The sequence below is a fragment of the Enhydra lutris genome, unplaced genomic scaffold (assembly GCF_002288905.1).
Source record: "Enhydra lutris kenyoni isolate GAN:26980312 unplaced genomic scaffold, ASM228890v2 scaffoldscaffold15, whole genome shotgun sequence".
Classification (NCBI taxonomy): domain Eukaryota; kingdom Metazoa; phylum Chordata; class Mammalia; order Carnivora; family Mustelidae; genus Enhydra; species Enhydra lutris.
Window position 1 is genome coordinate 6,230,485 of NW_019154099.1, and position 144,179 is coordinate 6,374,663.

Here is a 144,179-nt window from a genome sequence, read left to right on the forward strand (position 1 = left end):
CAGAATACGCGTATACTTGTCTAAATATATGAAAAAAAAACCCACATTTTAAAACTTTGTTCACAGACTCTAGTTTGAGAAATGCTGCACCATGTCCTGCTGTCCTACAGGCATAGACAGTCCCTGTCACCTGCTACAAGAATCTGAAACTCCACATTCCAGAACCATGCCTTTGCGTCTTAAGATTTTCCATCCATTAGGATCTTAGGATGGGGCACTGGTGATGGAAAAATGTGTAAGGGACAAGCAGCAGGGTTGTACCAGGTCAGGAAAGGGTGGGAAAGCAGAAGAGATAGGACATAGGGATCCAAAAACCTTCTTAAAGTGGGTACTGCGTAAATTCACCTTGGTCAACCCCACTCAATTATTAAGATCCGAACACTTCAGGGCCCTGTTCATAAAGCAACATTGCAAAACTAGCCCATGTTATAGTTACAAAGTATCTCCCATCTGCTTCCCACTTTAACTCTAGGAAAGAGTTGGTAGATATCATCCATCCCTAGTGAATGAATGAAGAACTGAACCCCAGGCAGGTTTGTGACCTACTTAAGCTAATGATCAGCAGAGGGCAGAATTATCACTAGAACTCGGATGCCCGACAAGGCCTTCTCTCTCCCCTCTATACTAACAGTATGAAAGTGAGTGACACGGGGATGTACATTGGAACCAGTTACTCCTTTTCTGTAACGGGACATTCTAGCAAGGATGGGTCTTAAGGGTGACTGTTACAAATTCGAAGAAACACCTCCAGGAGGAAAGGGCTTAAAGCTTTGGTATGTTCTGTTCTATCTATAATAAGGCAGGAGTAGTTCAAGTCCCAAAACACTAAATCATGGCATCGTAGAGGAGGTAAGATAAAACAGGAGGCTTCTCGGATCATGCTTCATTTGCCGTCTTCACTTACCATAAAGTTGCAAAATGGAATAATTTAAAAAGAAAATATTCTTGTGCACACCTGCAACTCCGTCTTGAATTTTCAGAGCACGTTAATTTGGAATTGCTGAATTTCTTCATGTATAATCACTAGAACCACTTCTCCTGGGATAGTATTTGTAGTTTTATCAAGTGTTTGAAGATCTGCTTGCTTTTGCAAGTTATTTCCTTGCTGACTCACTTTATCAATTTCTTTTACACATCAGTGAACTGGACAAATCACCTTAAACTTTGACAATTTATTTAAACATAGATAAGACTTTATTTCATGCTAAGAGAAGAATTGCTGTCCTGGACCAGACAAATGGTCCCCCAGCTTGGAATTTAGAATCAATATTTAGAGTCAAGTCATATTTGAAGATATACATAATTGCCTTCCAATATTTCAACCTCAAAAACCTATGAGGTGTAACTTGGCTAGTCATAAAATTAAAACAAGTGCAATAAAATCATTATCACATGCTGGTGAGGAGAATAAACATTGATAAAACATCTTTGGAAACATCTGTCAGTGGCAGTTTTTTTAAATTACTTCTTCTGGGTTTTTGTGTTTTTTAAAAGATTTTATGTATTTATTTGTCATAGAGAGCACAAATAGGGGGAGCAGCAGGCAGGGGGAGAAGCAGACTCTCCACTGAGCAGGGAGCCTGATGTGGGACTCATTCCCAGGACCCCAAGATCATGACCTGAGCCAAAGGCGGCTGCCCAACTGACTGAGACACTCAGATGTCCTTCTTTGGGCTTTTTAAACAACTGGTAATCTTAAATATTTAAAAAAAAAAAATCTTTATATACAAAGATGTTCATCAGGGGCACCTGGGTGGCTCAGTGGTTAAGCCGCTGCCTTCGGCTCAGGTCATGATCTCAGGGTCCTGGGATCGAGCCCCGCATCAGGCTCTCTGCTCTGCGGGGAGCCTGCTTCCTCCCCTCTCTCTGCCTGCCTCTCTGCCTGCTTGTGATCTCTCTCTCTCTCTGTCAAATAAATAAATAAAATTTAAAAAAAAACAAAAAACAAAGATGTTCATCATAGGATACCAACAAACATTTGGAAGCAATTTAAGTCAGAACTATAGTAAACCTGTTTGATGGTCTATTAGACAGTCATTTTAAACTGCTTCCATTTTACTTGTATTTTCTGTTTTTTAATATTGTTAAATGTGTATATTATTTGTCACAGTGTGCATATATTATTTACTCCTATATATTTTTATGTGTGTGTGTGTGGGTTGTGTGGGTGTCTTATAGGTGTGTGTTAGGGATCTCAAACCATAACCAATTCATTCATGAACTCAACCACTTACTAAACATTTAGTGTGTACCTACTATGTGTCAGGTGTTGTGCTAGTGAGTCTGAGTAGTCAATACTAAAGAACATTCCCTGCCTTCAAGGACCTTACAATCTAGTAAGAGAGACAGAGAAGTACTGGAAAGTACAATACAATATACGATTGTATAGATCATATATATTATTCCAATATATCATTGGAGTAAACATGAGATGATATTATATAAGGCACTGAAGGAAAGCATCTAATCCATTCTTGGAAGGTAGGTTTATTTCCTGCATGAAAGAACATCTAAGCACTGTGCTTGGCATACAGTAGATGCTCAATAAATGCATTTTGGATGAATTGGTATCAGAAGGGCAATGGGGGTAAACAGAGAAGGAGAAACCCTTTCAAGACAAAGGAAACATCACATGCTCATGCCCAGAAGCGAGAGTATAGAACACTTTCAGGAAGTCACAAATTGTCCAATATGGCTGGAAAATGGAGTTGAGTTTAGAAAAGTGACAAGAGATGAAGCCCAAGGAGTGCATAGAGACAAATCTATAAAACCCTGGATGTCAAGCTAAGGAGTTTGGTCTCTATGCTGAAGAGAATGAGCAGGGAGGACATTGCCAGATGCACCATGTGGAAAGGTCCCAGACAGAAGGACACATGCAATGACAGGAAGCCAGTCGAGAGGTAGGGACGCAGCAGAGACTGTTTCAGTTGTCTAGAAGACCTGAATACAGGAAAGTCCGTGGAGAAAGGCAGATGCCTGGAAGACATTTTAGGATAAAATCCACAGGGCTTGAGGTTTCACTGAGCATGAAGTAAAATGGACAGGAGGAGAGGGGGCCTGGCAGTGGAACGCGGTACACGGGGGCACTGCGGTTTCCACAGGATCGAGCACAGGCACTTGCTGGAGGCGTGAGGAGGTAGCTCAGACTCCTGTGGCATGGGGTTCTGCTGCATGGCTTCCTTGCCCTCAAGCCACACCTGCGGCATCACTGGGATTTCCCTATGGCCAGAAGAAGGAAAGACCTAGGTCTGCTTATAGATGGCTTTGAGCCACACACAGGCACCAGCTAGAATTGAACAGCTGCCGTGTGTGGGCCCCAGTCAGGAGCGTTGCTGGCAAAGAACTGGGGAAGAAAATCTTCCGACCGCTCAGACTTCCAACAGCACCTCTGTACCACCAGGCCTGGAGGTCTTGAATCCATGACCACAGCCCAGGTGGTTAGTCTTCATTGGTCTCCCCAGATCTTTTCCATCTCCTTGTGTCACACTGTATTTGAAAAAAATGTCTTTCAATCAGGTTTCCAGGGGTGCCTGGGTGGCTCAGTTGGTTGAGCATCTGACTTTTGGTATCAGTTCAGGTCATGATCTCAGGGTGGGTAGATCAAGCCCCGTGTGGGGCTCCACACTCAGCTGGGGGTCTACTTGGGATTCTTTCTCCCCCTCCCTCTGCCTCTCTCCCCACTCATTCTCCTTCTGCCTCAAATAAATAAATAAATCTTTTTTTTTTTTTTTAATGGCAATTACTGGGACACCTGGATGGCTCAGCCAGTTAAGCAGCTGCCTTTGGCTCAGCTCACGATCTCAGGGTCCTGGGATCGAGTCTTGAACTGGGCTCCTCACTCAGTGGGGAGTCTGCTTCTCCCTCTGCCTGCTACTCCCCTTGCTTGTGTGCTCTCTCTGACACATAAATAAAATCTTTTTAAAAAAAGATTAAAAAAAAAAAGCTTTAGTTTGTTTTGGTCACACAATGTATAAAGTAATTTGTAACATAAACAACCAAAAGGCTGGGGACAGAGCTGTAAAGAAGCAGAGTTTTTGTACATTATTGAATTTAAGCTGGTACAAATTCAAATTAAAGTGTTGTAATTTTATTTTTTTTATTTTTTTTTTAAAGATTTTATTTATTTATTTGACAGAGAGAGATCACAGTAGACAGAGGCAGGCAGAGAGAGAGAGAGAGGGAAGCAGGCTCCCTGCCGAGCAGAGAGCCCGATGCGGGACTCGATCCCAGGACCCTGGGATCATGACCCGAGCCGAAGGCAGTGGCTTAACCCACTGAGCCACCCAGGCGCCCCAAAGTGTTGTAATTTTAAAATGTTAAATGTAATCCCCATGGTAACCACAAAGAAAATTTCTGTAGAATATACAGAAAAGGAAATAAGAAATTGAACATATTACTGCAAAAAGTCAAGTAAACATAAGATAAGACAGTCATGTGAGAAATGAGGGACAAAAAATTATAAGCCATACAGAAAACAACATAATGACAGAAGTCCTTCCTTATTAATAATTGCTTTAAATGTAAATGGATTAAACTCTCCACTCAAAAGACAAAGATTGGAAGAGGGACAACTGGGTGGCTCAGTTGGTTAAGCGACTGCCTTCAGCTCAGGTCATGATCCTGGAGTTCCCAGGATTGAGTCCCGCATTGGGCTCCCTGCTTGGTGGGGAGTCTGCTTCTCCTTCCAAACCTCCCCTTCTCGTGCTCTCTCTCTCTCTCATTCTCTCTCTCTTTCAAATAAATAAATAAATAAATCTTTAAGGAAAAAAAAAAAAAAGACAAAGATTGGAAGAATGGATTGAAAACACAAGATCCAGGGCACCTGCCTGGCTCAGGCAGTTAAGCATCTGCCTTTGGCTTAGGTCACGATCCCAGGGTTCTGGGATCGAGTCCTGCATCAGGCTCCCTGGTCAGCGGGGAGCCTGCTTCTCCCTCTGCCTCTGCATGCTGCTCCCCCTGCTCTGTCAAATAAATAAATAAAATCTTAAAAAAAAAAAAAAACCACATACACAAGATCCAAATATATGCTATATATAAGAGATTCATGGAGATCCAAAGACCAAACAAGCTGAAAATAAAAGGAAGAAGACATTCCATAGGAATAGTAACCAAGAGAGCAAGAATAACTGTACTAACATCAGACAAAATAGACTTAAGTCAGAAGAGCTTACAAGAGAGAAAGAGAAACACTGAATATTAATATAAGGTTCAATTTAGTGAGACGATATGTAACAATTATAAACATTTACACACCTAATGACAAGCCATCAAAATTTTTGAAGCAAAAACTGACAGAACTGAAGGGAGAAAGAGACAGTTCTCCAGTAATAGTTGGAGATTTCAATACCCCACTCACGATAATAGATAAAACAACTAAACAGAAGATAAATAAGGAAATAAAGGACATAACACAATAAAGCACTAGATCTAACAGGCATATACAGAACACTCTAACCAACAACAGAATACACATTCTACTTAAGTGCAATGAAACATTTTCTAGGAAAACCATGCTAGGTCACAAATTAAGTCTCAATAGATTAAAAAAAAATAAGTGGCCACAGTAGGATGAAATTACAAACCAATAACAAGGGGTGCCTGGCTGCCTTAGTCAATGGAGCATGTAACTCTTGATGTTAGAGCTGCAAATTCAATCCCCAGGTTGAGTGTAGAGACTACATAAAATCTTTTAAAAGAAAGAAAGAAAGAAAGGAAAACAGAAAAATTCCCCAAAATTATAGAAATTAAACAACACACTTTCAAGCAACCAATGGATCAAAGAAATCAGAAAGGAAATTGGAAATACTTAGAGACAAATGAGGGTTCAGTTGGTTAAGCAACTGACTCATGATTTCGGCTCAGGTCATGATCTCAGGGTCACGGGATCAAGCCCCGTGTCAGGCTCCATGCTGACAGGGAGCCTACTTTGGATTCTCTCTCTCCCTCTGCCCCTCTCTTTTGCTCCTCTCCCTCTGCTCGTGCACACGTTCACTCTCTTTCTCTCAAAAGGACGGAAGGAAGGTAGAAGGGATGGAGGAAGGGAGAAAAGTAGAAAGGAAGGGAGTATGGGGGAAGGGAAGGACTTAGAGATAAATGAAAGTGAAAATACAATTTGCCAAAACATATGGGATGCAGTGAAAACAGTGCAAAAGGAGAAATTTATAGCTATAAACACATTCAAAAACAAGAAAAATCTCAGATCAACAACCTAACTTTATAACTTAGAGAACTAGAAAAAGAAGAAAGAACTAAACTCAAAGCTAGCAAAATGAAGGAAATAATAAAGACTCCAGCAGAGATCAATGAAATTGAGACTAGAAAATGGGGCACCAGCCTGGCTTAGTTGCTGGAACATTCGACTCTTGATCTCAGGGTTAAGTCTGAGCTCCACACTGGGCGGACAGATTGCTTAAAAATAAAATTTAAGGGGCACCTGGGTGGCTCAGTTGGTTAAGCAACTGCCTTTGGCTCAGGTCATGATCCCAGGACCTTAGGATTGAGCCTGGTGTTGGGCTCCCTACTCTGCGGGAAGCCTGCTTCTCCCTCTCCCACTCCCCGTGCTTGTGTTCCCTCTCTTGCTGTCTCTCTCTGTGTCAAATAAATTAATAAAATATTTTAACAAGAATAATAATAATAAAATTTAAAAAATTAATTCAAATGAACCACCGGCCTAAATCTAACACAATAAAGACTAAAACAGTAAGACTCTTAAAAGAAACAGTACAGGGGCACCTGGGTGGCTCAGTGGGTTAAAGCCTCTGCCTTTGGCTCAGGTCATGATCTCAGGGTCAGCGGGGAGCCTGCTTCCCCCTGCCCCTCTGCCTGCCTCTCTGCCTACTTGTGATCTCTGTCTGTCAAATAAATAAACAAACAAACAAAAAATTTAAAAAAAAAAAAGTACAAAAGCTTTACCACATTGGATTCAGAAATGATTTCTTAGATAGAACAGCAAAGGCACAGGTAACAATAAAAATAGCCAAATTAGATTTCATGAAAATTTAAAAATTTTGTGTATCAAAAGACACTGGCAATAAAGCAAAAAGGCAACTCACAGATTGGGAGAAAATACCTGCAAATCATGTATCTGATAAGAGAACAATATTCAGAATATATAAAGAACTAAAACACAACAACAAAAAACAACATAATTCAAAAATAAAGGACCTGAATAAACATTTCTCCAAAGAGGATATGCAAATGGCCATCAAGCCATGATATTCAATGTCACTAATCAGCCGAGAAATGCACATCACAACCACAAGAAGATATCACCTCATACACAGTAGGATGGCTGCTCTCAAAAACACAAAAAAATAACAAGCGTTAGCCAGGATCTGGAGAAATTAGAACCCTTGTGCACTGCTGGTAGGAACATTAAAATGGTACAATCACCACAGTCTGCTTGACTGTGCTAAAATGCCACTAAAATGGTACAATCACCACAGTCTGCTGGCCTGTCCTCCTGATTTCAGACTTGGCAATCCCCCACAGTTGCATGAGCCTATCTCTTAAAATAAATCATGTATATATACACATACATAGACACACACGCCCTGTTGGTTCTGTTTCTCTGGAGAACTCTAATACATACCCTTTAAATCCATTCCCTACAAACCTAAGTTTGCTTTCTCCCTAAGAAGTGAGTTCATGGTATACACAGGAGCCTGCACCTTAAGTTTTTCCTACTTAATAATGTATCATGGATATCTTTCCAAGTCAGCCAGCTGAGATCTAATTCATTCTTCTCAAGAGCAATACAGTAAGCCATTGTATGGATTATTATTTATGCAGAGGACATACAGACATAGAAGTTCCCAGGTTTTCTGCTCTTCATTCTATTATTTGCATCAAGCTTTCAAGAAACCTATTTATACACACTGTACTTGTCTTGTATTCCTGTTTTGCTTCAGAATGGATCTAGTTATACTCTACCAAAAATTCAGCGTCTTCTTTTCCCAGTTGCCAGTTTAGAAATAAATAGCCTGGATTAAAAGCCAAATAGGTCTTTTTTTTTTTTAAGATTTTATTTATTTATTTGACAGAGATCATAAGTAGGCAGAGAGGCAGGCAGAGAGAGAGAGGGGGAAGCAGGCTCCCCATTGAGCAGAGAGCCCTACGAGGGGCTCGATCTCAGCACCCTGGGATCATGACCCGAGCCAAAGGCAGAGGCTTTAACCCACTGATCCACCCAGGTGCCCCTAAAAGCCAAATATGTCTTAACAGGTACCATAATGTGCATGACGGTTCTACTGTCCACAGGCCTTTAAGAAACACCAGCAGCCAGTGGTTCTCGCTAACCTTCATATGAAGTCAATTGTGTGTGTCATTTAATCTCTCAGATAAGAGAACTAAAAAGTGCCCATTTTTCCCGGCTCTATTTTTTTTTTTCAATAAACCACCATCTTTAATTCAAATGTTAGTAAGACAGGCACCTAGAAAAAAATACATGTTATGTTTTTTATAATCTTATAGAGGTCTTTTTATTTTTTAATTTTTATTTTTGTTTAAGTAAGATTTACGCCCAGCATGCGGCCTGAACTCACGACCCTGAGATCAAGAGACACGTGCTCCACCAACTGCACCAGCCAGGTGCCCCAAGAATATTTTTAGGTGAAAAATTTAATGAACTAGGTTTGCATTCCAATCCATGGCTCTTCTAAGCCAAACACAGGTGCCTTTGCCTGATCCACAGTTAATCAAACATCCCAGCCCATCTCTAGCCAACGCCAAACGCCGGGAGGACTGAGGGAACCTGAAGGTGCAAGGCACCCATGCCATCACCCTGGTGTTCCGCATCTCCAGGGGACCTTACCCAGCCAGTCCATGAATCAAAGTCACTGGCCTCTGCTGGGCTACACAGGATTTCATATAGTGGGAGGTCGCACAGATGTTCAGGCAATAAAGAGGGTGATCCTGGGGTACCTGGCTGGCTCACGTGACAGAGAGTGAAACTCTTGATCTCATGTTGTTAGTTCAAGCCCCACATTGAGTGTAGAGATAATTTAAAAATTAAAAAAAAAAAAAAAAAAAAAGATGACCCCCAACAACTTCTCCATGAGGAGAAATGTCTGTAGCCACTTTCACAAGTGCCATTTATTTCTACTCCAACCTTCTGGACTCTTTGGAGCTTGTCTTTGTTTAAAGGTTTCTATTTATCCAAAATAAACACAAATCATTTAGGTTGTTATGTATTATTCCAGTTTATTAAACAATGAAACAAAGCTTATGCCACATATTCCAACAATGCTTAAATAAAGAGCTTGAGATATAAAGGCTTATGAAAAATGTATAGTCTTTACATAATACATACTATTTCTAGCTCATGAATAAATATGGAGAACAGGAGCCATTTTTATATCACACATCGGCAACATTCAGCATCGATGATTATACAAATCCACGAGCAGACAAAAAAAAAATCCATGATCTTCATTTTAGTTATAAAAGCTAAAAATCCTTTTGCCACATTTAAGCAATATCCAAGGGGGCTGGGGGTAGTCACACCCCTGAAAATAAGGGCACTGAGTCTCCAAGTCCTTAAGTTCTCTCTTGGTTAGAAGCTTAACGATTGCATGAACTCCTTCAGGAAGCAGAAAAACCAGAAAAGGTGAAGATCCTGTTCTATATAACGTGTTTTATAAATCTACCCTAGAGAAATACTTCATTTTTGTCTTAAAAAATGTGCTCAACTTTTATGGTGAGGTTTCCGTTTCTTTTCATCCTGGTATGAACATGTACATAATTTGAATAAATTGATACAATCAACACTGCATGACATTGACTCTTGGTCTTCAAAATGAACTTGTTTCTACTATTTTAGAAATTTAATGTACACTTTAAAAATACAATGTTTTCTTCATTTAAAAAAAAAAGCGGTTCTTAAAATAGTAATCCTTTGGGGGTGCCTGGGTGGCTCAGTGGTTAAAGCCTCTGCCTTCAGCTCAGGTCATGATCCCGGGGTCCTGGGATCGAGCCCCACATCGGGCTCTCTGCTCAGCTGGGAGCCTGCTTCCCCTTCTCTCTCTCTGCCTGTCTCTGCCTACTTGTGATCTCTATCAAATAAATAAATAAAATCTTAAAAAAAAAAAAAAAAAGTAATCCTTTGAACTAGAGGAACCCAAAAGTGAAAGCCTTTCTGAGAAAGCCCTGACCAGGTCAATGGAATGTTTTGGTAAGAAGAAAAAAAATCTCTGTCTAAAGATAATGGTTCAGTACCAGGAGCCGGGCCCCAGTGCGCTTGCTCTGCAGTCACGTCTAGAATGGGCGAGGGGATCTGGACTTTCAACTAAGTCTTTAACCAATTAACACCTACACGCCACTCCACCACTTCTTCTCTTCTTAATGACTTTGTCTCGAGTTTGGAAATAGCAATTCTGCCTCACGAAATATTTTTCAAAGTAAACGTTAATAGAGAAGGCAACGTGAAAGTGATTGGCAGGAAAACGGCCCCATCCCCAAGAGAAACCTACACACCTTCAATGCTGGGTTCAAGGAAGGTGGTGACCCAGGGCGGGAACAAACTGAGAACCTGCCCCGCAAATACTTTAGCAGGGTCCGTCCCAGAGCCCCGGTCAGTGTGTCATGTTCTCGAATGGAATAACTGAAGGTACGTAAGTAAATACGTCCCCTTCCCTGGGCTGTCTTCTAGAAGTGTAAAGTTCTTTGGGTTCTCAGAGTCACTTTGTAGTTTGAAAAGAACAAGATGAAGGTGAGAAAGAAGAGGGAGAACGATTTTTGTTGCCTTAGGCAAAGAAAGGAAGATACTATATACTTTTTTCAGAAACTGGAAAACAGGTGCAGCACTAAAGAGATAGTTTCTAAATTTTCAAGCAAGTGTTTTCCAACCATACTGAACAGGAAGTCTGAGACAGGACATACCTTAATAGATAACCTGAACTAAAGTAAAAACTGAGAAATCTGGAAAAATCAACCGATTCCCTCGCAACATCTTGCTACAGAAAACATAATAAAACTATAACTTAGACCATGTTCTCTCTTTTCACAAGGCCTTGGCGAGGGGCTTTCCTAGGGATTCCAGTGAGAGTCCCGTCATGAAACCACTCTCTTCTTTACACCAGCCTGTTGATGCTGGGATTCTGGCGGGACGATAGCAGGGCTGAGGTCCATCGCCTCCCCACCAGGCAGGCAACTAGAAGCTACTCTTGTCTTCATTTGACCCTCCATATCAATACAGGTTATCGTCCCCATTTTACAGAAATAATGAACTTTGCTAAAAATCGGAGCAAACTGCTAACATTACCTAAGACTGAACCCCAGCTGCCTCAAAGATCTTCCATCAACGTGGACCCTGCCATGTTCAAAAGCCAACACATCCCACCGTCATGGATTTAGAGATTAATATTTCGTAACAATTCCTCACAAAGGTCAAGCCTTCGAAGGCTGAAAATCACTTATTGTAAGTGAAGGATCCTGCCAAAATAGGAAATTATAAAGCAGGGCAATGTTCCAGGGCTCGGTTTCCTGCACTGTTTCCACCTGGAGTTGAAAGGGCCAGGTCTCCACGTGTGAAGTTCCTTCAGCTGACGAGAAAGGACAGTCCCCAGTTCAGGAATAACAACACCCTCTCGGAGGCTCTATTCCATGGTTCTGATGAGCTTCTCTAGAGCAGCCTGGCATTCTCAGCTCTCCCCTGAAGAAAACGACACACAGTTCCTGATCTTCTCGCAAGTTCTCTTTATCAAGAAACGTATGTTCCACATGCGGTCTTTGATGTTGAAGGGCACTTGCATGGTAAGGATTCGTGTTTGGATGTTAGTTTCTAGCATGAAACAGTCGATGCGCAGCGTCCACTGCCAACACACAGCAATCTGAACTAACCCCATCTTCATCTGTTGCTCACGCTTCAGAATCTGTGGTGAACCAAGCAGTGAGAAGCAGCGTGACACACAGGAAGCTTTATTGTTTCTAAAGGGAGTGTTTTCAGAGCGCTGTCTCATGAAGCCTTGATTTGTCACAAGTCCAATTTCTTCAACTGCTCATAGGTCACAAAGAACTGCGGTTACTGGTTAAGGCTGACAGAAGAGACGCCATCTTAACAACCCGGATCCCTAAAAACAGGCTCACAGACAGCACCTTTAACAGATACGCCTGGGCAAACCATGTGCCATGGACAGGATTGAACATGAGGGACTCCACCCTTATCTATCCCATAAGGTCGTCCCACTGGCCTCCCCAAGGTCAGCCTGGAACAGAACCACCACAGCGGAGATATCCAAATCCCTTAGCACCAGCTCCCAGAGCCCCTTTGTACATGACATCCCCCCTGGCTAGCTCTGGCAACCGCTGAGGTGGGCAGACTTTCTAGGACAGTAAATTCTGTGTGGAACAGAGACAGCAAGCCCTGGGAAGCTCTCCTCAAGGGTCACAGTGAGGCAGGCCTTCAGCAGGGGGGAGGCACAGATAAAGAGAAATGGGATGGTGAAAACCACATTCCCTTCTTTGTAATTCTGCCCTTCCCTGTCTGATGAACCTGCCTCCCACTTGGCATACAGGAAACAGTGCTAATTGGCCCAATAACTCAGGAGCTAATTCCTGTTTATCCTCAGGCACTCTCTAAAATAAGCATTCTAGAACACCGCTGTCAAATCACATCCTTCCCCAGGGTGGCTTGGGATATCAAATCAATCCCTGTCTTCCTTGTACTCGTTAGTATTCTCAGCTTCTAAAACAGTCTGAATAGAAATCTGTATTGATGTCATTCCCTTTCAATAATACTAGCACTAAATCAAGATTCATATAGCCCAGCCCAGAGATTTTATACCTGCTGAGATAAAAACTGAATCATTAGCTCTCAGAATCAGAGGAACTCAAAAGAAGCCACTTCTAAATTATCATGAATGACACGATAGTTTATACAATCTTCTTCGAGCTCCATCTTTCTTCAGATGTACTGTGACAGAAAAGGATACAATGATATTCCAAGGACCAAGTCTCAACCAATTTGGCCAAAATCCTTTATACAGAGCAAAAAACCCTTCATTCTTCCATGTCTGTTACAAGGAGGGGGGAGAAAAACAAGTTAACTTCCAACTTTCCAATTAGGTCTAATGTGTTAATAATTAATTCATTAGGAGCCAGACCAAATGATCTATTTTTCTTAAAAATATTCGAAAAGACTGTTTAAAACCTCACTGCCCTCTGCCCCTTTTTGTTCTTTAAAGGCTTCTGCGTCGGAGAAGACGAAGGCTCTGTGTCAAACGCGCCCACACCCCAGCAGGCAGAGAGCAGCTGGAGGAGGAAGAAGGGAGACTGAGGCCCAGCTGGAGTCTCCTGCCCCCTGGCCACGTGGGCTCACGAGCAGGTGGGAAAGAAAGAAGCGAAACGATGGCGGTAAAGACCTAATTCAGAGCACCGCTACTTCACGTCTCTAGGTGGATAAAGACATGCATCTCTGCTCTGCTGCAGCAGCACTCGAAGCCTAGGCTGTGCCCGCGTCACGCCAGAGAAAAGGAACAGCAAAGCAGGCCCGGATGCTGGGCTGCTGGCAATCTAGCTGCGAACCTGCATCCTCTCGTGAACAGGAGGCCCCACTGTTCACACTGAAAAGTACAGTAAGAGCGACGTGTTCTTTTGAGAGATGTCTGAATGCGGGATATTCATTCCAGCAGGACTCGAGAGGAGGGAGATACACTTTGGAAGGAGACACAGTCCTACTGTGATGGCAGAAAATCTGACTATTTTCTCTCCCTTTACAGCAGAGCAGCGGTATAAAGGAAATGAACTTTCATTTCTAAAGATTCATCGAGATTTTGTATTTATAAAATTAGCCCCATTGTGGCCTAAACTGGGCACTTTCTCAGGGCTTTGGAGCATCATTCATGTTAGTTATAACACCCTCAAAATTTAGTCACTTCTTCAATTAAACACATGTATACAAATATGTGTGTGTGTGAATACGTAGGTCTATATTCACACACACACACACACACACACACATTTGGGGGGCAGTTCCGATGAGCGAAACAAACCACTAGAATAGTGAAGAGTAAGTAAAATAGATTAGCTTATTTCATAAGTGTCCCTTATTATTATTAATTATGCTAACAAGGCTTACTATGCATGAATCCAGGCACTGTCCTATTTTGTAGGCATCATCTCAATGATTTTTACAAGAACTCTATGACACATGTGCTATTATTGTCCCATTTCACTTATGAGGAAACTGAGGTAGAGTCTGAACCTCCACCAAAGTCAGACAGTCACAAGTGACCAACCCACAGGTTTGTCTTGCTCTAACCCTTGTTTTTTTCATGGTGATAAGAAAACTCTTCAGAGGGGAGCAAGGAAGCTAATAAGCCATGCAAGGACCACATGACCCTGCCCAGGGGCACATCCACTCTCACCTGTAACAAGCAGTCCAGGGTACCTGTGTAGCCAGAGCACGCGCCATCCCGAAGGACTCTCTGATTCATCATACGTGTTCTCACAACATCCACGGGGTTGGAGGCCAGGGCCCCAGCCAGACCACAGGTGAAACTTGAGCTGTGAAAAAAGATACCAATGGAAAAACAAACAGTTCACCACCACTGAGCCGCAACCATCACTAGCAGAGGCAGGAAACAGCCTCCTCCCCAACGTCGCCAAAGTGACATGTAACAGGAGGCAAGGTCCCCAGGAGGAGGCCTATCACTAGAGCGCTGCATCAACTTCTTAAATATGGCACTGACTATAGTGGCTTCTAAATTCTGGCCCCAACTAAGAATACCTTTGAGGTTCCGGAATGTCAAAGTATCATAGAAACATGAAGGAATGTCCTCCAATGATGATTTATCACATCTGTTTGCATCAAAGTAATTTTAGCCCTATCATAACCATACCGTTCTGGGAGAGCAGAGAAAAAGTTCTCATTGTAATGCCTCCCCACCCCACCCCCAAGGGGTCTCCGGGTCTATGAAACTTTCCGTCTCACAAGACTAAGACCATACTTGGTATCAATCAACTCAGGGCAGGGTGTCTCAACTTCCACACACCTAACATTTTGGGGATCAGGCAAGTCTGTGTTGGGGGGGATCTGTCCTGTGCACTGTAAGCTGCTGACCAGCTCCGTGGCCTCCGCGAAGCAGATGCCAACAGTATTCCCTAATCCTAACCATCTGAACAGTCTCCAGAAATGGCCAAAGGTCCCTCGAGGGGCAAAATCAGCCCTCAGTGGATGAAACCACGATACATCCATACTAATCTGCAGCTATTATAAATTCATGAAGTCTATCTGTACGTATATGGAAAGATAATTAGAGCACATTATTAAATTTTAAAAAGGGAGAACAGCAAATACTGCATGGTACCACTTATACGTAGAATCTACAAACAAACAAAGAACATAGAACCCTAGAAACAGAGTAGCAAAGTGTTGCAAGGGGCGAGGGATGGAGGAAATAGGGAGAGGCTGGTGAAGGGCATAATCTTCAGCTCTAAAATGAACAAGGTCAGGGCACCTGGGTGGCTCAGTGGGTTAAAGCCTCTGCCTTCGGCTCAGGTCATGATCCCAGGGTCCTGGGTTTGAGCCCCGCATCGGCCTCTCTGCTCAGCAGGGAGCCTGCTTCCTCCTCTCTCTCTGCCTGCTTCTCTGCCTACTTGTGATCTTTGTCTGTCAAATAAATAAACAAAGTCTTAAAAAAAAAAAAATCTCTAAACATACAGGAAGTGGGTATACACAGTGTCTCCCATGAGGCCCGAGAGAATCAGATGCTTCTTGGTGAGGTCATAGACCGGCAGCTCCACGCCAACAACGATGGCAGCCCTCTGGGCCGTAAGGGACACGCCCTGCATAAAAATATGAACAACCAAGATTTAGACAGCTCCCCGTGGAACCAGCCTTGGGAAAAAACTACACAGTGACAGAGCAGAAAAGTCTAGACAGTAAAGTCAGAAGTCCCACGCCCGGTTCTGATTCTGGCACTAACCATACTACTAACCATACCGAGGACCCTACTGGATGACCTTTAGGGTCTACTCTGTGAACTGACAGGTCACTAGAATACCAGGGAGCAGCAGCCCGTACCAGCACTTGCCTATTCACAGTCTTCACTTAAGGACCAAGAAATCACACAGATCAAAAAATCCATCGTAACTATAACCTAGAAAACCCTTCTCTATAAGAATTTTTTTTTAAGTAAACAAACAAAAAAATGCTCCATCTTCACAGAATTTCTTATCCATGAATTATTCAAAAGGTACTTTAAAACTATGACATATACCTTGTAATTCCCATTCTACAGACAATAAAATTAAGGAAGAAAGTAATTTTGAGGGCAGATGTCACTCTTCTTCCTATATGCCATTTTGCCATTCGGATTAAAGAAGAGGATGGAAATAGGAAAAATAAATTCAAAGAAGGAAAACAGGGAAGAACTAAGTAAGGAAGATGGCTCTGTTTCACGGACTTACCTTCCATAGGCCCCTTGCTCCCTCTTGCTGGTAAATGTTAATGAAGTTGCCTATCATTCCGCCTTGAATCGTGCTGCTCTGTGCCTGCATCCGAATCTGGAGATTCAAGACGAACATGAGAAGGAAAGCACATTTCTCTCCAAATGTAGACTTCTCAAAACCACTCAATCTGTTGTTTACTAACCATTAAAAGAACTGCAGTATACATAGGACTGTAATGCTAGTTTAAAATGCCCCGGTAGGATTTATAAGGATTTATAATTATGAGGATTTAACATTCATAAGGATTGGTTCTGAGACACTCTGGAATCAACAAAATGCATCGAGTGGAGTCCAGAGCTCATTAAGTGTCCCAAAAAATGGATTTTTGAAAGTAGTCTTTTGAAAAGGAAAAAAAAAAATGACATATTTTCTTATAAGTTACTGAACAGGAAAGCGAATGTGACGGTATGCTAAGATTTCATGTAACTGGTAAGAGTATCCAGCATACTTGGTAACACTAAGCACTGGCAAGGGTATTTCTTAAATCAGTTACTTCAAGCCTCTACTATTTCCAACCAGCTGAACCAAAAGGTATGCAAGCGAGCTGAGCACGAGATGACACATGACGCCCGTCACACTCGGTTACACTTGAACGTACAAATAACCTTGACAACAGCTACAGAATTTGTATGAACAAGATTCCAACATAAAAATAATGTTTGAGGGGCACCTGGGTGACTCAGTGGGTTAAAGCCTCTGCCTTCGGCTCAGGTCATGATCCCAGGGTCCTGGGATCGAGCCCCACATCGGGCTTCCCCCTCTCTCTCTCTGCCTGCCTCTCTGCCTACTTGTGATCTCTGCTTGTCAAATAAATAAATAAAAATAATCTTTAAAAAAAAATAATGTTTGATGTAGCTCTCTAAACTTTTTTAAAATTAAGAGGGATTTCCCACTAAAAACTTGTTCCTTATTTTTGTTTAGGGAGCAATTATCTCTAACTTCTAAAGGAAAGTGTTACTGCCATGTTAACATGGGAAAATAAACCAAAATACAGGAACTGCCTTTCTATAAGCCCATACGTATGTTTGAGAGATTAAGGGACGTACAGATATTTCTCTCCACTTTCTCCCAGCAAAAGCACCTTCACACATGCTGTACTCTACATACTGCTGCACAAAACTCTATGTCTATCAGAATCTCTAATTAGAGTGAAGGCTCTGAGGGCAGGGTCCTTATCTTATTCGATTTTGGATTCTAAGCACGTAGTATGTCAACTAGTAGAAGGCAGAAGCAGTGAACACTGGTTAGCTAATAGGAACAAAAAAGGAGAGAGAGGGACAAAAACAAACATCCTGAGAGCACTGACAAAGTAAGTCCTGGGGCACCTAGGTGGGTCAGGTTAAGCATCAGCCTTGGGCTCAGGTCATGATCCCAGGGTCCTGGGATCAAGCCCTGCATCAGGCTCTCTGCTCAGCGGGGAACCTTCCTTTCCCTCTCCCCACTGCTCATGCTCTCTTTCTCTCAAATAAATAAAAATCCTAAAAAAAAAAAAAAAAAAAAAAACCAACAAAGAAAAGAAAAAGGAAGTCCTGACTAATTTCTATTTTGTTTAACTAGTTTATTCCCTTGTCTTATTCCAGAAAGAATTTAAGGAGGCTGTACCCTGGTGTTGGTAACAAGGTCATCCAATACATAATGTTTAACTGCCATAAGGAAATACTTCCATTCGTATTTCCTGAAATCAAGTTAACGGATAACATCACACATTCAGAAATGGTCATCAGGGCGCCTGGGTAGCTCAGTGGGTTAAGCCTCTGCCTTCGGCTCGGGTCATGATCTCAGGGTCCTGGGATCGAGCCCCACATTGGGCTCTCTGCTCAGCAGGGAGCCTGCTTCTCCCTCTGCCTCTGTGATCTCTCTTCCTCTCACTCTCTCTCAAATAAATAAAAATGTTTAAAAAAAAAAAAAAAAAGAAATGGTCATCAGTGAGCCAACTTGTGTAGAACCTACAGCCCATCCATTTTTAATGAACCAATAAAACCTGGAAGATTTTCAGTGAAAAATGAAATTCAAATATATCCAAGCCCAAATTCTTTCTCTGCTTAATCACCAAAAACCTCGTCTCCATGAGCTCTACTTTTGAGTTCCTTCCGTATCAGTGGGAAATCCACCCAGTTGAGGTTTCGAAGTTACAGTCTTCATGGCATTTAAATTATAAACAAGTTCACACAAACATTATGTTATATTCACAGCTTTTCATTATCTGAACGCTGTTGTCAATAAGAAAACATGGAGTATGCCCGTAAGATATGGATTGCGGGGCGCCTGGGTGGCTCAGTGGGTTAAAGCCTCCGTCTTCAGTTCAGGTCATGATCCCAGGGTTCTGGGATCGAGTCCAGCAACAGGCTCTCTGCTCAGGAGAGAGCTGTTTTCTCCTCTCTCTCTCTGCCTGCCTCTCTGCCTACTTGTGATCTCTGTCAAATAAATAAATAAAATCTTAAAAAAAAAAAAAAAGATAATGGATCGCACTGCTTACTTTCAAAACATCAGTTGGATTAGCGATAGTTGAGGATATGACTCCAGAGAGAATTCCACACACCACATTTATCAGTAGAGTTTCATCTATAAACAAGCACATATTATTCAGCTTTTCATATACACAGAGCTCTTCGTATCAGTCGCTCAGATATAGGTGTAACTCGTTTACATACTGCTTGTACATCTTCAGAGAACAGTAATATTTCTGCTTTATAAATAAAGCAAATTTTTTAAAGATTAATTTTTTTTAAAGAATCTCTATACCCAGTGTGGGTCTTGAACTTATGACCCTAAGATCAAGAGTCACATGTTCCAGTGACTGAGCCAGCCAGTAGCCCCTGAATCGAGCAATTTTTAAAGTATTAGGAATTTTGCTGGCTTAATGGGATTTTGCCTAGTAAAATGACTTGATACCAAAAAAGGAATGTGAATTCTCATGCAAAGTGGACAACCATATACCAATACACTCTTGTGTTAAATGCAGACCACTCTAGTAATTAAGATGAGATATATCTCATAGGAGAATAAAAAAGATACATTCCTGGGGCCCCTAGGTGGTTCAGCTGGTTAAGCATCCAACTCTTGATTTCGGCTCAGGTTATGATCTAAAGGTCCTGGATCGAACCCCAAGTCAGGCTCCATGCTCAGCTGATCAAAGTCGGCTTGAGATTCTCCCTGTCCCTCTGCCCCTTCCCCAACTAGGGCATGTGAACACACACTCTCTCTCTCAAATAAATAAATAAATCTTAAAAAAAAAAAAAACACTCCTAGAAGGTACCCAGAAGATAAAGTTGTTAAAAAAAAAAAAAAAACAGAAAAAGTTCTATGGATTAAAGCAAAGTCACAGAGTCAACAAGCAATAGAGTATTAGAATTCAGTCCATGATACTAAGGAGGGTATTCACTGCTTTCCTGAAAAATCGGCAATAATTCCTGATTTTGGAAATTTTTAACTACAACAACATACCCTCTAGTCTGGGTGTCTTGGAGATGAGGACAACTAAAAATTTGTTAAGATTGCTTTTTTTTTTTTTTTAAAGATTTTATTTATTTATTTGGCAGACAGAGATCACAAGTAGGCAGAGAGGCAGGCAGAGAGAGGAGGAAGCAGGCTCCCTGCAGAGCAGAGAGCCCGATGCAGGGCTCGATCCCAGGACCCTGGGATCATGACCTGAGCCGAAGGCAGAGGCTTTAACCCACTGAGCCACCCAGGCGCCCCAAGATTGCTCCTTTTTTAACCATCACTCCCCTAAGTTCAGGTAAGAACAGACTGGCTTTAAGCACTGTTCATTCAGACTTTCCACCCAGAGTTTTCCTCAGCAGTAGTAGAGTCACAATTAGGCTCAAGAAAATCTGATCTCACCTTGACTAAAGACACACAACCCACCTAACTCCTATCCACAAGTGGAAAAAAGACTCCCCACTCACCTTCTTGGTGTTCCACAAACAGTCGCTTCAAGCTCTGGTAAGTGCCTATCTTGATAGTGCCATAGGAAGCCTGGCGTAACATCGCAGGGGCAATCCTGTCAAACCAACATACAAAAGGACAAAGAGATCCTAAAAATCACTTTAAATCCTCTAGAAGACACACACACACACGCACACACACAGATGCAACCATGTGTTTGCCTTCTACAATCAAACTACACTAAACCAGGTTTCTCACAATTCAAAATCCAACAAAAATATAGTTGTGTTCAGTTAAATTTGTGCAAATTATTAGTTCACTAAGTGAAAGCTCAACCCCTTGTAGTTATCCTTCCTGAAAAGGTTAAGTGACCGTGGAGTTCTGTTTGTTCACAGGTGTTCAAGGGAAATGGCTCTCTCCCCTCTCTCGGGACCAACCTCCTGGTGAAACCCACCCTCTGCAAGCAGCCAGCATTCTTCAATGCTTCTCTGGAGCGCCTCTCCCACCTCATTGGAGGCCCTGTTCTAGTCCTTTCCCTCTCTTAGCCTTCTGGACCCCAGAACCACCCAGGGGCAGTTGTCCACCCCAGCTATCCCTGAATTTCCCAGCTCCTCCTCCAAATACAGTCCCCCTTCCCTCTCCGCTCTCCATCAAAACTGCCCTCACCAAGGTGACCAGCTGACATCTCTGTCACTAAATTAATCAGGTGTTCCACTCAGTACCTTACATGACCTCTCTGTGGTATCTGCTACTGTCCACCCTGCCCTCCGTGCAGCTGTCTCCTCCCTGAACTCCACAACGTCCCCTCCTCGTTTATTTCCTTTTCTCCACTGCCTCCTACTTCTGTCTTCTGGGGGGTCCCCAGAATTCCACCTTGTGCTTTCTTCTCTCCCCACTCCACACACTCCCCGGGTGATCTCATCTACTCCCACGTTTCCAGCACCATACAGACTCAGGACGCCTAATTCCTGCTGCCAACACTGATCCAACCATGCATTTCCAACCACTTCGCAGATTTCTCAGTGCACATCCTACCCCCAGCCCGTCTCCAGATCCAGAATCCCACAGTGGATTCAGTGTTCTTCCACTCCAACTGATCAGCTCTCCTCTCTATTTCCTGGACCAGGGAAGGGATTTGTGCCCTCTGGTGGACCAGATGAAATCAGGATGCCTAGCCCATCCCAAGGCTGTCCACACCCTGACCCTTTACTATGGCTCCAGCTTTTTCTGCTCACCACCTCCCACACCATACCCACCCCGCCTTACTTGCAGTTCCTAGAATGTACCAAGCTTTCTTGCACATTCTACCGGCTCTGTAGAAACACAGTTCCCTTCTAACTTCACCTGGCTAACTCACTCTTCTTGATCCTTCAAGCTCACACTGGGCACTACCTGGATCAAGCAGCCTTCCCGAAATACACTCTCACCTGTCCTCGTAGTCTGGGCTTGACGGCCTGCCTCTACCAGACCCTAGTACTCATTATCAGACTCCATCATACCGCCTCTTCACACATCTGCAGCCCCAACTAAACAAAGGTCCTTCGCGACTGTGTGTTGCTGCTGATCTCCTTCTGCGCTCCCAGATCCAGTCTCAGCCTTCTCAGTGATGCTCTGCACCCTGAGAGGGAGGTGCTCACGGATGAGTCATTCAGGCTCTCCCGACTGACTTCCAGGTGGATTCCACCAGCAGACAATGGGATGGAGGGAGCAGGAAGAAGAGGGATTCTCCTCTCCCTGGGCGCTACCGAAGCACCATCCCCCCACAACTACTGTTTGCTCCTTCAAGGCTCTCGTCCTAACAGGCTCTGCTAACACCATTCCTGTCCTTGTCCTTTTGGTCCTAGGGTTGGTAACAACTTCTCACTTTGATCGTTTCTAGGTACTTCAATATTCTTCCTTTTTGTTCCCTTAACCCTCAAGTAGCCCCTCCATTAAAGTCTCCTCACTGAAACCAGCCAAATGAATTCTGTTTTCTCCAGAACTCGGGCTGACATAGGCACCTGTCTTACTCACTTTCCTATCCCACGCCTTCAGCACACTGTTCCCTAAATGTTGGACTAAAGAAACGTTGTTCACAACCCTTGCCCACAGAGAACACGCCATCATTTTCCTTAGAGCAAAAACCTCGGTAATTCAGAATAGCCAAGGGGAAGGGCTTTTCTCAGAGTGAAACACTGAATTATGGAATTTTTTTTGAAACAAATGTAATTTTTGCATTAGTATCTGTATTTGAAAATAATAAAAACATACTTTCACCACAACGTTCACTACTTAAGAGATACACAGAAAATAAAATTGAAATGAAACATGAAAAATCTCCCAAACTACTTGCTCTTTTCAAATACACCTCAAATTTCTCTTTTTTCTCTATGACATCTTACTTTTCAGTCTATTTCATTTGGAAGATCAATAGTCAAATATAAACGTACAGAAGTCTACTTACCCTGAGTACAGAGCTTTCAGACCTTCTTCTTTGCCTATCCGCACTAACGCGTGCAACATTCCTCGATACCTGATTTCTTTGAAGTTTGCATCATTCGTCTGGCCTTGAATCTGGAGCCGGGTCTTGGTTAAGTCAATTGGAAAAGTACCTTAAAATTTTTTTAAAAAAGAAATATTTCACTCAATAAAAAGAAATTCCACTAAATAAAGGATACATGGTGACCTATTACTGAGGAAACATTTCGACTATAACATAAACAAAGAAACAGAATTAAGAAATAGCAAATACTTTGCAATCTTTTCTCTATTTGGGAAAAAAACTAGGAACCAAAAGATTAAAAAGACCCCAAAGATTCATAAACATATCTTCCTTTCTTTACATTTTTATGTAGTTTCCGTATTATTCGACATAGGATTTGAGAAGCTGCACTGCTGTGAAAGGTAGGTACGTGGAATGATTTACACGAGCAGGAAATTTTAAAATATGTTACTATTTTTTTGCATCTCCGAAAGCTAAAATCGGGTTCAATATGAATGAAGAGAGAGAAGTTCCTTTCTAAAGGAACGTCTCACTTTGTGTTCTGTAGTGTAAAAGCCAATCTGTTTCACGCAGGTAAAAATGTTTAACCCAGAGGCGCCTGGGTGGCTCAGTGGGTTAAGCCTCTGCCTTCATGATCTCAGGGTCCTGGGCTCGAGCCCTGCATTGGGCTCTCTGCTCAGCAGGGAGCCTGCTTCCCCCTCTCTCTCTGCCTGCCTCTCTGCCTTGTTGTGATCTCCATTTGTCAAATAAATAAATAAAATCTTAAAAAAAAAAGTTTAACCCAGTGCCCCACGGAGAGTCCACGGAAACATGTAACACTCGTTCTCAGCAAAGGTGACCCACCGTGGCCATGGGAGAGCCCGCCCACACAGGCAGCCAAGTGGGTGGGTGGTTCAAACGCCTTCACCCCCCAGCCCTGGTCCTCACAGGCCCCTCAGGGGCAGCCCCTGTCCCAGGACAGCAGCGACCAAGCCTTGGGAGCCAACCACGTGTCCAGCCCAGCACCTGGCACTCAGGAATGGCTCAGGATATGCTGATTGAATTACGCCAGGACACTGACAGCACTAACCAGGATGTGACGTGGAGCTCAGCGGAGGAGGAAGTCCCAGACACAGTGTGGCTAATGGGCTCGGGGAAGACCAGGGGTGCGTAGCACAGTCGCTAGCCCCAGGCACTCACGGGGACACAGTGGGGAAGGACGAGGCACATCCAGACAGATGTAATCCACAAATGACTGATAAGACCTGCTGTTTGATTAACAAGTTCCACTTTCTCCACACTGAACTCCGAACTCTAAACTCCTGGCAGCCAGATGACCATGTGTCGGAAAAACATACCAAAAGAAGGCAATTTTGAAATCGGAGATTAATGTTTTATACTCTCACATGCTGTGCTGGAACTACGGTCCCATCAAACACCACACAGAGCAGCAAGCAAGGGACCTGAGGAGCTCCCCCACCCCGGGGGGTTCCTTACCGCATTCCGCAGTAATGGAGGCCAGCCCTCCGTACACAAAGGGCTTCCAGCTGAGGGCCGACATCTTCACCACCGTCCCTTCTCCTGGATCAGAGAAACATAGCCTTCGATAGGGTCTTCCCTGGACACAAAAGGCATGTCAAAGTCATAACTCCACGCACAAGCAGTTTCTTCTTTAAACCTGTGTTCCATCTGGAGATTGCAGTCAGATGCTGTATGTGAACCACACACCCCCATCCCCACCCCCACCCCAGTAGCTCAGGGCAGCCTCGCCTTCAGAAAGCGAAGCTCAGCTACCTACAAATCTCATTTTATCAGTTGCCTTAAATCGCATTCAGGCCTTAAGTAATGCAATGTGCTGTTCCCATGATACAGTGAATGTATTTAGTGGAACACGTGGGAGGCTATTTTCTGGGTATTCCATTTTATCTAAAATCCACTCATTTTCACTCAACAACTATTTGCCATTTGTCGCCACTGTCTTAGTCCCTTAGGTCCACTAGAGCAAAAAAATGTTGCAACCCAGTGTCCCAAGATAAAATGACAATTACTCCAAAGTACCACAGTAAACTTCTAATTCACACTCCATAAATGTTAGTTTTCTTTTCTTATCCATATCACGTTAAGAGCTGGGAGGTGTCTTGGTTTGAAGGAAAGGGGTGGACTCTGGGGTCAGAGTCACACATCATCCTTCCTAGGGAAGTTCCTATTAACCTCTAGGGTTTTTCCTCAACAATGTCATCAACTTCCAAGCAGCGAACACAACCAATTAGGGGTGGGGCCCATACTTTTATTGGCTACGCTTATATGCCTAGCTTATACTCCCATAGTGGGGAATAAATATACACCTTCAAACTAGCACAAAAAATAGTCAACAATTGTCGCCTTCCATCTTCCTTTCCCTTAAAAGGTGCTCACACGCTGTGACACATATTTACACACCTGCCATGCCCAGTCCCACACATTCATTACACATTCTGCAGTTTTATGCACTTTCAGTTGGTAAATCTGGCCTCTGCCAATAACAGGAGAAACATGCAAATTAACACATATTTGCATGTATACCATCAGCCATAATTATTGTGGTTTGAAATAAAATTCCTAATTTATTATAGTCAGTATTGGTGAGCGATACGCCCAGGGTTTTTACTCTGCATGTTTTACAAGTTTCCTAAGACTACATTTCTCAAGAAAGGCCTGCCACAAGTCATTATTGCCAAAAATGGCAGTTTGCAACAAGGCCCAGGGGCTTGCTTAAACTAAGAAAAAGCACAAGGAACCCACAGGAGACTCTAAATACATCTACATTTACAGACATTAACCGAATTCAGACTGGTTACAAGTGAGTAAGATAGGGGCGCCTGGGTGGCTCAGTCCTTAAGCATCTGCCTTGGGCTCAGGTCATGCATGATCCCAGGGTTCTGGGATCAAGTCCCACATCGAGCTCTCGGATTGTCAGAAGGGAAGCCTGCTTCTCCCACTCCCACTCCCCCTGCTTGTGTTCCCTCTCCTGCAGTCCCTCTCTGTTAAATAAGTAAAATCTTAAAAAAAAAAAAAAAAAAAAGTGAGTAAGATAAAGGGCTCTATAAGCATGGAACCTGAAAAATCATCATTTGCTTTATGTTTCAGGACCAAGAACAAGTCCTGCCCACAAAAACTCATCTCAGCTCCCTATCATCCTTACATACATTTAATAATATCTGTACATAACTAATTCTTAACCTAATGATATTAATAATATAATGATTAATACTCTAAGCTATATACACTGTCAGAACACGTTAATAATAAATTCAATAACTCATTAACAGCACACTAGTACCATTCTTAATCCATTCTAGGATTCTGCTGAATTCAAATTAAGGAAAACAAAGCAGTAACTACATAACAGTGACACGCGGAAGCACTATAATTTGCCATTAGAAAAGTGTCTGATACAAACGATATCAGTGGATCCCCCAACAAGTTTGGGATGGAAGAACAGAAAAACAGACTAGGAAACAGAGTCTCAAGCAAGGTGCCTTCCCAAGGGCACACAGCTGACGGTGTAGAATTGGGCCTCCAACCCAAGGGTTCTGATTCCAAATACAGCATTCCTTCTGCTACAACTTGAGGCTGTATGCAATCATAAAGGAGCGATGGTGTTTTAATTAAGGAGAAAATAACGCTAAGCAGCCTCAAAAAGGTAGTACTGATAAGGAGCATCTTATCAAAAACAAAAATGTGCTTAAATTAAAAGTCTTAAGAGAGACTATAATATTCAGAAGGTAGGCAGTCAATCTAAACAGGAATAGTTTTTTGTTGTTTTTTTTTCCCAATACACAGTATACGAAGATAGTGTTCAAATAAATTTTGGGAGTTGTTCACGGTGCTGAAATTCTCACACTATAAAATAAGCCATTTTGGTGAACAATTCAGAGGCACGTCACACATTCAGGATGCTGGTGGTGGTGGTGGTGGTGATCGCCTGGGGCTATCTAGTTCCAAAATCTCATCCCCAGGAAAGAAAACCATTACCCAGTTGATCCCCACTGCCCCTCCCCCCAACACCCCGGTTCGGTCTGTGATACTGTGTATGCGGTAAGCATCTGTGTGGCACACAGAACTCCTTATTAGGAGTTCCTAAGCTGACTACAGAGTTTCTGAAAAGTACAGACCCTAGGGCCCCACCTACGGAAGGAAGGAGGATGTCGGGGACATCCAAAGCATCTGTGCTGTTACTGAAAATCAGTGAGTTAAATACGTGGTGCCCAATTCGCACCTTGGAACACTTACCACTTAAATGCCCACTTTACGTAGTTAATTCTCAGTGATGATGTTAGAGCTTATCCTTCTCCTTACTCTTTTATTTATTTATTTTAATTTACTTATTTGACAGAGAGACAGCCACAGAGGGAACACAAGCAGAGGGAGTGGGAGAGGGAGAAGCAGGCTTCCTGCTGAGCAGGGAGCTCAATGTGGGACTCGATCCCAGGACCCTGGGATCATGACCTGAGTGGAAGGCAGACGCTTAACGACTGAGCCACCCAGGCACCCCCTTACTCATCTTATTTAGTAGTGACTCTTTTATGTGTAGAAAGTTTCCTGCAAACTGTCAGCAAAACTTTATAGGAAATGGAATCATAACTAATCTCGAATTTAGAAGCAAAACAAAAAAAATTTTTAAAGACTCTATTGCCATATGGCCTCATGCCATCTCACGGATCAACCTTCTGGTTTCCTGCCACTACTTATTTGTTTTACTAGCTTAGTTTTAATGACTACTTTCGGCAACTTTGTCTTCCGTCAGTTTTTTTTCCCCAACATTTTATTTATTTGAGAGAGAGCAAGAGCAAGACAGCGAGTAAGAAAGCACGAGTTGGGGTGGGGGGGGAGGGGAAGAGGGCAGAGGAGGAGAAAAAGCAGGCTCCCTGCTGAGCAGACACCGGGCCAGGACCAGGACCTGAGCAGGGATCACGACCTGAGCCAGGATCACAACCTGACCCGAACCAGACGCTTTACCAACTAAGCCACCCAGGTGCCCCTCCCAACCCGCCCACCACCCCCCATCTTCTGTCAGTTTTGATATTAACTTTTCGGTTAGATCAAAACCCAAAAGCTGGGCGCCTGGGTGGCTCAGTGGGTTAAGCCGCTGCCTTCGGCTCAGGTCATGATCTCAGGCTCCTGGGATCGAGTCCCGCATCGGGCTCTCTGCTCAGCAGGGAGCCTGCTTCCCCCTCTCTCTCTCTCTCTGCCTGCCTACCTCTCGGTCTACTTGTGATCTCTCGATCTCTCTCTCTCTCTCTCTCTCTCTCTCTGTCAAATAAATAAATAAATAAATGTTAAAAAAAAAAAGGCTCTGGGTTCAAATGCAAATACTCAACTAGAATTCAAAACTGCTGAAGTGCCTCTCCAGGGTTTTGAATCAAGTGGGCGGGGCACACACCCAGCTGTTCCCATTCAGATGCACCTGGGCCATAAACTCATCTTCCCCAATTGAGTGTCCATTCCTGCATCCCCAGGTTAAACTCTGAGACAGCACTTACTTTCCATTCAATTACAATTTTTAAAAGTTAGCTAGGAATAGGGTAAAAATTACCTTCGGGCTCTTCTCTTTTGCTTTCCTAATGCTAGGACTAGATTACTGGGCAGTTAAGCCTACTGCCTGCCTTCCCAGGTTAATGTTTGCTGTGTCAAAGAAAGAATACTTTAGAGACGCCTGGGTGACTCAATCAAGCAGCTGCCTTCGGGTCAGGTCATGATCTCAGGGTTTTGGGATCGAGTCCCGCATTGGGCTCCTTGCTTAGCAGGGAGCCTGCTTCTCCCTCTGCCTGCTGCTCCCCCTGCTTGTGTTCTCTCTCTCTCTGACAAATAAGTAAATAGACTCTTAAAAAAAAAAAAAAAAAAAAAAGACTACTTTGGCTAATCAGAGCGTATCAGTTGTTGATCCAACAAGAGAAGGTTCTAGCTAAAGCTGGAATAGGAGACATTATGTCCAGTACTGTGTGCGGGCCACCGCAGGCAGAGACAGGGTTGTGGCTATCTCAAGCTGAAATCTCTTTTCAGTAAACTGAACCATTTCTTTGTTTTGGAGCGCTCTTTGGAAGGGTTTTTCTTACATACGATGCTTAACTTCCTAGCACAATTCTTTGCGAAAATCCCAAATCTACTCAAGCCCCAAGCACGACAGGCCAGCACAGTCAGGGAGCCTTCTGTCCTTAGCAGTCACTAGTGTCTGGACGACATCTCAGCCTGAGACCCAGGGAAGGGATGACAATTTTGGAAAAACTCTAGTGTCGGGCATACCAGTGCCTGTGATCACTTCCCACTCTGCACTCCTCTTTAGGCCATACCCTTTAGCCTGACTAAACCTCGGGACCACTTCTCTGCTGCGTTTTAAATACCATGCTAATAATCACAGCCATCTTTACTGAGTATCTTCCATGCCAGGCATTGCTATAGATTTTCCACACAAGTAATTTCATTTAATCCTTACAACCCTATGAAATAGGGAACGTTAGCCACATTTCATAATTGAGGAAAGACAGCCTCAGACAGAAAAGTGAGTTTTCCTAGTCACACAGCTACCAAGTATGCAAACTAAGGTCTCCCTGAAGGAACACATGATCTTTCTCCTCTCTGTACTACAAAGCCAGATGTTATTTTCCAAAGGCTGTTAAAAAAAATATTAGCGGGTGGCAGTGCTGAAATTCTGCACAATCGGAATAAATGTAGGATTTTCCTGCAAAGGACATACAAACTTTTCCACCTATTTTTTAAAGTGTTTCCTGAGTGGAAATGCCTACACAAATTAAGGATTCCAAATCTTTAGATATGTACTAAATTACTATATCCTCTCTCCTATATTCTCTCTTACTTAGTACTTATTTTCTCCTTACCTCATTTGCGCAGCTGCAAAAAGAGGTAAAATATACGACAGTAATTGCTTCTGGAACTTCTGAAAGTTTTCCAAGTTTCTGTTTTATAATTAATTCTGGATAAGTTCTTTCAGATTTACTTGGGTTTCCTTTTCAGTCTGCAGTCTTAAACTGTAATCAGTCTCTAAACTTCTGTGCCCTCTTAAATCTTTGTTCCTCATATGTTTGCCTTTCATAGACTCTCATTTCCCATTCTCTTTCAAGGTACAGTATGGAAAATAAGCTCATCACAGCCTTATGAAACGTGGAATTTAAAAGGAATCTTAGAAGTCATACCTCATTTCATACGAATTAACTGAACCCAAGATCACAAAATTTGGCAGCGGCAAAGCCAAGACCACCGTTCAGGCCTTTCAACTACAGGAAGACGAAAACTAGAATCTATAGGACAGTCCCAACACCGTTCTGCTCTTCTGGCACAGGAGCAGCAATGATGAACACCGCAAATGCTTTACACGAATTTACACTTAGAAAGACTCTAAGATCCAGACCTACATTAACCTTCCAAGCAAATGAAGTGCACCCGTCCCTACAAACGTGAGCCAACCTGCAGGAGCAATTCAAAGCCCAATGTGCCCTCTCCCAGAGTAGGACGCTGTCGGGCACCGGTGCCGCACACTCCGAGTGAACCGCGAGTGGGAAGGATGCAGAGGCAGGAGAAACACACCGTGGGGACCGGGCCGCACAGTTGGGACCTGTGACGCGGGAGCCGAAGTCACCCCACGCCGCCAAGTGATGAGGCCCTGCAGCCGGCGCTCCCGCCGCCGGAGCCCCTGCCGGAAGAGCGCGGCCCAGCCCCGGAACCTCGCGCCCCAGGGAGCCGGGCTCCGCAAGCGAACCGGGAAGCAGCGTTAGACGCTGAGCACGCCCGGCCCCGTCGGCGCTCTCCCGGGCCGCAATCCGACCGCAGTCCCAGCCCCGGCAGAGGCCGACCGGAGAGGCAGCACCGCCCGCGGCCGGGCAGGGAGTCCCACGCCGACCGGTTCAGGACGCCGCGGCGAAAGAGGGACGGGCCGGTGGAGGGGCTACCCGGAGCAGGCACGGAGCGGTCACCGCGACCACAGGCCGGTGCTCAGACACTTACCCCGCGGCGGCTCAAGCGCGCGCGGAGCCTAGCCGCACCGGAGCTGGAGAAAAAGCTGCGGAGCCGCGCGCGGCCCCGCCCATTCCACCCGCGCGGCCCCGCCCTCTGCCGCGGCTCCCATTGGCCTCCCGGCCGCAGCCACGCCCATGACAGCCGGCGACTGGCTGACCGCGGAGGGACCGGGCACTGAGTAGCCGACTCCCAGCTGACCAGGCGGGGAGCTGTGGGAACTCGGTGACTCCCACGGCCTCCGGGCTCCACTCCGCAGTGCAAGAGAAACTTTAGGGAACGCACCGGGAGCCTTGGAACTGGAGGCTTCTTGGGATCCTGGTTCCCTATGTGAACCTCAGCAGTCGGAGAAAGGGAGAGCTCACTAATTTTTTTTAATCCCCGTTTTTTAATTTGAAAATGTACGGACCGACTGAAGAGTTGCAAAAATAGGGGCGCGTGGGTGGCTCAGTGGGTTAAAGCCTCTGCCTTTGTCTCAGGTCATGATCCCAGAGTCCTGGGATCCAGCCCCGCATGGGACTCTCTGTTCAGTGGGGAGCCTGCTTCCCCCCCCTCCGCCTGCCTCTCTGCCTACTTGTAATTTCTGTCTTCAAATAAATAAATAAAATATTTAAAAAAAATCAAAAGAGTTGCAAAAATAGTACTATGAAGCGTATAACCTTCACTCAAGACCACCATTTCACATTTGCGTCCTCTCTTACAATGTAGGCCCCACCCCCAACCTTTGGAAAGTCGCACACAACCCTGCCTCACCCCTAAACATCTCACTATTATCATGTATAAGAAATTTAATGCCATTTCTGTCGTATCATTCAACATACTGTCTATATTTAAATTTCCTTTATTGTCCCAAAATGTCATACAATTGCACACTCGGGATCTACCCAAGATTCACCCGTTCCGTTTAACACCGTGCCTCTCTAGAAACTCCTTTTATCTACTAGGACTTTCACTTTGTCAAAATCTTTTGTAACTTCCACATATTTGAAAAGTCCAGGCCAAATGTCTTGTAGACTGCATCATTTTGGATCTTTCAAATTGCTCCCTTATGATCAGATTCAGACTAAACATTTTAGTAGAAGTGGGAGGTGATGTGTATTTCCATGTTCTTTTGTCCCATCATCTGTACCACCAAGTTGGATCACTTGATTAAGGCATGGGCTGGCCAATCTCTCCACAAAGATGCTGTCAGAAGCTCAAAAATGATAGAGGTAACACCAAGGAATCACTAAGCCTGTAATCAGTAAAAGTTTATTGTGCACACATCAGAAAGACAGTTTGCAAACTGGGAGCACTCAAACCAGAACACGGAAGGAGGCTCAGAATTACGTTATAAACAGCTTCTATAGCCAGAAAGCAGTGGCTATTCTTCACAGCGACTGGTTATAATATTAGAATTTTCTTAAACAACAGAGAGCTGGTCAGTGATTACCTCATATCAACCTTAACAAAGAGCTCAAGCCTTGCTTTGGATTTTCAGAGGCATAAGCAAGACATTATCCAGGTGAAGTTAGTCTTGCAAATTAAGCTTTGTATGATTAAACAGTTTTTTCGTTTTGGTTTGGTTTGGTTTGGTTTTTTTGTCCATTCAGAGAATTTTCAAGCCTGGCCTCCCTTTCTTTTTTATTTCAACCAAACCTCTCTCCTACTGCAGCAGAGACTGTCTGTAGCGATAGGCTGAACCACATGAATTGTTTTGCCCAAGGGGTATAAGCACACACCAATGAATGCTTATTGAATTGTTTATAAAATGGTGATTTTCTTTTTTTTTCTTTAAGATTTTTTTTTTTTTTAATTTGACAGATCACAAATAGGCAGAGAGGCAGGCAGAGAGAGAGAGGAGGAGGAGGCAGGCTCCCTGCTGAGCAGAGAGCTGGATGCGGGACTTGATCCCAGGACCCTGAGATCATGACCTGAGCCATAGTCAGAGGCTTTAACCACTGAGCCACCCAGGCGCCCCAAAATGGTGATTTTCTAATGCTATCTTTCTTCTACCCATCTAAAGAAGAGTACCCCCTTTTTTCTCCTTTTCTCATTTTTCCCCCTGCTTCTCATCCTTCTTCCCTTCCCAGCTCCCTTTCCTGACCTTCCCCTTTTTGAGTAACAGTGTAGACTCAGTGTGGACTCCTGCATTTTTTAATCCAACTTAATTCACTTACTATAATTACTATTATTATTACTTTTGGTGCTCAAATTGCTGATATTTGATCAGTGGAAGCCCCCTCACCTGGTTCCTTTGATCTTACCTATATAATACCCTATCAATCTTTGAGCACTTCGTTGTTTTCTGACCCAAGACCTACTAACATTTCATTGAATCTTCTCTGTCCTTGCCAGGAAAACCCTAGCTGCTTTTAGGAGGAAATGGCACTTAGAAAATTAGATCAGAGTTCTTTTGCTCACTGCCACTGGGATGTCATTCTTCCAGGCCCTTACAGTGGACAAAGCATATATATATTTGCATAAATATATCTATGGAGATATAGATGTAATACAGTAAACAGTATACCTTTCACCCAGATATAGTTTTAAATCATGAATTCATACCTCCATGTCAAAATCCAACATCAGAGAGTCTTCTTCTTTCCATATTTATATCTTCCTTCTCCCTCAGTGAAAACCCTAGTTCACAACAGCATCAATGTATTTGATCATTTATTCTATAATATACAGAAACCAGATGAGAATCACATACCAGTACTACCACCGCAACAAATCTTCTAAACTCAAGATTTCTTGGCAGTTCCTCGTATCTTGATCATACATCCTTCTAAATCGTGTGCAGGTAGAGCACTGTGTTCAAAGTTTACTTGAATTCATTGCTTTTTGCTATAGTTATGTTCTTTCTTTGATGTATTGTCAGGTTGGTCATTTTCATTTTCATCAATTTTAGATTTTTGTTTTCATCTTTTTTTATCCAATTTCATTTTTTGAATGTATAAAGCATCCACATGGTTCAAAATAAAATCTTACAAAGGTGTAACTCCCTCCCCATTCCCTACACTCTGGTCCCACTCACCTCCTAGCAATAACCCTGTTCCTCAGTTTCTAGTATATTCTTCCACTGTCCCCAAGTTAAAAATACATAGAACTATATGTATTTGTTAGTTATCTATTGCTGTATAACTAAGCTTACCAGCTTAAAACAACAAGCACATATTAGCTCACAGTTTCGGTGGGTCAAAAGTCCAGAGGGGCTCCCATAGGCAGTGTACCAGGCCTCCCAAGATTGCAGTCAGGGTGGCACCTGGGGCTCCAGGCACATCAGGGCTTGAGTCGGGGAGAATCTGCTCCCGAGTGCGCACAGCCTGGCTGTTGGCAGGCCTCAGGAGATCCTGTTTCAAGCTCACTCACATGGCTATTGGCAGGCCTCAAGTCCTCACTGGCCGCAGGCCTCAGGTCCTCACTGGCCACTGGCCAGTGTATCTGTTTCCTGGGGCTGCCAAAACAAATGACCAGAAAACCAGAAACTAGATGGCTTTGAGAAACAAGAATCCATTCTCTTTCTCACAGTTCTGAAGGCTAGGAATCCAAAATCGAGATGAAGGCCTGGCCATGTTCTCTCTGCAGGCTCCAAAGGAAAGTCCTTCCTTGTCTCTCTCCTAACTCTGAGCCATTGCCAGCCACCCTTGGCATTCCCTGGTTTGCAACTGTATAACTTCAGTTTCTGCGTCTGCTTTTACATGATGTTCTTCTGTCGGTGTATGTGTCTCTGTGTCCCAGTTTCCTTTTTTTTTTTTTTTAAGATTTTATTTATTTATTCGAGAGAGAGAGAGAGAGCATGAGAGGGTAGAAGAAGGTCAGAGGGAGAAGCAGACTCCCCACAGAGCTGGGAGCCCAATGTGGGACTCGATCCCAGGACTCTGGGATTATGACCTGAGTCAAAGGCAGTTGCTCAACCAACTGAGCCACCAAGGTGCCTTCCCAGTTTCCTTCTTATACTGACATAAGTCGTGGGAATAGCCCACCCTAAGCCAACATGGCCTCATCTTAACTTGATTATATCTGAGGGGCACCTGGGTGGCTGAGTCGTTAAGTGTCTGTCTTCAACTCAAGTCATGATCCCGGTGTCCTGGGACAGAGCCCTGGTCTGCAGGAAGCCTGTTTCTCCCTCTCCCACTCCCCCTGCCTGTGTTCCCTCTCTTGCTGTGTCTTTCTCTGTCAAATAAATAAATAAAATCTTTTTTTTTGTTTAATGGGGGAAAAAAACCTTGATTATCTCTGCAAAGATCCTATTTCCAATATGGTCATATTCATAGGTACCAGTTGGGTTAGGACATCAACATATCTTTCTGGAGGGCACAATTCAACCCGCAAGAGCCGGAATTCTGTTTCTTGCATGGTGGCCCCTCCATGTAACTACTCACAACATGCTTTGCCCTGGAGAGGGAGAGAGCTGGGAGAGTCAGGGAAATCGACTCCAAGATGGAAGCCAATCATCTCTTTGGAACCCAACTGAACACTTCTGCTAGATTCTGTCTGCTGGAACCAGTTGTTAAGTCCAGCCCAGACTCAAAGGGAAAAGATTATATAAGATTATACAAAAGAGGCAAGGATCACTGGGGACTATCTTCAAGACTGCCTTCCACAATATATGTATTGTTTTTCCTATTTCCCCTTCTTCCTTATGTGAAAGGTAGCACACTTTATTTAACCTTGCTTTTTTCAGGTATTAGTATATAATGTATCCTGGAAATCATGCTAGAGTAGCTCACAGAGGCCTCTCTCATCACTTCTCATGACAGCATTGTTCTTTGTCGTGTGGATGGACACAGCATATGTACTCAGCTTCCTGTGTGTGATGGGCAGGGTCCTAAGACCGGCTCCAGGATTCTTGGCCACTGGTACACACACACCTTCTCCCAGCCAATTGATCAAACACTCCTCTAGGTATGGCAGTGAAAGGATTTTGCATGCATGTAAAGAAAGTCCCAAATCAGCTGATCCCATGATAGTGAGATTGTCCAGGTGGCTGAGCTAATCACTCAGGCCCTTTAAAAGCAGGGTTTTCTCTAGCTGCTCTTAGAAGGAACATGAGAGCTTCAAATCACAAGAAGGATTTGATGGATTGGTTTGAAGGTGAAAGAGGTGTGTGGCAAAAAATGGAGGTTGCCTGGAGGAGCTGAGAGTGGCCCCCGGCTGACACCAGCAAGGAAGTGGGATCCTCGGTCCTGCCGCCACAAGAAACACCTTGATTTTGCCCTGTGATACCCTGAGCAGAGAACTCAGCCACCATGTCAGGCTTCTGGTGGACACAGTTATGAGCTATTAAGAGGTGTTGCTTTCAGCTAAATGTCTAGAAATATATCAGGCAGCCACAGAAAACGAATACATATGACGTACAGGTGTAGTGAATAAACTTTTGCATGTATTGTTTTAACTGGAGGAGACAGAGCTTCAAGGTAAACTTCTGGGAGAATCATTGGGTCAAAGAGTAAACACGTATGTACAGAACCTGCATTTATTGCTACAAAGAGCCCTGGCAACGATCTTTACATTCATGGGTTTATTCGGGCCAAAGAGGCACCACTTCCATTTACAGATGAGGGAATGAGACTCCCAGAGGTAACTGGCCTATATGCCAGGGCCCAGGGCTACCAGCCTCTCTTTCCCTTCTCCTGTTTCTCCAGCAGCCCCAGGCTTAGGCTCACACAGTCTTTTTTTTACTCTCCAACTTGAACTCTACATGAATCCTTGGAGTTTTGTCCACACACAGTTTTGTTACTGATACAGTTGGGACATGCTTCAGGTATCACCTGAATCCTGACATAAAATCAAATGCAGTCCCCAGCCTGTGGGGAAAAGTCATTGAAATGCTTCTTTTCCTAGGGCAGAGAAAGAAGTGCATGACTTTTGCTACCCACACGTGCATCTCACCATGTCTAGTCCCTCCAGATTCACAACTGTATGGCATCTGAATACAAAGTTACCAGATTTCCCCCTTCCTAGTAATCTTTATAGCCCAAACTTCACTGTTACCCTATGCCCCATCAGCCTCTATTGATACACATCTAATCCTTAGAAACACACACAAAGCATCTAGTAATTTATATTTAATATTTAGTGGTACACAATTCCCAACCTTCCAAGAATTCTCTTGTCAAGTAAACTAAATTTTTTAAAACTTTGGAGTCCCTATCAAATAGATGGTAGTATTTTCAGCTTCCATCAAGAAAACGCACACAAGGGGCACCTGGGTGGCTCAGTGGGTTAAAGCCTCTGCCTTCGGCTCAGGTCATGTTCCCAGGGTCCTGGGATCGAGCCCCACATCGGGCTCTCTGCTCTGCAGGGAGCCTGCTTCCTCCTCCCTCTCTCTCTGCCTGCCTCTCTGCCTACTTGTGATCTCTGTCAAATAAATAAATAAAATCTTTAAAAAAAAGAAAAAGAAAAAAAGAAAACGCACACTGAAACTGAGGACCCTCCAAATAATCATGGGTCCCCCAAAGTGTCTTGATCCACAGGTTGGAAATCACTACTCTGGAGAGCAGTAACTTGGTTACATCATTATGATTAGTTTAGAAACAAGTATACGGTGTTGACAATACTGACTCCATCTTTGGCCCTCCGTCTTGTTCATGTCCATGTGATGACCTCCCTTGGGGCTTCATGTTCTAGATCCATTGGAGGTTAATGTATGCCCTGACTAGAATGTGGAAAGACTTCTTCTGTTCTTCCCTAGAGTTGTTTAGATAACTAATAGAGATGATATAACTCACCCCCCCGCCATCCCCACACAATGCACAGATAGTACCACGAGGTCTGTTAAATGCTAATTATCAGTTTAGGTGTATGCGGACACCCTGACTTCAACACAATGCCCTCTGTACATTCCCTTGCTCTATACAATCTGTAGATAACGGTCTGGACTTGGTGGAGAACACCTGCACAGTGTCTGGATTGTCATCCACCTGATGTCCCCATCAGTAAGTTACCCTGAATAAAACTCTTATGTAAATTGCAAGGAGTTGCCTGTTTTGTTATTCAATCGCAAAATGCCTTCTCAGTTCTGAGGCTACTTTACTGCCCCTCCTCCACCATCTAAAAACAAGAACAGCAAAAAAAGAAGTGGTAAGCCTCGAAAAAAATCTACTAACTACTCAGTGCACAACTAACTTTTCTTCTGTTCTTTGCCTTCACTTCCCCTTACCAGCTCCTGTGGACCGTGTTTGTCTCTCTACAGTAAACACACCCACAGGGCAGGGTGGAAACCGAGACCCAGGTTCCACTCAGTCCTGGCCACAACTTTATTAGCTGTCTGGCCTTGATTAATAATATCTCTAAGTCTTCATTTGCCAGATGAAAACAATCCCTACCCTGCAGAACATTAAATGAGGTGAAGTGTGCACAGATGTACTTTGTAAAATGTAAGTGCTCTAGAAATATATTCTAAATTCATCTGGCTATGTCACTTACCAGCTTACAACTCTTCTCGGCTCTCCAGAGTCTTCAAGATTAAGGACAAAACCCTCAGTCTGGCACAGAGGCCCCTCACTGTGTGCTTCTCACTGCTCCCCAGTCCAGGAATCTGGTTCCTCCTTCTCCTCACCTGTTTGTGTGCCTCCCAACCAGTCATCTTAAGTAGCTAGACTTTTATCCTTATTTCCAAGTAGGACTTTCATTAGCACACTGGGTTTGTCGCTGTTCAGAGCAGTAAGGTGCTCGCAAGCCAGCAGGGTACTCCATGAGGGGACTGTCCCAGTCCCCATGAAGAGCCGGGCAGGAGGGTCCATTTCCCACCCACATCATGTTTCTCATCATCTTGGCAATTGTGTTTGCACTGTGTCCTAATGAGGAACAAATGCTGTAGAATCAACTGGAATTCAACAAATGTGTGTGCAACGACACTGAATAATAAGAATGGCGCTGAGACATTGTTCTGTGGCCCTAGATCTTGTCAGGAAAGAGTCTCCTGGTTTCTTCTGCATGCTTGGCACCAAACCAAACCACTTTTAGGGATAGCCTTCAGTGGTTGGCGGCAGGGGGGGGATTGTGGGGGAGGCAGAGAGGAGGAGGAGGCGGAAGAGGGGGAGGTTGTATCTGATATATCTTATTACCTCCCCACCCATCTTTGCAAAGAGAAGCAGTAATACTCCTCCCAACAAGAACACCAGGACCGGCAAGCGTTCCCAGCTGGGACACAGGGAATGAGCCAGTACAACTCTTTATCATTTTATCTTTTTTTTTTTTAAGATTTTATTCATTTATTTGACAGAGATCACAAGTAGGCAGAGAGGCAGGCAGAGAGAGAGGAGGAAGCAGGCTCCCGGCTGAGCAGAGAGCCCGAGGTGGGGATCAATTCCAGGACCCTGGGATCATGACCTGAGCCAAAGGCAGAGGCTTGAACCCACTGAGCCACGCAGGCTCCCCTTTTATCATTATATCTTATGCCAGTGGTTCTCAACCAGATTCTGTCACCTCAGGGGACACTCGGCAATGTCTGGAGACATTTCCGGTTGTTACAACTGCACAGTTGTGACTGGCATCTATTGGGTAGGGCCCAAGGATGCTGCCAAACTTCCTACAATGCCCAGGAAAGCCCTCCAGCAACAAAAAGTCATCAAAATGGCAATAGCGCTGAGGTTTAAGAAATTCCGTTTTGTAGGACTACTTTTGGCATAGGTTTTTCTTGGTCACAGGAGCTTTTCTGAGAACACATCTGTGGGGTTGGCTTCCATGGGGGGTATTTGTATGAGACCCTTGCTGCTCCCCAAACACACCAGGGCTCCCTTTCACCGCTGGGAACTTGTACGAGCTAAACTCTTCCCCTTGCTCATTCCCTCTTCTCCTTCCGGCCTCAGCTTGGGGGTCATCTCCTACAGGAAGTCTCTCCTAATCCCTCCTTTCTCTAAGAGGCCTCTGTGACGGGCAAAACAATGACCCCCAAAAAAGGTCTATGTCCTAATCCCTGGAATCTGTGAACACGTTAAGTTACACAGTAGAGGAGAATTAGATTACAGGTGGAATTAATGTTACTAACCAGCTGACTTTTAGATGGGGGGGGGTTCTCTTGGATTATCCAGAAGGCCCAGTGTAATCACTGGAGTCCTTATTAGTGGAAAAAGGAGGCAGAAAAGTCAGAGAAGGAGATAGACTGTGAAGACAGTTTGGAGGGATTTGATATAAGAACTCAACCCTCCATTGTTGGCTTTGAAGATGAAAGGAGCTGGCAAAGTCACAGAAATGGATTCTCTCCCAGAGCCTCCAGAAAGAAGCACCACCCTGCCCAACATCTTATTTTCGCTCAGTGAGTCCCATCTCAGACTTCCGACCTCTAGAGCTACAAGCTAATAAGTGTGTGCTGCTTTAGGTCCCCGAGTCCGTGGTCCTTTGTTCTAGAAGCTAGAGGACACTATTGCACCTCCCTGACTCCCTAGCTGCCCCATCTCCCTGCTATCCTAACTGGGTCTGCACCAAACTTCTCTCACACAAGCCCCTAGTTCTCCACTGGCAGCCCGACATCTCAGGCAGGCCCTTGCCTGGGTCTCCCGGGGCATGCTCCTGGAAACTTGACCTTCACTTCCTATGGTCTCCCTGTAAACACTCAGGAATAGGTTGAGTTTCACCACCCCCTTCTCTTAATTTGTGCCTGTTGAGCTGATGGGCAGCATGATCACACAGGAGGGGAAAAGAAAAGGTACACCTGTCCCCTCCCGCCACCAGAAATATGGCTGACAGGGCTCCTTCTGGCTAACTCCTCTCCCTCCACAGAGAGTGCCTGAAGATCTGACATCTTATTAGTGAGAACTGAAAGAGTTACGTATCTTCTTTATAATTCTCAGTGTCCTTAAAAGTAAAATCAGTGTCATGCTTTCCTCAGAGCATTTTTGGAGTAATTAAAGGAAATAAATGAAATAATGAATCTGGTGCCAGTGTATGGTTCAGCATATACTGAACATTGCTATCACCGCTGTCCTTAGCGTCATCACAATCGCCGTTGGTCTGAACATTCTCTTGCAGCTCATACACAAAAGGCTCCCTGCCTTTAGGTAAAACCGGTATTGCTGGATAGTTAAGAGTCCAGCCTTTAACATTTCCTAGTGGTTTTGTCCTGAGGCTTCTACTCAGTACTTTCAATGAACTTTTATTGAGTAATACAGTTTCAAAACTACAATAGGAACATGGGATGACTGGCTGGCTCAATCAGGAGAGCAGGCGACTCTTAATCTCAGGATTGTGGGTTCAAGCCCCAGGTTGGGTGTAGAGATTACTTTTCTAAAAAAAATTAAAAATACAATAGGAACAGAAACCAAAATGGCTACTGACTTGCTATAATGGCTAGTTATATCTATGCGACACTAAGAAAATTAACCAATTCGACATGTTAAAAAAAAATCAAGCTGAGCTTTGATTGGAATTGTCTGCATTTTTTTATAGTCATTCATTTGACTAAATATTTTACCTCTAATTTTCTGGGTTACCTTCATGTAGACCTTGCCTAAGAAAATGACCAGATTTAAGTTTATCCGAAACATAATTTAAAAAGGCAAAATACAATTCCAACAAATGGAGGGGCACCTGGGTGGCACAGTCAGTTAAGGGTCTGACTCTTGGTTTTGGCTCAGGTTGTGACCTCAGAGTCCTGAGATCAAGTCCCACCTCAGGCTCAGCACTGAGCGTTGAGTTCCCCTCTTCCTCTCCCTCTGCCCCTCCCCCCTTAAAATAAATAAATCTTTAAAACAACAACAACAACAACAACAAAAAACTCCACCAGATGGAATAGTGGCTTTTTCCATGAAAAAGAATTTGGAACAAGTGATCTGGGACACCTACTGCTGAGAGGCACAAGTATAAAAGGAACTAAACAGGTGGCTTCTGTGGGATAATTTTAGCCAGAGCACTCTGCAGCCTGCTTCTTAGGAGTGTACGGGAGGTCAGTACCCTGGCCTGTGGCTCCAGAAATGCCCTAGAATGTTCAAGTACGTTCTCAAAGTAACTGGGGACAGCAAAGCCAGGGCCAACCCTGTTCCTACAGTTGAAAAGTTATACAGCCCTCTGAGGGCTGTGTTCTCAGTTCTTACAACTTGCCCTCAGGGCAGACTGTCAGGCTCCAGTTTTGCCTCTGATAGAGTGCCCATGAACTTGGCACAAGGACTCTAAACACCCCCATTATCATCCCGGTATTTGAAGGGTCAGGGCAGCAAGTGAGGCCTGAGGCTGCCCATGCCTAACGTGAGCAGTTTTGACAGGACCATAGTCATTTATGTCCGTAGCTTTCAAACTTGTTAAACTATAACCTACATGAGGAAACACATTTTACCTCACGACCCAGTACACACACACACACACAGACACACACACACACACACGCACACACACAACTAAAGCAAACATTCCAGGAGAAAATGCTTCCTACGAGCACCGTGTACTCTGATATTTATTCCTCTGTGCTCTCTCATTTGTTGTCGTCATAGGCCCCCAAATTGAAATACATCAGTTTAAAAAACACTGGTGTTAAAAGTCAAATCCAAGCTATCCTGTAATTGGAGGGACCTGTGCGGCTCTCCCCTTTATCCTTGTACAGTTAGAGGGGGTGGGAGGTCAAGAGAGAGGCAGGCAATGCCCTCAGAGTCTCTGGTCTCGTATGATGGCCATACCTGCCTGCCTCCTTCATGGGCCTGTTGTGAAGATCCAACGAGCTGATACTGTGTCCGTGCCAAGAAGGGGGAAAGGGCTCTGCTGTAAAACTTGTTGTTGAGGTTGAATAGTGGCCTGAGCCACTGATAAGTCATCCTGAGGCCTTGATTTGGAAAATTCCTCTCCCAGTGAGTGAATGGGAGGAGAGACTCTATTTTCCTGTAAGAACCAAGCCACCCACGACCTTGTACCTGACTCAGTTTGGTCATCATTTGTTTGCTTTTGTGTGAACTTAAGTGCTATCTAAGCCACCATAAAATGATTAAACAATAAATCCTCAGCCAACAAGCTTCTCACTGTGTCTTCTGCAGCTGAGGGACATTTGAGAGAGGGCAGGCAGGTTTCTGAGAACTGGGAGAGCTGTCTCGTAACACTAGTCAGGAGGGTGTCTTCTTACGTGAACTCCACAGCTCCTGGGGTCCGTCTTTCTTTTCATCATGGAGGACCAGCTCATCCTGACACTCACACACACTTGTTCAAAAACAGGTCATTTGGGTCTGGACAGAGGCAACAGTTACACAGTTACACAGCATTACAATGGTCGGTGAACTCATGAGCTGAAGACAACCTCAAATGAGTCCATCTGAGGTGAATTTTACCTCAGTTTCTAAAAAACAGAAACAAAACCAAAAAAAGAAAAAAAAAACAATATATAGGAACACATACCACCAAAACAATGAAAATGTAGGGGTTTGGGGTTTTTTATTCTACTTTTCTGGCATTCTGGACCATCAAAGCAAAAAACCTTCAGGGCTTTAACTTTGAGTAAATGAGAGAATTCTTGATAAGAGCAAAACAGCTCACACCACCCCCTCCCCCAAATAGGCAGTTTGACACCACGCAGCAGATGGCCTGGAAAGAGGGATCCAGGAGTGGATGCTGTTTCATGACTTTCCTCTGTTGCCTCAGGGAGCCTACCTCACCTGTTCTCCCGGCCCTTCTGAATGTATTCAGGTGTGACCAAGAGTGGGAGTCCATGACCCATCACCCTGCTCACACTTATAGGCCAAGGAAGCCATTGCTAGGCCAGCCAGAGGCCTGGGGTGGCTGTTGGCTAGCGCTCTGCCCCACAGCAGCACCTCCAGTGGACAGGGAAGGCCATCCAACAGATGCTCCCTCGGGACATTTGTTATAAGATACAAAGAGAAAGTCTGCCAGTTAAGGCAGGAGCCATAGGTTTAGAGACAAAAGATCTGAGTCACAGCATCCACAAGTGTCTGATTCTGAAGAGCCACCTACTGGGTACTGTTGTGACAGTGTCCCCAGAGCTGGAGCACTGACCACAGTCCAGACTGTCCCACAAGGCCTGACCACAAATGTCGGACCATGTAGCCTGAGACAACCTCCTGTCTCCTTTCTTTCTTTCTTCAGCCTTATAATTAGCCCTCCTAATAGTGTGAGAACCAGAGCAGGTGACTGTGTCATGAAACCGAGAAGAATCTAATTCACATGAAAGTGCCACTAGGGGAGCCATCAAATGGATTCTGACTACTCCTTGCTTCCCTAAAGGAGGAGTGGTAACTCCTCTTCCACTATTGGTAGGGCGGCTTATGCCTAAACCTCTTCTGCTTTGCTGGCCTCCACTATCCAGCTGAGAAAGCCAGATACATCTTGCCCAGTCCCTCTGCAGCAAAGCATGACCACGTGACCAGTTCTTGCCAATGAGACAAAGAGGGAACTCTTGGGGGCCAGGAGAGTTACCTCTGGGAAGCTTTTATTTCTATGTAAAAGGGCCAGGTCCAGGAGTAGTAGCCACTGGCCCTGCCCCTTCCCATCCTCATACCTATAGTACAGAGAGGGGTGCCCAGGGCTGTGACAGTCATCTTACCATCACAAACCAGCCAGTGTAACAAAAGCCCCCCATGCTAAGAAGAACGGAACCAAAAGACAAAGACAGAAAGAGTCCTTAAGGCATTGTCAGGCAGCTAAACCAAGACCAGCAGCTTCCTGCCTCTAGACTTCTTTTTCTTCTTTTCAAGATTGTATGTATTTATCGAGAGAGAGAAAGCATGCACCTGGGAAGTGGGAGGAGGGAGGGGCAGAGGGAGAAGCAGACTCCCACGGAGCAGGGAGCCCAACGTGGACTTGATCCCAGGACCTGGGATCCTGACCTGAGCTGAAGGCAGACGCTTAACTGACTGAGCCCCCAGACTTCTTGTTCTATGAAAAAAATACCACTTTGAGTATTGTTACTTGAGGTTTTCCTAACCGACAACACTGTCCATGTAAAATGGACAACAAAATAAGGCTTACAGATCTATCATTTCCTTAAGTCAACTTTCCAGGAGGCCTCACAGTAGTCATTCCACAGTAGAATCCGGTCATTCCACCTACTTCTCATAAAATCTCCAATTTAAAAAATCACTTTGGGTTTTGTTAAGGAGAGAAACTCAAGGGCCCCAGCTCCACACGGGTCAGTGCCTGGCCTTTGCTGCAGCACCTAAAAGAGAAGGGTCGGTATTAGGCTGTGCCTCCTTTCACACTGACGCCGTTGCTGAACAGAGAGTTTCATGCACTAAGAATGTGAAAAACTGAGTTACATCCCCAAATAAGTGTACTACATCCCTGCTCTGTGACACAGTTATCGTAGAACCGAGGCAGCCCTACATAAAGTGGTTGGTTCTTGGAGAAATACACAGCCATACACATATTAAACCTTTTCCCCCAGTGCTCAATAAATTCATGAGCTTAGGAGCACATGCTTAACTAACTCAACGTAACACCAGCTCCCAAATCGGACACTCAGCGAATACCGGTTAACTAATGAATTCCTTGGCAGAAGGGAGAACAAGTAGCAGCCAGATTTCAACCCCGTGCTTGTGTGGGGACTGATAACAATGTCCTGTTTGGGTTTCTTTTATCACCACTGTCCTTCTCCATAGGTCAAGGCCAGCTCTCCCTTGATGGCTTGAGTCACGTGAACATGCATTCCTCTTAGAGGGGAGAAATGCCAAGAACAACAAGGATGTTGTACTGACACCATGGAATGGTTTTGAATCGACGGAGGTCTCTATATGACCAGGAGCCCTGTCCTTAATCTGGAATTCCCAGCAGCCTGGGAAAAATGCCACAGCCAGAGCTGTAAGGACCCACATTACCACCAACACCCTTTCACCTGCTTCCCAAAAAAGGGAAAACTAGACTTTGGCTGGGGCATATTGATCTATTCAAGAGGATGCCCTCCACACTTTGACACGGTATCTCTCGCAAGCTAAGAAAAAAAAGTCCTACGTAAACAAACAGGATGACCCTTTCCCCAGATACGTTTCCCTTAATCAGAGTTCAAAGAAAAATTAAGGCTTAGGATGATTTGGCAAATTGGTTTGCATGTGGTATTCGTTGTCTTCTTTCCATTTAGGCTATAAAGATAAAAACCTTGGAGGGATGGCCAGATGTTTTTCCAGTTGTAAATATATCCTACACAAATGCCATGAGTGCTGAATAAGTGTTGGGTAATGTTTTTTAACTGAATTGCAATTGACATGCAACATATTAGTTTCAGGCTTAGAGCATAATGATGTTACAGGTATATACATCCGTGAAATGATCACCACAATAAGTCTAGTTACCATCCATCACTCTACAAAGTTACGATTTTTTTTCAATGTTAGGAATTATAATCTGGGATTTTACAACCTGGAAATTTATAAGATTAGGCTGAGAATGATTCCTTGTCCTTCATTTCCTTCTGAGAATGCCATGATGAATGTCTCCAAGTTTGCACTTCATTACTTGCACTCACCCACTAACAACACTACCTTAAAATGAACCACAGCAGCTGACTCTCCTGCAAGAACAGGAGGGAGATAAGGTGTCTGACTGCGGTGTTTCCACAGCTAACCATGGGGGTAGGGGGGTTGTAAAATGACTCTCCTAGGCAGGACAATGGAATCTCCGATGGCTAATTTTGTCCGCTGTAGTTTACAAATTTAACTTCCTTTGAAGACGCTTTTTCGCTTACTTTCCTGGTCCAGGAAACTAGATTAAATTTCCAGCCGCTGCTGTGTATCCTGAGTCTTGAGTCTCGTTTCCTTTTGTGTTTGGTAGAGAATGAAACAAAACAAGAGAAAATATGCCCAGGGAAAAAAACCTGATAAAATCTGTGGAATGTGGTAGTTGTAATGGAAATACCCATATCTGACTGAGTCCCACATGTGGAAAATAAATATTATAACCTCACTTCATTCATTTGTATATTTCTGCATTCATGCAACTAACCATCACTGATTAAGTGCCATGCTGGGTACAAGGTGGGGGAGTCTTTGCCTTTAGAGATTTATGGTCTGATGGAAGAGGAAAAAAAAAGATAACCCATCAATTACATAACAGTCTGAACAGACTTGTGGAAGGCTTCCTGGGGGAGATGACATTTGAGCTGAACAAGTTTTGAAGCAGGAGTATAGCTTCTCAGTTGAAGAGCTAAATTAAGATGGCGATAGAAGGAATGGGGAGAGTAGAGTCCAGAGAGATGAAGGAGGTAGAATCCAAAGAACCTGACTGGTCTGCCGCAGGGCTGGAGGTGACGTGGGTGAGGCAGATACCCGGCTTATACCAAAACATATCTGGTGGTGCCACTCACAGCACAGAGACTGCTGGAAAGGAGCTGGGTTAGACATTAAGGTGGTGATTCTGAGACATACCCGTTTAAAGTGTCTGAGAGCCTTCACATGGGAGTGTCTAAGAGTCAGTTTGCTATAGGATCTAGAGCCCTGGAAATAGGTAGGAGCTGGAAATGAACGCAGGATGACTGAAGTTCCATGAGCAGTAGGCGAGTCTGTAGATCCGGCTAACATCTCTAGGGTCGGGGAGGGGAGCAGTGGCTAAGGACCCAACACATGGGATGCCGGCTGGGAGGCAGGACTGGAGAGGGGGTGGTGGCCAACATGTCACTTGCCAAAGGGACAAATGAGATAAACTTAGGGGTGGGGGATACTACCTTTTCTTCTGTGAAAAAAGTGAAGGACCAAAGGAGGCACGATTTGAAGAGGAAGAAAAAGACAAATTATCATGTCAGCAACATGTGGAAGTTGAGATCACCTAGAATGTGGCACATGTTAGCTTAGGAGTTCAACAACATCACATTTCTACAAAAGACAAAAAGTGTGGTAGAGATCTGGGCTGGCTCTGTTACTCACAAGCCAGGTGATCTTGTGCATTCCACCATCTTGTAGCAAAGAGGTGAACCTGGATAAAGGAAGCCTAAGTTTCCTTCTTCCTTGAGGAGGGGCTCCCATAACTCAAATGGTGCTGGGCCCTCTCTCTGGTCCCTTCTCAAAGGCCCCTCCTGAGCCCCAGGCAATGGAGTCATACCAGGTGTGCTGGAAGGTGCAATGAGTCTGATCACTGGGGTCTCCCACCCCTAAGGAGAGCCGGAGCTCCTGGCATCCTGGTTAGAACAGGAAGTGCCAGGGCACCTGGGTGGCTCAGTCGGTTAGGCATCTGCCTTCAGTTCAGGTCACACGTGACCCCAGGGTCCTGGGATCGAGTCCTACATCGGGATCCTTGCTCAGCAGGGATCCTGCTTCTGCCTCTACATGCTGCTCCCTTGCTTGTACTCTCTCTTTCTCTCTGACAAATAAATAAATAAGATCTTAAAAAAAAAAAAAAAAAAAAAAGAATAGGAAGTGCCTGCTCATCAGGGCCACCGCCACTCCAGAGGGTGACAGGTTGCTGGCACAGGTCCCGTGCCTGTGGGTCTGCAACACTGCAGAGGGGTCTAGCTCATGCAGAAGCACATCTGTTCCCACAGTCCTTTTGGCTTTTCGTAACTGTGCCCCAAGCTTGTCCCAGACCTTTATCCCCTATGTCATGCCAGGTTCCAGCGCAACAGGGGCCTTTCCAACCAGAAAGTGAAAGTGACAGATCTCATTTTGGAGAGCTCAGAGCAGCTCTACCAAAAACTAAGCCTCAGGGCGCCTGGGTCGCCCAGTCAGTTGAGTGGCTGACTTGATTTCCACTCAGGTCATGATCTCAGGGTTGTGGGATCGAGCCTCAAGCGGGGCTCCATGCTCAGTGGGGAGTCTGCTTGAGATTCTCTCCCTCTCTCTGCCCCTCTGCCTCTCCCCTCTTCAAATAAATAAATAAATAAATATTTTAAAAAGATTAAGCCTCTTAACAATTTCCTTTTATGTCAGCTGTTGAAGGGAACCACGTCCAGCTGATAGCTTTGGAAGAAATAATTCTGGTGATTTAGTCACAGCCCCATAAATCTCTCCTGGATTTTGGTGTCTCTGTATACACCATCATTTTGTCTTTCCTTTCTTGAATTAGAATTGAAACCCAGGTCCTCTAAGAAGCCTGACTAAGTGACTTGTTCACTGCCACATCCCAGTTGCCTGGATGTCACACCTTAGAAATTAATGACTCTGACCTCAAAAAAGGTTCTGTTGATGTTATTACTTCACTAATTAATAGCATTAACAATCAACCTATCTTGGTATTTGTCTTGTATTATGCAACTTTTCACACGTATATACCTTATCTTCCAAATCTAGTGTTAATATCGTGTCTTTAAGCTTCTCATTAGCATCGGTGCAGACAACATTGTGTACATAATGGCTGCTTGGTAGACGTTTGACTGAGAATCCAGAGTTTCGCCAAAGGGTTTCCTTCCCCTCGACTCCCTCTGGGCTCATCCTTATTCTGTACCTGTTTACCCTCTGACTCTACACACTGCACTCTAGTACAATTTCTACTCTCCAGAAAAACCCAGAATGGTCAAGAGAAAACAGCAAGATTCATGGAGGGCAATTAAATGGAGTTAAGTTCCCTGGGAAAACATTCCAAATGACTGAAGCAAACATGCTGAGAATAATTCTTCCAAGCCGAAAAAGTCCTGAGGCCAAATAACTACTTTGTACTGTGAACTGAATCATGAGGCACTATTAATTGGGAAGTGACCTTGACAGAGGACATAGTTAGAGCTGAAAATAGCAGTAAAATGCAAAAGCTACAGTGGGACTCATCTAATCAAGCTATTCTTTTTTTTTTTTTTTTTAAGATTTTATTGATTGATTGATGAGAGAGAGAGAGAGAGGCAGAGGAAGACAGGGCTGGATCCCAGGACCCTGAGAACATGACCTGAGCTGAAGGCAGACGTTTAACCGACTGAGCCATCCAGATGTCCCAGAGCATACATCTTTTTAAAGATTTTTATTTATTTGACAGAGGGAGACAGAGATCACACGAAGGCAGGAAGGTAGGCAGAAAGGTGGGGGAAAGCAGGCTCCCCACTGAGCAGAGAGCCCAACATGGGGCTTGATCCTAGAACCCTGAGACCATGACCTGAGCGGAAGGCAGAGGCCTAACCCACAGAGCCACCCAGGCACTCCCCAGAGCATATAATTTTAAAGGCGGGAGACCAAGAATACAAACACTATAGCGAGGGAAAATATTACTCGGAGGAAGGTTTTACAGGACAGCGTGGATTGACAGCATTCACCATCCTCTATTTTATGTGCGGTCTTTGTGAGCTACTTTAGAATCAAGTTGGGTAAAAGTCTTGGTCAGTGTGGGCCGCTATCACAAAACACCACAGACTGGGTGGGTGACTTACAACGGAAATTCATTTCTCCCAGCTCTTGAGGCTAGAAGAAATCCAAGGTCAGGGGGCTGGCAAAGCCATCTTCCGGCTGAGTCCTCACATGGCAGAAAGAGGGCAAGACAGCTCTGTGGGGGCCCATTTATAAGGGCACTCATCTTATTCACGAGGCCTCCATCGTCACGACCTGATCACCTCCCAAACGCCTGCCCTGATGACCTCATCTATCCTCTGTATCCCAGTCAGTAGGGCTTTCAAAACAGAAAGCCTGCCCATCTCCCTCTCCTTCATGGTTCCCTGCTGCCTTCAGAACAAAGTCCAAATGCCTGGTTATGACACCCAAAGCCTTTGTTCATCCAGCTCTTGGCTTCAGGCCGTCTTTTCCATGCCAAGGAGTACTGAGCTTTGGCTCTGGTAAAGGAGAAGAGGTTTGCCCTTGTGCAGTTCCTATGCCTCCCCGTCTTGGTGCTCAGTGCTTCTTCTGCTTTGTTTAGCTAACAACCTGTGGTAGATTATTTGCAAAAACTGCCCCAATCATTCCCCTCTCAACATCCATTTCCCCTGCAAAATACCCTTGCAGTGTCTCTGATCAAGCATTGGCATCTATTTCCACAACCACTGAAGCTGAACTGGTCTGTGATTTGCTTTGACCATTAGAATGTTCTGGAAGCATACTGTGTGGTTTCTGAGCCTAAAACTCAAGAGACCTCCAGCTTACATTCACCCTCTTGGATACTTACCCAGCCACTGTGTGAACCTAAACTTCACTTCTGGTTGTAAATGAAACACCACGATGCAAGACTTTGGGGTATGATTTCCTAAGCCGTCTTTGGGAAACTGGGTGGAATAAACTAGAAGTTCAGGGCATTACAACCCCACCCCGGATGAACCTCAACCAGTTGGAAAGGAGAAACAGGAGGGAGGCAGACAGGTACGTCCTCCCTCCTTTCTGTTTCCGGGACTACTCTGAGGTATGGCCCCTCTCTGGAACCTTCTACATGAGCCAATATGCCATTGAAGAGTATCTTTACTGCTCACTGCAACAGCCTATCTCAGAGCAAATCTGGGCATCTTTCCTTGCTTCCTGTCCCTTTTCTTTCACCCTCCTTGCCCCAGGCTTGCACACCTAAAGAAAGAGTGAGCATCCTAACCTTTGTCTCAGGTTCTGGTTTCTAGAAGATAAGGCTACGGCAGCAGCCAAGGTACACAGATCACAGCTAGGAAGCTCATTCTTCATTCAGATGCTCTGGGCAAGAAGCCAAGACTTCCCAGCAAGCACAGGTCCTCGTTTCCTGTTGCTTCTGTAACAAGTCATCGCCAGCTTAGTGGCTTAGAGCAACACAAAAGTCTGTGAATGTTCTTTAGGTCCTAAGTTTGAAATCAGTTTCACTGAGCCAGAACCGAGTTGTTTGCAGGGCTGGTGCCTCTTGCAGGCTCTGAGAGCTGACTTTGTTTGCCTGCCTTTTTCAGCTTCTAGTGGTGGCCTCTGCTCTCTGGCCTACGGCCCCTCCTCCCTCTTCAAAGCCCATTACACTCATCTCTGCTTCCATGTCACATTGTCTTCAAATCTCCCTTGGCCTCCCTCTTACGAGGACCCTGTGGGCATGTCCAGATAATCCAGAATAACTGTCCATCTCAGGACCTTTAATCACAATGGCAAAGTCTCTTTTGCCACATAAGTTACCATCCCAAGTTCTGGGAATTCAGACCTGGATATCTGTGGGAGCCATGACTCAGCCTAGCGCAGCACAACGAGTCCCTCTGCCCCCATAAATTCACCCCCGAGTGTGACAAAACAAGTTACCTCGCAGAGTCCTCAGGACTTAATTTCTACCAAAGTTTCAGGCCCTCGTTTCATTTTTAAATGAAAGGCCAAGTGTATAACATAATTCATCATTAATTTGGACAGATATTCTAGCCCATTTTCTCACTGCTTAAATAAAGGATGCCTTTGACAATTTAACTGCATTTGGTTGTCACAGCATGAAACAGACACTTGGCAATTACCTAAATAATTTGGCCAGTTTGGATGTCAGATGCCCCCTAATTTTATCTGGATCGGTGTTCAATCTCTCCTTCCCTTTGTGCTGGCTAGACCCAACTGGTTCTGAGGCAATAACTTCCCATGGTTTCTAAGGAGAAACTGGAGCTTAATGCATCAACTGATACCATACTTTATCTCCCTCATTGCCTGTTTCTATGACTTACAGGAAACTGACTAGGCCCCAAGACAAGAAATAGGTGCAGGTGAGCAGATCACCCAATTGTTCGTGTCTCATTTTCTTAATGCTTTATTCTCATAAAATCTTATTCTTGGTGTAAACCAATTTACATATGTAGAATGGGGACAAGTTGTGATGACCGCCTAGTCTTAAGACATTCATTTGGCTGTGTTTTTAAAAAGCACATTCTTATATATAAAAAAAAAAAAAAAAAAAAAAAAAAAAAAAGCACATTCTTTCAGATAGATGATGTGTTTGTCCATTCTGCTAATAAATACTAATTTCACTGATATGCCAGAAGCTCTACTGGGCACAGTGCTAGAAGCAAGGAGCAAATCCGAGTCTCCACCATCTTAGACCTTCCACTATGCTAAGAGGGGGCAGACAATAAACACACACACAAGTACACAATGTCAGGTGAGACATCTTATAAAGAAAAATGAAACAGGGCCAAGAAAAAGAGAGTATCGGGCACCATGTCAGATGGGGAGGTCATGTCTGAGAAGAGACTTAATGAAACGAGACGACAAACTCATACACATCTGACGTAAATGCAGAGGGAACATTCCATGTAAGAATTTGAGACACGGGCAGCAGGAAAGGCAGTGGTCTTGAGGCCAGTGTGACTGGCTTGTTTGAGGAACAGCATGGGTTCCCCGGTGGCTGGAAATGGAGTCATGGCAGATGTTTGAATGTTTGTGTCCCTAAATTTATATGTTGAAATCACATTCCCCAGCATGATGGTATTAGGAGATAGGGCCTTTGGAAGGCTCTAGGAATGGGACATGAAAAGAAAAGAAACTCCAAACTAACGCAACACTGTGTGTCAAGCAAACTCAAATAAAAAAAAATTTTGTAATGGAAAAAAAAAAAGAAAAGAAAGAAGCGAAAAGAACACCAGAAATTTTCCTCGCCCCTTCTGCTATGTTAAGACACAGTGAGAAGACATCTTTGAACCAGTATGTGGGCTCTCCACCGACCCTGAATCTTCTGGGACCTTGTCTCATACTCCCCAGCCTCCAGAACTGTAAGCAGTAAGTTTCACAGTAAAGAAGTTTGCCCTCACCAATGCAGATGGGCATGATCTAAACCACTGAGGGCCTGAAGAGAACAAAAAGGCAGAGGGAGGGTGAATTTGTCCTCTTGCTTGAGCTCAGACATCCACTCTCTCCTGCTCTCAGACATTAGTGTTTCTGGTTTCTGGCCTTTAGACAGGGACTGAATTACAGTGGCCTTCCTGGGTCTCCAGCTTATAGAAGACAGACTGTAGACCTCCTCACCCTCCATAATCGTGTGAGCCAATTCCTATAATCAATCTCTTCTTATGTATATCTACATATACATCCTATTGGTTCTGCTTTTCCGGAGAACCCTGACTCATGCATCCATATATGACTAACACTACCTCGATCTTCTAGACTCCTTTCCATCTGACTGCCTCTGATCTAATAGTAGGCTTCGAGGTTCCTCTCTGCCCTTTTGGTCTCTGGATGGGAAATTATATCCTTGATCCTAAACCATCACTTTCAGAGACCAATAACCAGAATTAAATGTCACGCACATGTCTGGCTACAGAAAATAACATAGAACTCACTTTGTATCCTACAGTTTAAGGGCTGAACTTGAGGTGGGTTTTTACATTATTAGAATGCCATAACTGAATATGGTAACTTTTGTATGTTCACGTTGAACAGGGAGAAAAGAAATTAGAACTGAATTTCTGAGCCTCATTTATCACTTTTAAATTTACCTCACATTGCACATTGAGTGAATCAAGAGGAACTTTCTATCCAATATATTTGCCATGACTATTTCAGAGATACCCCAATATCCAACAGTGAATCTCCGAACATGAGAAGAAACAACCCAAGTTTACCTCTGACAGAAGGGAAAGGAAGGTCCCACACAATGAGCATCACACCCATCTCCTCCCTTTTGGGCACATTTGGCTTGGTCGGTCCAATCTCCCTGAGCTGGTAGGTACCAGAGCTGTCTTTGGATCACTGTTTCTCTGTGACAGTCTCTGCTGGCCTGCAGCCTTCTTTTCAGATTTATCCCTGACCTTGCCGGCAGGGGGCAATCTGGGCCCAGCGCGAGCACCCTTGGGCATGGGGTCCCCCAAGGCCAGAGAAGCAGGAGAGCTTCAAGTACAAGGGTTGGTTTTCCTCAGCGGCTACAAGTTAAAAGCATCACTTCTATTTTTGTTTGGTATGTCTGTGAAACTGGATTTGTGACAAGAGCTGATAAAAACAAAATAACAGAACAATTAATCAACCATACTGATTGTTATATATAGAGTCCCAAACTGCCAAATGTGCATTAAGAGAACAAGTACAGCCAATGTAAGAGCAAATTATAAAATGTAGTGTGTCCCTGGGAGATGGCCTGCTGTCCTGTGATGGACTAAATGTTTGTGTCTCCCCACAATTTGTATGTTGAAGCTCTAATCCCCAGTGTGATGTCCTTTGGGAGGTAACTAGGTCATGAAAGTAGTGCCCCTCTTTCAAATTTTTTAAGAGGGCCCAGACAGCCTGTGCTTTCCAGTCAATAGTGAAGCAGTTTTTGTTGTTCTCATTGGGGATGAATAAAATGGCCATTTTTCACCTCCTTGTCCAACTTCCACCCCAGGCCTTGGCACAAGTTTCCCGGAAGTGGGCTGGGGGCTCAGGGTCCAGAGTTCAACATATGAACAACATAGCTATGTCACACTCAAAATGGCATCTTCCAGGTGACATCCACCCAGGGTCTGGTCTGTACCAGTGCACCCAGGCCTCTACACTTTGCGTGAGCTTCCCACCCATGCAGCAGACTACTGAAGATGCTTTCCTTAGCCCCACATTTGCCGTGCTGCACGCTCTTCCTGCCTTCCTGATGATCCAAGCTCCTGTCTGGCATCATCTTCCCTCAGCCTGAAGAACTTCCACTAGCACCTCTTGGAGTGCAGGCCTGCTGGTGAGAGATACTCTCCATTTTTTTTTTCTCTGAAAATGTCTTCATTTCACTTTCATTCTGGAATGTTAGTTTGTCTGGACATAAAATTCTGGGTTGACAGGGATTTTTTTTCTTTTTTTTCTTCAGCACTTTAAAGATATTGTTCTACCATTTTCTGGTCTCTGTGGTTTCAATGAGAAGTCAGAGAACTTTGGAATTATTGTTTTCCTGTGTGTAAAGTGACATTTTGCGCTGGGTGCTTTCGGAATTTTTGTGTTTGGTTCTTCACAGTTTGACTCTCATGGGTCTAGGCATGGTTTACTTTGTATTTATTCTGTTTCACTGATCTTCTGGTATCTACAAATGGCTTTCACCAAATGTGGGAAATTTCCAACCATTATTTCAAATATTTTTTTCTGTTCCATTTTCTCCTCTTTTTTGGGATTTCTATCACCATCTCAAGATAGGAGTCCTAAAACAGGAAACTCCCCCAAGTGCTGATCTCCCCTTTTGAGTATTGACTCCTACAGAGCCTTCCTGCTTTTGACCATACTCAACACCTCCAGGTGGTTTTCTTGGCCCCCAGGGTTTGTAGTTGTAGTCTGTGGGAGGAATAGTCCTTGGCTATTCCCAGAAGTGGACCCCGTTCAGGATGTTTAGAGGAAGTCACTTAATAGCCCATGTTCACCCCCCTGGTGCCCATCTGACCTCCCAGGACGTTCAGCCAGTCAGTGGGAAAACAGAATTTCTCGACCTGAAAAGTCCAATCCCAGCAGTGGTCATTCAGGAAAGGATTCCTTCTGTTATTCTCATATAAACATGATTTTAAAAATAAATGAAACAGGGTGCCTGGGTGGCTCAGTGGGTTAAGCCTCTGCCTTTGGCTCCAGCCATGATCTCAGGTCCCGGGGTCGAGACCCACATCGGTCTCTCTGCTCAGCAGGGAGCCTGCTTCCCCCTCTCTGTCTGCCTCTCTGCCTACTTGTGATCTCTCTCTCTCTGTCAAATAAATAAGTAAAAGTTTTTTAAAAAAATAATGAAATCGTTTTTAAAATAGTCCAGTCCTGAATTCATCCATTCTAAATCAAAAGGATTATGATCCCAGAGGAATCATAAAAGACCTGGGTGAGGCCTAGTTCTTCCAGGCCCCAGCTGTGTGACCTTGACAGGTAACATACCATCTCTAAGCCAGCTGCATACCAGGAGACCATAGTGCCCACTCCACCCTGTCTCAGAGGCTGATTCTGAAAATCAAATGAGGTAACACATGGGAACGTTATTATAGACTATGTCTGACATGATTATTCTGTTGTGATTCCCTGAATTTCCAAGACTGACTTCTAATCCCTGGGCAATGGCTCATAGAGGGGCTTGTGTAAATGTGTGAACAAATGGTGTAGATCTGATCACATTCTTCTGTAAGCAGTGCCTAAGGAGCAAGGCGAGGGAAATGACCCCTCAAACAAGTCCCAAAGAGAACAGGGCCAGCTTTTTCCTTTTTGGAAACACAAAGTTGGGGTCATTTATTTGTAAACTCCAGACAAAATACAATCCTTTTTGACAAGTGTTACTAGCTATGCTGCTGAGCCTACCCCCTGCCCCTCCAGCAGCCCCTTGGGAAGCCTTGGAGGGGAAGCAGGAGCCCAGAGACCACCGACCAGGAAACTGGATGGTGCCCTTAATAAACTGGAGGAGAAAGGAACTCTGCTTACACTATGAGAGCCATTCACACAAAAGGAAACTGGCTTTAATTTTGATCAGAGTAAGGACCTGAGAATTAGGGACGATACGAGAGCCCCACTGTGAGCCCAGCTGAGCTGGGAGAGGCTGCTGGGAGAGATGGTGGGGTGGGATGGGAAGGCAGACGTGGGCTGCGGGGCAGGGGGGTGTGGGGGTGTGGGGGGTGGGGGTGTGGGGGGAGGTAAGCCACAGGTACAAACAAAAGCAGGAAAACTAGAGGCAAGGTCTGGAAGGAAATGAGACCAAACCCACTATTCAATTGGTCTAGTGCCTTATCTATGCAATGAATGAAATACACCCACCTCTTAAAGCTGTGCAACTGTTTTCCAAATGTTCCCCCTTTCTTCTCCCACAAAGTCCTCCCTGCCTCCATGACATTTTACCTAAGAGAAGGGAAAAGTGGCTAGCAGTTTTAAGGTAAGTCACAGGGTAGGAGCTGGATGGGCAGGCTGGCTAAGCCTGGAACTGCCTTCTCCCCCTTCTCCAGATGTGTCCCTCCAGCGGTTGCCACGATTTGTTCCTGCTCATCTCCCTCCTTCCACATCTTTGAACACCTCCTGGGAGAGGACTTTCTGGACCCCAGACCTCAGGTCCCTTGTGGGCCAGTCACTTCCTATCACTGTGCCCTGTTTTTCTCAAAGCCCTAGATGTGATCTGAAGTTATCTTGTTGACTTGTGTGTTGTTGGTCTGCCATTCTCAGAAGAACGCAGGCTGCATGGGAGCCTGTTTGCTCCCATGGCCTGTTTGCCCATTGCAGCATCCAAGGGATCTGGAATCCTTTGAAGTCTTGACAAATATTTGATGAATGAATGAACAGGATAAACAGGATTACAGGTGATGGTGTGGCTAAGCACTTGGAGCACGCCCACCAGCTTCATGATGGTATTTACTGGTAACAATATTGCCATCTTTTTCTGCTTTTGTTGCAAGTCTGTTTTGTTGGATAAGGCAGTAATAATGACCCCGAAATGGTAGTGGAGGAAGCACTGAGTTTTCAAGAAAAGCACCCTTCTTTTTTCTAGAGGACAAGGGCAAGACCCAAATAGATTCACCACTAACCTTTCAGAGAGCACTGAGTGCTGGAGAGAGCACAGGCCCATGGCTTTGTGCTCATCAGCTGTGTGACCTTGGGAAGCCTCGACCTGACCTCTCCGAACCTGTTTTCCCACCTGAGAAATAAAGGGGATTGACCAGATGCTGTCTACAAATCCTTTCTAACTAGAACCCTCCCTCATCTCCTTATACTGTTCTTTTTAGTGCCTGCTGGAAGAAAAGTGAACGAACTAAACACAGGCAGAAGCAGAGAGTCTAGAACTAAATGTTGTTGATTTTCAAACGGTTGGATTGGGCAGTCTCCTTTCTAGGGAGAGAGGAGGAGACCCAGGAGAAGTCTCAGAACACCTCCTCTGCCTTTGATTCAGGTTAGAGACCTTGTTTTGAACACTTACTAGTAGCTGCTTTACACCAGATGTCCTTTCATCTTTAAAACAACCTTACAGGGCGCTTGGGTGGCTCAGTGGGTTGAGGCCTCTGCCTTCCACTCGGGTCATGATCTCAGGGTCCTGGGATCGAGTCCCGTATCGGGCTCTCTGCTCAGCGGGGAGCCTGCTTCCTCCTCTCTCTCTCTCTGCCTGCCTTTCTGTCCACTTGTGATCTCTGTCAAAAAAAAAAAAAAAAAATCTTAAAAAAAAAAAAAACCAACAACCTTACAAGGTAGGCATTGCCGTTCCATCCTACAAGGGGAGCGGGATGCTCCCAGAGATCACACAGCTAAAAAACAACAAGCTTGGGAGGGAGAACCAGGTTTCTCTTCTCACTTGTTCAGCTTCCCGAGTTGGTGGGTGTTCCACCAACGGGTCCCAAATCTCTTGATCATGAAAATCAGCGAGAACAGCCTCAAGGGGGGTTCGTACTAAACCAGAATTTTCAGGGGTGCTGCCGAGAAATCTGTGTTTTTCAAAAGCTCTCCATGTCCCAGTGATACAGCCAGGCTAGGAAACCACTGCGCTCTACTGGACCATGAAGCCACCGAGCTGTTGGAAATTGTCCCAGGAACGGGCTAATACTTCCCAGGGCTGTCACTTAGAACGCCATTCTACGCTCCCCGCGCCCCTCCCCGCCGGGCTGCGCCTGCGCCCGCGGCAGCTATGTCTCCGCAGCGCCCTCTGCTGGACACGTAGCCAAACCTTAACTGCAAAGAACTTTCTCCGCGGGGAGGTATGCGGGCGTCAAGCAGCGCTCCCCAACCCTTTTGTAATATCAAAAAAAAAATGTGATACAACAGCCTACCGTACTGTGAAGGTGAGTACTAATAATACCCGCTGACTAAGAAAATACATACTAATCATATGCTATTAATGGACAGATGGATTAAGAATTTGCTGTTAATTAGAATAGAACTGGGGCGGGAGGAACATAGGGTTTATTCAGTTTTGGGGACAAGTAGGTAAAGAGTTGCTTCCCTAGGAGTTACCCAGACTTTCTTTATTCATGTACTCGGGCATTTCTTTCCAACAAGTATTCATTGAGTAATAAATACTACTAAACACCAAGCATTCTTCTAGCACAGAACAAGACAAAAAGCCCTCTCTTCAGGGAGTTTCGAGTCTAGTGATGGAGACAGGAATTAAATAAATAGATAAATACCTACTTACACTTGGTGATGAATCCTATGAAAGAAAAGAACTAGGTCTGGGTGCCTGGCTGGCTCAGTCCCGCCCAGTCTGCGACTCTTGATCTGGGGGGTTGAGTTCAGGCTCCAGGCTCGGTGTTAAGATTACTTCAAATAAAATCTTTTAAAAAAGAGAGAGACAGAAAGAAAGAAAGAAAAGAACAGAACAGAACTAGGTTTTGAGAGCCCTATTTTGGGAAGGAAGGTCAAGGAAGGCCTCTCTCTGGAGCTGACTTGAAGCTGAGATCTGACATTTGAGCTAGAATGAGCAGAGCAAAGCAGGGAGGGGTTTCCAGGTGGTGTATGGAGGTCTTTTTTAAGGTGCTCAAAGGAAGCAGGAGCACGTGAGTAAGGGGCTTGTGAAGTGAAATAAGGCTGAAGGAGGGGCCCAATGGACACAGGGGAGAAGAGGACAGATTTAATACAGAAGAGCAGGACATGGGACCGATCAGGTGCAGGGTTTGTGAGAGGAAGTTGTGAAAGATGGCACCTGAGCTCGGGAAACTGGCTATGGGCCACTGACTGGGACAGAGGTGGGAGCAAATGTAGAAGAGTGAGTATGGTTGGGTTTTGCATACGTTCAGTTTGGGATGCTGGTGATGCATCTAAGTGAAAAATCTCTCTAGTGGGCTGTTGGAGACTCACAGGCATCTCAAACAGTATGTGTGTGACAGCAAAACTGCTGATTTACCTCTTTCTGAAATTCAGAGGAGACACCTAGGTTAGAAATGGAAATGTGTTGTTTTTAGCATAATAGGCGCTATTTAGAAATAGACGGCGCTGCCTGGGGAGGGAAGGGGTCCAAGGACCAAGCTCTCTGGAACTCGGGCATTTGGAGATTGGATCTGGGAAGAGAAGCCGGAAGGAGGGAGACAGTCAGTGATTGAGGAGAGCCAAAAAGGAAGGAAGAAACGACAAAACAAAACCAGCCTAGGACTGCCCTCATAGTGTCCTCTGAAAAAGGAAGGAACACCTCCTTCGTGTTTCCTTACACCGTGGGGTAGATTTGGCCCAGACCCAGAGGCAGTCAGCCGCTGAGTGTAGGAAGCCCATAGGCTTGGGTAAGTCCACGCATCAGTCCGCACTAGGTCACAGTAGGTACACCCTGAAACAGTACCAGTGTCACTTTCCCTGTAACTCCTCAGTCTCCTGTTGGGCTCACAGAGCGACACAGAGCCCGGGACAGGGTGTCAGGTCAGGAGCAGATGCCTACGGACCTCTGGAAGAAAGATCTCACCTTGAGGCTGGGCAGGGCTCAGGCATTATTAGTCAAATTCCCATTGTCATTTCCTGTGTTGGTTTTTTGGTTTTTTTTCCATCTTTCCCTGCTGCTGCCCAGGATTTCAGCCACTTCTCTTTCTACTTTATTATCTTTACCCAGAAAACATAATGATCTTAGCAATCATTTTGTCCCCATAATCTCATGATCAGTCTAATCCTTAATTAATACAGTGATAAAATTTTCTCTTTTCCATCCCTTTTGGGTGCTGAGAATGGCTGCATACATGTTGAAGAGGTTCTTGTCTCTGGCAGGAAGAAAGGCCAAATCAGTCTTCACCCTGAGCTCTCAGCCTGTACAGGAAACACAATTCTGCACTGAGTGCTCTCCAGCTTCTAGCCTGTCTGCCCAGAAATAGGGGTAACTAAGAGCCACTGGGGAAGCTCTACTATCTTTTTTTTAATTTGACATTTTCTTAATCACGGAAGTATATTTTACTGTAGAGTTGGGCTTCTCAGACTTTAATGAGCCCATGAATCACCTGGGAACCTTGCTAAACTGCAGCCTCTGATTTGGGAGGTCTGGTGGGGAGGGAGCTGCTGCCTTTCTAAAAAGCTCCCACGTGATGCTGAGTGCTGGCAAATGGACCACATTTGAGTCTCAAGGATCTGCTAAGTAAACAACTAAAAAATAGGAAAACACAAATGAACTGGGAATGTGTCTCCTTGGATGAAACCTTCTGCTTCCCATTCGTGCCCCCGTGCTGAAATAGCACAGGGCCCTCAGCTCCCTCCCAACATCCCCCAGAGAACCTAGAGAGTCCAGGACCCCTGGGGAGGCAGGAGGCTGTTTGGAAGGTGGCTACAGGGTGGGGAGAGGGTGGCCAGGGAAGGAGTCTGGTCCTGCCATTGACCCTCCCCTGACACAGCCTGAGAGGTTGGAGGTTTGGCCTCTTCACCAGCTGAGAGGACTCCGGGATCCTCAGGGTCAAGAGGAAAGTCAGTGAAGAGCAAGAAGGGGCATAAACAGGCAGGACTGACCAGACCCAGGGACTCAAGTCCCCACCCCCGCCAAGGCCCAAAGGAGGCTTGAGGACTAGATTCCAAGGGATGCCTCCTCCTAAGACTGCCAGCACTCGGTGTGGGTGGGGGTGTTAGGGAGAGCCTTGACTTTGACTCAGGAGTGAGAAACCCTGGTTCTCAGAGCCTGGGGAACCCCCCACCCCCGAGTGGAGAGCTTAGAATAAAACACAGTGCCAGAAAGAGATCCCCACAGGATTGGGGGGAAACTGACATGGCCGAGAACAGAATGGGTGAAAATGAAAGACCAACTTGTGAACATGCTGCAGAAGGAAAAAGGAAAGGATGAAGGTCTTGAAAATAGAGAACAGTTAGGTACAACAGAGGACAGAAATAGAAGTCTCAGGAAACAGGAGGCCTACCAAGAAAATAACTGGAGAGGATTTTGTTTGTTTGTTTGTTTGAAGAAACCGCCGAGATAATTTTCGCACAGAGATGTGGTATCTCGGACTGAGACCCATAGAGGCCAAAAGGGAGAGAAGGAACACCTGACACCTGCATATTCCACTGAATTCTAGAATATCAAACACAAGGAGAAATTCCTAAAAGTTTTCAGAGAGAGCAGACCACTGGCAAAGAGCTGCTTTCAAAGCAAGCATGATGGAGTATCCTTACACACTTATGTGTGCGTGCCCACACGCATTCTCCAGGAGCCGACAGACCCTAGATTACGGCAGAAGAAGGGCCACATCCTTACAAAAAAAAAACCCTCTTTTTCTTAATCACTCTTAAGGTTAGCCTCCTGGGAGGGGTTGGCCCTCATCTCCGTGAACTTGGAGAGCATCAGTCTACAGATGTCAGATGTCTGACGCTCAGACAAGGGTCCCAATGGTGGGTTCCCACAGCCGGGAGCTGGGTCTCAGCTGTTCGGGTCAGTGCCCCAAGAGAGGAGTTGCCTTTGGCAACTGACACCCATAGGGAGGGCTTAGGACTGAATCTCTTGGGAGAGCCCCAGCCGCTCGTGGCCAGGGGCCACATTTGTCCCTCCCCTGACTCCCAGCCACTGCTAACTGCGGTGGCAGCGGGAAGGATGGAAAACAGAGTAAGTAAGGCAGCTCCCCTCCTGAACATGGGAAGGTTAAGCTAGCTGACTGCTTTGAGCTCAGCTCACAGTTCTATGGAGATGGGACAAGCTGAGGCAAACTGACAGCTGAGAGTGAACCATGAGACAGGGAGAGTTGAGCAGATGGGTGGTGGGGAGAGCAGCAAGGGTAGAGTTGCTACAGCTCTGCAGGGGTAGGCGGCAGGAGCACCCCAGCTTCTGACTCTGCTTCATTCATTCATTCATTCATTCATCAGGAGGGAGGTTTCCCTATCACACCTGTCAGCTGGGGACCACTCTAGGCTCTGGAAATGCAGTGCAAAACCGAGTCAGTGACTCTGCCCTCTTGGAGCTCTGCTTCCAGGGGGAGCCAAAGAAGGGGTGAAAACACATGCAAACGGGTGCGGGTGCAGTCAAGGTCACAACAGGCTGTCTGAACAGAGCAGGGAGCAGCCTCAGTGGAGGGGTGGTCTGGCAGGCCTCTCGGAATGGGGAGCATGTACACTGTGACCCGGGGGTAAGAAGCAGCCCTGGGAAGGACAGAAGGGCCAGCAGATGCTACGGTTTGTGGGGGGAACAAGAACGTGGTGTGTTTGGCAAACAGATAGGAAGCAATGAGGCAGCGGGAGGACCAGGTGGAGGAGAGATGAGGAAAAACACCCACTTGTCTAAGTGATGGTGAATTCAAGAAGATCCAATACCAAGAGCGGTTTGGAGAGAAAGAGCAGATCACTGGCACAGAGGTAAGATTGGAAAGGTTGGCCAGAGGCCCATCAGAAGGGATCTGAGAGGCCACTGGAGGAAGCTGGCTTTTATTCTAAATGAGGTGTGAGCCATTCGAAGGAATTTTTTTTTTAAAGATTTTATTTATTGAGGCACCTGGGTGGCTCAGTGGGTTAAAGTCTCTGCCTTCGGCTCAGGTCATGATCCCAGCCCCGCATCAGGCTCTCTGCTCAGCGGGGAGCCTGCTTCCTCCTCTCTCTCTGCCTCTCTGCCTACTTGTGATCTCTGTCTGTCAAGTGGATGAATAAAATCTTTAAAAAAAAAAAAGATTTTATTTATTTATCTGACAGAGAGACAGCAGGAGTGGGAAAATAAACAGGGGGAGCAGGAGAGGGAAAAGCTGGCTTCCTGCTGAGCTGGGAGCCCGACGCGGGGCTCAGTTCCAGGACCTCTGGATCATGACCTGAGCCGAAGGCGGACACTTAAATGACTGAGCCACCCAGGCCACCCAAAGGAATTTATTTTTTTGAGTTTACATTCAACTCTCAATTCAGTGGGAAGTCACTTGGAAAGCTGTGAGTAGAGACGTGACTTGGTCACACTCTGATCTATTAACAAGCAGCAGGTACCACAGAGTGCCTGACACTGGCCTGCAGCAGTGATGGAAGTGATAGACGGCGGAGGAGGAGTGGCAGCGGGAACTGGACATGCTCCGTGACTGCTGGGCCCGCAGGGAGCAGTGGGGACCTCACCCCGGGCAGTGCGCACACGGAAGAGGATGGCTTTGAGATAGGTGTCCCAGGCATAAGCAGTAGGACATGCTGAAGCTCCAATATGGAGGCAAGAGAGAGAGGCCATCCAAGGATGACTCGTCATTGAGGGAGGACTGAGATAGGGAAGTTGGGGGCGGGGGTGGCCCGTTTTGGACCATCCTGTGCTGCTTTTTTGTGGTATCATTTCTCATCAAGGGGCAATTATCTTCTGGAGGGCTGGCTGGGCCAGTTGCTATGCCATTAAGCCTCCAGCCACACTCTTTGGTGAATCCATAAAGAAAAACTTGGCTGACAAAAAGGATTGTTTGTAGATGCCTGGGTGGCTCAGTGGGTTAAATACCTGCCTTTGGCTCAGGTCACGATCCCAGGGTCCTGGGCTAGAGTCCTGCATCAGGCTCCCTGCTCAGTGGGGAGTCTAGTTTTCCCTCTGCCCATTGCTTTCTCACTCTTTTTTTCTTTCTCTCTCTGACAAATAAGTAAATGAAATCTTAAAAAAAAAAAAAAAAGGACTGTTTGCTGTTGTAATTGTAGAATTATTCATCCCTTTGAGTCTTTTTTTTAAATTAATAGTCTTGTAATCAGAGAACCTCAAAAAACATAAAGTTGGGCAAATTTATTTCAGCAGCTAGCATTTTACCATGCCTCCTTCTGATGTGCCTGTGGGATGACTTAGTTGTTTATTAATCAGGAGACTCACAGCAGAGATGAGCAGGGAATCTTCTAGGCCACAGCTTCCAGCTTGCCCATCACATCAGCTGATGGCCACCCAGCCTGCCGAGTTACACCTTTCCTGACCTACAGTGAGCCTTGGTGTGCCCGTTTCCGCCTCCATGGGACATAGCCATGGAAATACCAAGGCTGCACAGAGGATGAAGAGGACTTCGGTTCATTTTTAACAACCGAATCTGAAAAGTGCCAGGCAGGGAAAGCCAGAGGCTTTCCATCCATCTGTCAGCAGCCAGAACTGTGGGGCTCTTTAGCGTTGCTAATGAGCAGAGCGTTCTACTCCCACCATGGCCCAGAGCCTGGCTGGGAGTCAGGCCCGTGTACCCGCAATTGTCAGCTTGGCCTCCCATGGGAGCCAACACAACTTCCGAGCAGCGTGATTCAGAGCTCCACGTTTAGTGAGACTCCGGTAGACTCGGTAACAGTCCGAGAGAGGGCACCTTGCTCTCTCTCGTGAGCATCCCACCGATCACAGGAAGACATGGGCTTCTGGCAAATGTATCAGCACAGGGATTCTAAACATAGGAGTGAGTCATGGTTAAAATAGTCTGTAAACATTTAATGTTGTGTGCAGAATGTGTGGGTATGTGCACTTTTTTGGGGGAAAGATCTATATCTTGAATCAGATTCTCACAGCGGGCCAGGATCTAAAATACCATGAACCATGAACTAGTCTACTTGGCTGTTCTAACAAAAATCCTGTAGACCAGGGGGCTTATACAACATTTCTTTCTCACAGTTCTAGTGGCTGGGAAGTCTAAGATCAAGGCATTGGCAGGTTTGGTGTCTGGTGACGGTCAACTTTCTGGTTCAGAAATGGTCTTCTCCTGGCTGGGTCCTCTCCTGGCAAAAGGGGAAATGTCTCTTTTTAGGACACTTTTGAGGGTCTCTTTTATGAGGACACTAATCTTATTCACCCTTATGACCTAATCATTTCCCAAAGACCCCACCACACTTCAACATGAGAATTTTCAACACAAACATTGAATCTACAACAGAATCAATTCCCAAGTAGTATGACATGGAGTTCATTTAACAGAACACCAGGCATTTCCTGAGTGAGTAGATTCTCTTCTACCTGCCCCTTAATTGAGTATCTGTTCCCCAAAAGGAGCACATCATTTTGGGGATACACTTGGCTACTAATTCAGGAGTCAAGGCCATGTACCACATGTTTACAGTTTGCACATTAAGCCCCTCTCACCAGCCCTGAGGACCCAAACACTCACATGGCACACCAAGACAGAGGTCCTCTCCAGATTGTCCCCAGTCACCTGGCTGAGGGCCCTGGAGCATTAAATCAGGACATTTTGATAATAAGACATGTCACAGATATCACTGGTAGAGAAAACCAAATGAGATACTGTGAGAAATTAAAACCTATACCTTAGATTCAACCAAGTAAACCCCATAAACGCATGAACTGAAAAAGCCTTTCGATATACCCTTCAACGAACAGCCAAACTCTGTGTGAATGTGTGTGTATCCTCTTCATTAAAGTCCATAAGGAGGAGTCTGGGAAAATGGCCGCGGGGGTAGGGTAGTTTTTAAATGTCTCTGAATTCCCAACTGAAAAAAATAGAGCAACTACAACAAAGTCAAAATCTTATGGATGACACTTAAGACAAAATTAGGAGCCAGAAATCTCCATGATGATCAAAATAGAGGCAGATAGGAGCAAACCTTGGCCAGCCATCAGACTGCAAGGTTTTGACGTCTGTGCAAGAGAAGGCAGAGGGTGCCAATGGGTTGACAGACCTGAGAACAGTGACCAACAGGTACTCACAGGGGAGCATGGCAACAGGGAGAGGCTCTGCCCCGCCAAGGGCGAGGGAATGCCAGGAGTCTGCAGTAAATTTGAAGAAGCTGGATAGCCTAGCTCCTGTGAGCTCTAGGAATTAGGAACAAAGGAAATAGAAAGGCCACATAGAGGTGGGGGAGGGGAGGGGTGCCTGGGTGGCTCTGTGTCTTAAGCATCTGCCTTTGGCTCAGATCTTGAACCCAGGGTCTTGGGATCTTGCCCTGTATCAGACAGGGAGCCTGCTTCTTCCTCTCCCCCTGCTTGAGCTCTCTCTCTCTGTTAAATAAATTTTCTTTTAAAGTGGGGGAGGGGAGCAGAGCCAGGAAACCCCAGAGAGGAAGTTGCCTACGTATTTGAATCCTATCCAAAACACCAGAAGAAGGAACTCTGTGAGGACAGCCAAGCCACTCTAGAGCACACCTCGTTCCAAAGGCTCAGGGAAACTAACATTCACACAATAACAGACAGACAACAGCAAAGCACCAAGGTAAGATTCAATACACTATTTGATGATATCAAACATATAAAAATTTTATGGGGTGCCAGAGTGGCTCAGTGGGTTAAAGCCTCTGCCTTCAGCTCAGGTCATGATCCCAGGGTCTTGGGATTGAGTCCCTCATCGGCTCTCTGCTCAGCAGGGAGCCTGCTTCCTTCTCTCTCTCTCTGCCTGCCTCTTTGCCTACTTGTGACCTCTCTCTCTGTATCAAATAAATAAAATCTTAAAAAATATATATATAAAAATTTTTTTAAAAGAGCAACAGCCAGACCATATGGACCCCCATATGGAATGAGAACATTTAACCCCACGATGGTCTTACCGAAGGGATTGAGTCTTCTTAAGCCCCTGAATCCAGGAAGACAACTTTGTGGGAAATACAGAGGCCAGAGGAACATGAACCACACAAAATCCAGACCATGAGAAGCAGGACAAATGATGTGAATTCTCCAACAGATAAACCTGAGGGGAAGAACTGAAAGGAACCACGTGGACCAGAAATAAACTTAGAAGACCAATCAGATTTTTCAAAAAGCCAACACTAAATTCTTATATCTATGGATGCTATTTGGCTTAAAAGCTGTAAAAAGGAGGAAGTGATCAGTATAGAATCAGGAGAATATTTACTTTAGGGAAAGGGTAGACTTGAGATGGGATAGCACTCATTTGAGGGCTACAGAATGGTGATACCATATATGTAGTATACCATATATAGAATACCATATATGTAGAATACCATAATTCTACCATATATGTAGATAAAATTAACCATTTTAGCCATTTTAAGCACATAATTCAGTAGCATTAAGCTCATTCACAACATTGTACAACCATCACCACTATCCATTTCCAGAATTTTTGTATCATCCCAAACAGAAACCCTGTTATCTACCATTTTTTTATTTTTTTAAGATTTATTTATTTATTTATTTATTTGTCAGAGAGAGAGAATGAGCACAAGTAGGCAGAGTGGCAGGCAGAGGCATAGACAGAAGCAGACTCCCCACTGAGCAAGGAGCCTGATGCAGGACATGATCCCAGGACCCTGGGATCATGACCTGAGGCGAAGGCAGTGGCTTAACCGACTGAGCCACCCAGGTGTCCCATCTACCATTTCTTTTTAAAAATGTAAAAATTTCTAAAAAGACACTTTCTTGCATCCATGGTTTGGTTACCCGGGGTAGGGTTCATATGCAAAGGCAAGATAAAGACTTGATGGGGATGGGGCATGAGGGGCAGCTTCTGGGGTGGCCCCAGCCTGTTTTGTTTCTTGTCCTGGGAAGTGATGACAAGTGTGTGTGCAGGGCTCTGAGATCACTATGTAAGTCAAGGGAGAAAGAGAAGGAGATGGGAGAGCCAGGCAAAAGAAGGAAGGAAATCTGCTACCACAAAAAAGTACATATGATATGATGACCTTTATGCATTTCCTCAGATGAATTAGTGTGGTTCTCTACACCTAGAAATAAATAAAAAGGGAGTATGTCCCTCTATTAGGTGGATTTAGGCATAGGTCTACTTATGGGCAGATGGGTGTATAAAATAACTTCTTAGAAGTCCTTCTGGGAGCAAGACAGGCCTCTGGGGTGCTGGTCATGATCTGATTATAGATCTGGATATGGCTGCATGCGTGTGACCAGTTTGTGAAAAATTATTGGGCTGTACACTCACAATATGTGCATTTTTCAGTATGTATGTTTTCATAGAACCTTTTCTAAAAGACAAAAAAAAAAAAAAAAAAAAAAAAAAAACAACCAAAACGGAACTTTTTCTTATAGTCCTAAGATCCTACTTTAGGGAAATACCCAATCCTCATTTAGGTTGTTAGAAAAATGCATTCCAACATGTAGAACTAGAATTGTAGTCCTAGCTACTCATTAATTCCCCACAAAAATGAAGTTAGACCTGACTCATCCCCCTGCTTGTTCTTGACTGAAGGAGGGAGCCTATACCTCTGGTCACTGGGCCTAGAAATGGCTTAGCGGCACCCACATCTTGGTCCACCCCCATAGGACCCAAGCATAGCTGGGGCAGCTGATGGCTGAGTCTGACACCAGTGAATGGGTCCAAGATGGAAGTTGAAAAATATCTCACCACTGGCAGACTCTGAGAAGAAATGGAGGGAGGATGAGGAGGGGAGAAGGAAGAGAATCTAAATAAAAGTGTTTTCTACCTCATGCCCACTGTAATACCGATCTTAGAGCTATAGGCTACAATATTGCTACAAAGCATAGATCACCCTGTGTTTTATAACAGAGGGACATGAAAACTAGCCCTTGAATGGGATTTCCCCTTAAATTCTCTGGTCCCATTAGCTCTGAGATTCTAGATTCTCTTGAAGAAATAATTACCTAATGGGATTTGCTGTAACTACCATCCTTGATTCCTAGAGACTAGGAAGGATGCCTGGAAGGAAGTGGTAATTCTTGTTCCGTGAGAACATTGATGAGTACAGTCATTTGAGCTCGTTGGCCAGAAAATACTTTGGAAATACCAAGTCCCTGACAATTCATTCCTTAAACAAATGACTTGTAAGAAGATGATGTCCTCTTACTGTGAAAAACTGACTGCTCTTTTTCCACAACTATGAAGCATTATTCTACCACAAAGTTCTAGACTCAATGTTCTGGGAAATCATTCTACTGAAGGAGAGGACGGTACTGGCAATTTAAAGGGAGAAAGACATAAAAATACCTTAGGACTCGAGGTACCTCAGAGCTTGTCACTTTACAAATGAGTTTCCCAGAATTTCCTTTTGGATGACTTGCGCTTTTCTATATGTATATTAGTCAATAAAGCAAAAACAGTGGGTGATCCCAGATGCAAATTCACTCACAAAAGCAGGGAGGGCGCCAGCATTTGATGAATGCATAGAGTAAGTCAGGCAGTGTGGTAGTCACTGGGTTTTTTTTGTTTGTTTTATTTTGGTAAAGTGTACATAACAGAGAATTTGCCACCTGCCACCATCCATCTCCAGAACTTTGAGTCATCCCAAATTGAAATTCCATACCCACTACACAAGAATGAGACAGAAGGGCACCTTTACTGTGCACCTCAGAGACCCTAGCAGGGTCATGTCAATAAGTGTTAGCAATTCTAGGTCACTGCTAAAAGACGGTTATTAAAAGTAGTCTACAAGTTATAAAACTTACCTTGGGGGGTGCCCGGGTGGCTCAGTGGGTTAAAGCCTCTGCCTTCGGCTCAGGTCATGATCTCAGGGTCCTGGGATCGAGTCCCACATAGGGGTCTCTGCTCAGCAGGGAGCCCACTTTCCCCCACCCCCGCCTGCCTCTCAGCCTACTTGTGATTTCTCTCTTAAAGATTAAAGATTAAAGATCTTAAAGATTTAAATAAAATCTTTAAAAAAAAAAAACTTGCTTTGGGTATTATCTTCAGAAACTTTTGTTATCCTTTAAGGAAATGACTTGATGTTTTGATTGACTTATCTGAGTTAAATGCCACCTGCAGCATTCCCATCTTCCCCTGGGCGAGGTTTATGGCTCTATTGCAATTTGCATATTTAATCACACACCTGGACCACTTTCCTTCCGGGGGAAGGACTCTGCCCCTTTCATGTTGTATGTCTAGCAGCTGCTAGTCGGCCTGGCACATATAATTGTTCCACACGCATGTGCTGAATGAATGAATACAAAATTAATACTACTCAATTCTTACCAAAAGCTCAGGTGCAAATAAACTTTTTTTCCCTTTTGGGAAAGAACTGCCTCTGGGAAAATAATGCATGGCCTTGTCATAGAAGTGAGAGACCTTGAAGGCAAGAAAGGGAGATGGTTAAGCTGCCTTGGTATGACAAAATGAGGGATTTGTCGGTTTTTTTTTTTTTTTTTTTTTTTTCTCTCCTGATGTGGGTGGGGAGCAGATCCAGGAAGGGAGAAAAGAGAACAGTCAGTGAGGGGCGCCTGGGTGGCTCAGTGGGTTAAAGCCTCTGCCTTTGGCTCAGGTCATGATCTCAGAGTCTAGGGGCACCTGGGTGGCTTAGTGGGTTAAAGCCTCTGCCTTCAGCTCAGTTCATGATCTCAGGGTCCTGGGATTGAGCCCTGCATAAGGCTCTCTGCTCAGCAGGGAGCTTCCTCCCTTTAAAAAAAAAAAAAAGAGAGAGAGAGCAGCCAGTGAGCAGGTGAGAGATGGGGGATCGTACAAAGTTGTGGCTGGTAGTTAAGTGTACTTTAAGAACAGGGACACCCAGACGTCACGGGGTGACGTAATATGCTCTCTTCCTTTCCATGTATTGTCTGTGACTAATATAAACACCAAAAGAAATCTTGGAGAGGGTTTTGTTTTTTTTAAAGATTTTATTTATTTATTTGACAGAGAGATATCACAAGTAGGCAGAGAGTCAGAGAGAGAGGGGGAAGCAGGCTCCCTGCTTGGAGAGGGTTTTGATTTCCTCAGAAGGTATGTACCAACCTCATCTGGATTTCATGGGGACAAGAGAGCCCAGCTGACATCTGTGTTGCAGAAACATACTTGTGCTAGATCACTTGAGGCGTGTTCTAGCCATTCCAGATCATAATAAAATAATTTTATCTTTGGATGGGTTGGATGGGTCCTGACGTTGGAAAACTGTAAGGCAGGATCTCTTTGTTCTGCCGACCCCTAGAATTATTTTTATTTTTATTTTTTTAAGATTTTATTTATTTATTTGACAGAGATCACAAGTAGGCAGAGAGGCAGGCAGAGAGAGAGGGGGAAGCAGGCTCCCTGCTGAGAAGAGAGCCTGGATGCGGGGCTTGATCCCAGGACCCTGAGATCATGACCTGAGCTGAAGGCAGAGGCTTTAACCCACTGAGCCACCCAGGCACTCCTAGAATTATTTTTATTAAGTTGAATTTGAAGATGAGGCCTACACTGAAGGAGATCACAGAAAATAAGGCACAGGGAGCCCATGCTGGATTTACTGTAGGGCTACTTACTGATGAGGGCTTGTGTATCTCATCATCAGACACTAAATAAAGTTTTCCCTCGGAAAAAAACACAGAAATGATAGTGAATCTTAGAATTAATTCTATTCTTTCTTCTCTTCAGTTGTGAAAATCTCCTGACTAAATTGCGGTCCCACCTCTAATGACTGTGCAGGACCAGACACACCCCGGTTGATACCATCCCGACCCCTGGCTTCATATTCTTATTCTCATTTTCAGTTTTTACCTATGGCCTCATTGATTTTTGAAGGCGCTACAGAGACCTCCATAAGTTGCTACCAATAATTTTTTAAGCAAGGCAAAGTGGAAAGAAAAGAAATTCACATACTCTCCAAATTATGTTCTGTCTAGTTCCCACCCCATCGTGCATCTGCACTTGAAAGAGTGGAAAGCAGAAGATAAGCTATCTTCCTCCCACAGCCTGATGGCGGGCTTGGCCCATCCCTCTCCATTCCTCCCTTGAAAGTACTGGCTGCCATTTCTAGCAAAGTTATTTATAGGTCAGTTTTTTGGATCAAAATCAAGCTCTCTCTCTCTCTCTCTCTCTCCCTCTCACACACACACACACACACACACACACACGCCCTGTACCTATTAAGTGATCAGAAAACTCACTGCCTCCCAGCCACACAATCTAAAGACAACTCCCTTAGCTCTTCTCAGGTATAACATGCTTCTTATTTCTTTAGGGCATTTTCCTTATAAATTGTCTATATATGACAGAAATATTTCCCCCATTCTCTACTTGAGTCACTATAATACAATGTTAGGTATCTGCGAGAAAAAGAGGTCTAAAAACTAAACATGAACTTGCACGTGAAACATCATTGGGGTAGGTTACAAGGCAAGCGATAATGGCACTAACGTTCCCCTTGACCACACTTTCCCTCAGCACCCCTGCCGTCCATAGTTAGCCGCTGTTAACCAGGCTGATGCGATCCTTCTAGATTGTTGTCTATGCTTTTGCAAATATACACATGTATCCATAACAATATACTGCTTTTAGTATGTGTGTCTGTGTTAAATGGATGGTATGTTTTATGTGTTACACTGTTCTACAACTTGCTTTTTTCACTTACGGATATGTCTTAGAGCCCATTTCCTACTCTGAGGGAAGAGCTTTTGTCTATGTTAACTTATGTCAACAGACTGTTCTAGTCACTAGTGGCTGGTCTTCCATCTTTACTTTTCAGCCACCAGCACTGCCAAAGACCTAAGTCGAAGGCCATAAAGGCATTCAGAAAATCTGAATATATAAGGAGAACTATCTCATAGGCTGCTAGGCTGGGATACGGTGCTAAACTTACCATTTGCCTCAGTCGCAAGTTCATTCCTTTAATTTTTGACTGGCTGTCCACCACCCACTGTTCCAGGCACTGGGGATTCAGCTGTGATTCATCTCTACTTCTCTGGTGCTTACAGAAGATATAATGATAAGGAAAAGAAACAGTATTTTGGGACGCTTGGGTGGTGCAGTTGGTTAAGCGTCTGACTCTTGTTTCAGCTCAGGCCTGATCTCCAGGTTGTGAGATCGATCAAGCTCCGCCTCAGGCTCTGACCTCAGTGAGGAGTCAGCTTTGTGTTCTTTCTCCCTCTGCCCTGCCCCCGCCACTCACTCTTGAATAAATAAATCTTTTATTTTTTATTTTTTTTTTATTTTTATTTTTTGTCAGAGAGAGAGAGCACAAGCAGGAGGAGCAGCCAGCAGAGGGAAGCAGGCTCTCTGCTGAGCAAGGAGCCTGATGTGGGACTTGATCCCAGGACCCCAGGATGATGACCTGAGCTGAAGGCAGCTGCTTAACTGACTGTGCCACCCAGGCGTTTTAATGAATAACTTTTAAAAAAAGAAAATAAAAAGAAGAAATAATATGTTGGTTGCCAATAAGTGCCACAGAGAAAAATTTAGGGAGAAAAGAATAGGGATTTCCAAGAGGAGACCAGTGACTGCGATTTTAAACATGGTGGCTGTGGAGAAGGTAACCATCTGAGCCAAATTATACCTTTAATTTGTTCGGACAGGAGCTTCTTTTTCAGAGAGAGAGAAAAGGCTCAAATGAGGGATTTTTAGCAGCACTTTTCCCATCATTTAGCCCTCCTCTTGCTGGCTCACCTTCTAAAACTTGACTGTTGAGCAATGTCCTTGAAAGAGGGGTCAGGAAGATCTCTTCTGCCGGCCTGCAGACAGCACACCAGAAAACAACTTGGCTGTTTTCTCTTTCCGGCTTCCTTTAAGGGGCACCTGTGCTTTTAAAATGTATCAAATTGCAGGGTACCTGGCTGGCGCAGTCCTTGGAGTCCGCGACTGACTCTTGATCTCAGGGTCATGAGTCTGGGCCCCAGCTGAATGGAGAGATTACTTAAAATAAATAACAGCATCCAATGGCTTCTCTTGCCTTCTATTTTGAAAAATCCTCTTCTTGTTAATCCCTTAAAACAGAGATTCTCGGGGCGCCTGGTGGCTCAGTCAGTTGAGCATCCCACTCTTGGTTTCGGCTCAGGTCACGGTCTCAGGGTGGTGGGATTGAGCCCCACAATGGGCTCTGTGCTCAGCAGGGAGTCTGCTTGAGATTCTCTGCCTCTACCTCTCCCCCACCCCACATGCACACTCTCTTTGTCTCTCAAATAAATAAATAAATGTTTAAAAAAAAAAAAAAAAACAGATTCTCAATTTTGGCTGCATATTGGCATGGCCTGGAAAGTTTTAACAATTTCTGCTGCCTGTGTCCCACCCAAGGGGTCCTAGTTTCTTTGATCAGGAGTATGCCGGAGCATTAGGATTTTTAAAAAGTTTTCCAAGTGACTCTAATGCACTGCCAGGGATAAGAACCACTGTCTTACAGGCCACTGGCCCTAGTGATAACGTGTTCAACAAATGACCACAGGTTTCCAACTGAAGGCTAGCTCAGCCAGGAATTAAGACTGCTGGGGGGATCCTGTAACTAGCCAGACGTTGCTACTGCTAATTTCTCCTTACTTCCTTACATATAACTTCACACTTTGCCAAGCATTTTGAATATATTATCTTTTTGGAAATATGTGTTGTCATCCTTAGCTCCTAAGGTCTTTCTAATTTCTTGAGTGATAGGATCATCTGGTATAGAGCTCCGAAATCCCTTAGAATTGCCTGGGTGGGGGCGCCTGGGTGGGTCAGTGGGTGACGCAACCAACTCTTGGTTTCAGCCTAGGTCATGATCTTGAGGTCCTGGGTTTGAGCTACAAGTTAGGCTCCCAGCTCCATGCAGAGTCTATTTCAGATTCTCTCTCCCTCTCCCTCCCCCTCTCCCCGGCTCATTCACCCACACTCTCTAAAATAAATAAGTAAAAATAAAATCTTAAAAAAAAAATGAGGGGTGTCTGGGTGGCTCAGTCGGTTAAGTATCTGCCTTTGGCTCAGGTCTTGATCCCGGGGTCCTGGAATTGAGTCCTACATCGGGTTCCCTGCTCAGTGGGGAGCCTGCTTCTCCCCCTGCCTGCCACTCCCTCTGCTTGTGTGTGTGCTCTCTCTGACAAATAAATAAATAAAATCTTAAAAAAAAAAGAAAAAAATAATTTCCTAGGTGATTAGGAATGTCTTCTGAGCTAATGAGGCAACTCTTGGTGGGCTCCTGGAGAGCTTCAGCATGGAAGCTGGTCATCAGAAAGACCAAGTTGTGATTAACCATGGAATTTTCAGCCCCACACCTCATCCTCCAGGGAAGAAAAGTGGGAGAGACTGAGTTAATAATTGATCATGCCTACATGATGAAGCCTCCATAAAAATCCCAGAAGTACAAGGGTTTGAGAGCTTCTGAGTAAATGAAGGCATTTATGATGTGCTGGGAGAGTGACATAACCCCAAATCCATAGGGACAGAAGGGTCTGCATGTGGGGCCCTTCTGGATCTTAATCCTACAGATCTCTTCAACTGGCTGTTCGTTTGAATCCTTTAAAATATCCTTCATAATAAATCAGTAATAGTAAGTGAACTGTTTCCCTGGGTTCTGTGAGCTGTTGCAGCAAATGTTTAAACCTAAGAAGGGGGTGCTGTGAGAACCTCCAATTTATAGCCACATCAGACAGAAGTGGGGGGTAACCTGCAGACCTACTACTTATGATTGGTGTCTAAAGGGTTGGGGCGTAGTGTTGTGGGACAGAGCCCTCAGCCTGCGGGCTCTGAGCAGTTAGTGTGAGAATTGAACTGAATTGTAGGCCCTGTGGCTGGTGTTGGAGAATTGCCTTGCTGTGTGGGGAATCTGGTGGCAGAAGTATTGTGTGTGAGAGTCCGTTTTTCCCTAGGCACTGTCACAGAACTGTGAAGAGCAAGGTTAGTTGGAAGTATATTTCCCTATCAACATAGAAATATTTGTTTCAATCTAATTCTCATCATACTGGGACAGTTTTTGAAAATGGCAGCAAGCTCTGCTCCTACACTAAAGGATCTACAAGGGGCACCTGGTGAGTTCAGTTGGTTGTCTGTCTTCAGATCAGGTCATGATCTCAGGGTCCTGGGATGGAGCCAGGCAGCTGGCTCCCTGCTCAGTGGGGAGTATGCTTCTCCCTCTCTCTCTCTCTCTCCCTGCTCTCTCCCTCTCTTAAATAAATAAATAAAATCTTTGAAAAATAAAAAAATAAAAGATATGCAATACAGGGTAGGACAAAAGGGGGTCAAAAGTTATTTTTTACGTTCACATACATATTTATATTCCTATAGATATATTTATATTATATATATGATGTGTATAGGGATATATGTGATCTATTTATATTTTATTTTTAGAATTATATTCCACATATGTACATATTTCAGATATTTTAAATATATATTTTATATTTATATTTACCTCATATATACTCCTATACCCCTTTCTATAATTTTATTTTATTTTTAAAAATATTTATTTATTTTAGAGAGCAGGAGGAGGGGCAGAGAAAGAGGGAGAGGAGAGAGAATCTCAGGCGGGCACCCTCCCTCCACCACCCCTGCCCCATCCCCACGGAGTTCAGAGCCCAGCTTAGGTTTGATGCCAGGACTATGAGATCATGACCTGAGCCGAAATCCCTGGTGGGTTGTTCAACCCACTGAACCACTCAGGCGTCCCTCCATTTCTATAATTTTGGTTCTTGCACTCCTGAACAAATGTTTACATAACTGATGTTTTAAATAGAATGAAAACTTTGCTCTAAAAGCTGTAATAAGTTACTGTGAACTAGTGTGCCCTATGAGATCTGAGAAGAAATTCCTTCCTTTTCCATAGTTAACATTCCAGTGACCCCTGCTAAGGGTAGCACAATAACTGTTGCCATACCAACAGCTTAATGAAGAAGTCTGCCATTGTTTTCTTCCCTGTTTGTCCTCAACTATGTGATAAATTTCAAAGATGAATTAGAGTAATTAAATTCAGCCTCCAAAGAGTACCACTGGTTATAAAACTAAAACTAAAAATCTTTCTAATTCCTATCTCCACTTTAACCCCAATCACTATGCCCACTGTAATCACTGTGAATAATTTATGAAACTTTGGAAAAATTTTTATACAGACATAAACAGATGTATATTCTTTTCCTAAAAGGAATACTGATTCTATCCACATGACTCTATTCGCTCCATTCTCATGACAAAATTCAATTATCTTGAGGCTTTATATTTCAAATTCTAAATTTTCTTTGATATTCTGAAATTGGCATTCAGTTCCTACTATAAGCTAATTTCCATGACTGTTATGGGGAATGGTAGGCAGCCGGGCAAGATGCACCAGCAAAGGTGAAGTAACATAGAAAAGAAGAATAAGCCGCCAGTAAGTCAGCGATCTGGAAGGGAGAAAAAACATGTATGGAGGGGCACCTGGGTGGCTCAGTGGGTTAAAGCCTCTGCCTTTGGCTCAGGTCATGATCTCAGGGTCCTGGGATCAAGCCCCGCATTGGGCTCTCCGCTCAGCAGGGAGCCTGCTTCCTCCTCTCTCTGCCTGTCTCTCTGCCTACTTGTGATCTCTATCTGTCAAATAAATAAATAGAATCTTTAAAAAAAGAAAAAAAGAGTATACTTCCCAGCCACTCTGGGAGCTAAAGGCACTGTGATTAGATTCTACCAATAAGATAAAAGAAGTGACAGGCATGACTGATAGTGCCTGCCCTCTGATTTCTGCTTATCCCTTCCTTACTGGGATGTGGACATGGATGGTGTGGTTACTGGAGTGGGTGTTAGTGGGGAGGGTGGATGGAGCTCTGGATGTCCACAAATAGACCTCAATGTGATCAGTTGTATTTTTTCATTCATTGAAAAAAAAAAAAAAAAACCTCTAGGTAAATATGAAAAATGTGGGGTGCCTGGGTGGCTCAGTGGGTTGGGCCTTTGCCTTCGGCTCGGGTCGTGGTCTCGGGGTCCTGGGATCGAGCCCCACATTGAGCCCCACATTGGGCTCTCTGCTCAGCTGGGAGCCTGCTTCCACCCCCTCTCTCTGCCTGCCTCTCTGCTTGTGAACCCTCTCTCCCTCTCTCCCTCTCTGTCAAATAAATAAATAAATTTAAAAAAATATATGAAAAATGTTAGCAGTTATTTATTGTGATTGGTGGGTACCTAAATATTTTTTAAATGTTTATTTTGCAATGTTTTTTCCAATGTTTTAGATCTATGATTTAAAAATAAATTCCAACATTCATCAGTTGGAATATTTATAATATATATATTTTTAAAGTAGGTTCCATGCCGAATGGGGGACTTGCACTTATGACCTTGAGATCAAGAGTTTCATGCTCTGACTGAGCCAGCCAGACATCTTGGAATATTTATAAGAATTTTTATTTTTTATTACTTATTTATTTCTTTGTCAGATTGAGAGAGAGCGCGAGCACACAAGCAGGGGGAATAGCGGGCAGAGGGAGAAGCAGGCTCCCTGCTGAGCAAGGAGCCCAATGTGGGACTCAATCCCAGGACGCCGAAATCATGACCTGAGCTGAAGACAGACATTTAACTGACTGAGCCACCCAGGCATTCCTATTTATAATATTTTTTTATTTATAATAATTTTAAATGACATTCATCTAAATGTCATTTAATGATATAGGAAAATATTCATGATAAAGGAAAAAAATACTTGAACAATTTTCCAGTACTAAGAACTGGAGAGCTGGAGTTGCCCACCAAGTCTAAGAATGATTAAAAGTAGTTCCAATCAAGAAATCTTCAAATTGGCTTATTTATAGATCTTTCAGAGCAGGCTTAAAATAAAACAGTAACTTATGCTTAAACTTATGCATCTGATGGAGAAGTCACTTAAACATTAGGATTCTTTCCACCCCATTTTTTGCTTTTTAACATAGGCAATACATTTATTTATTTATTTATTTTTAAGTAAGCTCTGTGTTGGGCTTGAACTCACAATCCCAGAGATCAAGAGCTGTATGCTCTACTGACTGAGCCAGACCAGCGCCCCTCCCTCTACCTTGCTTGTTAAAAAATTTACGAACGTTGATGAGAACATGGACGTCAACACTAGTTATCTGTGGTTTTCTCTATGGATTATAAGAGCTCTATTATGTGTATTACAATTTTTTAAATCAGAAAAGAAGCCCTAGGTTTCAAAGTTAAAAGAAATATTCAAATATCTAAAAATACCTTAAATTCTCATGTTATTTTTACATTCATCAAGGACACTCCTGGAAGTTATATTAGTTATGTTGCTTAGTTGCACTTAAGAGAAAGGGAACTCTTGCTCTCAGCTAGACTAGATAGTGCCAGCCCCTGGTCTGGGACCCCCTAGCCAGGCCTTGGTGTTCTGTTGCGCATAAGCAAACTCATAGAACATTAACATCAGATAAGGATACTTTGTGACAAAAACATGAACCTTGTCCAAAAGGGTCATAAGACCCTACAGAGTCAAAAGTAGATACTGACCAAATCTTCTGGCACATTAAAAAAAAAAAAAAAAAAAAAAAAATATCCATTGAAAACGACCAGTTCATGCTGCCAAGAAATATATTTAAAGAGAAAATTTGGGGCGCCTGGGTGGCTCAGTAGGTTAAAGCCTCTGCCTTCAGCTCAGGTCATAATCTCGGGGTCCTAGGATCGAGCCCCGCATCGGGCTCTCTGCTCTGCGGGGAGCCTGCTTCCTCTTCTCTCTCTCTGCCTGCCTCTCTGCCTACTTGTGATCTCTGTCAAATTAAAAAAAAAAAAGAGAGAGAGAAAATTTGCCTAAGTCAATGACTTTCAAACCTTTTTGAACTAGATCCACATGAAGAAATATATCTTATGTTGGGATCTGGTACATACATACATGTGTAAATCTAAAACATAAGTTTCATGAAACAATATTTACCTTTACTACATGTGATTCCATTTTTTTATTGTTTCATTTTTAATTAATTATTCACTAAGTTGTTTTTCAGTTCTCAGTTTGAAAAGCACTGTTACACCAGGTCTTGAATATATGCTGAATTCTATTAACTGAGATGGGATTTGGCTTAATTTAATAAAGAGAAATGAGAACTTTTTTCATCCATTCATTTATCAACAATTACTGAGTCCGGCCCTGTTCTGACTCCTGAGGTACAGCAGTTAACAAAGTCCCCCACTCATAGAGTTTACATTATAGGGCTCTGAGGCCATGAATAGTCAAATTTAAATGAATTAAAGTGAAATAGAAGTATATACTCAGTTCCATTGCCATACTAGCCACATTTAAGGTCGCCATAGCCACTTGTGGCCTAGTGGCTATGGTATTAGAGCAGATACAGAACATTACCATGATCAAAGTAAGCTCTTTTGAACAGCTCTGCTCTAAAGGAAGAATTTGCCCTGTAACTTGACTATAGTAATTGTTAGCAGTGTGTGAAAAGTCTGGGTAAAAGGAGCAAGAGAATTCACTAACAGACCTCAGAATGAAGGGATTCAGACCACACACCAGGAATATCCAGCTGGACTGGTTCATTCCTAAATCACCTTCTGTCACCACTGTCACCATCATAAACCTCATTCTAACCGCCCGGCCCAATTCCCTCTTAAGTAAACTACATTTTCTGCAACCTGTCTACACTATATGTAAGCAACTAGGAATTCCTCATTCTGCATTAATGGTATTCTTGTTTTGCAAATCAGTCTCATATGAGTTTGGAAAATACTAATCAGTTTCCCTGAACCTGACCCCCAGTGAGTCAAAGTAAAAAATGTCTAAGCTGAGAACCAGACCCTTTGCACTATGAGTACAGCAAGGACTTCTAGCTGCCTGTATTCTTCCTAAAGAAAATCCTGATTTTACTTAGGGTGGCAATGAACCATAACCTGGAAGACTATTTTGTGGCCTTTACTGTAACTAGATCCATCCATAATTGTTCAGTGGGATTGTAGCCAGAGGTTCTGGTTCTGGGGCACCCGAAGAGCACCTGGTTCTGGGGGTTCCAAAGAGTCCAGGTTCTGCCATTCACCACAGACAAAATCCAAAGGCAGAGAGACGTGTGGTGATGAGACAAGGAATTTCAGTGAGGCTGGTACCGGGAAGACAGAAGACTATGGTCTCAGAGAAGGTCTCCAAAGTTCTGCACATACTTCCAGGTATATATAAGCAAAATGTGGGGCAAAGGTGGGTGGGTAAGGGCACGTGGGCAGTGAAGGTCAAATCTTTTACTGTGTTGGAGTAAGTCAAGGGTGGTGTCTTGCTGGCTCAGGGCAGTCCTTATTGCTTGAGGGGGTAGTTTTTATTGCTCTCTGGGGATGCTTTGCCTTCAGGCTCTTCTGCCTGAGCGGAGACAAGCTGGGAAGGAGAACCCAACTAGAAAAGACTGAGGTCAAAGGAAGTGGACCAAGTCCTCTTTTAGGACTTCTAGAATTGCTGGAACGTTCCTCTTTTGTCCTTCCCCTTTTCTTGCAGCCTGCGAGTTGGATGTGATGGTTAGAGTTCCAGCCTCTATTGCAGACCATGTAAGTGGTGAAGAAAGGAAAATCCTAGGTCCCTGATGTCCATGAAGCTACCATGAATGTGGACTGCATATCCCTGAATTTCATTTATATGAGAGAACAAAAGAAACTGTATGTGTTTAAGCTATTGTAGTCAATCCCAAAGTGATAAAAGGGGGAATCTTCAGAGGTGCTTTGCTCCTGTGAGAACTTGTGTGCAGAGGCCGGAAGACATCGTTTTTGAGACCTCTTTAATTGCAAGAGATACCAAGTAATATTCCGCTGTGAAATTTAGGACAATCTTAGATTTTGTTAGAAATCACAGAATAAAATCATTTAAAGAAATAAAATGTTATAAAAATTTCAGGGGTGGGGCGCCTGGGTGGCTCAGTGGGTTAAAGCCTCTGCCTTCAGCTCAGATCATGATCCCAGAGTCCTGGGATCGAGCCCCGCATCGGGCTCTCCTGGGATCGAGCCCCGCATTGGGCTCTCTGCTCGGCAGGGAGCCTGCTTCCTCCTCTCTCTCTCTGCCTGCCTCTCTGCCTACTTGTGATTTCTGTCTGTCAAATAAATAAAATCTTAAAAAAAAAAAAAAATTTCAGGGGTGCCTCGGTGACTCAGTTAAGCATCTGACTTTTGATCTCAGTTGTCTTCATCTCAAGGTTATGAGTTCAAGTCCTGTGTTGGGTTCCTCCCTGGGTGTCGAGCCTACTTAAAAAAAAAATTCAAGTGATGCCAAAATAAAAACAAATTGGCTAGGTAAAGCCTAAGTCCTTCCAATTTCAGTGGCTTGCAATTAGGCAGTAATTTTCCCTATTTGCATTGCTGGTGTTCTAAGTAGGTATTAAGATACAGCACATACTTTTTAAAAAAATATTTATTTGTGTATTTAATTAATTTTTTGAGCGAGTAAATGATAGAAGTTTATTAAGTGAAGATACAGAAAAAGCTCTCAAGAGTGAGATGGGTCCCAACAGGATTGCCCTGGCACAATTTTATTTTAAAATTTCTTTAAGATTTTATTCATCTATTTGAGAGAGACAAAAAGCAAAAGCAGGGAGAAACAGTAGGGGGGGTTGGTGGGGTGGGAAGCAGAATCCCTGCTGAGCAGGGAGCCCAGGATTTCAGCACCCTGGGATCATGACCTGTGCCAAAGGCAGACACTTAACCAACTGAGCCACCCAGGCCCGTCCTCCCAACCCCCACACAAATTTTTTAGATGACAGGTGGAGCTTACAAAATATCCTTAAGCTCAAATCAGCTTTTCCTTAGTTTTTTTTTTTAGGATTTCTAGTTTCTGAATTACTGTGAGCTATCAAAGAAACCCAAGATCAGAATCTTATGGCAAGTTAAATATTTTCAATGAACAATTAGTGTTGTGATTAAACAGAATGTCTTTAATACAACACATATCCACTAAATCCCTAAATATTTCCAAATAACATAATTAGAGGATCAATGAAATAGTTTCAGGAATTTTTGTAAATTAATAAAATTTGGGGAAAAAAGTAGTAAGATTTGGAAAGAATTACGCATCCAAATTCAACCAGTATTTATTAACAACCTACTGAGGACACCAAGCATTTTTTTCATTGTCTTATTTAATAACCCCTAAACCTTTTAACTCACAGAAGTTCCATGTTATGCTTGGGCTTAGGGAGGCTGCCTTTCCCAAGGTTGCAGGACCAGTAACAGAGAAAGCCAAGATTTCAACCCAAGCTCCTTTGACTCTAACTTCAGTACTCGTTTTTTTCACTGTAGCTTTTATAAAACCTGAAAAATGTTTTTTTTTTTTTTTTTAGTTTTTATTTATTTGACAGACAGAGATCTCAAATAGGCAGAGCGGCAGGCAGAGAGAGAAGGGGAAGCAGGATCCCCGCTGAGCAGAGAGCCGGATGCAGGGCTCATTCCCAGGACCCCGAGACCCCGAAATCATGACCAGAGCCGAAGGCAGAGACTTAACCCACTGAGCCACCCAGGTACCCAGGCACCCTTGAAAATAAATGTTTTTAATTGAACATAAAACTGGAGAAGAGTGGAGGGAGCTGTTTAGGGATATGGTATCAGTAAATGGAAACCTTTCTAAAAAATTTGAAAATGTTAAAGCTAAGGAAAAGAATTGAAGATCTGCCTGGGATAACCTGTCCCACTCATATATTCCAGAAATAACCAAGAGGTGTGAGAGATCCTTCACAGACATTCTGTCAGAAGATGTCCATTTGTTTTCAAATTCCCTTCATGCCATTTTTTAGCTTCCTCCCAGTTACGGGGTGGGGTGGGGTCCTCTGGGGTGTACAGTGCAGCCCCCGACCACATCTTTTTGGGAGGGTACTATTCCCTGGCTCTTTTCCATTTTGACTTCTCCATCATCTCAATGCAGTTTTGTGCTCTCCTCTTTCGTGAGTTGCTCTTACTGTGCAGAATGCTTCATTATTGGATTTAGAGGGGGGAATGCTGGATGTATTATAATTGCCTGATTCTTTGATTTCCTAGAACAAAACTTTGTGAGGATAGGGCTGCTTTTAACTTGTTTACGATTGGGAGATCCGTGCAAAACCCGGTGCTAGGGACCCCGCAGCGCATAAAAATATTCGCAGAATGTAATAAGCTCTCCGGTTTCACACAAAAAGGGAAACTGTTTCCTTGAGTGTTTGTTTTGGACCCAGTAACTGGGTCTGAAGTCCACATAACATTTGAGCAGGTAGGAAGCTCCCTATTGTTGTTTAACTCTCTAGCACTTAGGATATAATTTCAATGTCATCTTAAAGTGACAATGTATTTTTTTTTTTTTTTTTTTTGTCAAACAGAGGCCATAATTCAAGTGCAAAACAGAAAAAGAAGTTCTTAGGATGTTTGCCTGGGGAATCGCCAAGCTCTATACGGAACCCAACTAGGAGATGGGAAAGCTGTGCAAACTCTAGGGACACCTTACCTCCTCCCCACAGACCTTGTGCCTCCCACGACTAGTCCCAGAGGGCGGCGCGACGACCGTCCCGGGACTCGGCTCTGCCCCACGAACGCGTCCGAAAACTACAGCTGCGGCAGCGCCTGGGCCAAACGCTCCAAGTTCTCCGAGTCCTCCTGAAAACCCAGAGCGAGGCCAAAAGCACAGTCCCCTACCCTCATCCTTGTGGACAGCCTCGACGTCTTCCCAGGCCCCGACCCTCCGTAAACGCGAAGTCCTCTACCGCAGTTGACATTTTTGTTCCCAGAAAGGGGTGGGAGCTGCGCGAGGCGAGGCGCACAGCGGAAGCTTGAAGAGATTTCATCTAAGCCCCACCCAGGCCCAGCACCTCCCAGGGCAGCCCGGCAGGGTGCGGAGGGGGCGGGGAGCCTGCCCCGCTTCCCCCACTCTCCGCACTGGGTGCCAGCGAACCCCTTCCTCTCCGTCTCCCAGCTGCCACCCCACCGCGAGCACCGCGGATCGCAGCATTGTGCCCCCCGGGCCAAGTCCCCGGATGCTCACCTCCCCTCACCGGCCCGCTCCGTGGCTCCACCTCCCGCGGCTCTGCGTGCCACGTCACCGCTTGCGGCGCTTCCGGAGGCGCAGCGGGCGATGACGTAGGGGGACGTGCCCTCTATATGAGGTTGGGGAGCGGCTGAGTCGGCCTTTTCCGCCCGCTCCCCCCTCCCCCCGAGTGCCGCTCCGGCTGCACCGCGCTCGTTCAGAGCTCCTGGCTCTTGCTGAGGTAGTGCCGCCGTCGTCTCTCTTCAGCCGTCGTCATGATCATCTATCGGGACCTCATCAGCCGTGAGTCGTGACTGCACTACCCCTACTGCCGCGCGCAGGGGACGCGGGTGGGGGCGGGGAAGAAGGACGCCGCCGCTGTCGTGGGCCTAGAGGACGCTGGCGGCCCTTCCGGGAGCGGGGAGGGGTCGGTGCCTGGGGCGCGCCTCAGGGTCTCGAGCGCCCGGGGAGGAGCGGGGGCCGCGTGCTCCCGGCCCGCGCGGGAAATGGCGGCGCGGGTTCCAGACCTCCGGGCGCACCGTGACGGGCAGGTCTGTGTCCCCGAGCAGATGATGAGATGTTCTCCGACATCTACAAGATCCGGGAGATCGCGGACGGGCTGTGCCTGGAGGTGGAGGGGAAGGTGAGTTGGTCGGGCCGCGCGGCGAGGGGGAGGCAAGGCCGGGCAGGCTCGGGTTTCCGCCGCTCCCCCGCCCGAAGTTGTGCAATCCTCTCCGCTGCCTCCTGGCGGAGGAGACGCTCTTTCCGGGCTCGGGTTTTTCTAGAAAAGTGGAGGCGGAGCTGAGCCTGGAAATAGGTCCGCCGCCTTGGCGCCCATCCTCCTCCCGGGCCGCCCAGGACAGGTAGCCTCGGGTTAGGGAGCCCCAAGCCTCTCTGCGTTTGCTCTGCACGTACTTGTTCATCAGGCCAAAAGCCCACACAGAACTTCTGCTTGGGGTAAATGATCCCGTTTTCTTTTTGGTCAACAAAGAATTCTTAACTGACTTACGAGGTACCAGGAATTTCTGACGGCTCCAGTTTTTTTCTTCATGACAATGTTTTAGTGCTTTTTGGCAAAAGTCAAAAAGTTTTTTGGTGGGAGGATGATGGATATGTGAACTGCTGGTAACAGATTTGGGGGATTCCTTAAGTTAAGGTCAAAACGTGTGAAACCGAACTATTTTTTATTTCTTAATGCAGATGGTCAGTAGGACAGAGGGTAACATTGATGATTCGCTCATTGGTGGAAATGCCTCCGCTGAAGGCCCGGAGGGCGAAGGTACCGAAAGCACAGTCATCACTGGAGTTGATATTGTAATGAACCATCACTTGCAGGAAACCAGCTTCACAAAAGAAGCCTACAAGAAGTACATCAAAGATTATATGAAATCGTAAGTGCTACTGGCGCAGCCCACCTACTGCCTGGAGTCCTATGGAATTCAGGAATCTTAGCAGGTGTACTTGTGAAAAGCCTTAATCTTTTCTGTTGTGAGCTCACAAGGATAGTTGGTTTTCTATAAATTAATGTGAACATACTGTGGCGTGAAGTGTGGTTTTAGTATTTTGGAAGTGTGCTTTGGGAATAATATGAAATCCAAAATTGTAAACAGTCTTGAAACTTGGATCCTGTGAGCTCTTACTTTCTTGATTGTGGCATGTTAATCTGGCCCAGTGACTGCTAGTTGCCCTTTTCAGAGCTTGTTTCAGTTTGGATTTTTTTTTACTGGGGGAAAAAAAAAAAGATCATTTTGCTGAGAACTGAGTACTTAACCTATTAATAAAATACTGTTTTAGCATCAAAGGCAAACTTGAAGAACAGAGGCCAGAAAGAGTAAAGCCTTTTATGACAGGGGCTGCAGAACAAATCAAGCACATCCTTGCTAATTTCAAAAACTACCAGGTAAATACCATAAATGTTTGTGTCAAAGAACTGTGCAATTTTAGCTGCCAGAGCAACAAGTTACTTGACTTGGTGATGTCACCTGGCTGTCTTTTGGATCTTTTGAGCAGTTTAAATGCTTCATAGATTTAATTCCAGTAGTCTAGGCTGTGGAAAGTAGCTTTCCCTGCCCCCAGGTGTGTTTCTAGATCTTTTATGCTTGATTCCAGAGTCTCATCCGTACTCCCTTCCCAGAGGACATTTTTCATTTCTCCCGGTCTAGAATTGCTTGTTAACCACTTCTGGGGTCTTCCAGTCTTCTTTTTATTTCCAACTCCAGTGTCTCATTGCCACTAAGAGTTCTTTCTACACTTCTCTATTGGGAAGCTCAGTGACTTTCCCTTAACCTCTGTAGGAGTAAAGGAAAAACTCATTACAGCCTGGCTCTTTGCTTTTTCAGCTTTCACACGTCCTCTGGCCATATAACTTTATCCCTGTAATGTGTTGTCTCGTTGTATGTTCTGTATGCTTGATGATGTAAGCAGAGTTTGGAATGGTACATATGTGGGGTTGTGTTTCCAGAAAGTCTAAAAGTGTTCTGAAATGCCCTGTACTTTGGTCAGTTGTTACAGTGTTACCATTTGGTGAACAGAAGTTTGATTAGGATTTTTTTTTTTCCCTCCCGGTGAAAATCCTCTTAAATTGTGGTGTTTTGAATCCTCCTCTGATTGTTTTATTGTAGTTTGTTTTGATACGATTTGTATATAATGGTCTAATTCTGGGTATTTGTTGTTTGCTTCCTAAGTTCTTTATTGGTGAAAACATGAATCCAGATGGCATGGTTGCTCTGCTGGACTACCGTGAGGATGGTGTGACCCCATATATGATTTTCTTTAAGGATGGTTTAGAGATGGAGAAATGTGTAAGTATAAGGATGTGGGTTGAAAGCAGTGATGTAAAAATGGAGACCTTTTTGGTGAGAGCCCTTGTTCCCTGCCCCTGGGATAGTTAGAATGGGTTTTCTAGCAGTCTTTGTAAAATGTAGGTCTAGCTCTTGTTTCTTTTGGGAGTCTAATAGGGTTGTGTTTCACATGTAAAAGGTTTTTACAACACAGGAACTTAGAATTTTTATTTACAGAAAGCCTTTCTTGTAGCTGGCTCAAATCTGTAAGCTGAAGATCAGAAACAACACCCTGTTTGATCTTCCCCCTTGGAAATGGCCCTTCTCTTCATATGCTGCCATGCATGCATGAGTGGCATGTGTGTGCCTGAAATCTTTTTCACTTTGGTCATTGAAAGCCTTGATGTTACCAGCTTTTAGTAAATAAAGTTAGAGCTGGCTGCTTACCCAATATGCCCAATCCTTTAGTAAAATTAAATGAATGTCTACTATGCAAGGAATTATTGGAGGCAATACAGGAATGAAAGCATTCATTATCCCAGCATTCAGAGGCTTCCATATAAATTAGCAATAAGATCAACTTTAGGCTACACTAAGTAAGATTAGGGACAACAGTGGTCAGAAATGTCTTAGGATGGTACAGATCATTTGTTACGGCGATTATTCCAGGAATATCTGTGGTTTTTCTTGGTCGAACAAAAAGTGAGTGGGACTTGCTGCAGAATGAGATTTCTAGAAAACTGCTACCCGTGTTGGTAAGGATGGTTGTGCATCCACTGATAGACCTTGAACAATTGGCTGTTGTTCTTTTGGTTTGCACTAGGATGCGAGAGAAAAAAATCCCTGCGCTTTCTGTCTGTCTTCTGTGGCAGCCCAGATTGAATAGGGGAATACATCTGCAGCGTAGAAATGTTAAATATATTCATACTGGGTAAATGTGTTAATACAACCTTTCTTGTTTTTTTTATAGTAATGCATCTGGCCATTACTTTGGACGTATCACCTGTTGTCGTAACTGGCTGCTGCTCTTCATCCACACAACACCAGGACTTAGACAGATGGGACTGATGTCATCTTGAGCTCTTCATTTATTTTGACCCTGATTTATTTGGAGCAGAGGCATTGTTTTTAAGAGAAAAACATGTCATGTAGGTTGTCTAAAAATAAAATGCATTTAAACTCATTTGAGAGAATGCCTCTTAGTTTAACTCCTATTTAAATCCATCCTGTGTAGTGTCCTGGAGAAGCTAGAGCCTGGTTGTAGACTACTGCTAGAAAGCATAAGACTGCCTGCAGATAACTTCTACAGTGAGAACTACTTCTGGGACTGGAATATAAAAAACAAGAACCCAAAGTCTTAATTCTGAGTTCCAGTAAAGGGAAAGACCATGCTCATAGCTGGGCCAACATTCTGAAGTGGATTCCTTACACATTTCATCACCTACAAACGGAAGTAGTTAACTCTGGAGGAGATCACCAAAAGAATAAAAAGAGACTAATAACAGTTTGGAAGCAAAGTATTGTGTGATCTTATTTATCATAAGTCAAGTAGAGCCAAGTTCTAGAGAAACCTAGACGTCTCCTGGAGTGCTTATGTCAAACTCCCTGGAATGGGGTTGGCAAACTGGTTGGTCCTGCCACCTATTTTTGTGACTTTAAGCTGGTACTTAGATTTTTAAATGGTTGGAAGAAAATAGGTGGTGGGATGTGAAAAAGACGAAACCTAAATTTGTGTCCAGGTTTATTGAACACTGCCATGCTCATGTGTTTTGTGTATTGACTGGCTCTTAACTGTTAAGAGCAGAGTGTGACAGAGATCCTGAGATCCTAAGACCTAACAAATCCTAAAACAACCATGTGACCCCTCACAAGAAAGGTTTGCCAGCCCCTGCTTTAAAAGGTGAAGTTCTGGTTGGAATGTGAGCTCGCCGGTGGGCTGAGGAAAATGCTGCTGTTGTGTACTATTGTATGGAAAAGGGTTGTGGGTGTTGAAGAATAAGGAAAATGCATCCATTTGACAGACCTGGAGCAGTTCCTGTCTGCTGCTAAGGTTTCCACTAGAGATGCAAGAAAAAAATCCTCGCGCTTTCTGTCTGTCTCGTTGTGGCAGTCAAGATTGAATGGGGGAGTACAGGCTAAAATGAGGGAAATTTCTGCAACTCAAGTAAACCTTGTCAACAATGAAGATCTGGTTTACTCCAAAGTGTCGAAAATTGGAGTTATGGAAAGTGTTGGAAAAGAATTTCCCAGACCCTTGCCTTTTGATTAATTTTACTTTTAAAAACCTAAGGGTTAAAAGTAAATGCAAGCCAGTGAGTCATCTGGTCCTATGACGCTTGAACCCAGGGCGAATCCAGTGACTTAGCCGTCTGGAATTTGCCCCGGAGGTTTCAGAGTTCACAATGGTTCAGAACCTGAGACACATTAAGGTTGATAGTGCCCCCTGGTGATGATTGGAAGCAAACCCAAATACTGGAAACCAGTCCTAAAGCTGGTGGCAACTTTAAGCATCCTGATCTGACACTACGATAGAAAAGCTCCAGCTACTGATCCAGGCCACTTGGCCCTCTGAAACATTAGTGGGGAAAGTTTTTGGGCAGTGGTCAGTGCTATGAACGTGACCACCTGATTGTGTGCGAGGTCTTGTATCATCTAGGCTGAAACCTGATTCAGTGAGCTAGCTGTGGAAAAGGAGACGCAGAGGCTTTGTAGGAAGTGAAGAGTCCAGGTCAGTCCAGCCTAGGAATGCTTATTTTCAGTCCTCCTAGTTATTCCCAGTTAAGAGTCTGGTTAAGATACTTTGTGCAAGAGTAACAGGTGATGTGTACTTTGTGGGCATGCCATTTTATGTCCTTGTCAGTGCTGAGCTTGAGAAAAGTTTGTTCCTAGTGCCCTTAAAGCCCTAGGCTTTGTTAAATGAGTTTGGAGAAAAATTGTAAAAGGACTTTGATGGGGTTGTCTGGGAAAGCCTTTAAAATGTGATTTGAGTGGGAAAGCAAATAAATAGGCTGTATGGGTATCTGGGGGCAGAACAGTTCAGGCAAAGAAGAGCAAACGCAGAGTCTGAAGTGGAGTGTGTTGGCATGTTCTGGGGACAAGGTGGCTGGTTTGCTGGACCCTAAATGACAAAGGGTTAAGGCATAGAAGAGAAAATCTAGGAAAAGCAGAAACCAAGGCCTGCAGGAAGGCCATAAAAGGGTTTTGAGCAGAAGGGTGACATGATCTGACCTAATGAACTAGGTGAGCAGTTGACTATTTTACTTGGGAGGAGAGGTCTAAAGATTTTAAAGACTGGGAAAATCTCAGTGCATGACATTGAAGCCAAAACACTGGGTAGGATCACCTAAAAAGGACAGACAGCCCTGTGATCTAGAGCTTGGGATAGTCAGCATAATGAACTGGCAAAGTGATTCAGAGGAGCTGTCCCTGAAGTAGGAAGATCGCAGGAGTGGTCTGGAAGTCAAGTGGACAGTGTTTCAGGGCTACCTGTTGCAAACTAGCCAAGATGAGGACCAAGAAGGCGAACTTGACAAGTGTGTGTGTGTGAATAGCAAGGGAAGAAAGCCTGACTGAGATGGGCTCAAAGGAAGAGCTATAGGCAGCATACTGCCTGTGAAATGTCAGTCCAGTTGATCCCTGAACATCGTGGCTTTGAACTAAAGTTTAAACATGGAATTTTTTTTTTACAGTACTCTAAGTATATTTTACAATATTTCTTTAGCTTTATTGTAAGACTACAATATACAACATACAAAGTATGTGTTAATCTGCTGTCCGAGAGGCTTCTGGTCAACAGTGGCTATTGAAGTGGGGAGTAGAAAGTTACATACAGATTTTTCTACTGTGGGGAGTTTGCAGATAAAGTTAAAAATCATAAGGATGGTAGTTTCTGTTTATCCCACTGAATTCCTCCAAGTCCATCCCTTAGTGCAGCAATGGGGTGTCTGATCATAATGTTGATTAGTTGTTGGCAGTCCAAAGCAGGTTTTTTGTTTGTTTGTTTGTTTGTTTACTATTGGGCATGTTTTTAACTACTGGAACATTCTAATACACTTTCTGAGAGCATGTAGATTGTGGATTTGTAGTATTACACATAGTTTCCTCTAACAGCTTGGTAACTGGCATACAAGATTCCTCCCCACACTGGACCATGAGAACTTCTGAGTGGTTGTGGTTTGAACAGGAGTCCATACAATTCAGTAGGAAAATGTCAGCTATGAGCCTAGGGGAAGAGTCTTTTCAAAGTAATGACTTGTTCAGTGAGGTTTCCTTCAATTACTGATGACTCTCCTCCACCTCCAGGATACACTTGGCATCTCCCTTTGTTCATATACACTCAGTACCAGCTAGCGGAGAAGCAGGAAGCATGGGGATGGGGGAATACCTTCCAGAGTGCTTTTGCATGAATGCATCACAGTTTGAGGTGAAGAAATGAAACTTCAGGCATCAGGTGACTCATGAGAGGGTTCCTCTGTGGGGGGAGGACACAGACCACAGTTGGTTAGCCAAGAGTGCAAGAGCACTGTTGTACTGTAGGGTTACTAGATGTCCAGTCCTGAGTTTCTAACAGTTTGATGCTGGAAGTCTAGTTTCGTACTTGGTGATTTTCTTATGTAAAGACGGCAGGTAAGTTCTAGTTTATTTTGCTACTTGCACATGACCTCACCTAGAGCATAGGACAGTAAAATCCTTCTACCAAGTGGTAGAGAGCTGGTAAATAGAGAAAGTTGTTTTGAGGACAAGTATTCAAAACAGCTATGTATGTGCTCCCCCCCCCCTTAAGGTTTTATTTACTTGACAGTGATAGAGGGAACACAGCAGGGAGAGTGGGAGAGGGAGAAACAGGCTTCCTCCAGAACAGGGTGCCCTTTGTCGGGCTCCATCCCAGGGATCATGACGAGCAGAAGGCGGATGCTTAATGACTGAGCCACCCAGGGGCCCCTTTCCTTTTTCTTTTTTTTTTTTTTTAACATTAAGTCAATTTTATTTTTTTTAAGATTTTATTTATTTATCTGACAAGAGATCACGAGCAGGCAGAGAGGGGGAAGCAGGTTCCCTCGGGATCATGACCCGAGCCAAAGGAGAGGCTCAACCCACTGAGCCACCCAGGCGCCCCCCCTTTCCTTTTTCTTAAGGACATTAATTTAGATGTTTTCCCTCAGGAACTGCTAATTTCTCCTTTAGGTCAAATAGCCAAACTGATGGTCAGCCTTGGGGGTGAGGGGATTGGCAAGTGAAAGGAGGAAGATTGCTACACACAAACACCTCTTCTGACCACCCTGAGGTGGAATAATGCGTATCAACAGATGGCAAGTAAAACACTGGAAGCTAAGTAAACGCCCCTTGGAGGGCTGCAGTCCGTGTTTCTCCCCATCACTTTCCTAGCATTCCACCCTTCCGAAGTGTCCTCTATCGAGTCAGCAATCTACATGGATGGGTTTTGTCAGGTGGAACACAGGCTGGGTGTCGCTACCCTTGGTGACTGCAATCATACCAGCAGGATGGTAAATACCACCTGCCCGCATCTATTAAAAGCAAAAGTGACTAAGCTTTTGAAAACTGGTTAAGTAATGTGAAAACTGTTCCACTCTGCGCTACAGAAGAGGAAGGCTGGGTGTGAATGTGAGAGCAGCTGATTTTAGCATCCCAAGAGCAATGTGGAGGCTTCATTTTCTAAGGCAGTTACTAAACCCTCTGGTTTATGGGGTTGTGAGAGTTGTGCAAGACTGTCGACTACTGCATAGCTTAACCTATCACTAACCTGTGGTTTTGCAGAGTATTTTCTAACCCTGGGGGTTGCCTGTATCGAAGCCCCTTCCTACACCTGCATTTAACCTGGAAGCCCTAACCAGCCCCAGTGCTTTTCCCTGGATAGCCTGTGGCTCGCTCTGACAACCAAGTCTGCTCAAAGCCATCTGGTCCAAATCAGCGGCCTTTTCTAGCCATGCCATCGAAACCCACACCCCTACCACCCAACCCCCTTTGCTTCTGTTCTCCATGGTGCTTCCCACCATCTAATGTGATAAGATTTTACTAGCTTACTGGCTTATCATCTGTGTCCACACCACTCGAGCTCCAAAAGGGCTCACCTCTGATGCTCAGTGCTGTATCCTCAATGTTCAGAATGGGGCCTGGCCCTTAGCACGTAGGTGCTCGAGGTGTGCAGGTCACAGGCTTAAAGGAATGGCAGGATTCCTAAAACACTACTGAGTTTGCCCTGGATATGCTTTTTTGAAAACATTTCATATCCTAGTCTAAACCGCTGAATTTAGTGATTAGAGTGAGAACATCGGCCCCTTGCCCTACCTCATTCCTGCCAGGCTATTTTTACTCTCCCAAGACACATTCTGGATATTTGCTGTTTCTTTTCCTATTTTTTTAAATCCTTATGTCTAAATAACTTGCCTCAACTATTCTTGTTTTTTCAGTTTCAGAGTTTAGAAATTACCATCTGACTTTCTCTGTGGAGATGATTATGCTATCTTGGCACTGGTAACTCCCATCTCTTCTCCCCTGAGCCCTGTCACTTCTCTTTCCCGTAACCTCCCATACAGTTACCTCCCAGTTTAAGCTAATCACTATGGTATGGCTGTGTATTTTTTCCAAATTGAGCTGTAGAGTTTAAAATTTCTATTTTTGATTGTTTTACATTTTTTTTACTGGAGTTAACTCATTCCCTACTGCTTAGTTTTCTAGGTACTCATTAATTCATCCCCTAAACTCTAGAAGATAAAATTCTAATTCCAATGTGTGGAAGTTCCCCCACACCAAGCAGCTGGTTGTTCTACAATTTAACTCAGTTCTGACACTATCTCCCTGGAGACAGCATCAGATTCCATAGCTGAGGAATCCGTCCTACTGGACTGCCCCCCTCAGATAGCAACCACATGTCCACGTTACCTGTTCTTCCAGAAATTGGAGATTCCCATGCCCCCTCCTCACATTGGATTAATTTGCTAGTGTGGCTCATGGACCTCAGGAAAACATTTTACTTGCTAGATGACCAGTTTGCCATGAAAGGAGAGGACTCAGGAACAGCCAGATGGAAGAGATGCATAGGCCAAGGTATGGGGAGAGGGTACAGAGTTCCTGTACCCTCTCCAAGCTTGTCACCCTCCCAGCATGTAGATGTATTCCCAACCTAGAAGCTCTCTGAACCCTGTCCTTTTGAGTTTTCACAGAGGCTAAAATTCCTAGGCATGCTTGATTCAATCATTGGCCATTGGTGATTGGCCAGACTCAATCTCCGGTCCCTCCTCTCCAGGAAGGAGTAGGGTAAGACTGAAAGTTCTAACCCTTTAATCACACCTTTGGCTCCACTGGCAATCGGCCTTCATCCTTTGCGGCTTTCCAAAAGTCATCTCAAAACACAAGACACCTTTCATTGCTGTCATCACAGGAAATCCCAGAGGTTTTAGGAGCCCTGCCAGAAACAGGGAAAAAGACCAAATATATATGTCTTATAAATCACAACATTGCAAAATGTAAATTTTCTTTCAAAACTTCAAGTGTTCCAGGAATCTATTGGACCGACTTTCAATTTTCTTGGAGAGCTTCCTCATGGACGCCTTCGCCATCTTGCTGCCCCCTGGTCACATGGAGCTTCTCCTCTCCTCAGTCTGGAATTCCCTTCACCACTTAACTAAATCCCAAATTTCTGTCTTGGTAGAGCAGCTCTCTAATAGCTTACTGAGAAGATAAATTTTTTTTTTAGACTTTGCTTGCATGAAATATCCTTATTTTCCTTTTGCACATGATTGATAATTTGGCTAAGTATGGACTTCTAGATTAAGAATAATTACCCGTCAAATTTAGACATCCAAAAATCCATTCTCTTCTAGCTTCCACTTGATTTTTTTTTTCCCACTTGCTATTGAGAAGTTTGTCAGTTCTTTGCATGGTGATGTTTTTGCTTTTGTTTTTGTTTTTTCTCTTTCTGTAAGTTTTTAGAATCTTCTTTGTTCCTGGTATTCTTTTTTTTTTTTTTTAAAGATTTTATTTATTTATTTGACAGAGAGAGAGAGAGATCACAAGTAGGCAGAGAAGCAGGCAGAGAGAGAGAGGGAAGCAGGCTCCCTGCTGAGCAGAGAGCCCGACGCGGGGCTCGATCCCAGGACTCTGGGATCATGACCTGAGCCGAAGGCAGAGGCTTTAACCCACTGAGCCACCCAGGCGCCCCTGTTCCTGGTGTTCTGAGAGTTCATAATGCTGTTCTTTGGTATTGTGTCTTTAAACATTTCCTGTGAGACACTTGGTCAGTCATTTCAACTTGGAAATGTGGTTTTCATTTTTTGGAAATTTTCTTGAAATGTCTATATACACATATACACACTTATGTGTTTTCCTTCCATCTTCTCAGTTCTGACTTTCTGGATTTCCTGTTAGTCAGAAGTTGGGTCTTAGGGGCTTGCTTCTCAGGGGTGATCTTCAGTGTAATCTGGGCACCAGATTAATTACACCAATTAATTAATTAATTAAAAATTAATTACACCAATTATTACATTAATTGCTGCCACCAAGGAGGCCTGTTCACACACAAGATGTCAGGAGGCCAAAGCACGTCTGCAGCTCATGTCAGCTCCCCTCTGTTCCTGTTTCATGGCTGGAAGGTGAACAGCCCACCTTGTTAGCCTATGGCCGTGTGTTGAGGCCCTGCCAGTAACCCTGGGGAGAGCCGTCATGGAACCTTCTAGGGTTAGGGAAATCAGAATACTTTCCTTCTGTTTGTACCCCGTTTTTTTTTGTTTTTTTTTTTTAAAGATTTTGTTTATTTATTTGTCAGAGAGAGAGAGAGCGAGCACAGGCAGACAGAGTGGCAGGCAGAGGCAGAGGGAGAAGCAGGCTCCCTGCCGAGCAAGGAGCCCGATGCGGGACTCAATCCCAGGACGCTGGGATCATGACCTGAGCCGAAGGCAGCTGCTCAACCAACTGAGCCACCCAGGCGTCCCATGTACCCCGTTTTATAGGTGGAAACATTTTTATATAATTTGTTTCATTTAATGTGGGTCCCAATCCTGGGAGTTTCCTTGGCTGCCCCCCTGGGCTCTGGCCAGGTGGAGACCTGCAGAGTCATCATGAGTCCCAAGTAGGTACTGTGCTCCTTCCATTTAAAAGACCATTTTTGGTATGTTTCTATCCCTATTTCTTGATGTGTCTCCCTTGTCACAGCAGGCTGTGTACCACTGTGTCAGGCAAGGAGGCTCAGAAGGAGCATGTATGTTATTCTGTAACAGCATGGTGCGTTGTTAGGTTCAAAGCCCAACTCTGTCACCCACCCCATATGGGAGTTATTACACAGGGACATTTCCCTATAGTGTCTTGTAATATTAGACTTTTCCTTTTCTTTCTTAGACGTCTTTACAACATTTCCCTTATGTGTAAATAACTTCTTTTAAAAATGTGAAAGTAGGGGCACCTGGGTGGCTCACTGGGTTAAGCCTCTGCCTTCGGCTCAGGTCATGATCTCAGGGTCCTGGGATCAAGCCCCACATCGAGCTTTCTGCTCAAGGGGGAGCCTGCTTCCCCCCCTGTCTCTGCCTGCCTCTCTGCCTACTTGTGATCTCTGTCAAATAAATAAGTAAAATATTAAAAAAAAAAAAAAGTAATTTGTTCTTTAGAGTCCCTCCCCCACCCCCCCGCGACCCCCACCACCAGTCAGGATTTGGGTGATGGCATCACCCTAATGGAGTTTAATACATCCTGTCCCTGGAGTGGTGGTACTTTGGTCATTGCTCTTTGACTAGATCCAGGTTTGATTTTTTTCACAAGGCTATTTTGTAGGTGCTATTGTGTCCTTCCATCAGGAGGTACTTAACGCCTGGTTGTCTCTTTTTTGTGATCTTACCAACTGTTGATACTCAATTCCTAGATAGAAGTGAATATTTCTTTCTTTTCTTTTTTTTTTTTTTTAAAGATTTTATTTATTTATTTGTCAGAGAGAGAGGGAGAGAGAGCAAGCACAGGCAGACAGAATGGCAGGCAGAGGCAGAGGGAGAAGCAGGCTCCCTGCTGAGCAAGGAGCCCGATGTGGGACTCGATCCCAGGACGCTGGGATCATGACCTGAGCCGAAGGCAGCTGCTTAACCAACTGAGCCACCCAGGCGTCCCAGAAGTGAATATTTCGTGATGGAATTTCAGATATGCAAACGGGTCAATTGGAACAGGGCTATTTTGGGGTTCAGAGAACCAGGATATCTTATCATCCTTTGAATAACACCTCACATCACCTAAAGTGAGTTCTTAGTCTGTTTTCAAATAAAGCTATTGCAAAGGAGCTACTGTAACCACCATTAGCTTTCTTCTCTCCAAGTAATTTACCTATTCCCTTTTCTCAAACACATATACTCTGGCCTTTCCCTGCTTTACAAATTATGTTCCTTAATTCAACAGATATTTACTGAGTGCCTACCCAATGCAAAGAACTGAACAGGCCCTGTGGGGGTGGGGAGCCTCCAAACTGAACCCTGCCATCAAGGACACTTAGGATCTAGTAGAGGAGACAAACTCTAAGATGAAAAGAAGGGTGTAGCTCTGTGAGCTTTCCAAGGGGGTGCAGTCACTTCTAATAGAGAGGAAGAAAGAGGCCTTTGTGGAGTTAGTGCTTGAACCCAGCTAAGGTAGATGGAATGATCTCAAAAGGGCTGTTCCAAGCTATAGGATTAACCTGAAGAAAGGTGCGGAGGCAGATCTTGGAACATGTCTGAGAAAAAGAAAGTGATTCTGTTTGGCTCCAAGGTGGGTAGGAGGAATGATAGGAAATTGAAATAGTGAGAAAAATGGGTGTGGAGTTCAACACTGACATATTGTACAGCCCAGTCACTCCATGCCTAGGTATCTACCCAAGAGAAATGAAACTTATGTCCATTCACAGGCCAATACACAAATGTTCACAGTAGCCTTATCCACAGTAACCCCAAACTAGAAACACCAGTAGGGTCCAAGTCGAGCACCACACTGCAGTTATAAAGGAAAAAAATTCCTGATATGTCCACAGTGTGGACGAATTTCAGAATCATTACAATGAATGAGAGGAAAATGCAAAACGAATCTCTAGTGACAGAAGCAGTGTGAATTTGGTGGTGGAACTGGGGCCAAACGGACTACAAAGGGACACAAGGAATGTCTTTGAAGTAACAGAGACGCCTTGTATCCTGGTTGTGGTTTCAAGGGTATACACATCCATCAACATTCATCAAATTGTACACCCTAAAAGGATTCCGTTCCATGTGTATAAATTATATCTCAGTAAAATTTGGTGTTTTAAAAGTACATTTGGGGCACACCGTGAAGGTTTTTGAAAGACAGGCTAAGGCATGTTGTTAAGATTTTGAAAAGAAGGGGTGAACCACTTGGATCACAGTGTTCAGTATTCAAAACTAGGTCACATTCAGGCCAGTATTGCCTGGAGCACAGTTACTTAACCTCTGGTCCACAGCCTGAGGGGAGCAACTGAAAGTTAATAAAGATAGTTAATAAAGATAGTTAATAAAAGATAAACCAAAGCATAGAAAAAGACATTTTGGAGTCTATTTGAGCAAGAAATGACTTGACTTGGGAGCATTCCACCATCAGGAGCTCAGGAAAGACGTTTCTATGGAAAGGTGGAAACGAAGCAAGGAAATTATTTGATTGGCTGTAGCTTCGGAGTTTGCAGGGAAAGCCTCGGTGGTTGTTCGTGATTGGTTGGCTTTAGGTTTTGGTTTCCTAGCCTGGAGGCCTTGACAGGTGGTGGGTTTCACTTCGCTCACATGGGCTGCTAAGGTATTAGAGCCTACTTGGTCTACGGGCCTCATTGTTTAGTTAACTTAAAAGGATTTAAAAACCTTTAAAGGCAATTTAACAGTAATTTTGTTTGTTGTGTATACAAATATAATTTAAAATCTAATAAACACGAGTTTAGAACTGTAGTATGTATATTTTTGGGTTTCTTTTCTGTGTTATGTGGTTCATAATAGGAAATAGATGTTTTTAAAAAGCGGGGGAGTAGTGGGGGCGCATGGCACTTGGCTGGCTTGGTCGGAAGAGTATGTGACTCTTGATCTCTTGACTCTGTTCGATTCCCATGTTGGGTGTAGAAATTACTTAAATAAAACTTAAAAAAAGAATAGATATTTTTGTCTTTATCCTGGGTTCCCAGCACATAACACTTTAAACCTTTATAATTTCCTAAGCGATAAGAATTATAAGGGCCTCTTATTTATTTATTTATTTATTTGACAGACAGAGATCACAAGTAGGCAGAGAGGCAGGCAGAGAGAGAGAGAGGAGGAAGCAGGCTCCCTGTGGAGCAGAGAGACTGACATGGGGCCCAATCCCAGGACCCTGAGATCATGACCCGAGCTGAAGGCAGAGGCTTTAACCCACTGAGCCACCCAGGTGCCCCTAAGGGCCTCTTTTGTTCCCAGCTCCTGAAATAGCTCCAGAAGATAAAATGATATGTGTTTTTTGTATTCGTAACTAGTCCCTTTCAACCATATCTGATTTATGTTAACAGAGCGACTTTTGGAAAGTCCCACATTATAAGGGCTGGTTGCCAAGGGAATCAATCACATGATTAAAGGGTTGGAAGGTTCAGTCCCATAAACCTCTGGGAGGAGCAAGGGGCTGGAGGTTGAGTTCAGTTACCAATGGTCAATGATTTAGTTAATGAGGCTTATGTAGTGAAGCTTCCAGGTTCAGAGAGCTTCCGGGTTGGGAACACATCTATGTGCTGGGAGGGTGACAGGCTTGGAGAGGGCGTGGAAGCTCTGTAGCCCCTCCCCATACCTTGCCCTGTGCATCTCTTCCATCTGGCTGTTCCTGAGTCCTCTCCTTTCATGGCAAACTGGTCATCTAGTAAGTAAAATGTTTTCCCAAGGTCCATGAGCCGCTCTAGTAAATTAATCCAACCGGAGGAGGGGGCGTGGGAATCTCCAATGTCTAGCAGCACAGGTAACCCAGACAGTGATTGGCATCTGAAGTAGGAAGGAGGGGGCAGTCCTGTAGGACTGTTCCTTCACCTGTGGTCTCTGATGTTGTCTCCAGGGAGCTCGTGTCAGAATTGGGTTAAATTGTAGGACACGCAGCTGGTGTCACAGACTTGCTTGGCGATTAGAAAAACCTACCCACATTTGGTGACTATAAGTGTCAGAAGTGAAGACTATATGAAGTGACACATGGGAGTGTTTTTCCTTTAGATTTCCTAGTTCTCTTCTCTAGTAATTCATGTTTATTGTAGTTTACAAAAGTTGCCGGTGCACAACAGATTGAAATTAAAATTAAAAGAAAATCATCCCTTTACTATGAATAGTTAGGGCAGAGCTGCACCAGAGTCATAACAATACGAGGCAAGATTTTTCTCTGATAGTTTTGGTGAGATTATTGGGAAAAAGAGCAGACACGTGCACTAATTAAAAGTTGGCTATTGCCTACGTCAGAGTCCCCCCGCTCTTCAGGGAGACTGCTTCTCCCTCTGCCTGCTACTCCACCTGTTTGTGCTCTCTGTCAAATAAATAAATAAATAAATAAATCCTTAAAAAAAAAAAAAAAAAGTTGGCTATTAAGAAACTCGTGGTTTGCCCAGGCACAGAGTTGTGGAAGGAGTGTGAGCAACCACGGTAAGCAGGATTTAGAGTGGCAGTTTGATGACAGCACTATTGGTTTCAGACTTCTAGAGTGCTCCCAGAACCTTGTACTATATTCAGATTTAAGTCCAGGCTTCTATTAAATAAAAGAACAAAATAATGGGGGGGGGTGCAGTGCAGGGGGAAATGGAAGCTTTCTTCTTAGGCTAACCTGTAATCTGGGAGCTGATAGCTACTTCCACATTTTTTTTAAAAGATTTTATTTATTTGACAAACAGAGATCACAAGTAGGCAGAGTACTACTTATAATTATAATAAAATATATATAATATATAATTATATTATAATATATTATAATAGTACTACTTATATTAGTATTTAGGTATCCCAAATAACTGTCTTTTTAAAACAAATCGAAAGAAAAAAGAAAGAGGTGAACTATAGATTAAGAGATGAAAAAGACAGATCAGCTCATTGCAATTTATGGACCTTATTTAGGTCCTGATTGAAAGAAATTGTAAGAAAAAAATGATGACATAGATGATATAATGGGATTTTTCTTTTTTGAGTCCTAATCTTTCAGAGAACATTACAGAGCAGGGGAGAAATGGATGGTGATAATGATAAACCCAGATCGGCAATGAGCTGGTAGGTAATTCCTGAGGCTGGGGGATGGGTGCCATAGAGTTTCATCCTATTATTGAATTTTCCATAATCAAAAATTAAAAAAATAAAAAGGACTGCCTTCATGTCAAATTTTTGGGGCTTCAAAAGGCCTTTTTAAAAGTGTAAGCCTTCCCAGTAGGTTACCGCATTAACAAATGATACATCATTAACATTTTACCCTTGATGGTTTCTGGTAGCTGACATGAAATGTTCATCTTCCTCAACCCAGCCTTCCCTGGCTTGTCTCTCACTGAACTGCATACACTGAACCCTCAACATACCTTCCACTTTCCTTCATTCATCCCCTTGTGTTTGTCTCCTGGAATGCTTCCTCTTCCATCCTCTACTTGGCCAAACCCCCATCTTGAAAGATCCAGATCAATGTCACTTTCCCAGAGTGCCCCCTTATCCTCCTCAGTCAGAACACTTCATCACACCCCCAAATACACACCGGAGAGCTGTGATGAAACTGCTGTTTCCAAGCACTCAGCACATTGTGTTTAATTGTAATGGAGAATTCTGGCTTCATCTCCAATTCGAATCAAGATGGATGTTTTTGGTGGATTAACTATTTTGGCTCATCTATTCTACCAATTCTAATCCCAGTCAGGGAGGGACAACCTTCATGGAGAGGCCCCTGTAAACCAGAGGTAAGCAGGTTGGACTCAGGTGTGACGTTTGGCACAGCAGCGAATTCAGATAGCTACAGATACTGATGGGTGACAGGTCTGAGGGGAGCAGGCTGCAGAGAGACTCTGGCAAAATGGAGAGCACGTGCCCTGGTTGAAAAGTGCTTTTACCACCTACTTCCAGTAGACTGTGGTTCCTAGGGCATGTGGGCCCAATATTGTCAGGTCTTTTGGTTTGTCAAGAACATTTAGGAATCTTCTCTTGCATATAGGCTCCTTCCAAGGCCCACATTTTTTTTAAAATTTTATTTCAAAGTAATCTCTGTACCCATATGGGGCTTGAACTTACAACCCTGAGATCAAGAGTTATATGCTCTACCAACTGAGCCAGCCACGTGCTCCCCAAAGTCCAACTGTTTTTATAAAATTTGCAAAAATAAGATATTGTATCTTATCAGTTCAGACTGCTGTCTCTTTCCACTTTGATTTCCTTTCTGTCACCTTCTAAAATTGGGTGGCACCGGAGTGACTATAAACATTTGTAGAATCCAAGCACCATAGAAAGAAGCCGACTCTGGGGTACATACAGCGTGTGTTTAGTGGGATGCTGGCATAAGAATAACTTCCAGAAATTCTTCTACCACCCACTGCACAATTCAGCTGGAATGGTGATGTGTGACTTAAAGATGGAAAGTCAGAGGTGATATGCTATAACCTTTGAGTGCCCAACATTAGAATATGTAGGTGGTGGAAAAGAAACAAGGTATAAAATTAATGGAGCCAGAAGCTAGTCTATGGAAAAGTTATCCACTTCTTAGATGAATAAAACTCTTTATAAAATTATGTTACAAAGCCATTTTGTGCCAATACTGGCATGAGAGTCCAGCACTGACAGATCTTTTGCTTTTTTTAAGAGTAATCAGATGGCCCATATATTTTTGTAAATATCTGCAGATGAAGAGGTGGCCAATAATAAAAAATATATATATATATATGTGTGTGTGTGTGTGTGTGTGTATATACATATATATATGTACACACACACACACACACACACACACACACACATATATATATATAGCAACAAAATATACTGGGAAAATACTGAAATTGGTAGGCAATTAGTAAAAATATGTTATTTTTCTGACTCTGTCAGCTTTTTAATTTTTTTATTGTTTAAAAGATGTTATTTATTTAGAGAGAGAGAGTGTTCATGGGAGTGGGGAGAGGGCACAGGGAGAGGGAGAGAGAATCTCAAGCAGACTCTGCTGAGACCAGAGCCCACATGAAGCCTGAGGCAGAGCTGGATCCCATGACCCTGAGATCATGACCTGAGCAAAAATCAAGAGTCAGACATTTAACCAACTGCACCACCCAGGTGCCTCTGTCAGCTCTTAAAAATGAGAATATTTTAAATCGATTTTTTCATTCTAAATCATGGGTTTTTAGCTTTTTTCCCCCCTATGGCTCTCTGTGGCAGTCTGGTGAAGCCTATGAACCTCTTCCCAAAATAATGTTTTTAACACCCAAAGAACAAATAATTCAATCAAGAAATGGGCAGAAGACATGAACAGGCATTTCTGCAAAGAAGACATCCAGATGGCCAACAGACACATGAAAAAGTGCCCAACATCACTTGCTATCAGGGAAATACAAATCAAAACCACAATGAGATACCACCTCACACCAGTCGAATGGCTAAAATTAACAAGTCAGGAAATGACAGATGCCGGCGAGGATGAGGCTACTGTTGGTGGGAATGGAAGCTGGTGCAACCACTCTGGAAAGCAGCATGGAGGTTCCTCAAAAAGTTGAAAGTAGAGCTACCCTATGACCCAGCAATTGCTCTACTAGGTATTTACCCTAAAGATACAAATGTAGTAGTCTAAAGGGGCACATGCACCCCAATGTTTATAGAATCAATGTCCACAATAGCCAAACTATGGAAAGCCCCTAGATGTGGGAGATTTTATATATATATATATATATATATATATATATATACACACACACACACACAGAGCCATCAAAAAATGAAATTTTGCCATTTGCAATGACATGGATGGAACTAGAGGGTATTATGCTAAGTGAAATAAGTCAATCAGAGAAAGACAATTATCATATGATCTCACTGATATGTGAAATTTAAGAAACAAGACAGGATCATAGGGATAGAGAGGAAAAAATGAAACAAGATGAAACCAGAGAGGGAGACAAACCATAAGAGACTCTTTTTTTTTTTTTTAAGATTTTATTTATTTATTTGACAGAGATCACAAGTAGGCAGAGAGGCAGGCAGAGAGAGAGGAAGGGAAGAAGGCTCTCTGCTGAGCAGAGAGCCCGATGTGGGGCTCGATCCTAGGACCCTGAGATCATGACCTGAGCCGAAGGCAGAGTAGCTTTAACCCACTGAGCCACCCAGGCATCCCAATAAGAGACTCTTAATCTCAGGAAACAAACTGAGGGTGGCTGGAGGGGAGGGAGTGGGGAGGAATATGGTGGCTGGTTGATGGACACTGGGGAGGGTAAGTGCTATGGTGAGTGCTGTGAATTGTGTGATGAATCACAGACCTGTACCCTGAAACAAATAATATGTTAATGATAAAAAAATAAAAAATAATGTTCTTAAGTGTATAAAGTAGGTATGGTTACAAAGGACCACTGAAATACAGTTTCAATACAATATTAAAGAAACAAATTTATAATACAGTCATATTTGTTTTAGTGCATTAAATAAGAGGATTCACTGGCAGGCCTAATAACTGCTGAAATATTAAAGTAATGATGAGCTGGATATTCTCAGCTACCTGTACAACATTATCATATGTGCCTCCTATTAGTGACAAAGTCATAGGTATTATTCTTACCACTGTGGTGCATTGCCTGCATTTATAATTGAAAAAAAAATACTAATTTTCAGTTAGAGGTTAATGAAAATAAAGATGTATTTTTTTTCTACCCAAGTGCATACCTCCTGGATTTTACCCGTAGGAGGTAGGAAGGGGTGTTCATGAACCCCATGGTAAGAATTCCTTAAAATATTCACTATAATAACTTTGGAGTCATAATTTCCTTAAATAGGGCCTCTGCAATTGTATCAGCTTTAGGCCCTATAAAATAAAAAAAATAAAAAAATTGTTTATTTCCTTAAATAGGGCCTCTGCAATTGTATCAGATTTAGGCCCTATAAAACCTGGATCTTTCTTCAAAATACACTCAGGCAATGATCACTTGTCCCATCTTCACAGTGAACAGGCGCTGGGTGGGGAGAATGGAGGGGTAAGCTGCTGTCATCTTCCACCTGTCACTTTCCACCCATGGGCAGAGGGCTCGGCCCTGGGCCTGGTCTGTTGGGTACTCAGCCCTCACGCCTTCACCACCTCAGACCCTGCATGTCACTGGTCTGTCACCCCCTCCCACAGGTTCCCCTCTCCTCATGTGGTCCCCTCCCCTGTGAGTTCATCTCCACCACCCCTTTCCTTCACACGTCCCACACACACTCTTGGTTTCCTGCCTGCTCTTCCCCTGGATCCCCACATGGCTTACACTCATTTCTCTACGTCTCCACTGCCCTGTCAGAAAGGAAGGTCTTTCCTAACCAGCCATTTAACTGCATAACCGAGGAACCCTGCTGGAGGCATTATCCCCTCCTGACGGGTTACACATTTACCTGCTGCTACACCCCCTCCATGCGCCCATGAGAGTGGCAGTTCCATGAAAACAGGGACATGTATTTTTTCCCCCCAGTTTTAGTGTCTAGAATGCTCTCCAGTGGGAACTTCCTAAATACTTGCCGAATAAATTAGAAAACAAGAACTCCGATCAGAAAGGACGATGGACTTAAAATCTAACAAGAGTGTGGACTTGAAGCTAAATTTTGTCTGGAAAGATGAAAGGCCAGGAAAAGGACTGACATTCACATTTCTGTAAAGTGGATGTTCTCCCCCAGTCTCTGACTTTTGAAATAAGAGTAAAAGGCCCCAAGGACCCTTTGCGGCCCACGGGTGCTTGCCCCTAGGAGGGGCACATTTCGAGACCTTTATGCGGAAAGACCATCATAATGCTGATATGTAAAGGTGTTTACCTGTCTCCTTTTGGTGCAGCGCCACGTCTTCTGGAAACATTCAGTGGCCACGGACACTCTTTGGAGTGACTAGTGGTTTGGACCCCCGCAGCTCATCCTAGGGAAAACAATCAGAGAGCGCTGCTGAGAAGCACACCCGCGGCCCCAGAGAGGAGGACAGACGTGAGTGCCGCAGCGCCCCAGCCGGACATCCAGGACCCCCCCACCCCCCGGCCTCTGTCGCGGCCCGGAGCGTCGCGCGGCCGCTCTCCCCGCCCCGGGACCCCGGCCCCTGCCACCTCTGCCCGCCGCGGAGAGCACAGGGACCGGCTGCGGGAGCAGGTGCCCGGCGGGATCAGGCTTTCCCCGGGAGCTGAGACGGCTCGGCGCCCGGCTTGCCTCGTCCTGGAAGGCCAGGAGCGCGAGGCCGCCGGGGACGGGGACGGGGACGGGGACGGGGACGGGGACGGGGACGCGGTAGTAGTCCCGGGGGGTCGCCGCTCGCTCCGCGCGGTGGCTTTTAACCAGAGGCGCCTCCATCTCTCCAGCCTCTCCCCATCTGCCTTCTCCTAGCAGAAGGCACTCGAACTGCCCGAATACAACAACAAACCCCAGCAACTCAGCGGCATCACCCATCTCCTCCTCCCCCTCAGTCCCGTATTCTGGGCACTGTGACGAGAAGCCGCATTTCCTGATGACACAGTGCGGGGCATGGCGGTTGCAGCGACTGGGGGAGCCGAGCGGCGGCTCGCCTTAGCTCGGGAGAGTGAAGGCGAAGCCCAGCATCCAGCGGGCTCACAGCACCCTTGAAGGGCCTTGCCTCCGGCCTCTCGGGGCCACCGTGGGTGGGAGGTGTCGCCTGGAGAGGGCGCCGGCTGCGCGGCTGGGACTGAGCGCGGTGAAGTGTCCGCGTGCCCGCCTGGGGAGTGGTCCGGGGAAGGAAACAGCGGGTCAGAACCCAGGAGGAGTATCTTTTTGCTATGGTGACCTTTCCCTCGGAACCAGGGCTAAGCAGACATCCGTTGAGGCTCATTGCTTAGCAACATCAAGGGTTAATAAAAATGCAGAATAAAAGGCAGGTGGTACAAAAGCACGAGGATTCCACTGCATCTCATTATTGAAATGCTTGATGGCTAAGTGCGGGAGAGCGGGAGAGGTAGCTTTGCTTCTAATAGGTTTTTGCAGAAAGACACCAAACATTCCCTTGGGAGTGAATGGAAATGATGCTGCAGGTACATTAAGTTCAGTCTGCTTCTGTTATTAATTCATGCGGCAAGCATTCTAAGGTGGCCAAAATGGTTAGCATGAGGTTGTTGGGTTTTTTTAAAGTTTTATTTATTTATTTGACAGAGATCACAAGTAGGCAGAGAGTCAGGCAGAGGTGCGGGGGGTGGTGGGGGCGTGGGGGGCGTGGCGGAAGCAGGCTCCCCACCGAGCAGAGAGCCTGAGCGGCTCGATGATCCCAAGATCCTGGGATCATGACCTGAGCCGAAGGCAGAGGCCTTAACCCACTGAGCCACCCAGACGGCCCAGCATGAGGTTTTATGAGTTTATTCTTTCTTAAGATAGTAAGTACCATTGTGCAAAGTTCATGTGCGTCACCATGGAATTCGGTTTATAGAAAGCTCTTCATACACACATCTGCTATCACCCTTTCATTTCTTTGTGACTATTTTGCCTCCTCTATTCCTGCCTTTTCCTAACCCAAAGAAAGGCAAAGGCAGGTGAAATGATGGCATAGTGGGGGTGCAGAGTGGGAAGGTAAGCAAACTGATAGTTAATATCTGAAATCTTGGCCCAGGGTCTTCTGGAACCCACACAAATTAAAATACAAGAGCCGCTGAGTCAGTCATTGTTGTTCTAGCTCTCCGGAAAAACTTAACAAACTTTGCAAGCGCTTCTCTAAGACTTGTCAGGGGAATTAGACTGGGTGGGGAGACAGCTATGATTTTATCAAAATTTGTACAACCAATAACCATAACCCATTAGTTGCACCACTAAGGTATATATACATGAGGGAAATAATGAAAAATATCGGAGACAGGTTAAAAAAAGGTATGTAGGTAAAGTTTTTATTTTTGGAAATCACACTGCCCAGCTGCTGCAACCAAAGTATATGTACAGAAAAGGGACTTCACTAAATTAAACTCCTATACAGCCAATGTACTTAAAGGGCCCAGTATGTTTGGGTGGTGTAATTCCTTAGAAAGCCACCAGAGGGAGCCCAAGTTTTGCTTCCTACAAAACTCCAAGTTGTATTTCAAAAGACTCAGTGAGACAGACCAACTGTTTCAACATCGCCCTCGTGGAAAGTGATGTGGGATGCAAGGCTGGTAACTCTAGGCCCACTGGTGTGAATCGGAAGATGTCTGGGCTAAGGCCCTCTGCTGTATTAGAAATTCTTGGACCTTGTTTTCTGTTGTGGTTTGCTGCTGAGGGAGAGGAAGTCTCTCTCAACCTGTCCACCTCCAAGGGATCTTAAGTGATGGTGATCAACAGTAGTCCCTGGAAAAGTGTAATTACAGGCTAATGTATAGGTAGGTATGAATGGCAGGAGACTGTACATCCACAAAAGAGTGACATCAGCTCTGCATAATCAAAAGAACTTTGTCATATGTTCTCAAAGTTAAAAGTTCTGAATAAGTACTGGGATTCCTTTTATTTTCAAATACCTCTTGTTTACTGTGACCCACTGTATTAAATATTTATTGCTGTGTTACAAATAACACCCAAACGTAGTGCTTTAAAACAACAATACACACTTATTACCTTGCAGCTTCTATAGGTTAAGAATTGGGGTGTGACTCAGCTAGGTAGTTTAAGCTTGGGGCCTCTTTCATGAAGTTGTCAAATGTTGGGTTGCTGGGTCTGCAATCATCTGAGTCTGGCTGGGCTGGAGGATCCACTTCTAAGAAGCTCATTCTTGGCAGGAAGCCCCAATTCCTCATCTTATGGCTCATCATAGGGCTGTTGGGTATCCCCATGACAGGGGGCTGGTTTTCCCCAGAGTCAGAGATCCAACAGACAAAAGGTAGAAACCACAATATCTTTTATGACCTAGCTTTGGAATTCATACTCCATCGTTTCCTCAACATCCTAATGGTTACATAGGCCAACCATATTGAATGTGGGAGGGGACAGACTACCTAAGGGTGGGAATATCAGGAGGTACAGATCAGGGGCACCTGGTGGCTCAGTGGGTTAAAGGCTCTGCCTTTGGCTCAGGTCACGATCTCAGGATCCTGGGATCGAGCCCCGAATCAGTGTCTCTGCTCAGCAGGGAGCCTGCCTCCCCCTCTCTCTCTGCCTGCCTCTCTGCCTACTTGTGATCTCTGTCTGTCAAAAAAATAAATAAAATCTTTAAAAAAAAAAAAAAAAGGAGGTATAGATCATCCAAGATTCCCTTGGAGGGTGTCTATCACTTGACTTGTTTTCAGGATGCACATTTAAGGGGAACGTGGGTGGCTGTGTCAGTTAAGCATTTGCCTTCAGCTCAGGTCATGATCTTAGGGTCCTGGGATAGAGTACCGGGTAGGACTTCCTGCTCCTCCTTCTTGCTCTGCCCCCACCTCCTGCTTGTGCTCTCTTTCTCAAATAAATAAGAATCTTAAAAAAAAAATGCACATTTAAATATCTTTTCAAATGTATATTTTACCTTGTTTAATGTTATTGAAAATGTATACTTGAACCACTTTTTAATTGTATACCAGAAAATTTATTTTCCTGTGAGTACAAAGGCCTCCCTCTTCCACAGGTCAGAAAACAGTTTCTGAAGAGGTGTGTGCTGGGGATGTGTGTGTCCTGTCTTTAACAATATATGCACGATGCCTCACAATTATAAAAACTGGGTGGCTCAGTGGGTTAAAGCCTCTGCCTTCGGCTCATGTCATGATCCCAGGGTCCTGGAATTGAGGCCCACATCGGGCTCTCTGCTCAGCGGGGAGCCTGCTTCCCTTCCTCTCTCTCTGCCTGCCTCTCTGCCCACTTGTGATCTCGGTCTGTCAAATAAATAAAAAAAAAATATATAAAAACTGATGTGTTAGGGAGAAGTTTTGCACTTTCTGGCTGGGCACGTTCTCATTTCTTTCTGCATTCAGGCTTTCTAGCAAATGAGACATTATACTAATATAATTCAAGTCATTCAGGGAGTTATTGGATCACTTTGCTTCGTGATTAACAATCCTAAGACTTTTTTTTGTATGACCTGACACTAGCCATTCCTGAATGGTACCTGGAATCATTCTTATATTCTTCCCCCCACCCCCCAAATAAGGGCTCTAAAGCAGAGAGGTTGTAAGCAACCTCAGAGTTGGAGAATGGCTGAGGACTTACAGTTTCAACTCACAGTGACCCTGGATGTCATTAAAAAGTTAAGAGGAGAATGACTCATGCAGCAGAGAGCTACCATTTCTGTCAGAAGCAGAGGCTGTGCCCAGACATCAGGTAGCTATGGCCCTGATTGTCACATGATACAGATGCTGCGACAGTTCCTACAGAGGGTCTCTTGGCTTCAGAAACATAGTTGTGTGCAATGCCTTTTGCAATGACCTGTAGGGGGAAAGAGGCTGAAAAGGTCATCTAAGAGCTTTTATGTGTGTCAAGAAAGTCAAGCTTAACAAACATCCAGGGAATCCAGTTGCTTCTTCTGAGGACAAAGAATAGGGCTGAGTGGGGCCCCTGGGCGGCTCAGTGGGTTAAGCGTCTCCTTTCGACTCAGGCCATGATCCCAGAGTCCTGGGATCAAGCCCCACATCGGGCTCCCTGCTCAGTGGAAAACCTACGTCTCCTTGTCCCTCTGCCTGCCGCTCGTCCTGCTTGTGCTCTCTCTCTGTCAAGTAAATAAATAAAATCTTAAAAAAAAAAAAAAGAATAGGGTTGAATAAAAGCTAAAAGCAAAGGACCTTTTCTATACTAAGTCCCTATAGTTTCTATGCAGCGCCCTGCTGGCTCAGTCAGTAGAGCATGTGACTCTACATCTAGGGGCTGTGGGTTCAAGCCCCCATGCTGGGTGTTGAGTTTACTTAAAAAAAAAGAAAAAAAAGACTAGTAACAAAGATCCTTCTGTGGGGGTTGGGGGGAAGCCTTTGTACCCATTTTACTGGATCTTCTAGGACAGTTTATCATAATGGTTTGGAGCATATGGCTTTTGGAGTTAGAGAGACCTGAGTTTAAATTCTCCTGTCACTTTTCATTGGCTGTGTGACCTGGGGCACTTTATTTAATCTCTTTAATGAATTGTTTCAATTCATTCCTCTGGAATACAGGGATAATTGCATTTACCTTCCGGGGTAGTTGTGAGATGACCGATCGATCGGTCAATTGATCTAAAACATAACATGACATTACATAGGATTTTTCTCTTTAAAAAACTGAATAAACTCTGGGGAAAAATTAGGGCAGTGACAATATGTGATGTCCCAAATTTAGGTCCTCCACATGGTGGCATTTCAGGATCCCAGAACTGTGGCCAGGTTCCCACCTGCTCACCACAAAGCAAAGTCTGTTGGTTGACAACTGCTGGCCACACATAGAGCTCCTAATCAAACACCCAATTCCCTTATTTAAAAAATTCGAACAGACAAGAATCATCTAGAAAGCCTTCAGCACAAAAGAGAGATAATTCACAATAAACAGAAACCAGGAAAAATTCCGGGGACAGAAGAGAACAAATAGTACCCCCTAATCTATATCCTCAGAGAAGAGAAATTCACAAAGGTAGAGCATCCATAAATGATGCCATGAAATAAAAGAAATCAAAGACCAGAGCTTTTGGAGATGGAATCATTTTAATTAAAAATCTTCTTAATTGGGGATGCCTGGCTGGCTCAGTTGGTAGAGCATGTGACTCTTGATCTCGGGGTTGTGAATTCAAGCCCTGTCTTGGATCTAAAGCTTATTTAAAAAGAAATTTTTAAAATCTTCTTAATTGAAGGATTGGAAAATAAGTATGGGGTCATTTTCCAGAATAAAGTTTATTATAAGGCAAAATGAAAAATTGGAAGAAAAGATTAGACACTTAAAGAATCAATCTAGGAACCAACCTCTGATCGATAGCTCAAAAAGAACAGAGAAAAAGGAGGAGAGGAAATCTTGAAAGAAATATAACAAATAATTTCCCTGGGATGAAGGGATATCTTCAGACTGAATGTAATATTGAGTGTTAAGCCCTGGAAATGTAAAAAGCTAGGACACTTCTGGTATTTCACAATTACATATCAGATATGATGACGTGTCCTAGCATGGGTCACACTTAGTAGAATGTCAGAACACTGAAGAAAAATGAAAAGCTCCAATAAAGAAAAATATTAATATTAGTCCCAGGAAGTAGATACCAGGAATTCTTCAAAGCACTGTTCTTGTAAATCATTGAATCATTAACAACAGCCCTGGTGAGTAGGTGTTATCTTCATTCCTACTTCACAGACAAGGAAACTGAAGTCACAGAACCAGCAAAAAGCAACAGAGCCAGGTTGGAAACTCAGGCAGTCTGTGGGGAGAGCTTATACATAGTGCCTTCCAACACTCCACCCACAGGGAAGGGGGGGCAGAATTCTCCAGCAATACTGGAAGTTACAATAAAATGGCTCAATGCCTCAGTATCTCTGAAGAAGATTATTTCGCCCTGGAATTCTATCCCCGGCCAAATTATCAATGATTATGAGGGAGAAAAAAAGATATTTTTAGGCATTTCAGATGGAGAACACTATTTCCTATATATCTTTTCTTAGGAAGTTATTTGAGGGTGCCTGGGTGGCTCAGTTGGTTAAGTGTATGCCTTGGGCTCAGGTCATGGTCATAGGGTCCTGGGATCGAGTTCCACATCGGGCTCCCTGCTTAGCTGGGAGTCTGCTTCTCCCTCTCCCTCTGCCCTTCCCCCCCTGCTCATGCTCTCTTTCTCTCAAATAACACATAAAATCTTAAAAAAAAAAAAGAGGAAGTTATTTGAGGATGTAATCCTCAAAAAAAAAAAAAGGAGAAAACAAAAACAAAACAGAGTAGTAAGAGAACTCCCAGAATGACAGACTTGTAATCCAGTTTAAAACAAGATGACTGAAGTTTCCAGAGGGGAAAGAGGAACTCTTATAATATTGCTAGCATTATTGAGAACTTGAGTGTATGTATGGAGAGCTATGGGCAGCCGTCAAATGTAGGTATGCCTAGATAAATATATCAATTAAGGTATGGCTAGATAAAGAAACAGAGAGGAAGAAAAAAGGTATATTTAAACAGGAGGGACACCTGGCTGGCTTAGTCAGTAGAGTGTGTGACTTTTTTTTTTTTTTTTTTTTAAGATTTTTTATATTTATTTGACACAGAGAGAGATAGGGAGAGAGGGAACACAAGCAAGGGGAGTGGGACAGGGAAAAGCAAGCTCCCTATTGAGCAAGAAGCCCGGACCCTGGGACCCAAGGGCTCGATCCCAGGACCCTGGGATCATGACCTGAGCCAAGGGTAGATGCTTAATGATTGAGCCACCCAGGCACCAAGTGTGGGACTCTTGATCTTGGGGTTGTGAATTTGAGCCCCATGTTGGGTGTGGAGACTACTTAAAGACTTTTAAAAATCTTTAAAAACAAACTCACTCCAGGAAAACAAAAAGCTCTAAAAGAAAGTCAGGGTCTAGATGAAAAGAGACTGGAAAGGAGGAGGTAGATATGGCATAGGTACTGTTTTTGCTTTTCATCCTAAGTCCTCTGTGCTGTTTGATATGTTAGCCACAGACCTGGGGCTTTGATGTCAATATTTATCTCTATATGTAGGTATAATCTTTCTAAGGAGTTTAGCGTTCATAGTTGAGTGGGCTGAAATAGGGAGAGGCCGATTTCTTCATGCAGGAGTTGATTCTACAGCAAGATTCTGAAGCAAAACAGAAATAGGCAACCAAGACTAGGAAGACTTTGAGCACATTTACACTCTGAGAAGAAAACTTACAAAGTGGAAACCTGACCTTCAATCATTAGAAATAAACCTGTTCAGGTATCAGGAAAAAAAAAATCTTTAAAGGCAGAGAAAGTTCTCTGCATGTGTATTTGAAACAAAGGTGGGCGCACAGGGGGTCGAAGGGCTGGAGATCCCTCGTGTTTATGGAAACCTGGCTCCTCATGAGTTTTCATGGATTTGCACACCGCATACACGCCAGCTCCCGAAGTGGGAGTGGGACCAGGGTGGACTTCAGGTCTGGACACGCCGTGACTGCCACGGCCTGGCCCTCATAGAGAGGCGGGCCCCTCCCTCAAGGCCGGGGCCCCCTAACCAGGTGTGGTCGCACAGAGCACAGGGATCTGTGAGCAAGGAAGCTCAGGGCAGCTCTGTGTATAAAGTAAAACAGAAGAACACAAAACCCCAGCCCGGAACACCCTGTGTGTATGTTAGTAGCGGAACATTTCTGTAAAATTATGGTACATCCATATCCTAAGTCCTACGAAGGTGTTAAAGGGAGGAGCCTGGACTGGATCCATTTAGGCCCTTAACAAGCATGTATCGAGTGTCTCTTGTGTGCCAAGCGCTGTGCTAGATGGGGAGTCAGACGCTAATTCCAAATTCAACTCGGCAGGAGCAGCAGACACACGACCACCACACAGGGCAGCAGGGGTTCTCCCCGCTAGCTCCCCACCTCCTGCACCCCCACTGACGAGTCAGGCCAGGCCATTGGAGCTTCCTGAGCAGTTCCTACCACACACTCCCTCCCAAGGGTCTGGGGGCCTTACCAGCGCCCCCGCCCCCCCGCGTGGTTACTGTAGCACCTTTCTCGAAAGAGGAAACTCAAAATCATCAGCAAGAAGCAACACTGCTGGACACGGGGCTGCTAAAGCTTGGAGACTGGAGAAAGACGACAAAAGGGACACGATAATCACCAACGAGGTCTGCAGGTGTTGTAAAATCAGTAGTCGGACGGAGTCAGTCTCAGAATGTGGAGTTCTCCGGGGCAGGAGCTTAGTTCCTGATTGATAAGCCTTCAATAAATTAGAACATCGTGGAATGAGAGCTCTAGAAATGGGCCTCCAGGCCACAGCGTCACACCGGTGCACTCTTAGTCCTTATATTTGGGTCCACCAGGCAGATCCATTCCTTTTTTTTTGGCTTCAGCCAGGTTGAGTTTCTGTCATTTGCAACTCCGAGAACCCTCAGGCATAAAATAACATTTGCCTCTTATTTTACAGATTATAGTGTTTTACGTTGACGATAAACAATGCGAGGCAGGCGTTTTGGTCTCACCCTCTGTCAGGAAGAAAAAATGAAAATGCAAAGAAACGGAGGTTGTCCCCAGACAAGCTGACGCCTGAGCCCACATTCCTGCCGCAGAGCCTCCGCCCCTTCCAATCAGACTCCCTTCCTCCGCCCGGGGAGCTTCAAGTCACCCCAAAGTCTGAGAATGGATGTGGTTCACGTTATTGAGACACGATACGCAGAAGTAGTGTGATTAGTAGGAGTTAGTTTTTGGCGATCATTCATTTGAATACTTCCATTGTCCGATTTCTTTAGGTCCTAATTTCTTTCAAATTCTAGACAACGGGGCCTGGAGAAATTTTGCCAGACCTCAGACTTCCCTTCATGCAAGTGGTCCAAAGCCTTCAGGTTGTGGCTAACTTCTCAGCTCAGCATATCCCTCCCTTCCTCCTCTCCTTTCTCCTTCCCTGCTCTGAGGAAGGGACTGGCTTTTTTTTTTTTTTTTTTTTTAAGGTTTTATTTATTTATTTGACAGAGGGAGAGAGAGATCACAAGTGGAGAGGCAGGCAGAGAGAGAGGGGGAAGCAGGCTCCCCGCTGAGCAGACAGCCCGATGCGGGGCTCGATCCCAGGACCCTAAGATCATGACCTGAGCCAAAGGCAGAGGCTTAACCCACTGAGCCACCCAGGTGCCCCAGGGACTGGCTCTTCACCCACTATCAAGTAAGTCTCTCTGCAGCCAAGCGAGGGGACAGGGCCAGGAGAACTGGCTCACATCCCTGCAGGTCTGCCAGAGCTTCCAAATTTCCTTTGCTGGTTCCTTGACAAATACGCTTAAAAAGACAGCCCCCCAGGCGGACCCCACCGCTCGCTCTCAACTGTTTAATGCTATTTCTCACCAGCGCGAGCTCTGAGGTCAACCCCCGTGTGTCTAGCCAACATGCTAGAATTGCTATTCAGCCCAATTTCAATTAACTTGGCAAGGGAGCCTTCATGAGCTGTGGCACCCCACCCTCTCCAAGCCCAAAAGGAGAGCGTGTGTGGGTGTCGTCTCCACTCCGATAAAATGACAGAGTTGTGCGCTCATGTTATTTGAGGACGGAAGGCCGTGAATAGTTGTTTTCAAAATAAGGTTTATTCATCGTTTGAAGAAATCTAGGACAAGTTCTCCTATCAAGCTGGCTCAAGGTCCAAGAAACTAACTGTTGCACTGAAAGAAAAATGTGGCCAGACTCGTTGTTCCCTGACAAGGTGAGGGTCTTGAACTGGTTCAGAGAGGTCTACGTCTTGTGGGTCAGGAAAGCTAATTAAGGTACAAACCTGGTCGGAACTCTGAGGTTCCCACACCTTCTACTTTATACCATTCTGTACCCCAAAGCACATAGGACTCAAGGGTGCGACTGAGTGTCTGCCTTCCGGGGAGCGACCATGGAGAGGCATTTGCTCCAACAGTTCTGAGCGCTCTTACCTCCTTGGCTGTAGGAGGCAGACCTCTCAGGGCAAGGAGATCAGGAGTAGACACTGGAAGAGAAGAAACCGAGGGACTTAAAATCCAAAGGGACTGGGCTGGCGTTGTGCAGGGCAAGTTTATGCACACTGGGGTGACAAGCGCTTGCTTCCTCCTCTCATTGTTTACACCAGGACATGCACCCCAAGGACTGGAACCTCATCAGGAAACCCAGCAGGAGGTGGGGGATCTAGAGCTGGCTGGCTGGGCAGGGGGAGGACAGCACTGCTTGCCCGCTCTGGTGACCCTGGGGGGTGAGAGACCTGGTCTTGGGTCTGATCCTACAGCCCTAAAACAGTTCAACAGCTCTAGGGCCAGCCAATATTTACCTTTGTTTTTGCCCAAACTGGAGTTACTATTTGGTGTGTTTGATAAAAACAACTGCCATTATTCAATACTGGTTTTCCTCTGTCCTCAGCTTTTCATCCCTGTTAACAGCTTTTGGCCCTCTCCGTGAAAGGGTTAGCGAGGAAAGACGAGAAACGCAGGCTGCTTTTCTCAATCAGTGACAGCGGCTCTGGAAACACCGTCAACAAGAAACGTTTATTGAACATGTACTATGTGGCAGACACTGAGCCACTTTACGCTTCCCACCTAAACTTTCAGTCCCTGTTGGGAAACCATATCCTCATCTCTCAGGCTTCGGGGGGTGGCAGGGAGGCCTCATGAAGTGTCTGGTCCCACTGTCAGCGTGGACTCATTCTCGGGTTCTGAGGGTAGGCTGTGGGGCGTGGTGCATGATGGGTGGATACCACTGTGTGCCAGGAAAAGCCTGGAACCTGCCTACACGCTGTTCCCAGCCAGGGAAACACCACCACCCTCTTTCACTATTTTTGCGGGTAAAAATTTTGACAAGTACCATTGTTTCCAGACCTGGTTGATCGTCAGAAATACCTTGGAGCTTCAGAGGCGCCTGGATGGCTCAGTGGGTTAAGCACTTGACTCTTGATTTCAGCTCAGATCATGATCTCAGAGTCCTGAGATCGAGCCCTGCATCAGTCTCCCTGCTAAGCAAGCCTGCTTCTCCCTCTCCCTGCTGCTCCCCCTGCTTATACTCTCTATCACATAAATAGTATCTTGAAAAAGAAAAAAGAACTTGGAGCTTTATAAAAATATAGAGCTAGGGGGGGCGCCTGGGTGGCTCAGTGGGTTAAGGCCTCTGCCTTCGACTCAGGTCATGATCCCGGGGTCCTGGGATCGAGCCCCGCATCGGGCTCTCTGGGCAGCGGGGAGCCTGCTTCCCCTTCTCTCTCTCTCTGCCTGCCTCTCTGCCTACTTGTGATCTCTGTCAAATAAATAAATAAAATCTTTAAAAAAAAAATATAGAGCTAGGTCCCCCTCCCAAGGGATATGTTGCAGTTCTCCCAGGTAGCGTCCAGCAATCTCTATTTTACCACGCTCCCCACCCACACAATCTCCTGGACTCTGATGACTAGGTAGATTTGAGAATCCTGGGGCTGAAGAGAGGTTGGGGCACTGGGAGGGAGTGCCCGCTGGCCCCAGCTCAGCCACTATTAGGCTGTGGAGTGTGAATGTTTACTTTTCTTTTTTTCTTTTTAAAGATTTATTTATTTGACAGAGAGAGATCACAAGTAGGCAGAGAGGCAGGCAGAGAGAGAGGGGAGGAAGCAGGCTCCCTGCTGAGCAGAGAGCCCAATGCGGGGGCTCGATCCCAGGAGCCTGGGATCATGACCTGAATGGAAGGCAGCAGCTTAACCCACTGAGCCACCCAGGCACCCCGAACATTTACTTTTCGGTGCCTTGATTTCTGTCTGTAGAACGGGGACGGCATTGAGATGCTTTTTCTGGTGCTCACTAGCAACGTGGACATACGAGCATCACCTCAACCTTCTCAGAACTGGAGATCAAACCTTCCTAAGTTGTTGCTGATAGCATGTGTAAAATGGTAAATTCATGTTGCTCTCTCTGCAGTGTGGGTCCTTTCCCCTTATTACACACCCAGTAGAGGAGACCTTGGCATAGCCGGGTTTGGGTATAAGGATGCTGTTCTTTTCCTTCTATAGGTTCGGTATTCTATCTTTCCATAGGAATCCTAGGAATTCTAGAACTGGAAGGGATTTTTCCTCCTGATTTTCAGCATTACCTTGAACTCCCTTGGTGGGGCTTTTCCCCGGTGCTCTATTTCAGTTGTGGAACTCAAGGCACAGAATCTTACAAAAATAAAATGAGGGGCGCCTGGGTGGCTCGGTCAGTGAAGCATCTGCCTTCAGCTCAGGTCATGATCTGGGGGTCCTGGCACCAAGCCCCATGTTGGGCTCCCTGCTCAGTGGGGAGTCTGCTTCTCCCTCTCCCTCTGCCCTTCCCCCTCCTCCTCAGTTCATGCTTGCTCACTGTCACTTGTGCTCTAATGAATAAATAAAATCTTAAAAAAAAAAAAGTAACAACGAAACGATGACCGCTGGGTTCTTATATTCTCAAATGTGCATTGGTAAGGAACTGACCCGGTGGAGGATGCTGTGGTTGCTTTCCGGAGTGCTCAGCTAGACATCAGCCCTTCCACTGGAACCCTCTGTCCCTGCAACAATGGCTGATGGCTGCCGTTCATGCTTCTCCCCACTGACCAGATTAGGGATGGATGCCTGCCCAAAAGGCAGCCATCAGGTTTTTCTGCGATATCTGGAGACAGGACCCAGAATCAGTCAGTCAGCTGTGAGAGAAGCTGAGGTGGAAAGTCATGTCTAACTGATGCCAGAGGTGGCACTATGTTCAGACAGACCAAACGCATACTGAAGGGGACCGTGACCTTGAGAAGCCAGGGAAGCCAACCTGCAGACAACAGGAGAGAGCAGATGCACAGAGGCAGGCCAACAGCAAGGACGATGTGGCCTCTGAGAGAGGAAGGGAAGAAGGGCCAGTCCCCGGGAGGGCTGTCCTTTCTGTCTTTGAGCAGATGTAAGTGGCCTTCACCTTCTTATCACCAAAAGAGCCTTTAGTAGGAAGGAGCTGGGTAAGAACCAGGTGACAGACTAGTATTTCCAGGGGCAGGCAAGAGCGTGTGTAGAAGCAGGGGCCTGCAGCAGGGGGCAGGTGATGCTGGGGAGCCACCGAATGAATGGCCTTCCCCCAGAACACACACGCCTGTCTAGTGCCTGTTAGCCTGTCCACAGCGGGATGCTTACGAGTACAACTCAGCGTGTGTGTTGTAGCTGGGTCTGTGCCAGGTACAGAAGCTGCAAGTAATAAGAGTAAAGCAAACCCCTCTCCAGTCTTGGGATATGGGGAGGACGGACAGTCATGTCCAGCCAGGCCCATGCTTAGAGTCATAGAATCTTAAAACCAGAAAGGATATTACGGTTCATCCTTGCCAACCTCTCATCTAGTACAGACACTCTCCTGTCTGCTGACCAGCCTCTCTGCAGCCACCAACAAATTTCTCCACCCCAAATTACTGGTGACAGCAACTGCCTACAGAGACCTGGCAAAAGGAAGTACTAGGTGTGATGGAGAATGTGGAACCAAGTTCTAACACGCTGACTCGTACCTTTCTAACATACGTGATGCCCTTGCCAATTGACATACTCTATTTTTTCATGAGGAAATCAACCAACCTGGCCCAACTGAGGGTTTATTTATTTATTAAGTAATCTCTACCCCCAACATGGGGCTTGAAATCACGACCCCGAGATCAAGAGCAGCCGGACACCCCAACTGATGGTGTTTTGTTTTGTTTTTAAAGATTTCATTTATTTGACAGAGACAGCGAGACAGGGAACACAAGCAGGGGGAGTAGGAGAGGGAGAAGCAGGCTTCCTGCAAGCAACGAGCCCGATGTGGGGCTCGATCCCAGGACCCTGGGATCATGACCTCAGCCAAAGGCAGATGGTTAACTGACCGAGCCAGCCAGGCGCCCCTGTTTTGTTTTAATGTGATCTGAAATAATCCCATCTTCCTTTTCTGTCCTTTCTCAGTTGATTACTTTGTATCCATCTGCAACTGCACGCAACTTGACATCCAGAGGCCAATGTCCTTTCATTTCAGCGTACTAAGCCTGCAGACTAGGGTTTGTGGGCTTACAGATGAGTCTCTGTGTAGGTGGTTAGCAGAACGTGATCTCCGCGATGACTGGTGCGTTAAGGTTTCATTTGGCAATGCTGTCTGAAGGTGATTAAGAATTTTATTTTCGAATAGGATATAAAGCCTTGGTGAATAATGACTCCCTACCTCCAGGGGCTACCACTGAAGGTCCATTTGCCCGAGTCCAGTGCAAGGGTGGCCTGCGCCCAGCACAGCACAAAGCACGGGAAGGGTACACTCACTCTCCTCTCCAAGACTCTTCATCCAAGGGCAGGAGACTTGACACAAGCAATGTTGTGGGGCCAGCAACATTAGCAAAAGTGGACTTGAGTTCTAGCCACAGGTCCACTGTGACACAGTAAAGAACTCACCTTGGTTTTATCTGCTTTGAAATATACATCTCTTACTTCCCTGATTACGGTAGGAAATCACCATTCAAGCTTGCTTTCTCAAACATTTAGCAAATGTTCTTCCCTGCTGGCAGGATTGAGGGTGTTTTCTAACACTAGTACCCAGGGGGTCGAACTGGAGCATTATGTATCTTTGGAGTGGCCTTGAGTTAACTTCTAAAAGGCATGCTCTCCCTCTGGGCCTGATTTTCACACATACATATTATATATGATCTATATTTCACATATATATTATAAACATTCAAATCATTAACACACTGTCCTTACAAAAATATACACATAAAGAGAAATCCCCCCCTTGCCCTGCGCCTCCCTATCCTAGGCTCCTCCCCGGAGGCAGTGCTGTTAAAAGACTCGTGTGTTTCTTGATGTTTTCCTGTGTTTATCCTTGTATGTGCTCATGTGGAAATATATATTTTGCGGGGCGCCCAGCTGGCTCAGTCAGTACAGCATAGGACTCCTGATCGCAAGGTTGTGAGTTCAAGCCCCACATTGGGTATGGAGCCTTTCAAAAAATGTATCTTATTTTTATTAATATAAATAGGACCTTACTATTAACACTTTTGAAAGTTGCTTTTTATACTTAATGAAACCTTTCCAGTCAACATATTCATCTAATTTTTAACTGTTGCAGACATTCTGTAATACAGATAAGTCATAGTTTATTTTTTTCCTGTTGGACATTTGTTTCCAGTATTCTATTTAATTTTTTAAGCTAGGCTTATCGATGTATACTTTATATGCAGAAGTTACCTTTTTTTTTTTTTAAAGATTTTGTTTGAGATAGAGAGCGAGTGAGCACCAACTGGAAAGAGGGAGAAAGTCTTCAAGCAGACTCCTTGCTGAGTATGAAGCCTGACTTGGGGCTTGATCTCATGACTGCGAGATCATGACCTGAAATCAAGTCGGCTGCTTAACCATCTGAGTCACCGAGGTGCCCTGAAGTCACCTTTTTAAATGTGCAAGTTTCAAAACACACACACACACACACACACGCTCCTGTAACCACCAGGAGTCAGGACTGCCATCATCCAAAACATTGCCTTGTGTCTGTGCTCAATCCCTCCACACACCCTCAACCCCAGGCAGACACTGACCTGCGTTTTTATCCCTCTAGTTCTGCCATTTCTGTAATGTCCTGTGGATGGAAGCACACAGATGCAGCCCTAGGAGTCCGGCTTCTGTCACCTGGCACAGGGCAGAGGCGATTCATCCAAATGGCTGAGGCGGCAGGTCCTCCGTGTTCATGGCCGAGAAGCGTTCCTGTGCCGAGCTGCACCGTTTATCTGCTCACAAGCCAGTGGACATTGCAGGGTGGGGGTGGTGGTGGTGGTTTCAGTTTTAGGTTATTAGGATGAAAGCTACTATAGACATCTGTGTACAGGTTTTTGTGTGCACATAGGATTTTCATTTCTCTGGGGGGAAATGCCCACGAGTGAGATTGCTGGGTTGTACGGTGGTTAAGTTTAAGTTTACAAAAAACTGCCCAACTGGTTTTCAAGGTGCCTGTATGATTCTGCATTCCCATGGGCAATGTGAGAATGTTCTGGTGGTTGTGTGCTCATCAGCGCTCGGCGCTGTCAGGTCCCAGAAACCGTGGCCATTCTGATAGGTATACAACATCATCTTGTGGTTTTATTTGCATTTTTCTCAGCCAGTGATGTTGAGTAGCTTTTCATGTGCTTATGTGACCATGCGTATCTTCTTGATGAGGTGTACGTGTACATTTACTGCTTATTTTTTAATTGGCTTGTTGTTCTGTTACTGAATTTTGAGAGATCCTTATACCATCTAGATGCAAGACCTTAGTGTCTTATAAAATATTTTCTCTTCTGTAGGATTTTTAGAGGCTCCATTTCAACATCACTGATGAGAGATCATTATTTCTGAAGTGCTATCAGTAGTTTCATGGTGCCCTGGTATCTCTTTGGAGATTCACACTTTGATAAATAATTTTATTATTTTAACCGTAATATATTTGATATCTAACATCCTCTTAGGTATACATGTTGATTCGATGTGTTGATAAATTGTGAGATGACTGTCAATGTAGCAAGTTAGCCCCTCTCACATCACAGAATTATTTTATTTTCTGTGGAGATTTAGTTTCTTAGCAAATGTGATGACTATAATACTGTCTACATCCACTACACTACGCATTAACTCTAGGACTTACTACTACTTGCAAGTTTGTACCCTTAAACATTAATTCCACCCCACCCCAACCCAGGGACCACCATTTTACTCTCTGCTTTTATGAATTTGACTTTTTGATTCCACATAAAAGTGAATGCCATGTTTTTTTTTTTTAATATATTTTTTTAAGATTTTATTTAGTTATTTATTTCACAGACAGAGATCACAAGTAGGCAGAGAGGCAGGCAGAGAGAGAGAGAGGAGGAAGCAGGCTCCCCGCTGAGCAGAGAGCCCGATGCGGGGCTCAATCCCAGGACCCCGGGACCATGACCCGAGCGGAAGTCAGAGGCTTTAACCCACTGAGCCACCCAGGCGCCCCGAATGCCATGTTTAAGACTATTTGTCTTTGGGGCGCCTGGGTGGCTCAGTGGGTTAGAGCCCCTACCTTCGGCTCAGGTCATGGTCCCAGGGTCCTGGAATTGAGCCCCGAGTCAGGCTCTCTGCTCAGCGGGGAGCCTGCTTCCCTTCCTCTCTCTCTCTGCCTGCCTCTCTGCCTACTTGTGATCTCTGTCAAATAAATAAATAAATATTAAAAAAAAAAGAAAGAAAGACTATTCATCTTTCTCTGACTTATCTCAGCATACACCTTAAAGGTTAATATGTGGCAAGATTTTCTTTTTCATGGTCGCATAATATTCCTTAAGAGTTCTCTCTCTCTCTCTCTCTCTCTCTCTCTCACACACACACACACACACACACACACACACACACACACACCCCCTCACATCTTCTTTATCCATTTATCTGTTGATGGGTACTTGGGTCATTCCATTATCTTAGCTATTGTAAATAATACTGCAAGAAAATGGGCACACATATACCTCTTTGATATTCTGTTTTCATTTCCTTTGGGTACCCATAAGTGGAATAAGTAGTGGAATAAGTAGATCTATTTTTAACTTTTTGAGGAACCTCCATATTGTTTTCCATAGTGACTGAAACAATTATGTTCCACCAATTACATATGAAGTTTCCCTTTTCTCCACAGCCTTGTCAATGCCTGTTATCTCTTGTCTTCTTGAGTTTAGCCATTCTAACAGGTGTGAAGTGGTATCTCATTGTCGATTTGATTTGCATTTCCTTGATGATTCGTGATATTCCGTATCTTTTATGTACCTGCTGGCCATTTGGAGGTCTTCTTCCAGCTGTTTCAGATTTTTCACTTGCAAATGGTACTGCCTACCAGTGGCCAGTCAGTCATCACCAACTGAGGAGAAAGATACTGAATGCTCTCTTCAGCCTCAGCTCCTAGCTAGGTCTTCTAGTCCAGCTAGGAGTTACTGGGCCTCTATTAGTAAAGTGCATCCGACCTCATTTAGCTCCTGCTCCCTATTTATCTTTATTTGTTAGAGTCTGCACTGGTGGAAGGATAAAGGATTGGGACTTCAAACCTCTAACATGTAATTCACTAAGGTTGGTTTCCACTGTCACTTCAATTGGATTAAAGAAATGTGTTCAGGGATGAATCAAAGTGGAAAAGCACACTGCAAAGAAGGGAGCAACTAGGTTATTCACATCATTTTGAACTTTTGCATATGACTGAAGGAGGCTGGTCCTGCCTAGGTGTTCATCTGTTCCACCTGGTCCCAGGCAGCGACGACCTGCCCTCCACATTCTTCTATCAGACCAAAAGTAGATGTGACCTGTCAAACCACACTCCGATACTACACCAAGCTGTATCTGGGAGGACACTGCAGGTGTGTGTGGGATCTCACTCCAAGCACCCTGCTGAGTGATACCCATGCACTTGTTCTCCCTGTACTTCCTGCCCTCTGAGTCATGAACTCCTAGACCCCCGTTCGAAATCCACTGCAGGGGCAGCTTGAGGAATGCTTTCCTGACTCTCCGAAGATGTAGTTAATCACTTCGTTCTCTGTGCCACTTCCATATTTTACGTATTTAGTATATGATAAAGTACTTTCTACATGTCACACAGTGTTCTAAGTGCTTTACGTATATTGACTTTTTTTTTTTTTTGGAACTACTTACGTTCCCTACGCCCTGACAGCAGCAGCAGGATGACAGTCAGCTGTGCAATGAGAGGGCAGCAATTCTCCCGCACCACAGCACCACCAAGAGTCCCACCCACGGATCTAAAGACAGCGCTGATAGACGGACTCGCTCAGCTTTCACCAGTTCTGTGAGGTAGATATTTTCAATGCATCTGCTTCACAAATGAGGAAACAAAGAGGCACACAAAGCAAACAACCTGTTCTGAGTGAGCTGCTTTGAACCCAAGTAGCTCTTAAAACATTCTGCCGTGTGTTTCTATTGCTGCACTTGCTACACTATGTTGGCTGGTTGTTGGCTTCCAAGTCCTCTTCAACCCTAGGAGTTTCTGGAAGCAAGGGCCTGGTCGTACTGAGCTCTGTATTCCACGACTTAACAGTCCCAAACCGATGGGACTTCCTTTGTGCTTATGAGGCCACAGCAGAGGCCCTCAGCTGTGACCGGCCAAATGACCAACTTTCTTCATTTGCCTGGCTGGCTAGAATCTAAGTAAATCAAGTACACTGGCCATCTGCAGTCATTCCTGGGAAATATCTCCTCTGAATCTAGAGCCATGAAAAAAAAGGAACACCATTCCATAAAAAACTCCAGAATCTCAACAAAATTGGAAACTAACCTCTAAAGGCAAAAAAAAACTCAGGCAGAATCCAGAATTAATTCTTTTTGGAATCAAGAAAGACATTAGTGAGAAATCAAACACAAAAGAGTTATAGGTCAATCACACCTCAATAATATTAATAACAATAATATACAAACAACAAAAGAAAACCAAATGGAGACTCTGGGCAGGTGAATTACAGCTAAGGGCCTTCAGCAGCACTGGACCCAAAAAAATACACTTAATACACGTAACAGTAACAAGAGCCGGCACTGCCGAGTGCTTTTCTGGGATTTGAATCTGGCTCTGCCCCCGACTACCCTGGTTATGACCTTGGTTAGGTTCTTCAACCTTTTAGCACCTGATGTTCCACATCCATAAAAGGCAAAAAGAGACCCATGTTTTAGTGTTGTGAGGATTAGATGAGTAACAGGAGTCAAACACTTAGCACAGTGCCTGATATACAGCAAGGGTCCAATGAACAAAAGCTGTTTTTCTTCCTGCACATTTAGAGAACTGCTGGCATGGAAGGCACACTATTACAAATACCCATCACCCTTTGCTCCTGGTGCCTGGCACCCAGGGGCCATTTAGTGGGTTTTCACAGAATGAATGAATGAATGAATGGCCCAAGTGCTTCCCAGGCTTTTGTTCAAGAAGAGAAACTAGAATGGCAATCAGAAATAAGGCTAACACGTCACAAGGACCAGGCCAGTGAACACTTCAATTTAGCATTCTATTAACGAGATCGATGTGTTACAGACATCCACTGTATGTGTTCGTAATAATGATCCTCAGGCATTGTATAAAGCCTCTTGTGTTTTAGGAGTTTTCAGTGGTTAAATTAGATTCAAGGAAATTAAAATTAAGTATACATTACTGCATTCAAATGCTTTAAAAATTGGAAATCCACGCAAAGCATAAATGGCAACAATGAATTAACTGGTATATTCTGATTGATTGCAACACTCAGTTCACACTTCTCTACCCACACAGTGTTGTATCTGTCTACATTGTCTATTTCCCACTAGACTGTGAATGCCTCTTATGTCTAGCACTTTAGTACCCACACTGCCTGGGACAGAACTGTGGTCAATAAATACTTGACAATAACCTGCCGCTGGGCTCCATGACCACACCGCACTATGGCGTTCAGTCCAGCAACATGTTCTTTTGGTGTACTTCCATTCCCACAAAACAAAAGAAACCTCCTATCTTAAGATTTTGAAATACAAATTGCAACATATAAAAATATGGTACGCTTTAAGAAAATCATTCTTTAAAACCCTAAAATTTAAGACTAACTGATCTGACAGAGTATAGTTTAAACTGGGAGCTAAAGCATCTAAAATGTCCCTTTTTAATTCAGATGATTTCTAACAAAGTCAGATAAAAGCTGCTGATTTTCGTATAAGAAACCATTAAAGGCTTATACTGCTGTCAGATTTACATGGTACTATTGTACTATGGATGGTGGTACTTGCTCAAAGACCAAGAAGTGGGAAGAAGAAAAGACAGAAGTAGGTGAAGAAAAGGAAGATTAAGAAGCAACCTCTGACTGATCCTCCTAATAAAAATATTAGGCTCAGGAACCTACTCTGGACTCATGTCAGAAAGAAAACTGAGCTGAAAAGAAAACCAGCTTATCGCCTCCTGGACTCTGACACAAACACTAGGGAAAATGGCCAATGTATTGGGACGAAAGGTGGGTGCCCAGCCCAGCCCAGCAAGTGAAGGCCGACTATAAGGCAGTGCCCCTTCAGCCCAGTGCCCCAGCCTATCACATTCCACAGGGGTCCTTAACTCTTATGGAGGTCAAAGTAAGGCCAGTCTAAAGCTGTGCACCCTTCCTGGGTACTTGAAGAAGAGCAGGGATGAAAATTGTAGCAAGGGGATCTTGACTTTAAAGTAGGAAGTTGAGTTTTCATCTGTCAATGGGGAGGTTTGGGTGTTTGTATTAGAGATGCCAAAGGCAAACTCCCTTGCTCTCACGTCTTCCGGGATCTGCACCATTTTCCTGGAGGGAGGATTTTTCGGGAGCGGGGGTGGGGTGGGGGTGGGGGAGATGGGGTGTCAGGGGAAGGTTTCTGGAAAAGTACACTCTGGTATTCACTTGGCCCAAAGGTAGAATTTCCCCTAAAGGGGATCAGGTCTCATGACAGTGTGTTGGGCAGGAAATGGTTGTATAAAATGGTCATTATCTACCTCTCAGAGCTATTTTTGAGGATCAAATGCAATATTTTAGAGCACTTAACACACTGCCAGGCACATAAGGGCCTGATACGTGTTTACTCTTATTTCACGGGTAAGTACCAACAAGGATGAAAATAAGCTCCAAAGAAAATTTGTTCACAGACCATGAGGAATAACTCCAACTCTGCTGAACTCCTTAAGGGCTGCTTATGATACAACAGAGCAAAAACGGTTTTCTTTTTTAAGATCTACCATTTTAGAAGTTACTGTGGCAACATGTAATTTCAGATCTTTCCAATGCCCAGCAACCGTAATATATTTATTACCATTTGTTGGTTAAAACATCCCTTAAGTGAGTGTAACTAGCAGAGTTTAACTAAATCACCTATGAAACATGGCCCTCCTGTGCTCTTAGGATGTGACATCTTACTAGCTTTCCTCTCTCAATCTCACAGTGGTTATAAGGGCTGAGGACTCCTACTTCCTGATAGTTGGCTGTTGAAAGCGTGTTTATAGAGCAAGCGAGTTCTGAATAAAAGAATAAAAGAAGCCAGAGAGAGTCTCCTTCATTACCAGTAGCCATATTTTAGTATTAAATAAGAAAGCAATTTCAAAAAATCTAATCAGGAATGGTACCAGTCTACCGCCTAGATTAGCTCTGCCACTGAACAAGTAACAAGTGTTTAAATGACTCAAGCAGATACTGTCAGGTGTGATGAGGTAAAAGATACCTAAAATAAGCTGAAGAAACCAGACCTGGCAGAAATAGCAGAGCAGAGCTTCTGAGGAGACATAGCCCTGCCCGGAAGCTCTGCCAGCAGCTATACAGTTCAATCTGGCAGGCACGGTCACCATAAAAACTAAAGACAGAAGGAGAGGACACAGAGGTATGTTTCAGGGCAGGGCCAAACATCAAAAAAAGACAAGGTCTGCAGGGGGAGATATATGCTATGAACCAAGCACATGACAGGTATCCAGAATTCTCAGTTCTACACAGATCGGTCACACCATTATCCATCTGCTCCCTTACACTGAGTCTCTGTCAGAAACAAAGGTAAGGGGGATACATTTGGTTCCTGCACCAGAACAACGTAGAATAAGACCACCCTCCCTCATCAGAATTATAGTTTACAGTGGGAATGCAAAGGTAGATGTTTTCTCAAAGCAGTTGTCCTCAGCCTCTGCATGATGGTGTTCCCTGCTGAAAATCAAATAATACAGAAAAATATTTATTTCAAAGGATAGATTCCTCTTTGATTGGCTTTAGTTATGTAACAGTTTCTTAAATTTCTTGCATTCGTTCCTTCTTGGTTGGGTTGGGCACATACAGAAGCAGCTGACAAAATGAACAAATGAAAAGCAACTTTTCCTTGTGGTTATTTGTTACACTTGATCTTAGCCAAAAGGCCCAGAAGCAATTAACTTGTTAAAAGTTTCCTTTGTTTACTTGCGTGGTCTTGTTTGTGGGTACGTTTGTTTTTGTGCCTGCCTAATACATACCGGCCTCACCCCTACAACCCTCCGTTAGTTTGTCGACATCATTCGTCAGGCGACAATCAGTATCTGCCAGCTGAGTATGAAGCAAAATTATGGAACAAAATCAGTTTCTGAGAAGCTTATAATCTGGATGGGAGAGACAGATATTGAATTATTGGGAAAATATTTAATTTCTAATTCTTTTAAAAACAAAATAAAAGAGGGGCACCAGGTTGGTTTAGTTGGTAGACCACGTGACTCTTGATTGTGGGGTAATGAGTTCAAGTCCCTTGCTGGATGCAGAGATTACTTAAACAAGCCAATCTTTTAAAAAATAAATAAAAGCAAATAAAAGATATAGTCATTGGCCAAGATTTTTCCCATTTCTCATGTCACTAACAGGAGGGTTAAATATGCAAGCTAATAATGAAAACTGCTATCTTAGGTACAAACATAAATGCCCTCTTCTTTATTAATGGGTGTGAATATGAAACATGATCTCCTGTAAAAAATAAATAAATAAAGACAGCTTTGTTCTTTGACGATGTCAGAATAAGGAACTTTGGTTTTTTATTCCCTTTAAGTCTTTCTGTAGTTGACCGCTTTTTTCTGGCTTTGCCATTCACTTCCGCTTTCCATCACCTCAGATCCTCAGAGAAAACAAGGACAGAGAGTCCTCATCTAGAAAACATTTCCTAGTTTTACATTTTAAAAGTCAGTATTTAAAAAGAAAAACCTTCTTAACCTCCCCAACCCCTCACCCCCTTCTGAATAATCTAGGTTTAATACAAGCCTATAAATAAATTTTTTTCCTCAAAAAAAAAAAAAAAAAAAAAACCAAACCAAAAACAACAACACTTGAGTAACTTTACAAGAATTATTGTTTAAAAAATTTACCTAGGAAAATTAAAGTTCCAGTCATTTCACCCCTACAACAGACGGTACTCAAGTATCTGAGTTTCGGTGGTGCTTCCTCAGCGCACCGCCCTTTAGTTGTTCTGCTGGCATGCTGGCGAAGTCTTCTTAATCACTCTTTTCTTCTCCTTGATAATGTCTATACTCTGGCTTCAGCTCCCATGTGTTTTTGTGGGTCCCTTTTACATTCTGAACGCCAATTTCTTTCAAGATTTCCTTTAGGTACCCCTAAAAACAAAAACAACCCAAGATGAGACTTTGAAGGCGAAACAAAATTTAAAATAAAACCATACACCAAACCCCACTCACAAGTAATACAAATTATGATCTTGAAAGCTCAACAAGATTTCTCTATAAAGATGTTCAACAAACTGTCTCTTGGTTCTACACATGCATTACATGCTGTGTTAAAGATACATTCACTTGCATTAAAGGGATTGGAAGTGTGGAATGCCAATGACCTGAGAGCTTGAAAAAAAACCAAAAACGTTCCAATGAAAATACACTAGAAAGTTACTGGTGCTCACTGCTTACTAAGATATGGTCTATACCACGTGTAATCTTCCCTTGTGTTCAGTGGCTTCATTCAGGTCACAGTTGGACAGGGTTATTCTTGGACTGGAACCAGTCATTTCAGAAGAAGGAGCACATATACAAAAATAACAAATATTTTGGGGATAATATTCTAGAAAGCAAGCACATGACAGGCATTCAGAATTCTCAATTCTAAGGTGACTTTTCAAATTTGCTATCAGGCCACTTGTTTTCCTGTGTAATAAAGAAGATTATCCTTCATCTTTAGTATTGTTTTGATCTTAGCCAAGCTTGCCAAGACAGGGTAAGGAATAAGAAGTGATAACAAGACATGGTAAAAGCCACGGGGCCTGCGGTTTTCTCATGCTTGGCTCCTCCAGAGGAAGGAGGTGAGCTGTGACACAAGACAGAACTCTGTTTTATGTCATTTTAGGTCCTCAAAATCAATACACATTAACCAAACGATTACTATATTCAGGGAAATGATGGCCGTGATAAATATAGTAGCAAACCCTACCTTTACGTGGCAATGCCCAAGGCCAAAAAGCATTCCACTACAAATTGACCAATTAAATTATAGTACTGCTTTCTTGGCAATAGAGAGAAAAGTTAATTATTTTTAAGTGTTTTTTGGGGCTCCTGGGTGGCTCAGTCAGTTAAGTGTCTGTCTTCAGCTCAGGTCATGATCTTGGGGTCTTGGGATCAAGCCCCACATCCTCATGGTTGGGCTCCCTGCTCAGTGGGGAGTCCGGTTCTCGCTCTACCTTTGCCCTCCCCTCTGCTTGTGCTTGCTTGCACGCACGCTCTCTCTCTTTCTCTCTCTGGCACTCTTTTTCAAATGAATAAATAAAATCTTTAAAAAGTGTTTTTTCCCCGGGGGCGCCTGGGTGGCTCAGTGGGTTAAAGCCTCTGCCTTCGGCTCAGGTCATGGTCCCAGGGTCTTGGGATCGAGCCCTGCATCGGGCTCTCTGCTCGGCGGGGAGCCTGCTTCCTTCTCACTCTCTGCCTGCCTCTCTGCCTACTTGCGATCTCGGTCTGTCAAATAAATAAATAAAATCTTAAAAAAAAAAAAGTGTTTTTTCCGCATGTAGAACCAATCCAGTAATATTTTGTGTATATGCTTCACAGAACCAGTTACAGTACTAGTGACTCACCCTGATGACAGAGGATGTAATATTTTTTACTTGTTGAAATGAGGTACTGACAAGAAAAATGGCTGAGAACCTCTTACAGAGATAATGTTTAAGGCAGTGCCCTTCCTGGGGCTGACTACTTGTCCCAGAGCCTCGCGGGAGACTTGTTAAATAAACCTCTCTTCTTAGGCCTAGTGAATCAAAATCTCCGGGGCCAGACCTGGGAATCTGCATTTTCACAAGCCTCTAGGAGACTCTGATTTAAGTACACTAAAGTTCCACGGCATCTGCTTTAATGGTTCACCCAGCCCTAATACTCTAGGATCTTGAGTCCTCGAAGTTTAAGTGCTGGGGATTCTGTATTAACAAACCCAATCACATACCACCTTACATTGACTGGTATTGTAATGCTCTACTGTTTGGATCCTTTCATTTAGGGGCCGGTTGTCACCTGGAAACAAGAGCTGATTAACACTGGAACCACATGGCCCTGGACGGCTTAGTGGGAATCCAGGTGTGGCCTCCCCATTCCAGCAGCCAGGGCCCAGCAGGTGGCAGCAATGAATCAAATGAGGCCTGGGTTTCCCCAGAAAGAAGCCCGCTTGCCTCCCACACTTTCTGCAGTTGCCTTCACTAAGGGATCGGTGCCAATGAGTAAGCATAAAGGCTCGTGCCATCCAGGTGATATGCACAGCTGCTCTCCGCTACTTCAAATCACATTTTTAAAACGGGACACTGTTCATAAGCTACTTTCTCATTAAGCAGTATTCATAAAGGGAAAATGATGTGCTGGACACAAAGGATTTTCAGTTTAGATGCCAAGAATGACATCTTTGTAAAATTCCAAAGCACGATTTATTGGGAGGCAGGCTACAAACCTGGACACAAACAATCAAACAATTGGCCGCACTGCTCTTGATCAAAACTGCAAAGAGCAATCGCTGGGAGCACTGTGGCCGGGAGCCAGCAGCCCTCCGGACTGCAAGTGTACTGTGAACATTCAGAAGCCAGACACAGACGTGAAAAGGCTCAAAAGGGTTAACACAAAATAGTAAAGTCTCAAGTGTACAAATACAGTTGCTTTCATGTGTAGTCCACACTCATTTTGTTAAATTAGTATAACGTTATGGAGTATTTTGTTTTCTTAATGAAAATTCACTCCCTATTTCCTTTTCTTTTTCTTTCTTTTTTTTTTTTTTAAAGATTTTCTTTATTTATTTGACAGACAGAGATCACAAGTAGGCATAGAGGCAGGCAGACAGAGAGAGGAGGAAGCAGGCTCCCTGCTGAGCAGAGAGCCCGATGCGGGGCTCGATCCCAGAACCCCAAGATCATGACCTGAGCCGAAGGCAGAGGCTTAAACCCACTGAGCCACCCAGGCGCCCCCCCATTTCCTTTTCAACAGTAAGAACAGAATGAGATAGTCAGTCTGTCAGGTAACGAGTTGGGATTAGGGTCACAGTATCTACCCATGGTACAGAATTCTTTTTTTGGTGGAAGGTGGGGGAAAAGGACATTTCTGGAGTTTTAGAATGTTCCAAACTGCAACCTAAAGTCATTTTACTCTAACCAAATGAATCAATTTGGCACAACCCATTAGTAAAGAAAGTAATAGTAATGATAGGGAAACAGGCCACAAAAGTCCCTGAAGGAAAGACACAGGTAGGGAACAGTGAGATCATGTCATTCCACTGTTGAGAGAAAATTTTTTAGATTTAATTGATTTATTTGAGAGAGAGAGCGAGCGCACATGTACAAGTGGCAGTAAGGGCAGAGGGAGAGGGAGAAGGAGACTCCCTGCTGAGCAGGGAGCCTGACACAGGGCTCGTGGTTCCCAAGACCCTGGGATCGTGACCTGAGCCAAAGGCAGATGCTTAATTTGTTGAAAACTTTTTAATAACTTCCCCTTTGGCCTAGAGGTTAACTTCCATACTCCTTCACAGGTATCCATTCAGGCCTGCCTTTTCCCTTTGGCCTCTTCTAAGAATTCCCTGAAGACATGCTTGTCATTTCTGTGTCTACATGCTTCCTATTTTCTCCATGTGCCATTTCCTTTCCCTGTCATGCTTATCCCCTTTCGTCAGATCTGAACTCATCCTTGAAGACTGCATGAATGTCCCTCTCTCAGACCAACTTTCCCTAACAGTCACACATCTTAGATTTACATTTCACACTGGATGTTCTTCAGTGATGGCCCTCATACTACACTGTACCCCTTGACCCACTTGCCTCTCTCCCATCAAGCCATGCGCTCCTATGGCAGTGGATGCCTACACATCACAGAGTCTCAGTGCATTTACATTGAACAAACAACGTATGCTTAAGAGCAAACAAGGGAACTAAGAGGATTTAGTGGGGGAGTTGTTTGAGGTAAGATCATTTAGAAGGTCCACAGGACTAAACTATGCTAAATCTAGTTCTGCTCATTTTTAGAACTCAGGCTCTAATGAACTTATAGGGCAACGAGAAATACAAGTTGACTGATCAAATTGTATTACCTGATTCGGAATGACATTTGTGACTAAAAATCTGTATTACAGTGGTAAAATATTGCTGGGAACAAAGTCATCTGAGAGGGAAGTTTTAAAGATTCTAACAGGATTGAAGATCAATTGACAATCTAACTTTCCTTTAATAAAAATTCATACATTTACACAAATATTTATTTTAGAACCTACTATGGGCCAGATGGAGTGGTAACACAGTCAGTCTTCAACATCAAGACTTTACAGTTTAAAAGTAGGGTGCGCGAGTGGGGAGGCAAAGGCACAGGAGCAGGCAGTCACAAACTAAAGTGCAGAAATAAGGACACATATATGCAGGATATCATGGAGCACTGAGATGGGGCACTTAACCCAGCCGGAGCCATGATCTTCGGTTTTGAGGATATGTATTTGATCCTTTGAATTGAATGGCAATTCCGTGCAGAGATCAGGAGATACTAGCTCTTCTTCTCTCATACTAAACAATGATTTTCCAATTTCATCTTTTGCCTACCACCTGCATTTTAAACAAAGGATTCTAGAACTTGGTAGATCACCTTTATGTGACACAGGACCGGAGAGATTTCTCATTACTGCTCTGTGCAGTGCTGCAGAACAATATCAGAAATAATCAACTGGCTCAGGTCCAGCAACCCTTTGTCAAAGGGATGTGTGGGAGAGTATTTACAGCAAGTCTGAACTGCAGAGAAAAAAGGGATAGAACATTAAAGCTTCTTTGGAAGGAAAAGACAAATACTGGACCAAAGAGCTCAAGTGATTAGGATGTGATTTGCGTACTTGTGGGTCAAGATGACACTGTGGTGGCCCAAAAGCCAGAAACCCACAAACTCCTATTTTTCCCCCCAAATCACGACAATCCTATGTAGGGTCACAAGGGACAGTAGCCTACTATCCACAGTCTTTCTTTCTCCTCATTTCCCTCCCTCCCTCCTTCCCTCCACCCCCACCATTTCTTGTATCATCTTTTCCTCTACTGCTCTGCCAACTAATTCCCAAACCAGGAATTTCGGTTAAGTGTTACGTATATAATAACAAGCTAGCTATATCTAAATTCCTAGAAATTGGCCCAAAACATGTATCTTTAACAAAGAGCTGATCACCAACTATTAATGCTTTAAGTGAATAAATAATATGACCCAGGGCACCTGGGGGGGGTCAGTGGGTTAAGCCTCTGCCTTCGGCTCAGGTCATGATCTCGCGGTCCTGGGATCGAGCCCCGCACTGGGCTCTCTGCTCAGCGGGGAGCCTGCTGACCGCCCCCCACCCTGCCTGCCTCTCTGCCTACTTGTGTTCTCTCTCTGTCAAATAAATAAATAAACTCTTTGTAAAAAATAAATAAATATTGTTTATTTATTGTATTATTACGACCCTATTAGACGTCTAGTCACAAAATCGCATCAGAAAGGCTGGACTGAATAGACAATATGCAATTTATAACAAAGATGGCACTGGTTAATGCCCGTCACTAAAGGGAAGTCATCATATGCTTCTTATAAAGTGATCCAACAAGGCAAGAGGGGCATTATCAGTTCTGTATAATTCTAAAGTACCATTTCAAATGATTTGTGTGATTAAAACAGAGGACTTACTGATAAAGATGTTAGCGGCTCCAAGGCACAAGTCTTTCATTAAAAAAACAAACTACACATTAGGCATAAGCTGTTAACAAAAGCAACATATGTTTTCACTCCTTTAGGTAGAGTAAACTGCTAACAAAATAGGGAAGGGGACATTGGGGATTCTCTGGGACACGGGCCATGTCAGTATTTTTATCCTCTTTTCCTTCTGGTTTCACCCCCACTTTCCTACTAGACCCCACCCCCTGTCTTCCTCTCAGCTCACATAGGCTGCATTCCTCCCTCTGTAAAAGAAGCAGAGATGATGTGTAATGAAGCGGTCAAGGCACAAGCCCTATCTTACGGCTTAATCCAAATTCTGGAAAAGCAATTTATTATTGCATGAATATTTGTGTGCTGGTATATCATCTTATTAACACTTCATCTGCCTAGCACTGGCAAATGATTCATATGTTTGCATATATCAGATGAATAAAGTTTACCTCCTATGGGCCAAAACTTTTAACTATTTGCTTTCTAAACTCTTCTTTTTTAGGGCACCTGGGTGGCTCAGTTGGTTAAGCATCTGCCTTCAGCTCAGATCATGATCCCAGGACCCAGACAGAGTCCTGCATCAGGCACCTGCTCGGCAGAGAGTCTGCTTCTCCCTCTGCCTCTCCCACGCCTGCTCAGGATCTCTCTCTCATGGTCTCTCAAATAAATACATAAAATCCTTAAAAAAACACAAAACCTGTTTTGTTTATTTGTATGCTAAACATAACTTAACCTTGGAATACTGCAAGATATTCCAAGGCTTTCAACTGGGAAAAGTGTATACATATATAGACGATGTTGAAACTGTTATTAGGAAAATACAATCAGAAATATCCAAAATGTAATGAAGTAGCAAAAACTAAAACTCCTTTTGAAATTTAAATATGTGGAATTTAAGAAATAAAACAGATGTACATAGGGGAAGGGAAGGAAAAATAAAATAAGACAAAAACAGAGAGGGAGGCAAACCATAAGAGACTTTTAATTATCGGGAACAAACTGGGTTGCTGGAGGGCAGGTGGGTGGGGGGATGGGGTAACTGGGTGATGGGCATTACCCAGTCACTGGGTACCCATCACTGAAGTAATGAGCACCCAGTGTTGTATGCAACCGATGAATCACTGAACCGCTACCTCTGAAACTACTACTACAGTAAATGTTAACTAAACTGCATTTAAATAAAAAATAGAAAAAGCAAAAATAAAAATTTAAATATGAATTACTGCATTTAGAGCCATGGCAACTATCTATTAGCGCATTTGGTGTGAAGTATAGTTTCAAATGTACAAAAAATAAGAAAATCTCAATTGGCATAGTTAGTAGTCTATTTGAACACATTGCTAGAAATTAAATGGCAAGCAAAGAGACTATAGGTATATATTTTACCAACAGAGAATTTTCTGTAAATTAGCTAGCACTCCCAATACCGAAGTATTATTCATCCTTAAAATATCTGGACTAGAGAGTAAAGTTTTACCTTACGACAACAGTAGATAAAAGTTTTTGCTAAGGATTAAAAAGGACTGATGACAATCTGGCACTTAGTTCCTCAGGTTAAACAGAGTTATGAAGTGACTCAGCAAGTCCACTAGATAGGGAGGAGACCTACCTAGCTCATAACAACAAATTAAGATAACAGCATTTTAAGTTAATCAGAGAAAGACAATTATCATATGATCTCACTAAGATGTGGAATTTGAGAAACAAGGCAGAGGATCATAGGGGAAGAAAGGAAAAAATGAAACAAGACAAATCAGAGAGGGAAACCAACCATAAGAGACTCCGAATCTCAAGAAACAAACTGAGGGTTGCTGAAGTAGAAGGAGTGGGGGGATTGGTTGGCTGGGTGGTGGACACTGGGGAGAGTATGCGTTGTGGTGAGTGCTGTGTTGTGTAAGACTGGTGAACCACCTGTACCCCTGAAACAAATAATACATTGTATGTTAATAATAAAAAGAAAAGGTTTTTGGGGAACTTATTCCATAATAAATTAAATTCCATAATAAAGTCCATATAGACTACGACATTAAAAAAAAAACAAACGCCATTTTTTATTACCAAATTATGATGGTAACATTTCCAATAAACAGTGGCTAGCTCAAAAAAAACCAAAAAAACAAAACAACAAAAAACCCACAGTGGCTAGCCTTTTATCAGTCCATATGTACTGGAAAATATGATGGAATTAGAATATCCGTCTTGGGACATTCTAGAAGGAATGCCTCTGTCACGCTGCAATACAGAACCGCCACTGCAAGGTTTTCTGTCAACAGGCTTATCCTCTGGTATCTTAATTCTCCTGTGAGATAGAGAAACTGGGAAGCTGTAAACACTTTAATCCATACAGTCATGCTTTCTCTAGTGCTGAGACCAAAGCAAAGAAAATTATCTCTTTCCTGAGATAATTTCCATAAGGATGGCAAGCCTAAAAACAAGTCCTTCTAAATTGTTCAGGGACTAAAGAAAGAAATCAGAAGGCAGCTAATAAGCTCAAAACTTAATGTTAACCTTTGTCGAAATCAAATGGCGCGGGAAGGGTAGGGAAGATTTTATAACTAATGATGTTTTCCAGATTAAATATAAATTTTGTGGCTTACTGCTTAATTAAAAATTTTGGGGCTCCTGGGTGGCTCAGTCAGTTAAGTGTCTGATCACAGGGTCCTGGGATTGGCCCACTTAGGGCTCCATTCTCTGCAGGGAGTTTGTTTTTCCCTCTCTCTCTGCCCCTCCCCCTGCTCGTGTTCTCTCTTTTTCAAATAAATAAATAAAATCTTAAAAAGAGATCTTATGTAAACTTCGTAGATAAATAAATGATCAATTTTCTTTAATGGGTGCTTATGTTAAATATTCCTTATGAGAAATATCTCATAATATTTCATGTAAAATCTGGACTCCATTGGTTATATTAGTAAACTCATCTCAAATTTTACCACATTCAGAAATATGGTAAAAAAAGGGGGGAAAAAAGATAAAACATATAAGTTAAAGGAGAAAATGTTACTATCCTATAATAAACTTGGTAGTAAATCTGTAAGTATTAAAATTTCATGTGTTTAAATTTCATGCATTTATATTCAATACAATTCAAATAGTTAATTTATTTTAGTATGACATTTCATATTCTAAAGCTTAACAATAAATCAGGTTCTACGTCATTAATTAGCAAATAATTACTTTTTAAAACAGAAGTCTCACAAAAGGCTGTCAGTAATCTGTTCTATTAAGAAATTGGTGGTCTTCTTTTTTACTAGTATCATCCAAAAATAAAAACTTCCATTATAGGAAAAATGAACTAACAGGGATTATGTGAACAGAAAGGAAATTATAAAGATTTCAGAAAAAAAGAAGTAAAAAAAGGAAAGTGTATGTCAGAATAAAACATTATATTAAAAATACCACTTACTGGGGCACCTGGGTGGCTTGCTGGGTTAAAGCCTGGGGTCAAGCCCTGTATCGGGCTCCCTGCTTGGTGGGAAGCCTGCTTCCCCCTCTCTATCTGCCTGCCTCTCTGCCTACTTGTGATCTGTCTGCCAAATAAATAAATAAAATCTTTGTTTAAAAAAAAAAACATTTATTTTAAGTAGTATATTTGGGAATAAGTTTCAAACATTAAAAATACCTATTTTTATTTTGGATTAGGAACTGAATGAGCTAAGATAAAGCTTAGATACCATTCTCTATGTACCTGTCTTAGGTCGATGATCCTGATACTTTTTTTTTTTTTAAATTTAAAGATTTTACTTACTTATTTGAGAGAGAGAGCGAGCAAGTGAGCATGAGCAGGGGGAAGGGCAGGTGGGTAGGGAGAGGGAGAATCTCAAGCAGATTCTGCACTGAGCGCAGAGTCCAACTCGGGGCTCGATATCACGATCCTGAGATCGTGACCTGAGCCAAAATCAAGAATCAGATATTTAACTGGCTGAGCCACCCAGGCACCCCAGTGATGATTCTTAATGAGAAAGCCTGCTGAGAGAGATATTAGTTTTTTGTTTTATTTTCCCATTAAAAAGGGGTTCCTATTGTTAGAATAATATTTTCCTTGCTTGTCTACATAGACATGCACATGTCTGAATACAGAAGAGGCAATGTGGTAAGATATCTCCCTAGACTGAAGTCAGCACAAGTGGGGTCAAGTTACTATGCAATGCCTTTTCTGGGTTTACAAGTGAGAGAGCCTAGATAATCTCTAAGATCACTTTTGCCTTAAGATCCTGAGTCAGATATACTCACGCATACACAGAGATACATGTATATATGTATATAATTTATATGATATATATGTATATATATATCATAATTTGTAATATATATGTCATGAAGAGGAAACAGGAATACAGTTGTCTGGCTTGATCGATTTGGGGAATGGTGGTGTTACTTACTGAAATGGGGAAGTCGGGCGGAAGTCTTTGGAAGGGAAGAGAAACCAGAGTTCTGTTCTGAACATACAAGTATTTAATTAACAATGGACTGACTAGCACTGACTAGGTGCTAACTCCATACCAGGCGACACAGCACAGAGCAGGGGAAGGTACACTGGCAGAGTACCTCTAGCCCCATCCTCTTGGTTCAGGAATGGGAATACCAACCCCTTTCAGGTCAATTAAAATCTTCCCTGGGGCTTTTATTAAAATCAAGGACAAATATTCTCTTTTTGCTTAGGGGTTGCTAGCTGGGAGGTGTTCGAAGAGGTCATTTCGGCTACCACATGGCAAGATCCCGCTAAGAGTAAAGACCACATACAAGAAAGAATAGTGCGGAGAGATGTGGAAAGACAGGAAGGGACGGTTCTAACAACAATATTAGTAGCTGTGGCTAGTTATAGCTAAAGCTAGATACATTCCTGAACCCTGAACCTCCTAGCTACACGGAGCCAATAAATTCTTTTTTTTAAGAGAGAGAGACAGAGACAGAGGGGGGAGGGAGGAAGGCTGGGGGCCAGGGAGAGAGAGAGTCTCAAGTGGGCTCCATGTCCAGCACAGAGCCTGATGTGGGGCTCAATCTTACAACCCTGAGATCATGACCTGAGCAGAAATCAAGAGTCGGACACTACCCAGGCACCCCACAATAAATTTTAGTTTTGTTTAAACTAGTTTGAGTTGAATTTCCAGTCTCTGCAACTCAAAAGAGTCTCAGCCAATTCACAGATCTGTAATAACACATACTTGCGGGTCTGTGTGTTTTAAAAGTAAGCTCTACACCCAACACAGGGCTTGAATTCACGACTCCAAGATCAAGAGTCACATGCTCCACCAAATGAGCCGGCCACGCGCCCCTGTAACAGCATATACTTATAAATAAAATTGTTTCTTGACAGGAGAAATATTGAGTAGGTCAAATTGTCTAGCTAATTTATCTTTTTAAAAAGCCTATCTTCTTTCACCTTACTGAAGCCAAATTTTGCTTCAATTACTTCTATTCATGCCTTTATTTAAGTCTATCTGGAAGCAAATTCTGAGGATGAGGTTAACACTGCCTTATTGCTGCAATGGCTTTGTTTACTGAAAGCCCACTTTGAGCAAATAAAACTGCCTACTGAGCACTATTTAGTCCTGAGGAACTTGAAGTATGGGCACTAATTGCCTCAAAGTCGAAATCACCCAAATCTTTGCCTGGTTTCTCCTGTTGATTTGAACTCACTTTAATAAAAAGCACACAAATTGCTCGATTACATATTTGAATTAAGCCATGGTCTGCGGGACCACATGACTGGGGATTGTTGATTTACAAGGGATCATCAATAATTAAATATAAACTTCCCTGGATTGTGCCTGGAAGGTGGGTGGAAAGAGCACAAGGAAATTAGGGGTTCACTTATAACCAGGGCTAATTTTCAATGATACTTTTAGCAGAAAGATGTGGTTCAAAGAACTCTGGAAATGGCTGCTATGCTAGAGAACAGGGTGTCAGGGCTCAAAGCAGTCTTGGCAGTTTGGTGTTTCTAAGGGAGCAATTAGATAAAGTTTCAAATGATTTAAATTTTGAAGGAAATGCTGTGTATGCTTCTATTTTACAGATAAAATGTAAAGACTAGACATAACAAATTCAAGGTGAAAGATCAAAGACTGCAGGGAAAAAATAATAGGCTTCTTCTGGTATTTCACATTAAGGAGGGCTTAAAAGCTCAAATTTAAACCATTAAAAATGCCCCTTTAAATGGTATCATGTTTCTGACTTTCTATCAGTTATCAGAGCTTGGCCTTTTAAAATCAGCTTATTTACCCTTAATGCGTAACTAACTCCTTGATTGTTTGTACAGGTCAGATACTGACCACTGAGAGAAAAAGTCTGCCCACAAGGGCAGTTTTTCTGATCAGTAATAATTCTGCTTATAGAAATAAAGATTTTTAGGAAGAATATAGAGAAGAAAGAACTGGAAAAACAAGAATAATACCTCAGATTCACTCAGGATGTTGTCAAAAATGACATTCTAGAGGTGCTTGGGTGGCTTAGTCAGTGAAGCGTCTGCCTGTGGCTAAGGGTGCAGGGTCCTGGGACAGAGTCCCACATAGGGCTCCTTGCTCAGTGGGGAGTCTGCTTC

The 144,179-nt window shown here is 44.1% G+C and overlaps 3 protein-coding genes across 11 annotated transcripts in view; 1 reads left to right on the forward strand and 2 right to left on the reverse strand.

The window, feature by feature from the left end:
• Positions 1-10,095: 10,095 nt before the first annotated feature.
• LOC111147072 (solute carrier family 25 member 30) lies at positions 10,096-74,548 on the reverse strand. Of its 5 annotated transcripts, XM_022502948.1 has the most exons (11): positions 74,451-74,548; positions 73,648-73,755; positions 24,293-24,413; positions 22,778-22,925; positions 20,355-20,449; positions 18,926-19,011; positions 16,408-16,503; positions 15,659-15,783; positions 14,364-14,502; positions 12,930-13,010; positions 10,096-12,013 (listed from the first exon to the last, which is right to left on the reverse strand). In XM_022502948.1, the coding sequence occupies exons 2-11, from the start codon at positions 73,669-73,671 to the stop codon at positions 11,972-11,974; spliced, it is 957 nt and encodes a 318-aa protein (XP_022358656.1). In that variant the 5' UTR covers positions 73,672-73,755; positions 74,451-74,548; the 3' UTR covers positions 10,096-11,971. The 5 variants fall into 5 exon arrangements, with proteins under 5 accessions (XP_022358656.1, XP_022358657.1, XP_022358658.1 ...); XM_022502949.1 differs by lacking the exon at positions 74,451-74,548 and having other exon boundaries at positions 73,648-73,824; XM_022502950.1 differs by lacking the exons at positions 73,648-73,755; positions 74,451-74,548 and adding an exon at positions 33,350-33,631.
• Positions 74,549-85,726: 11,178 nt separating this feature from the next.
• Positions 85,727-89,950, forward strand: LOC111146917 (tumor protein, translationally-controlled 1). Of its 5 annotated transcripts, none has more exons than XM_022502678.1 (6): positions 85,727-85,956; positions 86,223-86,296; positions 86,854-87,044; positions 87,448-87,553; positions 88,338-88,454; positions 89,404-89,950. In XM_022502678.1, exons 1-6 carry the CDS (start codon positions 85,929-85,931, stop codon positions 89,404-89,406), a joined length of 519 nt encoding a protein of 172 aa, XP_022358386.1. In that variant the 5' UTR covers positions 85,727-85,928; the 3' UTR covers positions 89,407-89,950. The 5 variants fall into 5 exon arrangements, with proteins under 5 accessions (XP_022358386.1, XP_022358384.1, XP_022358387.1 ...); XM_022502676.1 differs by lacking the exon at positions 89,404-89,950 and adding an exon at positions 89,257-89,334 and having other exon boundaries at positions 85,774-85,956; XM_022502679.1 differs by having other exon boundaries at positions 85,805-85,960.
• A 40,096-nt stretch (positions 89,951-130,046) lies between these two features.
• LOC111147172 (general transcription factor IIF subunit 2) overlaps positions 130,047-144,179 on the reverse strand; it is a 157,343-nt gene continuing 143,210 nt past the window's right edge. Inside the window, exons 7-8 of the mRNA XM_022503064.1 lie at positions 134,406-134,555; positions 130,047-132,088 (exon numbers count right to left, since the gene is read on the reverse strand). Of these exons, the coding sequence (XP_022358772.1) occupies positions 131,969-132,088; positions 134,406-134,555 (270 nt within the window). The 3' untranslated portion in view covers positions 130,047-131,968. The remainder of the gene's footprint in view (positions 132,089-134,405; positions 134,556-144,179) is intronic.

Bases quoted from the DNA above. Each gene is read 5' to 3' on its own strand.
- LOC111147072 (XM_022502948.1), bottom strand. From the start codon at position 73,671: ATGAACTTGCGACTGAGGCAAATG. The intron at 20,450-22,777 runs GTAAGTAGACTT...TTGGTTTGACAG, and splicing joins CTGAAAGCTCTGTACTCAGG to GATTGCCCCTGCGATGTTAC. The intron at 14,503-15,658 runs GTATGTTTAGAG...CTTTTTTCACAG, and splicing joins ACTGTGTATACCCACTTCCT to CTCAAGTTTCACCTGTGGTC.
- LOC111146917 (XM_022502676.1), top strand. From the start codon at position 85,929: ATGATCATCTATCGGGACCTCATCAGCC. The intron at 85,957-86,222 runs GTGAGTCGTGAC...GTCCCCGAGCAG, and splicing joins CTATCGGGACCTCATCAGCC to ATGATGAGATGTTCTCCGAC. The intron at 86,297-86,853 runs GTGAGTTGGTCG...TTCTTAATGCAG, and splicing joins GCCTGGAGGTGGAGGGGAAG to ATGGTCAGTAGGACAGAGGG.